The following is a 144,179-nucleotide window of genomic DNA, read 5'->3' as shown; positions in this document are numbered from 1 at the left end:
ATTCCGTGTCAGGACAGATCACGCAGCGTTGAAATGGCTTCTGCAGTTCCGTAATCGGGAAGGACAATTGGCACGGTGGATGGAACGACTACAAAGCTATGACTTTTCCATTGAGCATCGCAAAGGTAGTACCCATGGAAATGCCGATGCAATGTCACGAAGGCCATGTAGTTTGGAATGCAAGCACTGTTCAAAGGCCGAGGCTAAAGAAGACATTATAGATGTCCGGCTAATGACTATAACGTGTACGGATGAATGGGACAAGGAACAACTAAGAAAGTGTCAGCTAAAAGATACAGATCTGTCACATGTTATGCAAGGGCTCGAACGAAACGAAAGACCAAGCAGAGAGGAGATGTCAGCAGAGACTCCCATTGCGAAGTCATATTGGGCACAGTGGAACAGTTTAGAATTGATATCCGGTTGCTTGCATCGAGTATGGGAGAGTGAGGACGGTCAATGCAAGAAGAAACTGATAGTTGTTCCCAGAAAGAGAATTCCTGACGTGCTCAGCGAGCTGCACAATGGTCCAAGTGGAGGTCATCTTGGAATCACGAAGACACTCGAGAAAATTAAGCAGAGATTCTATTGGGTTAGCTGCCGTCAGTCGGTCACCGAGTGGATTGCCAATTGCGTGATATGCAACAGAGGGAAAGGGCCCAAAACCCGAAGTCATGGCCAGATGAAGCAGTATATTTCAGGTGCACTATTTGAAAGGATCGCCATGGATGTCGCAGGTCTATTTCCTACTAGCAACCGCGGAAACAAATACGTACTGGTGGTTATGGATTTTTTCAGTAAATGGCCAGAGGTATACCCAATCCCAAACCAAGAAGCAGAAACAGTAGCAGAAGTGGTTAAAAACGAATGGGTTGCAAGGTATGGTGTACCAATGGAGTTACATTCTGACCAAGGCAGGAATTTTGAATCAGCTGTGTTCCAAGAAATGTGCAAGAAGTTGGGCATTCGAAAAACACGGACAACGGCATTGCATCCTCAGTCCGATGGTATGGTGGAACGTTTCAATAGAACATTGGAGGAGCATTTAAGGAAAGTAGTAGACAAGTACCATAAGGACTGGGATACACACATATCATTATTCTTGATGGCCTACCGATCGGCAGTACATGACACAACGGGCCAAACTCCCGCAAAGGTAATTTTTGGCAATGACCTTCGACTGCCAACTGATTTGAAGTATGGGATAGATGCCGATGCGGAGAGGAATGTCAAGAAATCCACTGGTGTCTTGGAAGAAGAGCTGAGAGAGATACACGATCTGGAAAGGCAACGAGCAAAGATTATGAGTGACAAGATGAAAGCGAGGTACGATAAAGCAATTAATTCGGAAGGGTTTCAGGAAGGAGATTTGGTGCTGCTATACAACCCACAACGAAAAAAAGGTTTGTCCCCGAAATTGCAGTGTAACTGGGAAGGCCCATACAAAGTTGTAAAACGGATCAACGATGTAGTATACCGCATACAAACCACTACCAAACCACGAACCAAAATGAAAGTGGTTCATTTGGAGAGATTAGCAGGGTTTAGATCGAGAGATTTGTCTGATCGGGACGATCAGGCTTAGGTGGAGGGCAGTGTCACGGATATTAGCATCACTAAGCTATACCATCACTAAGGCGATGCTAAGGCCATGCTAAGCGATATTTACGTCAATAATCAAATCATTTATACACATATATAAGGCAGCCGAGAGATGTCACACACAGATGCATTTACTTATACGCCTATGTGTGCGCGAGAGACTGTAAACTACAAACATTCACATCAATGATTCAATGATTATGTATCTACATAAACGAATAAATAATTGCATCTACACATATGTACCATATACGAATACGAGCAGCGGAGAGTCAACGCGCAAACACATGCATATATCTGAGATACTCCTATAAGTATGCAATGAGAAAAACTATAAAATTGTGCAATTGTAGTTACAGCTGAGAAGTTTGAGAGCTACTGGACTAGTAGATTCTGGAAGCGTCTAGAAGATGCGAACGAGGAAACCAAAAGAGTATAAAAGGCGACAGATGTAGAGGCGCTGTAATTCAGTTTGATTTGAGTTGTCAAGCAGTTACGACTAAGACGATATCTAGCGAGCAATAGCAGTATTATTCTGAAAGTCAGTTTCATTTAAGCTATCAGTTTGGTTATTAAGCTATTCGTTGCACAGTTTGAGTGTTATTGTGAAGTATTTTAATAAAGGCCATTTTTCCATTATTCAATATTGGAGTTATTTATTAAACAGTTTAGCGATGCGAACCTAGCAAAAGGGCAAATAAGAGGATTTGCAGCAAATTCGTTACAATATACTAATTGAAGGGAGGATAATACACCCGTATTCTCTCTCTTTTCCTTTGGCTAGAGCTTCAACCTAGGAAGTGCACTTTTACAAGCAGCGCCTCTTGTCATTCCTTAAAAAAGATGAGCAAGACTATCCTTTTCTTCTTTGAATGATGTAGGCTGCAAAAGGCTCAATACTTAGGTCTCTCCTGGCTTTGCCTAGGGCTTTTCCAAAAAGTCCGTGAACTGCTGGTCCTCACACCTGTAGCCTCGGACAACGTCCGCTTATTTAAGTGAAAGAATATTAACCACCGGGGCGACCATTACAAAGACGATGACAATCTGCTACAACCTTGACTCAACTTCCCCCACTTATCCAATACGTCTTTAATCTTGAATGTACTGCTATCCACCGCTCAGTAAAAGCGGCTGCTCCGTTATTTTTGCTCCCTCGTTAAAGAAGATTTGGATCTCTTCCTGCGATCTATTCTTCTTACCAGCAAAAAACGTCTTCGTGGTGTTAAGTATGTTCCGAATTCGCCAAACAATGCCTAAAAAGTTATGCGGGCGGCCGCATCCTAAAGATGGACGGGACCGTTTTCCCTATTGCCTTTTATCCCATCCAGGACAGACAGAGCAAGCTTGTATCTTCTTCTCCATTGTAATAATTTGTATCGCGCATCCTGTCTCCAACATCCAGGGGTTGATAGGTGCAATACAAATATTTATTGCTTCAAAGCTTCCGCAACCCAATTAAGGTTTAATGTGGTCATATTAATCGTTCCCAAAATGGTCGGGCTAGTACCTTTATGGTGCTGTGTTACCGGAGCGTACCGGATCTGTATCCAGCAAAGGACCATCAACATCGATAACACTCCCCAAAACCTTCGGGGAGTGCCTTTATCATAAATACAACAACAACAACTCCAACATCATTTTAGCCAAATTACTGGCTCCCCACTTGCTGCACGTGTCTCCTGATAGGAGGACAGGAAATTTGCATCCGAAGGGTTCACATCTACCAATCCGGCTCCATCTGTCGCTATAATACCTCTTCTCTATGTGCTTTTGTTTTCGTTTATTGCTGTGCTTGTGTCAGTTGCTGATGTCTCTGTTACCTCGTACCAAGGCGAATCCATACTAGGTGGTGGCAAAGCGAATTCAACCAACTCGCCGTGCCGAAGAATGTCAAGTCAAAAGAAAATTTTCATTGATTTCGATTAACTGACATGTTGCAGGACAAGGCGTTGTATGGAAAATTATCAAGAAGAAGCAATCAGCTGATGGGATAACACCACCTGTAATGAATTCGCCTTGCCTCGTACTCTCTCTCTGCTGCTTTTCGTTTATTTTATTTCTTTGAAGTAAGTTTTCTTTTGGCTCTAAATTAACGAAAGGGAACGGGCCTGCTCTTTAATGTGTCGATCCATAAAAAAGTAGACCGTACAGGCTGCCAGATTACTGCAGCGTCTTTCGGGCGGAAATTATATCCCTGAAGAAAGCAGCAGAAATTTCGGAGAAAGTGGGCTTCAGCTGCAGTTGCGTCAGTATTTATATTGATAGTCAAGCGGCGATTAAGGCAATAATCTCACACAGTACTTCATCAAGAAGTGTCCTGCAAAAACTTCGCTTCGCTGAGGTCGGACCATAGACATATATTCGTATGCAGGTCATAAAGAGATAGAAGGTAATGAATAGGCCGATGAGTTGGTAAAGGAGGGTGCAACGTCCAATCCGTTTGGGAAGAATCAGAAATTGCACATCATTCATCAAGCAGGAAGCGCTTGAACAAAAGCACGGGGCTGCAAAATTTCCAAGATTCGGTGCAAATCCTACGACATTAGACTCACAAAGTTGCTCATATCTCTGAAGAGAGAAGACCTAAACCTCGCGATGGGCATACTGACTGGCCACTGCCTTCTAACGTCACATGCCTATAAGTTAGGCCTCGCCAGTAGCAGTAGATGTAGGAAGTACGAGCTGTAGGTAGAAGTGGTTGAAGAGGTTCTGTGTTCATGTCCTGCGCTCGCGAGGTCAAGGCTCCAGCTTTTAAGTGCGGCAAAGCTGCCAGATCTCGAAGCAGCAATTGAGCTAGTTCCTAGAAAACTTCTTGTATTTGCCAAAAGGACGGAGTTATTTTATAACATAAGTCCTTGCGCCTGATTGGGGTACTCCATTTGGTCGTCAAAAAATTCTGGTAACTCTATGGACACATTCAGTCTATGTAACGTCTATTGACCGGCAAGTTCAACCTCTAACCTATGCACGGAAAGGGCAAAAGAGGGATGCTTACAAATCAGCTGATCATTCAGTCATAGCGACAGGTACCTCGACACCATGTCTTATGGTAGTGCGTACCCAATGGACCCATCACTCCCGATACTTTTGCAACTACGGTGCTTTCGTCATAGTTCGTCTCACATCGGAACCTCCCTCCATACATGAGATTTCCATTCAATAGGGGAAGGGATTTAATCTCCACGACAAAGCGACCAACAACGGATGAGTAAACCAGACTATTGTAATAAGAAAAATTGTAACTTTTCGCCACACTATAAATGTATGAAATAATTCTTAAATATTTTGAAGGAAAGATCGGCAATAAAGTTTCATCGCTCGCAAGTTGCATATTTATTTGAGTAGTGAAGTAAATGAAAACTGCATGTTTTTTGTGTTATGATAAATTTACATTTAAAAACCAATTTACACGTAACTATAAAAATGTGCAATAAATCCTTGCCTCTGCTGTTGAAAGCCATCATAAAAGGAAGGCGAAAATGTGTAAAAATGCAAAAAGGAAATGAAGGAGTTATATCAATGTGGATGGCATCAAAAAAAGTTTTTTGAGTAAAAAGGAATCAAACAAACAAATCGCCATCATAAAATGCCAATACAACTGACAACAACAACATCAACCATTGGTGAAATCGAAAAGAGTAGCAGCGGTTGCATAACAATTATTCAAAGCGCCAAAATAAAGGAGATATGTGGCTAACTACCAGCTTGCATATGTATGGGTGTTGTCTTAGGCCGGTTCAGGAAACAGTTTTTTTTTGCTTTCAAATAAGTCTATATGCTATTAAATTTGTCTGTTAAGAATCTCCTTTAAAAAGACTATGACGGTAGACCAATCCAGCATTCGCATGTGAAATTTGAGTTTGAGATAGCTGCGCGATCTTTTTCGGATAACTTTAAAACTGTTTCATTCTCATTTAGAAACCTTTTGGGGATTGCTTTCGATACTTTTTCGAGGTTTTTCGCGGCTACTTCGGGACTGTTTTTCGTTTCAATTATATCAAGGCTATTGAGATATAATTTCTGCATTGTTTTGAGATCTTATTGAAATGAAATAGTTTTTCGGCAGCAACTCGGGACTATTCCGGGACTGTTTGTCTAAAAATGTTTAGGACTATTTCGTATAGTTTTCGTAATCTCGACGGGAGTTCTGTGGAATACTTTCAAGATTGTTTCGGGATCAGTTCGGAACTATTTTATGATAATCTCGGTATCGTTTTTCGTTATAGCCGGTCATTTCTGGACTGTTTCAGAATTTTTTTCAGGACCTATCCAAGATTAGAGGAACACTGCTTTGAGGTATTTCCCAAAAAAATTTAAGCACTTTTTCGGTATAATTTTCTGGGGAATATTTCGGTTAATTTAGGGGTACTCTAAGCAGGGAGCCAAATCAAGTTCTGCGAAGTGAAAAAATGAAATGGAATTTTCATACATTTTAACAATAGCTAATCTTAATGGGTTAGCGTAAAAGGGACCGGAACTCACCATCAGTTTACCGCTTGTTATGCCTGTTAGACACAGGATCATAAAACCCAGGGATGCACCTTAACGTTAAGCTAATCGTTTATCAAAAAATTTCCACCGTTTCCGTTGAAACACTTCGAAATATTATCGATAAAGAAATTATCAAGATAAATTGTATATCGTTTTTAACCGAAACGAAAAGCTTTGGTTTACGTTAAAAACGTTAACAAAAACGTGATACTTTATGTTTGAATTGTGCTGGCAATGCTATATCCATGGTGAAGCCGTAAGGTGGTAACAAAGAACGCACATACACACACAAACTCCATGTAATTTGTTTGTGTAATTCGTTGGTGGTAATGTCAAAAATACTCTGATAAATGTTCGTACTGTCAAAATTCATGAGAAAAGTTGCAATCAGCTTGGCTAATGCTTTCACCTTTAATGACTCCGCCATCAATCAGCTTTGCCAGCATAGTTTGAAATTAATAATCAACATAAACGATTTGATTTCGTTTTGATATGGCAGAAAACGAAACGAAATCATTTCGTTAATTTGACGCTTTTAACGTTAATAAACGAAACGAAATGACTTTGTTTCGTTTATTAACGTTAATTATCGTAACGAAATGATATCGGTTCGTTGGTTAAGCATGCCTGATAAAACCACCTATCGTAAGCGCTATAGAATAATCTGGAGGACTATCATCCAGGCAACAAGGCGTCAGGCCTGGAAAATGGACTTCATGTGCAATTGAAGATGCCCCTAATAGCATGGAATTAGCACAAGAGAGTACTACTCTAAGCGATAATCTCTAGTTCAAAACTGGGGCGCTTCTAGTGCACTCGTAACTACTACTAGCTCTCTATCTATCTCTTTTACTTGCTTTCAACTGGCGAATTTCACATGTCGATGTCCTAGGTGGTGAAAATTGTTTGTTTTCTCTATCTCCGAACTCGATCCACTTTAGAACTAAATCTAGTTGTTTACTGGCACATCGCGATACAGTTAGTTCTTGGTACGGGAGCGTGTCATTATTCTGTATTACAAAATTCTGCTTGAACAAAATTCTGCTTTCTAAAATTCTGCTTTTTCAAAATTCTGCATGTTTAATTCTGGAAGTCAAAATTCCGGAATCATGGCATGGCGTAGCCGGTGTTGGATCGGCTAAGGGTTATTTTTTTAAAGTTCGGTCGAAGGCCGCCTACGCAGAAGGGTATACTACGCAGAAGGACATCACCGTGCATGGCGCACTTTTTCAAAATAATTACATGACCTCTTCAACATTGTTAACATTATATTTTAATACAGAATTTTTAAATACAGAATTTTGTAATACATAATTTTGAAAGCAGAATTTTAGAAAGCAGAATTTTAAAAAAGCAGAATTTTAAAAAGCAGAATTTTGTTTTTAGAATTTTGTACATACAGAATTTCGACACCAACCCTCTTGGTACTACTGCCGGCCGATTTTATTTCCTTTTACGATTGTTTCGAACCGGTGGGAAAATGTGGGGAAAAAGGCATGTCCTTGCCTTTATTGTTGTTGAAGCGATAAGGACAATCCCCGAAGGTTTTGGGGAGTTCTATCGATGTTGATGGTCATTTTGTTCCGACAACAAACACCATTGGCAACCCCAAGCTCCTCATGGAAGTAGGGGGTGGGACATGATGGTTTAGAAGATTCATTGTGGTCATACTAAATCGTCCATGAGATGATCGGGCTAGTACCTTAATGGTGCTTGTTACCAGAACGTACCGAATCTATATCCGGCAAAAGACCATCAACATCGTGAAAACTCCACAAAAGCTTCTAGTATAGTCCTAATGGCTACAAGACAACAATAACAATATATTAGCAAACGTCCGCCAAATCTCTGTCAAAAATGATTAAACAAACATGCTGAGCCGGGGTGGACGACAGTTCCGGCGGCGGCTTTGTTCCGTTTCGATATCGCGTATTGTATTTATAAAACTTTGAACTCTCACTTTAAGGCCGCATCGGCACTTCGTAAATAGGCTTATTTCCAACGCAAATTACTGCAAATTCTCATTAGTCTAATGAGCTCTCTTTGGTATATGGGCATCCTAAGCTCGTTAACATGACTTCTTTAAACAACTCTTATCAATGTTTCAGAGTGGTTCCGTTCCCTTTTCGTAAAGGTCGATAACATTTAAGCAGCTGGCACCTTTCAATGCCACAAAAAGTTCATCGCCTTTGTCCTCTGCATTCTAGTTCTGCAGCCGTACCGTCTCTCAAACTGTAAAGATATGAAGACGATTACTCGGTGAAAATTGAAAATTGAATTTCTTGGAAAGGATTCCTCTATAATGACGCTTTTGAACCCTTTAGTAAGCAATGAGAAAAAGTCTTTTTTTGGAACGGTCTAATGCCAATACGTAAATACGTTTATAATAATATATATACCTAGATGCTGAAGAATAAAAATGTTTTGAGTAGTGGCAGCTCTACTACATGCAGTAACATTCATGGCTCCTAATTGATTGTTTTCTTGGAGTTGCACTCTATTTCCTAAAGTACGAATATCCGGCAGTCAACCAATCTTTAGGTGGCAGTGGCGGGTCGACATTCGGCTTTGGGCGCAAACAAACTTGTCGGCTGATTTGTAATATTGAAAAAAAAACTTGTATAAAAAAGCTAACAAGAAAGACCACATTTGAATGGAAACGAATCTTATATAACCTGAAGTGTGTTTGAGGAGGCGGTGCGGCTTACAAAGTATTTGTATCGACACCCGGATTTGGCATACGAGGAAGGCGGGAGAGCTTTACTGAGGGTTTCTTGCACAATTCTTTAATTTGTCTTCCTTATTGCAGTCGTTGGCCTTTATTTCTATAATAAATTTCGATGGGGTGACATAAGATCAACTGTCAAAAGGTATATTGACTTTATGCCCACTTCAAATAGCTATTAGAGCAATTGGCTCTATGACCACTTCGAATAGTCACAAAGTAAATTGGCTTTATGACTTTTCTTAATTTGACTTTTTTGCCATTTATGAAATTTCCGTTTGATCTTATGATTATTTCCGAAAAAATACCGTATACATCAATTTAAGATCATCACAAAAACCTAAACATCCACAAATCGGTTTTTATTTTGAAGAAATCCTCACCGGCCAAGCTTTTAATCCGATTTTGCGCTTAATGAAACCAGAATTATGAAAAGTAAAGCTTTGTCGAAATAAAAAAAATTCTCTTTTCATTCAACTGAACATGAATATAGTTTACATCGTTGATATTGTAAATATTTGAAATTAGACGTTGTGACCATTTCATATGGACATAACTTCAATTTACTTTGTGCCCCTTAGAAGTGGTCATAATATCATGGCCGTTATGGCCATTGAACTTATGTCACCGCTCTTAACTCTCTGGCAGCTTCAGAGAGTTCAGCTCCATGCAAACATGGCCTGGGAACGTCTTGATGTAAAACTCCGCGCAAAGCCTTTTTCTCCTCCTTCTCTACCTTTTCTTCCAGCTCTCTTTATTTTCCTCCCCTTCTCTCACCCATTTTTCTACTTCTGCCTTTCCTCTTACCACACTTTCTTCTTCTCCTTCCTCGCAGTTCCTATTCCTTTTCTCAACGTTTTCCTCTTCATTTTCCTTTCTCTTTCCATCTCTTTTCCCCACTTCATCACCACCTTCTTCTCCCTATACTTCGCTACCACATTACTCCTATATCAGCATTACTGGGTATAAAAAATATACTGAAACGGAAATAATCAAGCAGGTATTTTTATTATTGTTGTAGTTGCTTTTTGATGGCCAACACTCCAGTACGTCCAGTTGATGATGAAGACCTCAGGGCCAAGTTATGCGTTCGATTGACTTCTTGTTATCACTGGGCGTATTTTATGAACTTTTAAAAGTTGCAACATTTATTCGTGCAACACAGCCAATTTATAGCTGCATGCAATAGCAGCGTAACAACAACAACAACAAAATTTATATAACAACATAATAACTAAAGCAACAATTTTGGAAAAAGAACAACAAAAGCTGTACATCTGGCAACAACCACAACCACAACTGCGCTACGCTGTTTGAGTAGCAATAAAAAGTGCCAAAGCCTACTGTGTATTTGTAGCCACTGACACCACGAACACCACAACCAACACCATCTACACTGCGGCAGAACAACTAAAGTTTCCGACTTGTTGTGGCATGTTGTTGATCGTCTCCGATTTATTGCCACCTCCCTACCCCTGCGTAGCGCTGACCAAATCGTTATGGCTGTAAGCGCAAAAAGTCAAGTCAGAAGTCAATTAAAAATGCTTCTTCCTCTTTGTGCTCGGCCAATACGCGCTACGATCAATTGGGATGATATTCATAGATACAAGTATGTGTGTGTGTGTCGCTTTGTAAACTTTTTGTTTCTTTATTATCTTTATTATTAAGTACATAAACAATTTCTTTATTTTTTTGTTTTTACGAATTTTGAGCGGTGGCAAGTTGACAGCTTTGTAAGCAGATTGTATTGGAGAATTGAATTTACGACTGTGAATGGAAAGAAGATTGTCATAACTGTGAAAGACGATAAACTTTAGCAGTGTTTAATAGTGAAATCTTCACGTCAATCTGTTGAAAAAAACATACGATGGTATTATAGGTTAGGACAATTGGTAGCTTTCCAGGTATCCATCGATGATCCGGAGTTCCGATTAAACCGAGACTGAAATACTTTCGCCTACTACTTTAAATAGCTTGACCAGCCAGCATACAGTAACCCGATGCTACCACCTCATCATCCTCAAGTTTAATGCGGCATAGCACATAATCTCCCTTTGGACAGTGACTAATCAGAACCCTCATCATTATTGCATCATTAGTTGGTCACTAGCCGCCTAGGTAATTTTGATCGTTGCGTAGCAAGTTGTGCCGGTTAGCACTGTTTCGCGTTAACTGACGCCCGTTTAGAGAATCAACATAGATCAAGTTTTCCTCCACCTATCCGTCCATTTCAGTGGACGCCCCGCTTTTCTTCTGTTTTCATATGCAGGTGTCAAAAGTACTGATGTCTATTTTGAGAACAACTTATCGGCGACAAACCTTTCTTCTCTGCACAGTGGCGTGCGCGCAGTTTGGCTATCACTATCACGACAGTTTCCAGTTCTCCGACCAGAAGAGAGCCAACCAGCTTTATTGTATCTCTTTTACTGGAACCTGGAGGCTGGATTTATCGGCAGCAGAACCAAATTGGAGAATATAACTTGCATTTTCCTTCCTTTGGCTACAGTAGAAGGCGTCACAAAGCCCTGTTAACCTACTGCCTTTCCCCGTCCGACGTGCTTCCTATACGGCGCCGATGTCAACTTTTCCCTTAACCAGGACCTACTCGCAAAGGGGTACGGACATTTCAAGTACGTGCTCTCAAGTCGTAGTCCATACAACTTTTAAGCGGTCGTGACCCCAAGCTCAGAGCACAACCTGAGTATGTATTGTAAAATGCTTAGCCCATTGGGACCTTATCACAAAGAAGAAAATGGCCTTAGTGAACCCAATGACTTAAGCACCTACTTCCCTACAAAAAAAAAGTACCTAGCTCGAGCGGACCACTGGGGGCAGCGGAGCTCCGGGTTCCCTACAGCCTTTCGGTATGGCCGGGATGCCCCAATCCACATTATGGTTATCTTAAAACAAATCGAATCAAACGAGGTCAGACACTCTTAACGACGAGCGCAGAGCGTTATTTGTAGATTGACTGCACTGGTGAAACGCACTGGGTGCACCAGCACCTCACAGAGAAGTATCGGCAGGACTACTATCCCCCAAAGCCAGTCACTGGAACCAAACCTTTCCCATTCTCAATATTTCTAACATATTAACGAAATATTTAAGCCCTATCAGAAAGTATCAGCGATATTCCCAACCGAGGAAGGCATATCTTCTCTTAAAAACAGTTTGTTACATTTTGCAAGGCTGGAAAACATAAAAATCCCAAGGGGCTCAGTCTCCTGGCGTGGATTACTTTAAAAGCTTGTTAAAGACTACTGGACGTCCAGCTTTCCATGAAATTTGATACTTTGGGCCAATAATAACAGCAGGCATTGCTTGACAGTAATGTTTAGCCCGTCTCCATTCCTGGTGCTGTGGATGCGTTCGAAATGCATCATCCAGTCACATCCATCAAAAGTAACATACATAGCAGCTTCCAGTAGATAGCGATCTACAGGTGATACTCCTCAGACACATGTAAGATAACCAAGAAAATTTGGCCGACTTACGATATTAAGAACACAGAGTAGCTGCTAAATATGTCAAGAGATTAAATCATTAGGGCTACTGCCAGAAACATGGGATACTGGGCGCTTGGAGGGCAGCAAAGAACAGCCACGAACTACCTGTGCGAATGCCCAGCTCTACCACGCACAAGGTTCCCACTGTGAGCTTTAAACCAAATGGTTCGAACGGAGCACCGACTAGCCCTACTAAGAACAGCAGCTATTGGTCCCAGGAAGAAGTGCATCAAAATGACGCCACGTGCGTTACCTAGGCTCGGGTCTTTGGTAGACGCGCGGCCAATGGGCCAATAGACAAAATCTTTTGCAGTATTCCATTAATATATTTAACGACACGTCTAACCAATATGGAAAAGCGGGGGGAGCTTTCTTTCCACCGGGCCTGGGACTAGAGATCTATTTAGTAATTCGAGATAAAGTAAATTACTTAGAGTCGTAAGATGGGAAACGAGTATTTATCTACTCAAACAACCAGGCCATCTACAGACTTTGAACTGATGTCTAGGCTAGCCAAAATCTATGACTGAATACCGCAGATCTCTCAATTAGACAATGTGATGACCGAGTACTTCAGTATCGGCATTATATGGATAGTTAGTCACTGCGATACTGGAGGTAATTCTAGAGCTCATAAGCTAGACAGCAGGGATACGACCACCACCCACCTCTCAATAAAATTATTCGGTAAATAAACCTATGGCATCTTATAAACTCAGTAAGAGCACATTCACCATAAATAGGGCAAATATGCTTTGGCCCGCACTCTCCTATTACAAAACATCAAGGTGAGTTTAACCCTTAGTAGATCGAGGAGGCTGTCATCCCTGGTAAGGGTACAAGCATGAGAATGGAATCGTACTGTCGCAGCTGCCAATGTATTGAGGCAGAGGAAAACGTGTAGCATCTGCTGTGCCATAGTCCCGTATAAAGAAGTGAGCAGTCAACCGTTGCTCGGAGATCATACGAAAGCATCCACACTCGAAATAAGAGAGTTGGCAAAATTTATGGACTTCACAAAGCGGGTCGATCCTCCGTATCTGGGACAGCAATAGGTAAGGACCCTTTTAGGGAATCACAATGGGCTCAGTCCGGTCATTTCAACCTGTTTTTGTTGTTGTATTCAGATTTTATTGCAATGAAATTGGTCCACTGTGCATTAGCTTCGACAAATTGATTTGCAACAAAAACTAGTCCATTACAGCTCGACTACAACTGTTGCCAAACTAGTTTGACTGGAAGTGATGCGCGTTTATTCGCACTGCAAACAGCTACAATTCCACAACAAGATTACAACAACAATTAAGTTTATAAGCACAGTTGCATTGCGATAATTTATTGCCGATCAACGTTGCAGCTTTTCGTAGCCAACAAAAATCGAAATGTCTTTATGCGATGCACTTTGAACGCAAACAAAAACTCTGCACTCCAAACTCCCTTTTACCACCTCGCTACATACATAATTGCATATCTAAATATGTAAATACTTCGGTGGTGTACGATCAAGAAAAAACTATTTGGCTTTTTGCCCTCCACCTCCAATTGCAATTTAATGGAAAAAGTTTTTTGGATGGTTTTTCCATTCTGCAACTGCCAAGTAGCAACTTCATTTCGGAAGCAACCCACTTGCAACATGCAACATTGAATCAATATTTTATTGAAAAGTAGAATTGCAAAAGATGTCTGTCTGCAATGTTGAGATAATAGCCAATCGAGGGGAAGTGAGTGTACCGAACAGCTTTGAGGATATTTAACATTTGCAAATTGATTGTCTTTAAGTCGCTTTTGGAAAGTTGAGGTGGTAGAGGAGTATGTATATTGCAAAGCGCAGCACATTTTTCATCTTTCTCTCGTTCACCGCTAACATCACAATATTTTTCCATAACTTTTTTATTACAAAGGGATTGCCGTATAAACCGTTTAAACAGAAGCAGTGTTATAAATATGTGGCGTTATTACTGTAGGTGTAGCTTCTTTTTGATTAAAATATCTTAGTGTTGTCTGCAGTAGAGAGAACGAGTACGGAAGTAACCGGTTCGAAGGAACAGGTGAAAATTTTCAAGCTGAATTAGAAGGGCTTAGCATATTGGACTCCAACGAAAACCCTTAATGACAAGCTTCGAAAGGGCATTAGAGCCTCGCCACGTCTACATACTACAGTGACCATAAGGAGGGCAGTGCTAGTTATGGTTTGAAAGAGACTTCTTTTATTTGTACCTGGATATGACGTTTCCGAATTGGATGAGGACTTTTTCTATGAGAAATTTGAAAATAATTTAGATAAAGGATGCCGCCGGGCTCAGCAAAATCAAGTTTGACGGCTTTAAGTACCTGACGGTCAAATATTAAAATATCCCGTTTTTGCCTCTTGTTCGGTAAATTTGGCCAACGGGTTGGGGTTGATTGATCTCTCCGCGTCTCTTAATTTGTGCATTTGCAGTAGCGAGTTTCAGCCTAAGAAACACCAAGCCACTTGGCTATCTCTTTATCGAGGAACATAATACCAAATCGATCATGTTGTGATTGACGGCAGGCAAAGCACTAGTATTGTGGATGTGCGCATGTAACAAAGCCCACATATCGACTCTGGCCATTATTTTTTAGCAGCATTCGGTAAGTATTTCGGTAAGCTCAAACCTCAGCAGGTTAAGGGGCTTATAATATTTCCATAATAGGAATTCCTGCGGTGAGAGGTCACTTATACCCAACCCTAAGTTCTAGGGGTGGAAAAAAATTATTCCTGAGATGGTCGGGCACAAGTACCGTAGATTACTCAATTTAAAACCGGAAAATGACCACCTACATCCGCAACACGCACCTTTTTGTACGATGTTAAATATCGCGCTGCGTTGTAAAAAAGAACGCTGTCTTTATAGTCATTCTGCGTACCAACGCGCCGTGTATTTGAGTGTTATTTTTACGCATAAAAGGGAAGAGAGACTTTTTCTTTGACGTAAGTAACTCGAGGCTGGCTAATAGGAGAATTTACCTTGAAAATAACATCGAAATATTTGTCAGGCAAATGCCTGTCGTAAGAGGCGACTAAAAACCAAATTGATTTAAGGGGTTATGTAGCGTAACCCTTTCAAGGGGTTGCCAGCGCAATTTCTAGCTTCTCCAACCCAATTGTCAACCCGTGGCGAGCCCTTTTTTTAAGCAGCCGAGGTTCTTGCGACCCCAAGTTACACATTGATCTAGGGAATGGGGGGACGGTCTAATGGCCAAGAAGGATTTATGTGGTCACACTAAATCGTTCCCGAGATGGTCGAGATAGTAGTGTTTGTTACCGCACCGTACTTGATCTATATCTGGCAAAGGATCATCGATATCGATAACACTCCCCAAAACCTTCGGGGAATATAATATTCCCGAAATTATTTCAGAAATCTTGTAAGAGTGGATCCGTAAAAATTCCTTATTCGATTATTTCGATATTATCTCATATTAGTCCCGAAATAATATTTAAACAATCAGGTAACAATCCTCAGCTTAGTCCCAAAATGGTACAGAAATTCTCCGGAATCGATCTCAAATGTATACGAAGTAATCTGAATGATCTTGAAAACAATTTCGAAACTATCACATTATTATTCTGAAATTATCCCGATATAATTCCGAAAACAAAGCATTATGAATGTGCGGCATTCATGTAATTTACACCGACTTTAGTAAAGCATTTGACTCTGTAAATCACGAGCTCTTAGTTCACAAACTTGATCTTCTGGGTTTTCCAGCGCCTTTATTAAGTTGGATTTCAAGTTATCTTGAAAATAGGACTCAGCGTGTCTTTTTCAACAACAATCTTTCAAAGTCGTTTGATGTAACTTCTGGCGTGCCCCAGGGTAGCCATTTGGGTCCATTGCTCTTTACCCTGTTCATTAACGACTTACCAAAGGTTATATTACATTCTAGAGTTTTTATGTATGCAGATGATGTAAAACTCTGTTACACATATCTGCCTTCGAACTTGTTCTGTTTTAATCAGTTTCAGGACGATCTTGACTCACTTCAAAGCTGGTGTACTGCAAATTTACTTTTTTTGAATTGCATTAAATGTAAGCAAATGACTTTTCACCGTATGAAGCCGGTCCTTTCATCTTATATACTTAACGGCAACCCTTTGGAGCGGATATCTATTGTAACTGATCTAGGAGTTATTTTTGATCCGAAATTAAGTTTTACCACACATATTTCAACCACTATAAACAAAGCAACTGGTGTATTAGGTTTTATCCAACGTTGGGCTAAAGAGCTTGATGACCCTTATTTCACAAAGATACTTTATACCTCGCTGGTACGTCCTATTCTCGAGTACTGTTCATGTGTTTGGTCTCCAATCTATCAAATCCATGTTGATCGGATTGAGTCCGTCCAGAGACGGTTTTTAATTTTTGCATTACGAGGTCTCAACTGGGAATAAAGTACTCATCTTCCACCATACAGGAATAGGCTTCTTCTAATTAATTTGTCATCTCTAGAGAATCGTAGAGTATTACTTGGCGTTATGTTCATTCACAAGCTCATCATTGGCGTGATTGACTCCCCCGACCTAATCAGTCAACTAAATTTTGCGGTTCCTGCTAGGGCGTCCCGACATTTTGTGCCCTTTCATTTACCTCTATGCCGGCAAAATTTTGCTAGAAACAGTCCCCTGCGTCATTGGTGCTCGCGGTACAATGATTTGTATAACTGCATTGGCTTTGAATGTTCGTTTGCCGCTTTACATACTGCTATACTCTTATGTTTAGCCTCATATTTTAATTTTATTTTTTCTTATACAATGCGATGTCAAATGTTTATAACATACTAATTTTCTATGTACCTTTTTTAAATTTTTTAATATTAAGAATGGCTCTGCATTTACATATATATCTGTCTATTACAATAATTAGTCGACCGCTTTGTGTTTGCGTCGACTTTAAATAAATAAATTAAATTAAATTAAATATAACGAATTAACACGGAAATATTCCGTGGATTGTCTCCAAATGATCTGGAAAACTTTTCGAAATTAGCGCGAAATAGACCTGAAACGATCGCGAATACAGCCCCGAAACTATACGGAAAATCGTCTCTAAATAGTCCCGAAGTGAACCTGAATTAGTCTTTAAACATTCCGGAAATAATAAGTATATTACACCGAAAGCGTTCATTTCATCCCTTACACCTCTATAACTGGTCCTTACTTAAACATTCAAAGAACTTACTAAGTTTTCCGAAGTACTCACCCTAGTACCGATTCCTAATTCAAATTTCAAAATACATAATTCCACAGCACTACACCTCAAACAACTCAATTGGCTATCCAATGCTAACAAGCATCATTTTACCGAAATGACATATCAATGCACACCTCCAAGGCATCAATATTCACCTACATTATTCATCCGGTACTCTGACTGTAGTTGACTTTACGAGCACACTTCTACCGATTCGATAACATCGTTGCGCCCTCACAATGGGTACCTGTGTTATGAGCCCCTCGAATGTAACTGTGTTCGTTTATGTATTTCGATATTTTACAAGTGATTACAAAATTATTAAACCTGCGGCTAAGAACAACAACAATACATATATACACCCGTATACACAATAATATTGCAATTATTTCAATTCTGCATTGCAATAATCGAAGCTGTAAATAAACGATTTGTTTTTGCTTGACGATGTTTGTTCAATTTGTTGGGTTGGGTTTTTAATTTAAAAGGAATTGTCTGTATGTAAAAATCGATAGTAACATAACTACATATTTTCTTCTATTTTTGTTGTTTTTTTCGTGTTCTTTTTTTAGTTACTTAATTTTTGAGATTATCTTGTTATGGGGAATTTATTGGAAAACTTAATCGAAAAGGAAGTAAATCTGATATAATAAAATAGGTGTGAGTACCAAGTACTCGTGAAGTTCGATGCGTAAGCACACAGGTGTACGTTTCGCCAAGGAGTGCAATTTAAACAGGAGCAACTTTACCAGAAAAGTTATGACTGCGAGCTTTTTGGGAAGAGCTTCGTCGGCTTGTTATCGCTGACAACTGATACCGACAAGTTAATGTCTTACCAGAAAGTTATGACTGCGACCTTTTTGGGAAGAGCTTCGTCGGCTTGTTATCGCTGACAACTGATACCGACAAGTTAATGTTTTATTATCGGCCTATTTTCGACAGCGAATGAATATAGTAGAGCTATCGGTGTGTTATTAGATTGTTATCGTTGAGTCATTGGCTTCTTATTGGTTTATTATCTATCGGCTTGCTATTGAGGGGTTACAAAAGCTTCATCGAACTTTTTTGGTGTCTGTTTTATGCCAGACCTATGAGTCATCGCCTACAAATCCATAGCATGCTGATAAGAAATCGGTAACCCTTCGCTAAAAAAGTTGAAAATTTTTCGATTAAATGTCGATACATTTTTGATTATGGATCAAAAACTTTTCGGTAACACGCCATTAACAAATAGATAACTTTTTGATAGCGAATCCTTAATTTTTCGATAAATTTTTTATACCATATCGATTATTTTTCGATAAAAAATGATAACACTCACAATAAGTTTTCAACTTTTCGATAAATTTTTGATAGCATATCGATAATTTTTCGATAAAAAATCGATACCTTCTAAATAAGTAACCATCAATTTCTCGATAACAAATCGATAAAATTAAGATAACATATCTTCAACTTTTCGATAACAAATCGATATTTTTACGATAAAAAAATCGACAACTTTTCAAATTGAAATCCGACAAAAGAGAACAAAGAGAAAACCGGAGTCTTCAACGTGTTGTGCTCATGCCCTTGGCTTTCCAGGCTAAGACTCCAGCTATTACAATTGTCTGATATAGAAGCAGCAAGAAGACGTAGTTATTTTATAGCGTAGGTCCCGATTTTTGACAGGGTTTTTCAATTTGGGCGTTAGACAAACTTCTGATAACATAATGGACTCATTGAGTCTATGTGAGATCCTCACGCGCCGGCCAGTTCAATCTAAGTTAATCTAAGATAAGGATAGGCAACTTTACAAATAATCTAACTCGGGATACCAAGGAATTATACCAAATCCAATTGGTTGGGCGGGTTCTAAGTAAAGATGCATCATCAATGATAAAAGTGTGTCGTAGTAAATCTGCGAAAATACTTGACCAACGGATTTTCTTATTTCAGCGGACCTGAGCCTCAACTGTACAAGAGGCAACCGAACCATTTTCGCAATGGCACATTCAAAAAATAGTTTTGCTTGCAATATACTTTTATGAAGAGCTTACTGTACTGTGTGCTCTCTGCTCATCGCCTTCATTTCAAAATCCATTCAGTGTATCTCACACATTGCATGACGTAATGCTATAGCAGCTTTATTAATAGTCGACCTCAAGGGCTTTATACTAAGCCAGAAAGCTTCAAAGCGTATATTTACATAAAACAAAAATGATGAAGAATGTAAGATAAATAATGATGATAGATATCAGTGAAAAGAAGAAAAAAACCATAAACAATCAAAGAAAGTGGAAAATGCTGACAGCAGCAAAATATGTTCGAACAACAAGTGAAAGCGTAAAGAGAAAGCTTTCTGAGACTAACAAAATGTATGCAACGCGCATGCTCTAAACAACAACAACATTATAGATACAAGAGAGAAAATGTCTAAGATTGTCGAGTGGTGGAATTTGATATTAAAGGGTGTAATAGCTTTACGAGTCTTTCGTACGAAATTGATTTTGATAACTGAGGCCAATTAGGAGTATCAAAGAAGATTAAGCCTTCCTTCGCTTGTCCTTCTCAACTGAGTGGATTCACCCCTTCTCTGCTTCCATGTACGGCTATCTAAAGGAAAAATAAACTAATCACCAAGCTCCTAAGGGTTTTCTTTCTTGCATTATTTTAAGGTAAACCTCCCTACTTACACACATCAGGGACAGACCCATAAATCTTTCAGGGAAATTTTCCACCGACAGCCAAGGGCCGTCCCATCATTTTGCACGCTATTAATGAAACCGAGCAATAAATCAAGTCAGATTTGTTGAAAAGCTTACATAGCGTGATTTTTTGTTTGTCTATAGATAACCTTTTTTTTCAATTGTCTACTCAGTCCAAGGAAGCAGGTTAATGCGACCGTACGTCACGCATCGTTTTTTTGAGGTAGCGCGACAGCCTTCATATTTGAGGGTTTTCCAGGAAAATTACAACCTTATGGTGTGTGCTCCAATTCCCGCCGGCAAACTTTTCTTTAGTCAGTGTGAAAACTTTCTTAGCTGCACAGATGGATGTGCGCATCTTGGCTGGCACAAGGTAAATATTTTGCTCACATTAAGATCACTTGTACTATGATCGTCTTTCTTTCGTGTTATACGCTGAGAAGGCAGCTTAAATAAAAAAATAAATGTGAGGCGCGATAACCTCCAAAGAGATCTAACGCCGAGCTTCTCTTCCAATTTGCGTCGTGCTCCTCTTGATTTTCCCTACAAATTGGCCGGACGGGACCTACATGTTTTATGCCGACTCCGAACGGCATCTGCAAGGCAGATGAGTTTTCACTGAGAGTTTTTCATGGCAGAAATACACCCGGAGCGCTTGCCAAACACTGCCGAGGGGCGAGCCCGCTTAGAAAAAATTTATTCTAATTGAAAACCTTATTTCTAAAATTTTGATGTTGCTTTGCCCGGGGTGTGAACCCAAGGCATACGGTGTGGTAGGCGGAGCACGCTACCATCACACCACGGTGGCCACAAGAAGGCAGCTTGGTGTATATATTTATCCTAAAACTTTCTCCTACAAATAATCGTATTTGAAGCGGAATTTAAAGAAACTCAAAGACCACTTCCTTGCCTACCCTGACGTTAAAGTTACCAAGCGATATTTCGATGTCATAGCGGAGAGAATTTCTCATAATTCACGTCAATTATGATCTATTGATGTATAGTCGCAAATTATTATATATTGAATAAGCTCGCGTTGACGTGGATTTCGGTGAAATGCTCATTTACAGCCGTAAACACCAGTACTTGGTGGCCTTAGTCTCTTTCTCGACACAAAACCAACACGGTTTCTTCGAATAACGCTTCTGTCCTCAAGTACACTGCGGTAGACTTCGCAAGTAGCTATTGTTCTTTTGTCTAGCCACTTCATTCGTATTGCCTGAGAGACCTTGATGTCAGCATTTGCATTCAGAAGAGCTGCAACAAGCCGTGCATTAGTACCTTGTCCTGCAAAAGTCCGAACATTTCAGGTGTATGCCTTAGAATCGCAGTCCTTAAAACCTTTGTCATCAAAAACAGAAAACCTCATCAGACGCTTGTTTCCAATTTTCCAAGCATATCGTACAACCCGAGTACGATATTTGGATTTCAGTTGCCTCTTACGGCAGGCATTTCTTACCAAACCTTAATTCTAAGCCTCCTTACCCGCTACATAGTTGTTGTTGTTGTTGTTGTTGTTGTAGCAATGCTCGCCCCACCTAATAGCCGCGACCGATCACAAATTGTCATCAATATCCTCTAACGGGAGTCCAAGGAAACTTGCCGTTTCAACAGGGGTGGACCATAAGGAAAGGGGTGTTAGAGGCGTTGGTTCCACAATACAATTAAAGAGATGGTTGGTGTCGTGTGGGACACATTGCAAGCGGGGCATACATTTTGTATGTCGGGGTTGATTCTGGATAGGTAAGAGTTTAACCTGTTACAGTATCCAGAACGAAGTTGAGCAAGAGTGACACGCGTTTCCCTGGGGAGTATGCGTTCCTCTTCCGCGAATTTTGGATACTTTTCTTTAAGTACTGGATTCACCGGGCAATTCCCGGCATAAAGGTCCGACGCCTGTTTATGGAGTTCACCAAGGACCTGCTTGTGTTTTTTCGCTTCATACGGCTGGGTTCTCAGCTGCCGTATTTCCTCAAAATGCTTACGGAGATGACTCCTTAAGCCCCTAGGCGGTGCTGTTCATCAATCAGATGTCTGTTGGGATGCCCAGGTTTCTGGGTATTCAACTGGAACTGTTTGGTCAGCATCTCATTTCTCTCCCTGATGGGGAGTATTCTCGCCTCGTTATGCAGATGGTGTTCTGGGGACATAAGAAGACAGCCCGTGGCGATTCTGAGAGCAGAATTTTGGCATTTTCCAGTGGGTAATTTTTAGGCTTGGCGACCATATGGGTGACGCGTAGCACGTAATCGGCTGGCTAATTGCTTTGTATGTAGTCATGAGCGTTTCTTTATCTTTTCCCCAGGTACTGCCAGCGGGGGATTTGGGGATTTTGTTACGGCTCTGCATTCTCGGAACAATTGCGGCTGCGTGCGCACCAAAATGTAGATCCTGATCAAACGTCACACCCAAGATTTTGGGGTGTAGGACAGTCGGTAGCGTAGTGCCATCCACGTGGATGTTCAAAATGGTCGACATTTGGGACGTCCATGTTGTAAATATGGTCGCGGAAGATTTAGTCGGTGATAATGCCAGGTTTCGCGAGGCGAAAAACTGGAGAGATCAGGGAGGTAGCCGTTTATTTTATTGCATAGCGCATCGATCTTTGGGCCTGGGCCTGTGGCCATTATTGTGCAGTCATCGGCGTAGGAAACGATTGTGACTCCTTCCGGTGGTGAAGGTAGCCTGTGGCACCCCTGGTTTAGTTCTCCTTGGTTTTGATGTTTCGTTTCTAAATTGCACCGATGCCTGCCGACCCCCCAGATAATTTGCGGTCCACCTTTTAAGACATGGGGAAGGGTGGACCCTTCCAGGTCTTGCAGTAACGACCCATGGTTGACCGTATCAAAAGCTTTTGATAGGTCTAGCTCTACGAGTACTGTTCTATGGTGGGGGTATTGATTTAAACCGCAATTTATCTGCGTGCTAATGGCATTTAGCGCGGTGGTAGTGCTATGGAGTTTTCTGAATCCATGCTGATGGGGGGCTAGCTGCAAATTTGCTTGGAAATAAGGGAGCAAAATGGCTTCAAGCGTCTTTGCCACTGGCAACAGGAGAGATATTGGACGATACGACTCACCTATGTTAGCTGGTTTTCCAGGCTTTAGTAGCGGGACCACCTTGGCCATTTTCCATTTCTCGGGTATGACAAAGGTGGAAAGAGACAGGTTGAAGACATGCGCTAAATATTTGAAACCCTCTTTCCCTAGGCTTTTAAGCATCGGCATGGCTATGCCGTCTGGGCCCACTGCTTTGGATGGTTTAGCGCGACCAATGGCGTCCTCAACCTCTTTAGCGGTGATGGTGATTGGTGACGCGCTGAATTTGTGTTTATGTGCTTGTCTATTGGCTCTCCGTCTATCTTTGTCGACCGTAGGATGCATTACATATTGTCGGCAGAAAGCGCTCGCGCATTTTTTCGCATCCGACAGCACTTTGTTGCTAGAGGCGATGGAAACTTTGTCTTTGTGCTTAGTCGGATTCGATAGGGACTTTACGGTGGACCAAAGTTTACCCACACCGGTAGAGAGGTTTTAAGCTCTTAGGTGCTCCTCCAATTTCGCCCGCTTGTGTTCGTCCACAAGCAATCTGTTGCGTTGGTTTATATCCCTTATTTGGGGGTCGCCTGGATCAAGCTGTCTTATAAGGTCACGTTCTCTCGCTAAGTTTACGGTCTCCGCCGGGAAGTGGGGCCGGATTTCGGGAATTCTCCCGGCGGGAATGAGACGTGCCGAGGCGGATTCAATGACCTTACGGAAGGCACGCTCCTCTTGGCGGGCATCAGTCGGGATAGGGAGGGCAGCAAAGCGGTTGTCTGTAAAAGATTTATATTCTTCCCACTTTCCTTTTTTGAAGTTTATGAAAGTGCGTTTTTCGGCGACGATGAAGTCGGCGGTACGCTCGAGCGAAATAAGTATGGGCAGGTGGTCGGATGCCAATGTTACCATCGGCTGCCAGTTGACGCAGTTTACGAGTTCTGCGCTCACGATTGAGATATCTGGCGAGCTGTGACAGCTTCATACCATACGTGTGGGGGCGTCTCCGTTTATTGTGCAGAACGTCGTTTCTTCTATTTGATCCGCCAACATCTCACCCCTACTGTCCGTCCGCAAGTTTGAATGCAATAGATCATGATGGGCATTGAAATCGCCTAAGATAATGCGATTGTTGCCAGTGAGTAAAGCCCTGATATCAGGGCGGTATCCACTGGGCAACAGGTGGCAGGAGGGGTGTAGATGTTGATGATTTCTAGGTTTGCATCGCCTGACCGGACAGATAGGCCTTGACGTTCTAAGACATTGTCCCTGCGGTCGATGCCAGGATCAAATATATAATATTGCACAGAGTGGTGTATAATAAACGCGAGGCCGCCTCCATTTCCGCTCTCGCGGTCTTTCCTGTGGACATTATACCCAGAGCAGGTCTGCAATGCAGATCTTGCTGTGAGTTTAGTCTCTTGAATCGCAGCAATGCGGATGTTGTGCCGCTTCATGAAATCGACTATCTCCGTAATCTTCCCAGTTAGTCCATTACAGTTTAACTGCAGAATTCTGAAGTGCATAAGGGGAGACGCCGCCACTCTGGGGGTAATTGACGGTTGACTACGCCTGGGTTGTGGAAGGCCAGGACGCAATTGCTGTTGTGGTCCTGTGACTGCCGGAAAAGAGGGGGGGAGAAGACGGGGGCAGGGGCTGATGCTCAGCATTGCTACCAACTCTACTACGGAGGTAGTAGTTATGAGTGGTATCAGCTGTTTGAGTTGTTGGCGCCGTGGCGTGCGAGCAGCAGCGGGTACTTGTTGTGGCTTGCTGAGCAGCGGGGCTGCTGGAAGGTAGTGGGGCGCTTAGGCGTAGACTACGCGACGCCCTTGGGCGTGAGCAGCAAAGAGCCACAAAAGATTTATAAAAGTTACGTGGGCGTCGGGTTTTGGGATCAAGCCCAGAACAACCTGTCCGATGCAACCATCCCTTGCACGAGACACACTGAACAGAGTATGACCGTCCTAAAAAGATTCTTTTCCGGCAGATGCAGCAAAACCATTTCTCAGGACCGGGGTCAGGAGACGGACCCGGATTGGATTCGGTGCCTTCCCGGAGTAAGAGAGTATGGAGCAGTCCTGCTGCAAGGAGCTGCTGGGAGGATGACAATTTGTGGAGGGACGCAACAAATTAAATGGGGTCACACTGAAATGACAGTCCTTGGTCGGGAAAAATCCCGAGTCGCTCCGGTACATAGAACTGACTGCCTTGGGAAGCGCTTCAAAGTCACATCGACCAATAAAGCAACAGCTCGAACTGCATACAGTGTCCTGCAAACAGTCCAAAGGACCATCGAAAGCATAAAGTAGACCAAGTTTTGTTAAGTCAGTAATGATGCAAGGAAATGTGAGCTTCAAGCAGTGCTTAAAGCTTCTACCAACAAAATACTACTAAAGCGATCGGTACTTTTGTTAGTAGAAGATGTAGTTTTACACAAAAACCACACGCAAGTTGTTGTTCAGCATATTTGCACTTCGTAAACAAAATTCTGTTACACCCTTTATATACCTACAATAGCAGACTACCAAAACAGAAAATTTGATTCATTCAGAAAAGCTTTTAACTGAACAATGAAAGCAAAAGTTGCTCAACACTATCAAAATCTATCAAGTGAATATGACGAAGAAAATAAAAAGAACGATGAGAAGTAACATGAAAAATTCTAATGGCAGGCAGGGCATATTCACAAAAATTTTCGCTCATTCTCAAACGGCTTTAGTATTTGTCATACATTCTAGATGTAAAAAACTTAAGCAGAGCGACAAACGACAAAGCGACTTGAACGTGGGCGGTGAACATCCACTTACCTCTAAAAACACTTCACCGATAAGAAGACACGCAAAACAAAAGAACTTAGCTGGTTGCAGCCTTGCAACGGTAGCAAATTAATTAAGTGCAACTAAACGCACAAATACTATTAACGGTCGCAAGTCAACGGTCAACTAGCGACAATAAAAAAAGCAGCAACAGCGGAAACGAGTGCGGACAAAGGATACAAGAAATACGTGGTCTAGTCATTCTTCATAAGTCTTACGTAGTCATATCGATTTAATACTAATTGTGTAAAACGAAATAATTGAGTAGACTGCAATGTACAAAGCTCTAACTGCAGCGAGTGTCAATAATTTCATTCCAACAAAAAATTCTAGCAAATAAATTAGCGTAAAACAATCAAGTAATCAAATTAACAAAAAAATTGTTTAATTTTAACTTTTTAAATTTAAAGTCAAAAGATAATAAAACGGTTTTGCATAATCACTCAAGATGTTGCTGCCACAAAAATCCCCAGCTGCCTATTGGCGGTATTTTGTGGATCTAATGATGGCACCGGTATCACCGAAAAATCTACGTCTATCAGCTATACTAATTGGCATCTATCAATTGGTGAGTGTTTGTATTGATTTGCATCAATAAAGTCATGTCTTGTATGAGTTACACTTTGTTCTTGCCCGCTGTATAAACGCCTATAATTATGCTTTGAATAATCGCAAGGAATTATGATAGCCATGATTGTATGTTCGTATGGCTTGTTTGTGTCAGTAATAAGTGTCTCTATGTAACACTCCCATGTAATTGGATATCATGCAGTTTAAGTTGTTGCTATTACAGCTTAAAGTGTGACTCAAATTGACTCAGTCAAGTAGACATAATATAACAAACAGGTGAATTGTTAATGAAGTGCTTAAATAGTACATACAGACATACTATGTACATTAGGGCGGGTAAAATTGTATGGGGAAAAAGGGAGGGGGGAACTTCAGGTGCCATTCAATTTCTGAATCTATGGGTCGTACTGATTAATATTGTCCATGGGACTATAGGTCTGAAATGAATTTCGAGCCTCGAAAATAAATATCAAATTCGGATTCGGATTGGGATATACAATTTTCTAACAAAATTAGGGAGGCTCGAAAATCATTTTAGACCTATGGTCCCATGGACAATATTAATCAGTATGACCCATAGATTCAGAAACTGGATGTGCCTTTTCAACAATAAATTTAACCCATCCTAATGTACATATATGTACGGTGATTATACATTGTCGGCCGCCGTGGTGTGATGGGAACGTGCTCCGCCATTCACACCGAAGATCCTGGGCTCACGCCCCAGCCAAAGCAACATCAAAGTTTTAGAAACAAATTTTTTCATTTAGAAGAAAATTTTTCTAAGCGAACTCGGCCCTCGGCAGTGTTTGGCAAGCGCTCCGAGTGTATTTCTGCCATGAAAAGCTTTCAGTGAAAACTCATCTGCCTTGCAGATACCGTTCGGAGTCGGCATAAAACAAGTAGGTCCCGTCCCGCCAATTTGTAGGAAAAAATCAAGAGGAGCACGACGCAAATTGGAAGAGAAGCTCGGCCTAAAATCTCTTCCGAGTTTATCACGCCTTACATTTATATATAGATTATACATTTCAAAACGTTTCTACAGAACTTATTGCCAATAAAATTGCCTTCACACGAGTCGATGGCTAGTTAATATTTGGAGAAACAAAAAGTTGGAAATGTGACCAACGGTTATTAACAATTATAAGGAGTAAAACACCGATAGAAGCTGAAAGATATTCTTCTTTGAACGAATTGTGCCCTGAGGTAGTACCTTTAGAGCTTTTATCGAAAAGTTTTCGACTTCTTATTCAAAAGCTGTCGATTATTTTCGAAATTATTTAAAAACACTTTAAATGTTTATCGGACTTTTATCAATCTGTTATCGGCATGATATCGATTTATTAGCGAAAAGCTAACGATTTGTTTTTGAAAAGTTATCGAAAGTTATATGTTTGCTTCCGAAAATGTATCGATTAATCATCCAATACTTTGCTATTGAAAAACTATCGATTTGCTATCATCATCATATAAGTCATCAATTTGTTATGAAAGTGTTACTAATTACCGTATTATCGAAAACTTATCGACTTGTTTCTAAAGTTTTACCTCATCATCGTCGTGTTATCTATTTTTTATTGATTTGCCAACAAAAAATTGCCAATTTCTTGTCGGAGTATTATTAAATTGCTATATGCCTGCTATCTATATGTTATCGATAACTCACTGGTTTGTCATGGAAAAGACGCCAATAAAACTTCAATAACCCATGACACATCTGTAACCCGCCGATAAAAAACCATTGATAAATCGATGACTCGGCGATAATATTACCTTCGATAATACGCCGGTAATAAAGAAATAGCTTGTTGGTATAGATTTTTACCGATAAGCGAAGCTGAGTCAATTTAAACATTGACAGCCAAGCAGCAACCAAGGATATAATCTGTCATATCACAACATCTAAAAGTGTGTTTGAGTGTGAGCAATCCTGGAATGAATCGGGATTGGGATAAATATTTATTTATTTTCGGTCCCTGGGAATATGGGATAGATGGAAGTTTCAATCAGATTAGACGAGTTTAAAATAAGGCGATAGCGGCACATGATCGACCAAGCAGAAAAGGCGTGGAACCAAGCGCGGGGTACCAAAATGTCGAAGATCGTGTGCAGGTCTTACACCCCTAGACTAACAAAGCTAGTCTTATCATTGAAAAGAGGAGACTGTATGCTTTGGCGTCACATGCTTTTAAATTACGCCCTGTCCGTGATAGCAGATGTAAATAGAGAGGGTTGGGGGAGGAAACGAGGATGTTATCTGCTCCTGTCCTGCACTCGCAAGGCTAAAATTTCAGCCATTGAAGTGGCACAGTGTTCGCATAACGGTGCCCCGTAACGGCATAAACTAATTGAGATGGATGTAGACTTCTATATATCAAAGTGATCTGGGCGAAAAAAGAAGTTCATTTAGCCATGTCCGTCCGTCCGTAAACACGATAACTTGAGTAACTTTTGAGGTATCTTAATAAAATTTGGTACGTAAGTTTCTGGGCACTCATCACAGACCGCTATTTAAAATGAACGAAATCAGTCTATAACCACGCGTACTTTTTCGATACCGAAAAACCGAAAAATTTCGATAAAGCGATGAAACTTGGTAGGTGGGTTGACCTTATGATCCAGAAGAGAAAATTAGTAAAATTTTGGACAATGGGTGGGGCACCGCCCACTTTTAAAAGAAGGTAATTTAAAAGTTTTTCAAGCTTTAATTTGGCAGTCGTTGAAGATATCATGATGAAATTTGGCAGGAACGTTACTCTTATTACTATACATGTGCTTAATAAAAATTAGCAAAATCGGAGAACGAAAAAAAAATTGTTTAAGTCAAATTTTAACAAAAAATTTAATATGTTTACAGTATATAAATAAATTATGTCAACATTCAACTCCAGTAATGATATGGTGCAACAAAATGCAAAAATAAAAGAAAATTTCCAAATGGGCGTGGATCCGACCTTTTTCATTTAATTTGTCTAGAATACTTTTAATGTCATAAGTCGAACAAAAACTTACCAATCCTTGTGAAATTTGGTAGAGGCTTAGACTCTAGGACGATAACTGTTTTCTGTGAAAAAGGGCGAAATAGGTTGAAGCCACGCCCAGTTTTTATACACAGTCGACCGTCTGTCCTTCCGCTCGGCCGTTAACATGATAACTTGAGCAAAAATCGATATATCTTTACTAAACTTAGTTCACGTACTTATCTGAACTCATTTTATCTTGGTATTAAAAATGGGCAAAATCCGACTATGATCGCGCCCACTTTTTCGATATCGAAAATTTCGAAAAATGAAAAAAAAAAATGCCATAATTCTATAACAAGTACGAAAAAGGGATGAAACATGGTGATTGGATTGGTTTATTGACGCAAAATATAACTTTAGAAAAAACTTTGTAAAACTGGTGTGACACCTACCATATTAAGTAGAAGAAAATGAAAATGTTCTGCAGGGCGAAATCAAAAGGCCTTGGAATCTTGGCAGGAATACTGTTAGTGGTATTACATATATAAATAAATTTGCGGTACGCGACAGATGATGTTCTGAGTCACCCTGGCCCACATTTTGGTCGTTATCTTCAAAACACTCTCACATATACAACTAAGGGCCACTCCCTTTTAAAACCCTCATTAATACCTTTAACTTGATACCCATATCGTACAAACACATTCTAGAGTCACCCCTGGTCCACCTTTATGGCGATATCTCGAAAGGTGTCCACCTATAGAACTAAGGCCCACTCCCTTTTAAAATACTCATTAACACCTCTCATTTGATACCCATGTCATACAAACACATTCCAGGGTTACATTAGGTTCTTTTTCCTACATGGTGATTTTCCCTTATTTGACAAAGGATGAAGGAAAATCGTTCCAAAAAACGTCGCCCTGTGTGTACAATTTCGGGCTCTTATCAGACTCATATTTAAGAGCGCCTCGAAAATATTTCAGAAGAAATGCGTTCAAATTTAACCAAATTTTCATATTTAAAAAAAATATATATATTCAAGTAAAACTGAAGAAAGATAGCAAAGGCAAGTTGCTCCAATTTTTGTTATTACCCTCTGTATATATCCATGAAAAAAAAAACAATTTTGTTTCCAAAGCTCTCAGCTGAGTATGTAATGTTCGATTATACCCGAACTTAGCCTTCCTTACTTGTTTAGTATAGTCGTTGAACAAACTTCTGGCAACACGATGCTCCCATTTAATCCATGTGAGGCCCTTACGAATTTAACTTAACGTAAGAGTTTCGGGGCAGAATGCACATGTCTATATGCACATTAGGGTAGTCATTTCAATCAAGTAAAAGATTTTTTCCACTTTCATCTTTTCAGATGGAAAAAAATGTTTTCAATTTAGACTTTAATACATTCCCTCTACATAGGGGAATCGAGCTTGAATCCCTGTACAACGCGTCTTAACTGTTTCCTATCGAGCATAAAATTTATATGTGATATCGACAATTATGGTATTATCAATTTTGGATGTTTGACCCTTTAACCGTCTCCAATCAGGACCAAACTTAATATGTGGCATTCTTGACCTAGGTATACCCGTCTGAGGAGGTGAGACTGGAATAAAGCGTTGATTTGATTTTTGAGGACATCCCTAGTGTACAGTATCTCATAACTGCATAAACTTTAAACAATTATTGTAAGTTTCTATTAGAAATAAAGCCTTACAATTCCAGTCTTTCGTATGGCATACGTCTTACGTCTAAATGCAATTCCTCGGTAAATGAGCCCCTAACCAACCAACAACTACTTAATCACAAAATCACTTCAAATGTAATATATATAAGTATGTATTTACCTGCGTTTATGATTTCTTTTATAATTTACAGCTTGTCGCCCATTTGTTACTCTTCCTGGTGTTATTGGGTTTGGCGCATGCTGAACAAATGAAAACAATGCTCGCCATGGATATCGAAGATCAAAAGGATAATGGCTTCTATGATATGTCACCATTTCGTAATCAACTACGCCTACGCACCGCATCCCAACTTGTCTCTGTTACCGAAATGTTCCTCTACATATCGACTGGTGTTGCCTCAATTTATTTACTCAGCACAATTGCACTATTCGCTGGAATATTTAAAAATCGTTCCGAATTTGTACTTCCTTGGTTGGTTGTTGAATTTATTTTTAATGTGTCGGCTGTTATATTGGTATTTGGTTTGCGAAATGAACGATTTGTGGAAATTATTGGCGGCAAATTTTATTATTGTAAGTAGATGATCTTAGATGTTACCGTAACTTCTTCAGTGCTTAACTATGTTTGCTTCTTTCGTTTCAGTTATGATTTGCTTCACTGTGATACTTTTTGATTTTCTGATGTGGTGTATCATACACGTATTCTATCAAAGCTTACGGACCATGAATAAACTACGAGAAATCGCTACCGTCGCAATACCTTGTCCGCCACCCGGATCTGTAAGTCAAAGTTGTATAATATTTGTGTGCTAAGGAATGTCTTTACGTCAAACTTCCTTTAGAAGCATTACCAGTCTCGACGTATATTGGAACAACTTGCCGTCAGCCCGTGTCATATTGGGTTTCGGCCTTGTGCTATCTTCAATCTAATTTTACTTCCTTTATTAGTTTTTTGGAGAATCTTGCAATCCATTTTTGAGTAACTTCCCCGCAGAGCTAGAGTCTTGAAATTTTGAACACACATCGAACCTAGAAAACAATTTAGCGCGAGGAAATAAAATCTTTTGCCCTCAAGTTTGAAGAAATTTTGCTTTCAAGTTTTAAGGAGCTTCCCTATTACCTGGAGACCTGAAACTTTGAACTAAGCTTTGGGCTTTATTAAGTTGCAATATTTGAGGTAGGAAGCTTTCTAGATTGGACAGGGATCGAGATATTTAGAGATATTTAGTAAGTCCATTTACAAAATGTGGAATTTTGCGACCGCTACTTGACTAACTTCCCGTAGAACTGAGAAGATACTTCAGCATTTGATGACAATGCAAAATGAGGGTCCATGGATCGTGAAATTTCAAAAAATCGTCCAAACTTGGAAAATTTTCGTTCGAGCATTCAAGAGCTTGGCAGCCACCGTGGTGTGATGGTAGCGTGCTCCGCCTACCACACCGTATGCCTTGGGTTCACACCCCCGGCAAAGCAACGTCAAAATTTTTGAAATAAGGTTTTTCAATTAGAAGAAAATTTTCCTAAGCGGGGTCGCCCCTCGGCAGTGTTTGGCAAGCGCTTCGAGTGTATTTCTGCCATGAAAAGCTTTCAGTGAAAACTCATCTGCCTCGCAGATGCTGTTCGGGGTCGGCATAAAACATGTAGGTCCCGTCCAGCCAATTTGTAGGGAAAATCAAGAGAAGCACGACGCAAATTGGAAGGGAAGTTCGGCCTTAGATCTCTTCATTTATTTTATTTATTTATTCAGGAGCTTCCGATTATTATTATTACCCGAAGACCTCAAACTTTGAACGAAGCTTTGGGCTTTATAAGGATGTAATATTTACCAGGCATGCTTAACCAACGTGCCAAGGCATGCTTAATATCAGTTCGTTGGTTAAGCATGCCTGATATTTTCGATAAAAGGGTTTTCAATAAGGGACAGTAATATATACCTCGAGGGGTATTTAGAAAGTCCATTTACAACATGTGGAATCTTGAGTAACTTCTATTGAGTCTTGTAGGGCTAGATTTGTGAAACTGAGAACGTGCTTCAGAGTCCCATGACAATGCAATATTGAGGAAAAAAATTTTCGCTAGGTGGTTCAAGGATCGTAAAAATTCAAAAAAACCTCCGAACTTGGAATTTTTTGTCAAGCTTTCAGGAACTTCTCGATAGCCGTGAGACTTGAAACTTTGAACGAAGGTTTTAGGCTCTATTAGGCTGTAGTATTAGACATACAGGGATCGAGATATTTAGAGGTATTAAAATTTTCATTTAGAATTCTGGAATCTCGTGATTGATTTTTAAGTAACTACTCTTTGAGCTAGAAACATGAAACTTTACACATTGTTCAGGTCATTGAAAATGCAGCAAAAATAGATAATAAAAAGAAAATAAAAAATGTTTAAGTACTTCCTTTATATGAATGGAACAAAAGAAACGAAAAATGTATCTTTAAACAAATACATAATCTTGTTGACTACCCCTACGGTGTAACAAAAGGGAGTACTAAGGGAGATCAGGCCTTTCTCCACTAGTTCCCCCAGCTCAGTATAGCTCTTTTCTTCAAAAAAAGCGAGTGTCAGTAAGAATAATTTTTAAGCCAGAGTGCCTTCTTTCATTATCATAAATCGAGCCGGTCAGGGGACTTCTTTCGATACACAAGGTCAATTTTTCCCAGCGTGAATTTTTCCTAGAGTACTTGGAACAACAGTTTCCGCCGTGATGTGTTCGTATCGTGCTCCACCTGCCACACCGAAGATCCTGGGTTCAGCCTCGGGCAAAGCTACATCAAAATTTTAGAAAGAAGTTTTTTCAATTAGAATAATATTTCTCTAAGCGGGATTGCCCCTTGGCAGTGATTTGGAAAGCACTTTGAGTGTATTTCTGCCACGAAATGCTTCTCAGTGAAAACTCATCTACGTTGCAGATACCGTTCTTAGTCGGCATAAAATACGTAGGTCTCGTACCGTCAATTTGTGGGGAAAATTAAAAAGGGGCACGACGCAAATTGGCAGAGAAGCTCTCTTCGGAGGTCATCACTTCCTGCATTTATTTATTTACATTTATTTATTTGTTTCAAACACCATTCAAATTTCTTTCGACACTTTCCATTATTTCGAGCCAAACACCAGGACAGCTATAAGAGGGGACTTTACATTTAAATTGCATACTAAGTCGAAAGTTGCACTGGTTGTTTCTTTATTCCTAGTCTAGGTTTCTTCAAAGTCTTGAATTTATATGCGGCAGCAGTGTAGTTTCTGCCAAGGCACTACTGTCCCAATTCTTCCTTCGATGACAGCAGGTACTTCGTTTTGGTGCCACTTCCTTGAAGACCCACTTGTTTTGTCTCTTTGCCCAATACAGAGAATGCTAAACTTAAGGCGGGTTATCTACGACCAATAATATCAAGATATGTCGTACAATCATCTTTACGGAAGAACCCAATTCGCTGTGTCTGAAACTTTGTTAAGTTGCGAATTTCTCTGACGAGTCCTTCCCAATCCTTATGGAGTGCTGATGTTGCTCAAAGTCATTTTGCAATGTATAAGCTTTCGGACTCTTTTGAAGTGGCTTTGAGATCTTTCCGTAAGGAATCCCTTTGTAACATTCAAATTCGGCATCAATTCGGATATCTGCGGAGTCTTATCGGGTCTGCTTGTGGAATATTTCGAAATTATATAGGGATCCTTTCGGAATTATAGCGGGACTATTTAGGAATTACACGTAACAATGTCGTTAATTGTTTGAACTGTTTTGATATTACTTTGGGATTATATGGTGAGCACTTCATTCTGACCAATTTCGGGAATGATTTGAAACTTTTATGGGATTAGTGTCGAGGCCTTTTCGGAATTATTTTCGGCATTATAAGAGTATCATTTCTCAAGTTCTCTGTAACTTTTGCCAATATATGTCGGCAATATTTTAGGACGAATAAGGCATCACCGGCTTCTTATCGGTTTGTTCTAAGGTTTTAATCGAAATACTATCGCTCTGTCCTCGATAGCATTCAATATGTACGAGTCATTGGTTTGTTATTGGCTTATTATCAATAGTAACAGATATCTGCTTGGTATCGACAAGTCATCGATGTACCATAGAATGTACTAAACTGTACAAACGTTTTTTTATTTAGTGACAACATTTTTTGGTTGTCCGTGTTTAATCCTTGCATAATTTTAGAATTTTGTGCAGTACGGCAACATAGACTTACCCTAAATACAAGCATTCTCCACGCCCTTTAGTGGGCTACTAAAGCTAATACATATGTACATGGTCTTACCTTTAAGGACCTTCCAGTCAAATCTTGAAAATTTACTAGACAAATTTATTAAAAATACTTTTTTTTACTCTTACAGATTCCATTCCATTTCCGACGTGAGAACATGTACCTTGGCAGCAATGGTTACAAACACATTCTCTCTGAGGCACCAGATGGAAATTATTAAATAAATGTATTCTTTTAACAATTTTTTGGCTTAAATTTCGAACTAAGAGTACATATAACTTTAGATTAAAAAAACACATTAATTACAATTAAATCTTCAGCACGTAAAAAAGATCCAGTTATAGCGGCTCAGGCTCAGCAGAACATGAAGATTGTCCAAGGCGAATTCATACAAGGTGATGGCGAAGCGAGTTTAACCATTTCGTCGTGAACAAGAATGTCAGGTCAAAAGAAAATGGCCGTTGATTTCGTTTAACTGACATATTTTTGTACAAGGCATTGTATGGAAAATAATCGAGAAGAGGCAATCAGCGGTTGGGATACAAACACCTGTAGTGGAATTCATTAACTTTTTTAACGAAATTTGCCATCGCTTTATTTGCGAATCGATAATTATAACGATTTCGTTTTTCAGTAACTATTTTGTATCGATATTTGTTTAACCGACGATCAGATATTTTGTTAAATAAACGGCAAGTAAATTGGCTGCGTTAAAAATCACGAAAAAGGCTAATTCTTTACTTTAGCTCACAACTGCTAAAACAAATCCAAAAATATCGGGAGAGGTTTCAAAAGACGCGCTTTGGATAAAGGATCACGAATCCGAAAACGGAAATTGGAAATTTTATTACTTTTCAGAGATATTTGCAAACAAAATTTAAAATTTTCATGTGGTTGTTGTAACTTTGATGATTTTGTAATACCCACAAGAAAAACCATGGGTAAATGTGTGTTGCGCGGATATAGATTTGGTCTCCAAACCGGTGTTGGACCCACCCAGGGTAATTTTTTATAAGCGTGGCCGAAGGCCGCCAATGCAGACAGGTGTTCCGCGCAAAAATACTATGAACCCCACCCCCGGTTTCGGAGCCCTTCGTGGCCATTTTTTGGATTTTTGGATATCGTGTTCCTGGGATAAAAACGCGTCTTTTGACATCTCTCCCGATATTTTTGGACGAGTTTTAGCAGTTGTGAACTAAAGTAAAAAATTACCGAAAAAAGAAATTAATACCGCATTTACTTACCTTTTGTTAAAATAGGTAAAAACTTGCATAATAAAAGCAGTCAGTATGCGGAATTTATTTATTTTTGGCATACATTTGTGCTTTTCGCATTTTTTAGGTTTCGTTAAGCTGTGCTGCCACCTTTTACTATTAAAACGAAATTTAAATGTCATTTATTTCGAGTCGTTAAAACTGAGTTAGTGAATAGTACAATCGATAAGGCAAGCGACAAAATCGTTAATTAAAAACTCGACAAATCGCGTCGTTATAAGTTAGTGAATTCCACTACTGGTACGGAAATCGCCTTGAGATTGTCACTAAAATAAAAATTTCAAAATAATTTCTTAAGAATTTTAATATTTGAAATTTAACATGGATACAAAAAACTGACCTTACAAAACATAAAGGCTCGAACACATTCGCCTTTTTCATCGTTGTTGTTCTTACGTTGCGTTAACAGATGACCTTGAACACTTACAGGCAACGCAACAGGAATGCCAAAGCAAAACGAAAATTATTCAAAAACTATCACCAGAGTTGGGCTTTATTCGAATAAGGTTTTATTTAGATAATTATTCAAATAAAAATGTATCTTCGGAAAAGTATTCAAAGTTATAATATTTATGAATAAATTATTCCTGAATAAGCTTCCGATAGATACTTTATATTTGAATACTTTTCACAAAACTATTTTGCATGTTAACTGTTATTATTCGAAAAACAAAAAAAAAATGTATTTGTCACTTAAAATAAATTTCTTAAAATAAATAAAATTGTTATCATTCGCGAATAATCAGCAAAAAATGTTAATTTTGCCCAACTCCGACTATTTTCCGTTATTGAAATTTGTCGAAAGTCATTCTAAATTTTTACCTTCATTTGCTTTATTTTAAAAAATATTTTTATTTTCATGATAACAGATTCTATTTTTATTCAATTTCTAACAATTACAATAAATCAAAATGTGGTATTTCGTTACGTTCGTTGCAACAAGCAAACTTTCAACGTGCATTTTGTAAAGGCCACGCAAACGCCGAAGCGATGCCGAAAGTCGAATGTGTATGGGCCTTAAGTTTACGTCAGGTTAAGTTGTTATAATTTGATCTTAAATATTGACGCGAAATATCGCGATTCCTTCCATTACACAATGCATGTCTCTGATATAAATAAATTGAATGAAACTCTTAAACAATTTTTTTTTTTTTTTTGCAACGGCTTTGCATCGGCTCTTAGTACCCGTTTTCGCCATCTCCAGCTAACTGTCACTTTATTTTTGACAGATCACTCTCATTCTGTCAAATGAAGTGAAAGTTAGCGTTAACCGAATATGTTGAAAAAGCCCCTTCAACTTACAAGTCAATGGAAAATAAATGTAATGTTTTAACTTTTCCTTATTATTTTTGCTATTAGCCTTGTTTTTTTATACACGCGTATACGTTTACGTTTGCGCGTGAAAAAAACGCCTATCCTCGCTTAGATAATACTTAGGAGACCCATCTAGCGGCAGTGGTTAAATAACTAGCTACAGCCACAGGCTGTACCGAAAAGCGGAGACACAGCCCTCTGATGGCCATAGGGTATAACATATAGCTAAATCAGTTGCGATGAATTGTGGACACACATAGAATACATAGAATTAGTGTAGAGGGTGAAACAAAAACACATATTTCAGTTACATCTGAGTATAATGCGTATTGAAATTTAGTAGTACACATTTTATGCGCAGCAATTTCAGAGGTGTATTTAAAGTTTGACGCTTAGCAGTCCATATAAAGTTTAAGCGTATAGACGTTTACGTGTAAAAAAAACACGGCTATTATTAATAAAAGCTAGAAACTGTATGATATTTTGCTTAAGAGTACCATGAAAGCTTTAATGAAAACGTGAATATATGGTTTAGCGTTTAATTTCATTTTAATCTTAGACAATCTCTTTTTCTTTACGCTATTTTTAAATAATATTTCTAAATTTTAAAATTGTAGCCTAAACACATCAAACGTATTTACTACAACTTTCTTAATAATCGACTATTCGAATAATCGATTAAGAGATTAACAAAAATTTATTAGTAAAACAAACGATTGTCACTAATCGATTAGTTGTTTGCTTTCGACTATTCGAATAGTTTTTTTTATTACTCAATGATTTATGCCATATGAAACCGTCAGTATTCGAATAATGACAAATAGTCGATTGCATGCTAGTCGATTTTCAATCAATGAAAAAGTTGCTGCTCGACTAATCGACTAGTCGAGTAATCGATTGTAAACAAGATCCCCAATACATACCTAGTAGTGCAGTTCTAAAGATAGATACGCCAACTGAATGTTATATACAGGGGTTTCCAATTAGCACGTTTCAATGTTAGTATCAACTGCTAACTATTTTGTGCAATTAATGGCAGTTTACACTATTTTGGGCTCCGTTTCGAAAACGCTCTATCTCAAGAACGCTTTAAAACCAACTCAGTTACCATATCATTTCGGCCTAATTGAAATCGCACATCTCTGAACACTTTCATACCTATACAATATCAGTAGCATAAAAAGATATGTATATATATAAATATTTTAAGCAAACTTCTTAGATGCGATTGAGTATATTTAATAACAGTAAATATGTATGTAATACCTACTTGTACCACAACAGCTGAAAAGCGTAATTAATGCTAGATATTTTAATTGATTCGTTTAATAAAATTATCACTATATACTTATATGCGTTTATATATCATTTGAATTTAAAAAATTTAAAAATGCTTGTTGCGATTTACCTCCTTTTTGATGTTTCGTACAAATTGACGAGACAGGACCATCATGCTGCAAGGCAGATCTATTTTCACTGAAAAACTTTTCATGGCAGAAATACGCTTGAATTTTTGCCAAACCATTGTCGAGGGGCTACCCCGCTTTGGAAAAACGTTTCTTCTAATTAAAGAACTTGTTTCCAAATTTTTGATGTTGCTACCACAACAACACGGCGGCCTCCTACGTGAGCTAATACTCTTGCCTCCTCTCTTAAAAGGTTTTGAGAAAGGTTGTTGATGTGGAATTGCTTTGCGAGATATCCGATACTTTAAGGCTGACCGTATTGTGAACGATACTATTTTATGTCGTCCAGCCTCACAACAGATAAATATATCGAATAGAAAATTAACAATAGCAACCGATCACCTTCCCATACTGCTCTTACGCAGAATTTATCTCAGGCGTTACTGTCAACAATTTCAAAAAGCAAAGTGAGCTGACTACACAGCATACACAGATCATCTTTTTGTTACCCTCTCTTTTCCGACTGCAACGAAGGCCCGCAACCCTGGCGAGAGAGCGTGGCATTTGTGAGAAAGCAATATCCTGCGACCCGCAAAAAATTTGCGCATTAGAGAGTTCGTGAATAAAAACAAGCGGGCAAAATAGGGGGCACATCTGAAGCACTGTCACCTCTCTGCCAGTGTTGGTACCCGCAATGGCAAAATATCCATCGCCTAAGCGATAAATTGCGTGCGCCTCCTGCCGGTAATACCTAATACATTCCTCGGTTGAAAAATCTATATGGCAGGCCAAAAAATGCGCACATAATCAAAAACACAGTGCGTCTCCCATTACCATCATCGGCAAAGGGGTTGAAGACATCAAACTTGCTAAGCCATTAAAAGCAGTAGGCCCGACGGGATTGCCATGCCGATCCACCTTTGTCATCCCTGAAAATGAGAAATGGCGATGGTGGTACAACCAATAAAGTCGGTGAAACTAGATACATCGGCCCTGCGCTAAACGCCATCGATACACGAATAAATTGCGGATTAAACCAAAAACCCCACCACCTAACAGTACTCGTAGCGCTAGACTAATCAAAGGCACGGTCAATCGCAGCGCGTTACTGCAATACTGGGAAGGTTCTACCTTTCCACTTAGTCTCAAAAAACGGGCCGCAAATTATTTGAGTAGTCGGCAGGTAACTTTGAGGAATGTAACATCAAAACCAAGAAGAATTAAACAGGGGGTGCCTCAAGGTTGTGCCCAATTCCCACTTTTGTTGCCATTGTTTCCTACGCAGATGGCCGCACGATAAAAGCAACAGATCCTGGCCTGTTACGCCTCGCGTAACTTGGCACTAACACTGACCAGGTCATCAAAGATGGCCACAAATACAAGGTTGTGCTTATTCTGAATCGTAAGACACGGCTCTTTCAAGGGAAACTGTGTCGCTGAAGAGCTTGCAAGCAAATGTATTGTCAAAGATATATTTTATAAGCAAAACAGAATTCCCAACTGCGAGACATTGCTTATATTCCCCACGCCTTCTAGATTCTGCGAAGCGAGTAAAACTAGGTTTGCAACAGATTGTCTCACCTGCCCCCTGTCAGCCGAGATACCATGAACCCCCTCCTGGTTATCAGGAATTAGAAGAAGGTTGATAACGCGTACCAACGACCAGTCGTTGTAAGAAATACTATTCTCTTTTATGATCAACGGGGCACTGTTTTTGCAAGTAAGACTATTAACGACCACTAGGTGTTTTTCATGTTCTTTTCAGAAGGTTTCTACTTCTCTAAAAGATATTCTCCTTTTCATCTTTGGAATCGATTTAAGGAGAGGCTTAAAGATGTCTTCCTACTACTAAGTAGCCTGGGGTTTTAGACTCCAGGTTAGTAAGCACGTTTACCCAGTTTTAAGTTTCTTAAAATGGCTCTTGAAGCTTTTTAGACCCGTCTCCCAAACTCCTCCCATTTGTAGGGTTGTAAGTACCATTGCCGATGCAAATATATTTCGGACGCCTCTCAATAAACTTTTCAAGAGCGGTTGGAGAGGCTAGCGCGCTGAGATATATGATAGCTTCCAAATGAATTACTTCGGTCATGAAATAGATAAAAAGCAGGCGTATTCTTTTGCGGCGCTACAGTCCGATCACGAAAGCTTTTGGTCTCAAAAGACCATAAAAAGTCGACACCTGTGTTTTTAAATGTACCAAAAAATGTGTGGTAATGTCCGTTTAAAGGTGTGTGCTCTTTGTTGTAGTGCCATTTTCGGTGTAGATATTCGGCTATACACAATACAGTTTAGGGCTAACACGGGCTACGTTAAGGTCGGTAATTCCAAGGATAATTTTTTCTGGTTTATATTGTATTAAAAACAAACAAAAACCTCTCACTTGGACCTTCTTGGAGGATACATGCGGTCAACTCTCCCAACTTTAGAATAATCCTGATTTTCTTTAGAGAAAAATAGAATGAAGGCCAAAAGGAAGCCGATTCTATTCTCATTTTACTCACTTCATATACATTGCTCGACTACATCCTTACTTGGAATGAATTATTTACCTTTTAACCGACAATAAGCCACTGAAATTATCACTTCCATGTACTAGAGTTCTTAAGGCGGATTCACCTAAACGCCAAATCTATTTCGGAAATACGTATTGTGAAATTGGTAATGTGTTTTATGTGTGTCGATGTTTTATTTTATTATGTGGGAACTCGGTACTCAACTTATAACAAAAACTTTAATCGATGAACTGTTGCATGAGGTTGTATATTTGCTTTCCAGCTTGTGCAACAGCACAGTATCACCTTCTAAGAGTTTCGACCCTTTAACTTCAGAAGATATATGTATAGACGAATTTATTGAAAGAAAGATACCTAACATATGTCGCGACTTCATAATTAAAATAATAGAGCCGCAAAATATAGAAACGCTTAGCAAAATAGATTTCATTTCAGTGGAAAACACAGTGATAATTGTGAAACCTCAATTGTTTTCATATTTCACAAATGAAAAAAACCAGTATAGCACTGATTAAACAACGAGATTGCAAATGCAGTGGAAGAATATCTATCTCCAAAATTGGAAAAATGTGACTTCAACATTAAGTTTTTGGTTTGAGGATAAAGAGTTTAAGAACGCGTTAAATAAAAACCCTTTCCAAGAGCTTGACGATATTGTCCTTACATTTCTTTTGGGGCCAATAAGTAGTGCTGAAGTTGAAAGAACGTTTCGCTTCTGACAATAAGATGGTCTTAAATGGCTGAATAAATGCTATCATGACTTTGAAATAAACAACGACCTCTTAAAATTAATGAACACACAAAAATATTTATGAATGTAGGAATAATAATAATTTATCTTCTGGGGACAAAATCATAGATTTTGAAGTCTAAGGCCCTTCATATATATCTCTTCGCAACATAAACTTAAATATCTCACGATACCTTGTCGCCAAATGGCAAAACAAAAGTTAAAAAATAAAACGTATTTTTGTTGTTAAAAATATAAAATGAACTATAAAAACAGTATTATTTATGTACTTATTTTTTTTTTTTTTTTTTTTTTTTTTTGTGAGTTTACTGTACCTTTTTTATAACTTTGTTTAAGTTTGATTTGAAATTAATGTGAAAACTTACATTGAAAAATATACATGTACTTTTAACTCTTTTTGCAACGGGTTTTGGATTTTCTTGAAGAAATTTAGCTCTTGCTAGCCCCAAAGAAATTTTTCCCTGGCAACACTTATTATCAAACCAGAAACTCTCGTTTGGTTGAGTACCACCCTGTTGTGCACTATATTTGGTGGACGTTAACTATAATTCATTGCCTACTTTTAGGCGAAACCATAAGCAGCTGCAATAAAATATTTACGCTCGCGTCGCTGCTCTCTGTAGCATGCGCAGAGCAACATCATTGGTCTTATATTGTGTTATTGTACAAAACTGAGGAAATGGTTCCATGGTGTAATGGTTAGCACTCTGGACTCTGAATCCAGCGATCCGAGTTCAAATCTCGGTGGAACCTAAGATATATTTTTTTTTATTTAATTTACTCTGCTTTCTTGAATTCCTAGGTAAATTTATTAATTTCTCAAAAATATAAATATTTGGTAGAAAAGCTGCATGTTTGTGAAAAAGATTTAAATACGAAGAAACAACAACAACTTCCCCTTCCCTAATTTAACCTCGTTTGACGACAGCTATAGCTACTTCCATTGAATATTGACCAGCCAAAGTTCCAATCACCATTCATTGATGAGCCTTACTAAGAGCCCAATAGCGAAACTTAAACTTGCGATCTAAGTACAGCACCTGAAGAAATTCTCTCATAAAGCCAATGTACAACCATTGACGATAGTCCCCAGCTTCTACCGATGGCCGCCTTGCACCGATATTCATTCGCTTTGAGATGAGATCAAGTCCATCTAGCTAACAAGTTATTCTCGGAAAGAGCAGTCAAATGGCAAGTGGATGTTGGGCTGCTGGAACGGATGGCACCTTTTTCAGCAAGAGGACCAGCTAATCGCACATCTGGCTAGGACTATGAGCGAGAGCTAGCACACATACATAAATCGTGGAGGGGGGATAATGTGGTATTTTTACCGAAAATGAGAGAAAAGACTACTCTTTAACAAGGAAAATTAGTCTTAGCTCTCTTTTCCTGGAGACAATGTAAAAAATAATATACCATGGAATGGAAGGGCCAGAATGCGTACATAGCTATTAGGCTTACGTACACAGCGCTCTACCAACTGTCCACTGAGGTAAGGAGCGCGTTAGAGTGCGAAGGAATAATGCTCTGCGCTTTTCTAGACGTCGAACGTCTTTCAATAGCACGTCGCACGACAACGTAATTGTAGCACTGCAGAAGAGAGTAGTTCAAAGGCCTAGGGAACACAGTTGTAAAGGTTAAAACCACGAAAGGTTGCACACAAGACGAGGTGCTCCCAGGCGAATACCTGGTGTATCTCTGCGTGACACGGAGTATGCATGCACATCCAACGTTCGAGGCAATTTTCAACCTAATTCCACTAAATATCGGAGAATAGGGCACCTCTGCAAGAGGCAAGGTCATATATTCCCACAATTTCGATAACGGAGAGAAATTGACCCAATCTCTCAATTTTCTAGGAATAAAATCCTTAACCAAATAATTTTTGAGAAAAGATACCAGGTAGAGTTGATTAATATGGTATACCACCACAGTAGATAGCATCCATAAATAATATATTTAAATCATATGATTTACGTACTCCGAAGACTCCAAAAGGAATTCGAGCCGGTGTTTTTTCTCCCAAAATATCAATGTCCCTAGGAGAGTATCCGAGTATCTTTCAAGCGGAGCATACGCGGTAAGGCAATGTTAACGAGATGAGAACACAATAGACCTCTGGACACAGTGCAAACCTCAACATATATCTACATATGTGACTCTTTGGATGAACAGAGCTGTGCACAGTCAACGTTATTAGGAGAAACAATATGATTATGATTGGTCTGAAATCATCAGTTAGCTTTCCCTAATTCAAATGAATGGTACGCTTGTCCGATAGCACCGAACCTGCGTTTTCCTGGACCTTTTCCCAGAGGTCCACTGAGCAGTATCTGAATGCTACCTCCGCTTGCTCCAAAAAAGGTGAAATTGTGGAATCTTTATCTCCAAGCAAATAGAAGAAGAAGAACTCATATATAACAATAAGCCAGATTATTTATTTGATTTAATAAAATTTAAGATATGTATAGTTTCCTTATCACTTTCTTCCCTTTGGCGGATGCATTTTAGTTGTTGCACGAGTAGTTGTTGTTAACGGTGTGGTAGCAGAACTCGTCATTTCATCTTCAGCTTTATTCAAAAGCATGTCATTGGCTAATTCAGCCAGTGAAACATTTTTATTACGGGCAGCATCGATGGGTATACTAATTTGGAACTGCAACAGCACAACGAGATAGGTGACCATTGTAGTGAGCAACTGGAAGACAAAATACAAAAGACATACAATCGGAAACTTTTATCTTAGATTGATCCAAGAACCTACCCCTTTGAAAAGATTTCGATTTACATTAAAGAAACCACCACAATTTATATTTGATGGATTCATTTCTGTAGCGCGTATGAACATATTAATCTCTGTCTGCGCATCCGAGTTCATCCAATTCAATTCGACCATTAATAATTTTTTCTGAAAATTCGTACGTACATCGAAAGAGGCGTAATGAGCCTTGTCGCAAATGTAAAACAGCAAGAAAACATTCCACATTGCTGTTATAGCCAACCCGATATCCTTAATTCCGAAGCCTTCCGATAGCTGCGACATTAGCCCATAAACCGAAAGTGTAATAATGAAAAAGAGATACAAATTGAGAAATGTAAAGGTATAACAGGTTGCATTGCCGGTGTCACGAGTCAATTTGCTCAAGCGCAGCCATAATGCACGGTAATCGGCAACCATGGCCGCTGGGCCAATATGACGTAGGGCCTGGTAGCCAGCGAGGGAGGAGAGGTATTGATATTTCAATAAAAATTTCCAAAAATGTTTATGATACCTTACCCTCTGAAATCGATCTCCGAGTATATTGGCTGTCATGCTGAGACTCTCACATATAATGAACCACCAAGCTCCCAGCATGGCAGTCAAGTTGTCTAAAAGACAATATGGAATGACCTGAAAAAAATTAAAAATTTTCTTAAAAAACTTTTAAGCAGCGTGATCTCTTCTTTTCTTTGATATTGAGCTTGCAAAAAAACTCTCAAAGGGCTTGCTGAAGGGAGAGCCAGTTTAGAAAAACTTATTCAAGGATTTTATTCTCCAGTTCCGAAAGTTCAAGGAGCATGGTACGGTCTCTTGCTCATCTGACGTTTAATTTCTCCGTGAATGCAGATTCAACCGTGTTCTGGCTCAACTTAAGATAAGGAACGATATTCCTTAACGGGATAATCGAAGCACAAGGATTTTCTATGGTGGACAGCGAGGACTTTCGGAAGAAAACTACTACATACCCCAACATATGCTGGGGTTAATCATTGAGCGGCCGCTGTCGTGGACGACAGTTCAACCACAGGGGCATTGCAACGAATTGGTAGCTTTGGCCTAGGGTAGGTAAGAGGTGATTACACTCGAAGCTCGAGCGTAAAAAACCTTATAAAAAAAAAAAAAAATAAAAAAAAAAAAAAAACCTTATAACGGCATGAAAAATTAACGTTCACGCTCCTCGGGAGACAGCCTCCATGTTGTACCATAGATTAAAATGGGGGCGAAGAAAGCTCTAGCTGCCTGTTAACGGTAGCCTCTTGATGAGCAATCCATATGAATCTTTTACCGAGTGTAACCTATAAATATTCTGTTTATGTCGAAGCCCTGATTTTGAACGTGGTCCTAATATGGATAGTTGTCTTCTCTGGATAAAAAGCCGAACAGCTTTATTAGGGTTGATGGATAATATTGTTTCTTCGTGCATCCCTTATGTATGACTAAGTTATCTGCATGCCCCTGTGTGTCAAATGCTTGGATTTCCATTCGGTGATGGAGAGCTTTTCCAACCCAAAGCCTTTGAGTTTTTCCCCATGGTCTTGAATAGCACCCTCCTCACCGGTATCCAAATTTATTCCTAAAAGGAGGAAGTTTAAAAAAAATAATAATAATTGGCACGATTTGCTTTCGGAGGGATTTAGGCCGAACTTCTCTTTCAATTTGAGTCGTGCTTCATTTTTCGTACAAGTTGGTGGGTCGTGACTTACATGTTTTATGCCGAATCCGTAAGGCACCTGCAAGGCAGCTGCATTTTCACTGAAGAGCTTTTCATGGTAGAAATATACTGGGAGTGTTCGCCAAACCACTGTCGAGGGGCGACCCCGCTTAGAAAACCCCTTTTATAACTAAAACAACTTTTTCTAAATTTTGTATTTTCTTTTGCTCGAGAGTTGAACGCAGGACCTGCGGTGTTGTTGGCAGAGCTACCACCAAGCTTCTCCAACTCAATTCTCAGTCTCATCTACCAGCGGCGGGTCCTGATTCTTTATCAGGCGAGGCTTTGGCGACCCGAAGCTCTTTTGGTACTAGGAGATGGGGGGCGTGATAGCCTAGAAGGTTAAATTTATTGTTCCAGAAGTGGTCGGGCTTGTATCTTGGTGGTGCTTGTTACTGAAACGTACAGGATCTATATCCGACAAAGGACCATCAACATGGGTCCTTTTCACATAATTTAGCTATTACGAAGTAGTATTTCCTTTAACGGCTTAGGTTATGCAAACAGGCATTAGCTAGAGTTGATGCAGGGAAAACCGAACACAGAGACCTGCCGGTTGGACAAGGAGAGTACAGTAAATAACAGATTCATGTTTCAATTGATGAACCAGGCAGGAAAGACATAAAATCATCCAAGGAGTAGGAAATTCTTTTAAATTACGTGCAGCTTCGATCCATCTGTGAAATTTACTTAAGAGTGTGAGTTTCTCTTATCGAAGCAGTTGCCCACAGCGGGAGTAAGTAGTCCCCCAACAACCGTAATTTGATAGTTATATTCGTATTCTGTGGTGTATAAAACCGCATTCGGTACAGGGAAGGATTACAACAAGCATGGAGCTTGCCATTAAGGTCTATTGGACGGAGATTTCGCATAGCATAAAAAATTTTTTGAATATGTAGTATTTTATTTCTTAACTTACTTGAATAAATTGAATGTCCGCCATAGTGGTGTGAGTGATAACCACCGATAAAATGGATAAAATAGGCAAAACTATAGCAATCGTAGTAGATTTACGACGTAGGTTCAAAGGTAACGAATGACCAGATATTTGATAATATAATATCTTAAAAATAGAAGAAGAAAACCCAAATTTGCAAAATTAAAGCCTGTTACTATTACAAATACTCTGCCCTACAGTGCGGTATCCAGATCACAAGGAAACACTGTAGAAATCTTGTAAGCCAAACTTGAAAATTTTTAATTGTTTTTGTTTTTATGGGCCTATTAATAAAGGATTCCTGTTCGAATTTGCATGGAAATGTAAAAAAAATAAAATTGACAGTAAGCAAAAACAAGTAAGGAAGGCTAAGTTCGGGTGTAACCGAACATTACATACTCAGTTGAGAGCTGTGGAGACAAAGTAAGGGAAAATCACCATGTTGTAAAAGGAACCTAGGGTAACCCTGGAATGTGTTTGTATGACATGTGTATCAAATGGAAGGTATTAAAGAGTATTTTAAGAGGAAGTGGGCCATAGATCTATAGATGGACGCCATTTAGGGATATCGCCATAAAGGTGGACCAGGCCTGACTCGAGAATTTGTTTGTACGATATGGGTATCAAATGAAATGTGTTAATGATAATTTTAAAAGGGAGTGGGCCTAAGTTCTATAGGTGGACGTCTTTTCGAGATATCGCCATAAAGGTGGACCAGGGGTGACTCTAGAATTTATTTTGTACGATATGGGTATCAAATAAAAGGTATTAATGAGTATTTTAAAAGGGAGTGGGCCTAAGTTCTATAGGTGGACGTCTTTTCGAGATATCGCCATAAAGATGGACCAGGAGTGACTCTAGAATTTGTTTGTACGATATGAGTATCAAATGAAAGGTGTTAATGAGTATTTTAAGAGGGCGTGGGCCTTAGTTCTATATGTGGACGCCTTTTCGAGATATCGCCATAAACGTGGACCAGGGGTGACTCTAGAATTTGTTTGTAATATATGGGTATCAAATGAAAGGTGTTAATGAGTATTTTAAAAGGGAGTGGGCCTTAGTTCTATAGGTGGACGCCTTTTCGGAATATCGTTATAAAAGTGGACCTGGGTTGACTCTAGAATGCGTTTGTACAATATGGGTGTCAAACGAAAAGTGTAATAAGTTTTTTAAAAGGGTGTGGGCCTTAGTTCTATAGGTGGACGCCTTTTCGAGATATCGCCATAAAGGTGGACCAGGGGTGACTCTAGAATTTGTTTGTACGATATGGGTATCAAATGAAAGGTGTTAATGACTATTTTAAAAGGGCGTTGGTCTTAGTTCTATAGGTGGACGACTTTTCGAGATATCTCCATAAAGGTAGACCAGGGGTGACTCTAGAATTTGTTTGTACGATATGGGTATCAAATGAAAGGTGTTAATGAGTATTTTAAAAGGGAGTGGGCCTTAGTTCTATAGGTGGATGCCTTTTCGAGATATCGCCATAAAGGTGGGCCAGGGGTGACTCTAGAACTTTTGTGTACGATATGGGTATCAAATGAAAGGTGTTAATGAGTATTTTAAAAGGGTGTGGGCCTTAGTTCTATAGGTGGACGCCTTTTCGAGATATCGCCATAAAGGTGGACCAGGGGTGACTCTAGAATTTGTTGGTACGATATGGGTATCAAATGAAAGGTGTTAATGAGTATTTTAAAAAGGCGTGGGCCTTAGTTCTATAGGTGGACGCCTTTTCGAGAGATCAACATAAAGGTGGACCAGGGGTGACTCTAGAATTTGTTTGTACGATATGGGTATCAAATGGAAGGTGTTAATGAGTATTTTAAAAAGGAGTGGGCCTTAGTTCTATATGTGAACGCCTTTTCGAGATATCGCCATAAACGTGGACCAGGGGTGACTCTAGAATGTGTTTGTACGATATGGGTATCAAATTAAAGGTATTAATGAGGGTTTTAAAAGGGAGTGGCCCTTAGTTGTATATGTGAAGGCGTTTTCGAGATATCTACCAAAATGTGGACCAGGGTGATCCAGAACATCATCTGTCGGGTACCGCTAGTTTATTTATATATGTAATACCACGTACAGTATTCCTTCCAAGATTCCAAGGGCTTTTGATTTCGCCCTGCAAAACTTTTTCATTTTCTTCTACTTAATATAGTAGGTGTCACACCCATTTTATCAAGTTTTTTTCTAAAGTTATATTTTGCGTCAATAGACCAATACAATTACCATGTTTCATTCATTTTTTCGTATTTGGTATATAATTATGGCATTTTTTTCATTTTTCGTAATTTTCGATATCGAAAAAGTGGGCGTGGTCATAGTCGGATTTCGGCCATTTTTTATACCAATACAAAGTGAGTTCAGATAAGTACGTGAACTGAGTTTAGTAAAGATATATCGATTTTTGCTCAAGTTATCGTGTTAACGGCCGAGCGGAAGGACAGACCGTCGACTGTGTATAAAAACTGGGCGTGGCTTCAACCGATTTCGCCCTTTTTCACAGAAAACAGTTATCGTCCTAGAAGCTAAGCCTCTACCAAATTTCACAAGGATTGGTAAATTTTTGTTCGGCTTATAGCATTAAAAGTATCCTAGACAAATTAAATGAAAAAGGGCGAAGCCACGCCCATTTTGAAATTTTCTTTTATTTTTGTATTTTTTTGCACCATATTATTACTGGAGTTGAATGTTGGCATAATTTACTTATATGCTGTAAAGATATTAACTTTTCTTTTAAAATTTGAATTTAAAAAAAAAATTTTTTTAAAAGTGGGCATGGTCGTTCTCCGATTTTGCTAATTTTTATTAAGCAGACATAAAATAATAAAAGTAACGTTCCTGCCAAATTTCATCATGATATCTTCAACGACTTCCAAATTACAGCTTGCAAAACTTCTAAATTACCTTCATTTAAAAGTGGGCGGTGCCACGCCCATTGTCCAAAATTTTACTAGTTTTCTATTCTGCGTCATAAGCTCAACTCACCTACCAAGTTTCATCGCTTAATGCGTATTTGGTAATGAATTATCGCACTTTTTCGATTTTTCGAAATTTTCGGTATCGAAAAGTGGCCGTGGTTATTGTCCGATATCGTTCATTTTAAATAGCGATCTGAGATGAGTGCCCAGGAACCTACGTACCAAATTTCATCAAGATACCTCAAAATTTACTCAAGTTATCGTGTTAACGGACAGACGGACGGACGGACGGACATGGCTCAATCGAATTTTTTTTCGATACTGATGATTTTGATATATGGAAGTCTATATCTATCTCGATTCCTTTATACCTGTACAACCAACCGTTATGCAATCAAAGTTAATATACTCTGTGAGCTCTGCTCAACTGAGTATAAAAAAAGGTAGATATGATCTTGATACCACGCTTAAGCATTGCTTATCAATTAATACAAATTCACTCACCTCAAAGTCATCCCAATCGTTCCACAGTCGTGCGATTTTACGTGCCTCCAGCCACAATATTGGTACCAAAACTAACGGTAGTATATTCACAAGAAACAAATACGCAATTACAGCTTCCTCAAAAGGTCCACTTAATCTTTTTACAATACTTATTCGATTTTTGGCTACATAAGTGACGTAGGTCTGCGGAAAATTAGAAAAATATCATGTCTTTTAATGGATTTCCTTATCTTCATAAACATTACGAATCTTTTATAATTTGTTCAAATATTGCTGCTAACTATCTACACAAAATTACCGATGCTCTCAGCCCGGGCTTGTACAAGATTTACAAGAGAAACGATCAGCAATATCCATCTAACTACCCCTTTTCCAGTTTAAGTTCAGAAATTTACAATTCAAGTTCAGATTTTCCAATTCAAGTTCAGAAAATTACAATTGAAGTTCAGAAATTCCAATTTAAATTCAGAAAACTACAATTCAAAAAATTACAATTCAAGTTCACAATTTTCATTTCAAGTTCAGAAAATTACAATTCAAGTTCAGAAAATTACAGTTCGAATTAAGAAATTTATAAGTAGGGTTTTAATTTTCAAAAGTTATTTTAATTAATTAATTTTATACTTATATGGTACTTGCGGAAGTGTTGATGCTTCGTTGGCCATGTTGCCAAAATGGTGGCTTGGGTATAGTGTACCCCAAGTTTTCTTCAAGATGTATACATCCCGAACCTTGAAATCAAATGGAGGATAATTCTTTCCAACAAGTCCATGATGACGATACGGCCAAGAAAATACTTCAGTCGAAACAGCAGTTTGGAAGCAGTGGAAGGGAGAGACCTCCAAAGAGTTGCGAAGGGGGAGGAAGAGTTGACCTCTCATGGTGCTCCCAATCGCCGTCAGTTACCGCGAAACAGGGAAAGCTGGCATGATTTATTACGAAAATTCCAAAATCGCGATTAAGTGCCAATTCATGATGAATGATGTTGGCGGATAAGTTGAGATATTTTGACATATGGCGCCAAGATCTATGCAGACAGTACCTATACGTTACTTCCGGGAGTGTGGACGCTCCGTTGACTGTTTAAGTGTTCGTATCTTCGTCATCACTGCTGTCATACTCTGTGCAGATCAATGAAAAAAAAATACCCGACAAATTTTCTGAACTTGAATTGCAATTTTCTGAATTTAAATTGTAAATTTCTGAACTTGAATTGGAAATTTCTGAACTTGAATTGTAAATTTCTGAATTTAAATTGGAATTTCTGAACTTGAATTGTAATTTTATGAACTTGAAACATATATGTAATACTCCTATATTGCTACAAAAGGCTAGGTAAATTCCCAAACATTAGTGTTTAAACGTTTTTGTTTTTGTATTCATTAATCGAATGTACCTAAATTTAAATTTTTTCTTGTCACACTTATGCTGCTACAATCACAAAAATTTTATAGGCTGTCTTGTTTTGTTTTCGAATTCAGAACACATTGCGAGCCTTTTCTATTAGCAATATAGGAGTATTACATATATGACTTGAATTGAAAATTCTGAACTTGAATTGTAAATTTCTGAACTTGAATTGTAAATTTCTGAATTTAAATTAGAAATTATGAACTTGAATTGTAATTTTCTGAACTTAAAATGCAAAAGGTGTAGGCATATTTATATCATGTTCAATCTTACCGCTAAAATGCCGAAAAATACCAGAGAATAACCAAATGGTATTGAAATGAGCAGAAATTTTGCTTTGCCAGGCTCCCGTCTCGTTATAGGTAGAACTCCAATCATATGCAAAAATAATTGTATTGGTGCAATGTTGTTGTAAAAAATGCTCTGAAAACAGTAACAAAGGAAATTTACTAGCTTGCAATGTTTATATTCTGGACTACGGCAAAAGAAACTGTTAAATATGGCCTTAAAATATACTTTTGTTGAGATACCTCAGAATTCTAGAAAGGCATCCAAGACATTGAAATAAGTTGGGTTAGGTTGAGTTCTAGACTTTTAAAAATTCATCGACGCACTGAAAATGCCACCTGGCAGGATGTTAACCGAACTTAAACTTCTTTACTTACTTAACTTTAAGGTATTTCGATTTGTCGGCGTATTAAACTCTGTGATCCATATAAGTCATAGCTGATCTTTATATATATGATCCGAAATCCGAAAGTTGGCTCTGTCAAACTCAAGTTCTTTATGAAAAGAGGGAGCATAGGGGAGCAGATAACCTTCATATTCGAAGTGCTAAAGTCCAATTGTTGGTAGAGACGGACGAAGTTGTGAAATGAACATTTTAAGGACGGATATGAAAAATGTATGAAATAAGCTTCAAATTAGTACCCTTTTTGCTGATGGCAGCAACGGCAAAAGTTTTAAGGACTATAATTTGGGGGCATATACCTGGAATATCCGGCCTCTTGCACGGTATAGTTGATTTCGTGAAGACAAAGGCTGATATCATTAGAATTCAGGAAAAGCGATGGATAGGGCAAGGCAAAACGACAGTAGGGGGGTTTGTGACGTGTACCGCAGTGGTGTTGAGGAAGGAAACGCAATGTGTAGCTGCTCCAGATGAAGGCCAATCGGTTCAAAATAATACATTTTGAAGGACTCTTCTTTTGGGAAAATAAAAGAAACATAATATGACTGTGCCCGTATAACATCAAAATCGTGCTTGGCAACTTTAATGCCAGGCAGACAAGGAAGGGATCGTTGGTCCCACAATCGGAAAATTCAGCCTTCACTATATAACTCTCGCAACGTGTTGAACTATAAGTAACTGGGAAACTAAACAATTCAGACGTCACTGGATTGATTGCCCAGGGCAAAGGCAGGCCAAACTGTTTATACTTCCGGCAACGAAAGTATCAGCCAAACTCATTAACCTAAGCAGAGAGGACCTAAGAAGTCTTACTGGGTACTACACGGGACACTGCGGTCTACGATATCACCTAAGTAAATTAAATCTATCTGATACCCAAATTTGTCGTTTCTGTGAGATGGATGATGAAACGCCGGTTCAAATTCTCTGCGAATGCGTCGCTATAGCTAGGCAGAGACTATCCCATCTAGGTGGTGGGACTCTTAATCCCTATGTGGTATGGAGTACAAAGCCTGAAGAGGTACTTATATACATCAAGAGCTTCCAGATACAAAATTAGGCTGAAAGGTCTTGCGCAACAGATCTGCACAAAGGTCGCAGTGCTTCCAGACCTATTAATAATAATAATAATAACGTGTTGAGATTGATTAACTTCGCCGCGCGCTAAATATGATCATCTGTAAACAATACCAGGTTTTAGCACAAAAACAAACATCAGGCTACTTTTCTCGTAATTAACGGCAGCCATAGTCCCTGTAAATTAAATGTGCGCACTCTACCAGGTCGAAATAGCGACTCGGACCACTTCATTGTGACATCGAAGATACGTACATGCCCGTGTGCAGTGAAAAAAGGAAATATCCGTCATGACCATAGGTTAACAGGGAACCTAAAAAAATTACTTGTACGATGAAGAAAATCGCGCTGCCTTCGAAGGAAAAGGACTCTGATACAGAGCCACACTGCAAACACGCGCAACAACGCCATTTGTGTGCGAGCATTATCGTGACGCGAAAAGGGAGGAGTGACGCCTACTTTCAAGAAAGAAACGTAGAGTCGAAAGCCGTGAGTGCGAAAAGTTGTGAGTGCGTTGTTGGCTGACGAAAAATGATACCCAAAAATCTCGTAAATCAGGGAACGCTTCTCTCTACTGCTAGAGAGCGAGGGAGATGTCGAATCGCTACTGACGTAAATTATCCTCCACACGACTGTGACGAATGCAATATCAACGATAACAAGTAAAGGTGTCTAAGTTCGGGTGTAACCGAAGATTATATACTCAGCATGAGCTTCAATTGTACATTTCATCTACATAACACGAGGCACCGCTACAATTAAACTTGATAAGTGAAATATTATTGATTCAAAACTATTTTTTGCTAAGTTATAGCTTATTATTCTAGTCTACGACCCTTTTAAATTTGTTTGATATCTAAGTAGCCGTGGTCTTTAAACAATCCCGTCCATTTTTACTAGAAATATTTTCTACTATAAGGAAAATATGTGCACACAATTTCATTACGATCCGTTAATTTTTCTTGGAGTTATGGCTCCCGAAACATAGAAAATTTCTTAGTCATAAAAGGGGCGGTGCCACACCCATTTTCAAAAATTTTAATGTTTTCCAATTTAATATTATAATACAATTTAGAAAGTAAAATTCTATTGATACAAAGCTCTTTTTCGCTAAGATATAGCTTATTATTTTGGTCTACGACCCATTTAAAAAGCTTTTATATAAAAGTGGGTGTGGTCCTTAACCGATTTCGTTAATTTTTCTTCAAAGCATTCTTTCTAGTAAAGGCAACATCTCTGCCGAATTTTGTTACGATAGTATGTATTTAATTAGCGAGCTTTGCTCATATTGCTTTATACAATGGTTTTTGTAATTGATATTAGAGAAAAATTGTAAGTTTACAAACGGCGATGGTTACTAGGACATGTTTCTGAATTTCACTTCTTCATCAGCTAGCTTTTCGGGAGCTGAGCGTTGAACTCGAGTCTCCAACATTCATATCAGTGCAAGCCTTTTAGCTGCTACGCCATATGAATGTTCCGTTGTTCGCTGTACAATTGGTCTCTAAGAGTTACGATAGGTTTAACGGTTTTTGATTTCTGATTAATAATATTTGCAAATTTGATTTTATCACAAGTGGGCGGTGCCACGCCCATTTTGAAAAATGTTTTCTAATTTTTATCAAGAGTCTCAATATCAGTCCACACGTCAAATTTCAACATTCTAGGTGTATTATTTACTAAATAATCAGGTTTTTTGTGTTTTCCAAAATGTTATATATATAAGAAGTGGGCGTGGATATCATCCAATTTCACTCATTTTCAATACCAATCCATTCTGCGTCCAGATTAAGATCGTGTACCAACTTTGGTGAAGATGTCTTAATATTTACTCAAGTTATCGTGTTAACGGACAGACGAACGGACGGACGGACGGACATGGCTGAAACAAATTTTTTTTCGATACTGATGATTTTGATATATGGAAGTTTATATCTATCTCGATTCCTTTATACCTGTACAACCAACAGTTATCCATTCAAAGTTAATATACTTTGTGTGCAAAATACGCTTAGTATAAAAAAGGCACCGGGAAACAACAGACTATCGCCTAAGCTGTTTAAACACGGGCGATTGCATCACTCTAGATTAGAATTTAAGTGTTGTCTGTGACTCCCACAAGAAAATACCGAATTAGCCTGCTTAATATGGGTACACAACGCTTTAAGCAAAGAAAGGTGATCATTGCTTGGATTAAGTACATTATTTTCCTTTTGATACTTTTGTTATTTCATTCACTTACTGGACGAAAATTTTCATTCAATGTGGTTGCTGTACCAACCGATACGCGACTACCGCGACTAGTATTGACGTTATTATTGAAGGTATAAGCCTCGTTATCTAATAAGCCGGTGGAATATTTTCGTAAACCATCATTATGACCGGTAAATGTGGGCTTAACATTGAGAAAAACGGTATCGGTCTTCTTGCGACGTTTATAACCGTTAAACATTATTAATTTCTTTTGTGTTTATTATTGCACTTATATTTTTGAAGAAGATACCGTTAGCACTAAACAACTGAAAACTTTCAAATGAATCGCTAAATGTACACTACACTTCAATCAGCATAGTCATTCTAGCTTGGCAATTGAAATGTTTGTATCTAGAAGAGGCGTGGAAGTGCAAACATTAAAAATTCATTGATATTTGTGTTTTATACTTTTATTTACTTTGAAATCGTTAAATGTCAAGCTGGAAGAAGTTATGCTTTCGGCAGTGGAATAAGAAGGTTGACAATACAAAGACAATGAGTGCAATCAATGTCCTATCGTACAATATATTGGCTGACCTTAACCCAGAAAATTTTTGATTTTGGTTGTTTGTATACAAATGTATCTTTTATTTATAATATTGTAACGAATTTAGGGAAACTCCGCTTATTTGTAACCTTCTGCTAACTTTCGAATCGCTAAACTGTTGAATAAATAACTCCAATATTCAGTAATGCAAAATGGCCTTTATTAGACTACTTTGAGAATACTTCACAATAACTCTTACTTCACAACTAATTGCGTGTTTAAATCAAACTGCCTACTGACTACTCAGCTTGCGCTGTTTTTATACTTTCCGTTGCTTCATTCGCATATTTCTACTAAAGTCTAGACGTTTCGCTTTCTGGAACTGCTTGACTTAAATTTAGTTTCTTATCTAAAACAGCTTGTTTAATATAGATATGGTTAGAATCGGCTGACACAGGTCCGTCAGAACGTCAAATAGACTGAATATATCCATAATACTACGAGAAAATTGTGCGACCAAACTGGAAACCCCTTCAGGAACCAAGGCATCCGTAATAAAATCATACTGTCCTTAGCAAATTGTAAACGTTTTGATGGATCCAACGCACTTGCTAAATCGAAAAAGTGTGCCACTCTTAGATAGATGGTTGTAACGATAGCCTTTCAGCGTATTGGCCTACGCCTATGAGAACATGTATCGATGTTAACAAATACCAGCCGCAATTTTGCAAAAATTTGAACAACAGTGTTTGGGCATCATGTGATTGGTAGCCAAACACTTAGGGCGTTCCAATGAGCTATCCAGCTCTTGATCACGATCAAATCTCAATGGAACGACGAGAATCAGTACTATGTGTATACACATGAGAGGGTGTCTGTTATTTACAAACGTTTTTATTCCCGAACCGCTCCATAAAATTTTACTTAAAAAGTCAATAACAAATTATCAAACCAGGAACTAGTCTTATTAGTTCCTTAATCAATGCCACAAAAGCAATATATTTTCCATATACAATTTTATGGGTTTTTGCACCTAAGCAAGGCTAAGAGTACTAATGCTTAACCAAAGGGTTGACAGTTAAAACGTATACAAAAATGTCGGATGAGGCACCAGAATACGCGTTTTGAACTAAATAACAATCGTTCCAAGGTTGACTTCTGTCAGGACCTTTGTGCAAAAAGCAATCGAACATTACGTTGCGGTGCTTGTATTTTTCATATTTTGTAGTAGATAGGCAAATAAGAAATGTAAAATTTTTCTCTCGCGGTTTAAAATGAATATAATAAAGGAGTCCAGAATTTTGTGTATTTGATGTTGGTAGCGTTGCTATAGCATATAAAAGCTAGGGATCGTGAACAACTTTTTTCATATTTTTTTTTTGTTTTGACAGTTAATGATTTGCTATTCGAAGCTGAAAAAATAAATTATGGTTGGGAGGACTCCACTTGACAGGACCGGCTTCATCTTTTCTTATTCCCTTTTCATGCCCCTTACGTCTATAACTATATTTTCTAACTCACATACAGCTATGAACCCTATTTTTGTTCATGCGACTGTTGGTGAGGACGGTGGTGAGACCTCACCCAAGGCGATGATCTAGCCTGGGATGCAAGTATACCTGCTTGAAACCGCTCCTCGCCACCCAAGCAGTCAGCCACGTAACAATAGATAGATTGTTCTGAGGCTATGCGACCTATAGGTCCGTGAATCCAAGGATCTTTAGGCTTCTTCTCGTTACTGCATCGCATTCGAGAAGGATCTGTTCTGCAGTCTCATCATTGCAGTCACAGAACTGACAGACGGTATTTGGCCACAAGTACATGAAATTACAGAAGGGTTGAAGAAACTGATTGAAATTTGAGCGGTTATATATACCTCGTCTGTGCAATGGGCTTTTTAGTCTTATCATAGCTTTATAACGCTTTGTGTTGTTTACTCCTATTACCAGTTTTGTTCTCTGAGGCGTTCCTCTCTTCGTTATGGTAGGCTCGGTCCTTCTTTTTAGTTTCTACCCACCCCATCTGTGGCCAGATACCCAAGCCATACGGGGGATGTTATGGTAGGCTCTGTCTCCGTTGTTCGTTTTCATTCACCCCATCAGTGGCCAGGTACCCCAGCCATACGAATGATGATATTACTTCTTAAACGCTGTAGTCTTTCCGCACACTCACGGACTGCTGATGATCTTATCTCAACTGAAAATATGGCCTCTAGTATGACCGGACTTTCGCTGAGACAATTTTCTCATTAGTGCAGCCTCGTGGTATTGACATTTTGGCTCTGGGGCCGAAGATCCTCTCTTCGATGCCCTCTGGTGTCTTAGAACCATCGGTGTACACTATGAGAGTGTGATCATGGGGGAGTTTATTCTTCAGAACTATTCTGATACGTTTTTCCAACCGAATTGTCATGGTGTAATTCTTAAGAAACTGGATGAGTGGAAATGTGTCACACATAGCTTGATCCTTTTTTCAACGAGTGAACATACATTTACAGATCGTTAATAATCTGCATTTTCGTTCTGATTTCTTACCGTACGTTATTTGTCGGGCTTCAACAGCCGTGTCATGCAAATAGTATAGTATAGTGTGAATATTTCGCCGAAATATCTGGTAGTTTAGACCTTGTTAACTATGCCTTTAAAAATCAGAGGAGAGCAGCGCGAGGTGGTTGGCAAAGAGAAAAAAAGGTTTTAGAGAGTTTTATATATGTTTGCTGTCCTTTGACAGATACAGATCCGTACATTCCTTTAACCAACATTGTTAAGGTACTATCCCGACCATGTCAAGAGCGTTTCAAAATAACCATATTGTTGCTTATAGTTCCATGAAAAACAGCGAAATAGGTGTACGATACATTCATATCTGTATTTCACTCGGATAGGTGAGGTTGACAACTAGGTTGCGGAAGTTGTGTAACTATAAAGTTTTGTATTGCGCTTATCCACTCCGCCTATCCCTCTAATCCAGGGAAATATGGCATCTAGCGACATATTTGGTTATATTTGTAATCACCCAAGCACATTGTTATGGTCAACTTGCAGGATGTACGCTTTTAATGCTCTGCTGACTCATGGTAGGAGGTTAGTTAATAGGGAAAAGGTTAGGATTCACCCTCACTCATGTTTGCTTGGGGTGGTTAAAACAAATTTTCGTTAATTTCGCGCGAGTGGCATCGCCAAAGAATCCAATGGAGTGGGAAAATTCCCAATAACGGCAACCACCATGGCGTAGCTATACAAGGTGACAGCTGACTTGTAGTTTTTATACGATTTGACACATCAACTTTCAGCGCAGTACGATTTTGACATTAGTCCATCGGTTCACAAAAACAAAGTATATGGAACTTTTAATGATGGCTGCAGGAATGTCACCACGACTACCACCTTGTATGGTTCCACCATGGCAACCACAGTTAAATCATGCCATTTAACAGCGCTTTTCCATGGCGCAGTCGCAATAGGAGTTGAATTTTTCTTCCTGACGCCATGACGGCTTGGTGCGCCATTTCAAAAGATCAAAATGTAAAGTGCGTTGAAAAGTGTCGGTTACGTTTGCGTGGTGATCGTTCATTATTGATAAATTCATTTAAAATCTATTAAATTTGGAAAGTAATACCAACGTTAAATATGTAAGTTGTGTTCTTATGTGTATTTAAGACTTATTGTCCATTTGTATAGCCTCAGTTTTTGTAGGAACATAGTTTATATATATCGTCGGAGTTTGGTTTCCAATAAGCATACTAAAAGTGAATGTGGAGATTTCCGCGAATGTTGCATTAGAAAATGAGTTCGATAGCTTTCGAAATGCTTAATTAGAGGGCTCCGCGCAGTTGTTTTAATTGGTGTTAAAATAACAACAGAGATTACTGAATTGCTGAAATACCACTTGAATTTAATAAAATGTTTAGCAAGCAAATGATAGACAGGGTTGCTTAATGACCCCACTTTCAGTAAAAAAAAGTAAAAATGGGAAAAAATTTCTCATAACCACGAAAATAATATTCCGAAATAAAATACCAAATCACAGAAACTACACCGTAAGAGAACCTCTAGTTCAAAACTGGTGCACTTCTATTGCATTCTGAACCACTAAAAGTTCGCCATCTATCTTTTTAACATTGCAATATATTAGGAGATGGAAGTTGTCCTCACAATTATACACAAACTTCCACTTTAGAACTAGTTCTTTATTTGCACTTTTTGGATAGTTACGAGCTAGTGTAAAATATTATAGTTCCTTCTCGGTAACATTTCGTTGGCCCCTAACCGGAGCGAAATCCTACATGTCGCTTCTAAAAAAATAAAAATAAATGTAAGGTGCCATAACCTCCGAAGAGATCTAAGGCCGATCTTCTCTTCCCATTTGCGTCGTGCTCCTCTTGATTTTCCCTACAAATTGGCTGGACGGGACCTACATGATTTATGCCGATTCCGAACGGCATCTACAAGGCAGATGAGTTTTCACTGAGAGCTTTTCATGGCAGAAATACACTCGGAGCGCTTGCCAAACACTGCCGAGGGGAAACCCCGCTTAGAACAATTTTCTTCTAATTGAAAAACCTTATTTCTAAAATTTTTGATGTTGCTTTGCCCGAGATGTGAACCCAGGGCATACGGTGTGGTAGGCGGAGCACGCTACCATCACACCACGGTGGCCGCCATGTCGCTTCTAGTACAATATTATCGCAGTTTTTTGATAGTGCCGGACTGGTGGAATAGTCTTGAAAAGAGGCATTCTCATATGTAGTAGTAGCTTGTTAAAGCTGGTAGCAGTATTTTTTGTTGATGGCCTATTTTTAAATATATGTTAAATATGAAATATATAAATCCAACTGGCGATTTTATAATTGTAAATATAGCAACTAACAAAGTAGTACTTATTTGGCACTCAAGGTCTAGCTCCGAACCAGAGATTGGTATCACTAGTTGCTGACTTCCCTTGAGGATAACTTACTATTATCATGTGAAGTTAGAAGAGGCTCCTCTTCTTTTGGGTACAGCTTTGCTTATATTCTTTGGTCATATGCCCCATATATTTCAGCTATGGTGTTAGTTATCCATTTTTCTAGTTATCAATATATAATTTTATTTATGAATCAATTTTAATTACCATTTTTTCCATATATGTAATACTCCTATATTGCTACAAAAGGCTAGGTACATTCCCAAACATCAGAGTGCCGACATATTGCTGTTTAAACGTTTTTGTTTTTGTATTCTATAATCGAGTGTAGCCAAATTTAAATTTTTTCATGTCACACTTATGCTGCTACAATCACAAAAATTTATAATAATAATAATAATACCCAACGGATTAAACCCTCCAAAGCCCGCCCGACCGGCGCGAGGGGCGCATCCGCATGACGCACGGATTTGTTATTGCCGAGTTGTTGATAGGCGGAGGTTTGTTAAGCGTCGAGATCTAAAACTGCTCAGCTACAGAATAAAAATCATCAGCTGAGTACTATACATAACAGTTAGAAATTACATAGAAATTATACATATATATACTACATTGTTAAATAAGTGAACATTTTTAATTTATTTGATTTTTTTTTTTTTTTTTTTTTTTTGTTAAGAGTTAAGATAGGATAAGACAGTTTTCTTTATGGTAAAAAGTGAATCCGTTATATCAAATGAATTAGAATGAGTGTTAAAATCATGACACAAACACCGAAAAGATTCATTTAATTCGAAATTAGTTCTACACTGCCTCAAAAGAAGAGGTTTGTAATATCTTGACACCCGTGATGGGACGTTGAAATTTACTTCGTTCAAAAGAATTGGACTAGAAATCAGTCCATTCAGGAGTTTAGCCATAAATATAACGCCTAGCATTTCTCTACGACTTGCAAGAGTTGGAAGATTTATAAGCTTTAACCGACTAGTATAAGGTGGAAGATTATACGCAGAGTCCCACTGGAAATTCCTTAAAGAGAAAAGTAGAAATTGCTTTTGTATTGATTCAAGTCTATCTGCATGAACTCGATATTGTGGATTCCAGACTATTGATCCGTATTCTAGTATCGGTCTAACTAAGGTGATGAAAAGGGCTTTAGTTACATAAGGGTCACTAAATTCTTTGGACCACTGTTTCACGTATGAAAGAACACCTCTAGCCTTATTGACAGTAGCATTAATATGAAGGTTGAAACTAAGTTTAGCATCTATCGTGACTCCCAAGTCCTCAAAATAGTTTACTGATAGAAGACAAAAATTATTAATTACGTAAGAGGCTCCTGGTAAAGATCTTCGAGATAGGCACATGAATTTGCATTTATTGAGGTTCAGCGGCATTGAATTTACGTTGCACCAAGTAACTAGGCAGTTTAAATCCCCTTGAAGCAAGGGACGTTCTTCGATAGACGCATAAGACCTAAAAAGTTTTACATCATCAGCATACATTAAGATTTTGGAATATTTTATAGTGGTACAGATATCATTAATAAATAGCAAGAACAGAATTGGACCAAGGTGGCTGCCTTGTGGGACGCCAGAGGGAACATCGATGACATTTGAAAAAGTATTTTTAAAAATAACTTTTTGCGTTCGACCGCAGAGATACGACGAGATCCACTGGGTGAGACCAGGTTGGAAGCCAAGCCGATCCAGCTTGTAGATAAGTAAGGAGTGGGATACTTTGTCAAATGCTTTACTGAAATCAGTATAAATAACATCTGTGTGAAGATTTTCTCTAAATCCCTTAGAAACATGAGTTGTGAACTCAAGTAGATTAGTAATGGTAGATTTGCCTTTACAGAATCCGTGTTGCGGTTCTGCAATCAAAGTAGAAATGGAAAATGTTAGCTGATTGGCAACGATAGCTTCAAACAACTTTGGGATGGCCGACAACTTTGCTATTCCTCGATAGTTCTCTACACACGACCTACTACCACTTTTGTGAAGGGGTATGAGAAAAGATTCCTTCCAAGCAGAAGGAAAGACTCCACTTTTTAGGGACATATTGAATAAATCAGTTAGAGGCTGATAAATGTGCTCAGCGCATTTTTTAAGAAAACAAGTGGGAATTAAATCAGGACCGTACTTGTAAGATTCTTTCAAAGACGTTAAATATGAAAAAACTTCATCCGGATATATTTCTGGAATATTAATGGTGTTAAGTGAGTTAAGCTGAAATGGATATTCATTTGAAAAAGTATTAAATTCATTGGAATAGTTGGACTTGAAAAATTGTGCAAAGAAGTTAGCAATATCTAGCGGTGTGAAGTTAGCCCCCCCCAACTAAAAATGTTTAATTTTTTAAAATGCTAATCGTTTGATAGTCGTTTGATAATGATTGATACGCTTCTATTTTCGTTTGATAGTTATTCGTTTGTTAGAAAAAAAAAATTTAAATATCTATGTGAAGTTAGCCCCCCCAACTAAAAATTTTGAATTTTTTAAAACGCTAATCGTTTGATAGTCGTTTGATAATGATTGATACACTTCGATATTCGTTTGATAGTTATTCGTTTGTTGAAAAAACGACATTTTTTAAAATATCTATGTGAAGTTAGCCCCCCCAACTAAAAATTTTTAATTTTTTAAAACGCTAATCGTTTGATAGTCGTTTGATAATGATTGATACACTTCGATATTCGTTTTATAGTTATTCGTTTGTTAGAAAAACGACATTTTTTAAAATATCTATGTGAAGTTAGCCCCCCCAACTAAACATTTTTAATTTTTTAAAACGCTAATCGTTTGATAGTCGTTTGATAATGATTGATACACTTCGATATTCGTTTGATAGTTATTCGTTTGTTAGAAAAACGACATTTTTTAAAATATCTATGTGAAGTTAGCCCCCCCAACTAAAAATTTTTAATTTTTTAAAACGCTAGTCGTTTGATAGTCGTTTGATAATGATTGATACACTTCGATATTCGTTTGATATTTATTCGTTTGTTAGAAAAACGAAATTTTTTAAAATATCTATGTGAAGTTAGCCCCCCCAACTAAAAATTTTTAATTTTTTAAAACGCTAATCGTTTGATAGTCGTTTGATAATGATTGATACGCTTCTATTTTCGTTTGATAGTTATTCGTTTGTTAGAAAAACGAAATTTTTTAAAATATCTATGTGAAGTTAGCCCCCCCAACTAAAAATTTTTAATTTTTTAAAACGCTAATCGTTTGATAGTCGTTTGATAATGATTGATACGCTTCTATTTTCGTTTGATAGTTATTCGTTTGTTAGAAAAAAAAAATTTAAATATCTATGTGAAGTTAGCCCCCCCAACTAAAAATTTTGAATTTTTTAAAACGCTAATCGTTTGATAGTCGTTTGATAATGATTGATACACCTCGATATTCGTTTGATAGTTATTCGTTTGTTAAAAAAACGACATTTTTTAAAATATCTATGTGAAGTTAGCCCCCCCAACTAAAAATTTTTAATTTTTTAAAACGCTAATCGTTTGATAGTCGTTTGATAATGATTGATACACTTCGATATTCGTTTTATAGTTATTCGTTTGTTAGAAAAACGACATTTTTTAAAATATCTATGTGAAGTTAGCTCCCCCAACTAAACATTTTTAATTTTTTAAAACGCTAATCGTTTGATAGTCGTTTGATAATGATTGATACACTTCGATATTCGTTTGATAGTTATTCGTTTGTTAGAAAAACGACATTTTTTAAAATATCTATGTGAAGTTAGCCCCCCCAACTAAAAATTTTTAATTTTTTAAAACGCTAATCGTTTGATAGTCGTTTGATAATGATTGATACACTTCGATATTCGTTTGATAGTTATTCGTTTGTTAGAAAAACGACATTTTTTAAAATATCTATGTGAAGTTAGCTCCCCCAACTAAACATTTTTAATTTTTTAAAACGCTAATCGTTTGATAGTCGTTTGATAATGATTGATACACTTCGATATTCGTTTGATAGTTATTCGTTTGTTAGAAAAACGACATTTTTTAAAATATCTATGTGAAGTTAGCCCCCCCAACTAAAAATTTTTAATTTTTTAAAACGCTAATCGTTTGATAGTCGTTTGATAATGATTGATACACTTCGATATTCGTTTGATAGTTATTCGTTTGTTAGAAAAACGACATTTTTTAAAATATCTATGTGAAGTTAGCCCCCCCAACTAAAAATTTTTAATTTTTTAAAACGCTAGTCGTTTGATAGTCGTTTGATAATGATTGATACACTTCGATATTCGTTTGATATTTATTCGTTTGTTAGAAAAACGAAATTTTTTAAAATATCTATGTGAAGTTAGCCCCCCCAACTAAAAATTTTTAATTTTTTAAAACGCTAATCGTTTGATAGTCGTTTGATAATGATTGATACACTTCGATATTCGTTTGATAGTTATTCGTTTGTTAGAAAAACGACATTTTTTAAAATATCTATGTGAAGTTAGCCCCCCCAACTAAAAATTTTTAATTTTTTAAAACGCTAATCGTTTGATAGTCGTTTGATAATGATTGATACACTTCGATATTCGTTTGATAGTTATTCGTTTGTTAGAAAAACGACATTTTTTAAAATATCTATGTGAAGTTAGCCCCCCCAACTAAAAATTTTTAATTTTTTAAAACGCTAATCGTTTGATAGTCGTTTGATAATGATTGATACACTTCGATATTCGTTTGATAGTTATTCGTTTGTTAGAAAAACGAAATTTTTTAAAATATCTATGTGAAGTTAGCCCCCCCAACTAAAAATTTTTAATTTTTTAAAACGCTAATCGTTTGATAGTCGTTTGATAATGATTGATACACTTCGATATTCGTTTGATATTTATTCGTTTGTTAGAAAAACGAAATTTTTTAAAATATCTATGTGAAGTTAGCCCCCCCAACTAAAAATTTTTAATTTTTTAAAACGCTAATCGTTTGATAGTCGTTTGATAGTCGTTTGATAATGATTGATACACTTCGATATTCGTTTGATAGTTATTCGTTTGTTAGAAAAACGACATTTTTTAAAATATCTATGTGAAGTTAGCCCCCCCAACTAAAAATTTTTAATTTTATAAAACGCTAATCGTTTGATAGTCGTTTGATAATGATTGATACACTTCGATATTCGTTTGATAGTTATTCGTTTGTTAGAAAAACGACATTTTTTAAAATATCTATGTGAAGTTAGCCCCCCCAACTAAAAATTTTTAATTTTTTAAAACGCTAATCGTTTGATAGTCGTTTGATAATGATTGATACACTTCGATATTCGTTTGATAGTTATTCGTTTGTTAGAAAAACGAAATTTTTTAAAATATCTATGTGAAGTTAGCCCCCCCAACTAAAAATTTTTAATTTTTTAAAACGCTAATCGTTTGATAGTCGTTTGATAATGATTGATACACTTCGATATTCGTTTGGTAGTTATTCGTTTGTTAGAAAAACGACATTTTTTAAAATATCTATGTGAAGTTAGCCCCCCAACTAAAAATTTTTAATTTTTTAAAACGCTAATCGTTTGATAATGATTGATACACTTCGATATTCGTTTGATAGTTATTCGTTTGTTAGAAAAACGACATTTTTTAAAATATCTATGTGAAGTTAGCCCCCCCAACTAAAAATTTTTAATTTTTTAAAACGCTAATCGTTTGATAGTCGTTTGATAATGATTGATACACTTCGATATTCGTTTGATAGTTATTCGTTTGTTAGAAAAACGAAATTTTTTAAAATATCTATGTGAAGTTAGCCCCCCCAACTAAAAATTTTTAATTTTTTAAAACGCTAATCGTTTGATAGTCGTTTGATAATGATTGATACACTTCGATATTCGTTTGATAGTTATTCGTTTGTTAGAAAAACGACATTTTTTAAAATATCTATGTGAAGTTAGCCCCCCAACTAAAAATTTTTAATTTTTTAAAACGCTAATCGTTTGATAGTCGTTTGATAATGATTGATACACTTCGATATTCGTTTGATAGTAATTCGTTTGTTAGAAAAACGACATTTTTTAAAATATCTATGTGAAGTTAGCCCCCCCAACTAAAAATTTTTAATTTTTTAAAACACTAATCGTTTGATAGTCGTTTGATAATGATTGATACACTTCGATATTCGTTTGATAGTTATTCGTTTGTTAGAAAAACGAAATTTTTTAAAATATCTATGTGAAGTTAGCCCCCCCAACTAAAAATTTTTAATTTTTTAAAACGCTAATCGTTTGATAGTCGTTTGATAATGATCGATACACTTCGATATTCGTTTGATAGTTATTCGTTTGTTAGAAAAACGACATTTTTTAAAATATCTATGTGAAGTTAGCCCCCCCAACTAAAAATTTTTAATTTTTTAAAACGCTAATCGTTTGATAGTCGTTTGATAATGATTGATACACTTCGATATTCGTTTGATAGTTATTCGTTTGTTAGAAAAATGACATTTTTTAAAAAATATCTATGTGAAGTTAGCCCCCCCAACTAAAAATTTTTAATATTTTAAAACGCTAATCGTTTGATAATGTTTGATACGCTTTTATATGCGTTTGATAGTTATTCGTTCGTTAAAATAAAATTTAAATATCTACATATGTCAAATTGCCCCCAGTTGATAATTTTTCAGGCTCTAGAGGCCTAGGAGCTCGAAGCGATGTCTATGTCATTCTCTGGTTGATAATACGTGATAATGCAACTGGCTGCACTCCCCTCGTTGCGGCTCTTAAGTTAGAAGGGCATACAAATTTTATGTCATTTTTATATATAGGAAGAAGATAAACATTAATTTCAGGGTACCTCTTATCCGTAGTTTTGATTATATCTGTTAAACGGCTTTAAATAAACCAAATAGTTTACTTTTATGTCATCAGCATCTTTATTTGATATCCATTTTATACAATTACATAAAAAATTCCGGGGTCCCTAATATGGGTTTCGACACCATAGGCAATAATAATAAAAAAGACTTTAGCCGATTGTCATATCCAATAGGTATACAAAATTTCATGAGAATCGGTCCAGCTGTTTCGGAGGAGTATGGTAACGAAAATTGGGCCACGAGAATTTTATAAGGAGAGTTACATACATATGTACAAACTTACATACAGGTTCAATTAATAAAAGAGTGTTAAAAATATTAAAATTTCATGTGAAGTTAATCCCCCAATTGATAAGTTATAATTTTTTCGAGTTGGGTACATATATGCATATTTTTCTGAGTTTTGGTATTTTTTCATAACGAATTTTGGTCCCAAAAATAAACGCGTTGTGGCAACAATATAATGGAGTAGAATTCAAAACTACATACATATATTAAAATTTAAACCTATATTTTTGCATTGATTGTTGTGCCGTTAACTTCAAGTGATAGCCACGTCGGCGCCGACGAAAATCAACATACTGTAGACCATTTAGTTGAATAATTAGGGCTGATCACATTCAACACGGCGTCTACAGACTACAACCACAATAAAGATAAGCTTGGCGACAATAGTAGCGAATGTCAGGGTCAAATAGATTATATTGCACAGAGTAGTGGGTGATGAAAGCAAGTCTTTTCTGTGACGTTGTAACCGTGTGCAACTCCAGAACTTCTATGAAAGTGAGACCGCCCAAGGCAGGAACTGCACTGGAGGGATGACGCAAACGTATATATTCTGTAGTTGCAAACAGTGCACAACGGGACAGGTACTAAGAGATTGTGTCCACGACGTGCTTGTGTGTTTTTGCTGGAAAAGATAGGGGAAGATGGGGGCGGGGGCTGATGCTCGGCATTGCTCCTGACTGTGCTACTATGATTGTAGTGATGGGTTGGAGCGGCCGTAAGAGTAGGAGGCGCCGATCGGCGCCAGCAACAGCGGGCAGTAGATATAGTATGCAAAGCAGGGTTGCTGCTGGAGTGTTGCACAGGTACGCTTCTGCGTCGGCCGCGGGGCATCGTTAGACGTGAACAGCAGGGAGCCACAAATGCGTTGAAAATTTTTCGGGGACGGGTATGGAGCAAACCAGCTGCAGGGAACTGCTCCGAAGATAACAATTTATGGGAGGGACGCAACAAATAAAACGGAAGGTGCAGTTATGCTAGTTTCGAAATTAAAAATGAAGTAAATGTAAAATTATCAATATTTGTGATTATTTAGAAAATAAAACTATGTAACACATTGTTTTAATACGAAAATAAAATAATTAAAAAAAAAATTTTAAGTTAAACGGTTTCATTGAAAACAATACTTACATGAAGTAATAATAATACGAAAAGCTAGAAAATAATTAGGTAGGTCCTAGGTACTAGTCATCACACTCCTTATCAATCTATGGCATAAATCAGACAATTAAATAAAAGCGTTGGGCGTGAGGCGTAGCATAACCTGATTAAGATTCAGTTGGCTTTACTTATGACTATCTATAGAAATATGACGCGGAAGCAGAAGCGTACCTGTGCAACACTCCAGCAGCAATCCTGCTTTGCATACTATATCTACTGTCCGCTGTTGCTGGCGCCGATCGGCGCCTCCTACTCTTACGGCCGCTCCAACCCATCACTACAATCATAGTAGCACAGTCAGGAGCAATGCCGAGCATCAGCCCCCGCCCCCATCTTCCCCTATCTTTTCCAGCAAAAACACACAAGCACGTCGTGGACACAATCTCTTAGTACCTGTCCCGTTGTGCACTGTTTGCAACTACAGAATATATACGTTTGCGTCATCCCTCCAGTGCAGTTCCTGCCTTGGGCGGTCTCACTTTCATAGAAGTTCTGGAGTTGCACACGGTTACAACGTCACAGAAAAGACTTGCTTTCATCACCCACTACTCTGTGCAATATAATCTATTTGACCCTGACATTCGCTACTGTTGTCGCCAAGCTTATCTTTATTGTGGTTGTAGTCTGTAGACGCCGTGTTGAATGTGATTAGCCCTAATTATTCAACTAAATGGTCTACAGTATGTTGATTTTCGTCGGCGCCGACGTGGCTATCACTTGAAGTTAACGGCACAACAATCAATGCAAAAATATAGGTTTAAATTTTAATATATGTATGTAGTTTTGAATTCTACTTCATTATATTGTTGCCACAACGCGTTTATTTTTGGGACCAAAATTCGTTATGAAAAAATACCAAAACTCAGAAAAATATGCATATATGTACCCAACTCGAAAAAATTATAACTTATCAATTGGGGGATTAACTTCACATGAAATTTTAATATTTTTAACACTCTTTTATTAATTGAACCTGTATGTAAGTTTGTACATATGTATGTAACTCTCCTTATAAAATTCTCGTGGCCCAATTTTCGTTACCATACTCCTCCGAAACAGCTGGACCGATTCTCATGAAATTTTGTATACCTATTGGATATGACAATCGGCTAAAGTCTTTTTTATTATTATTGCCTATGGTGTCGAAACCCATATTAGGGACCCCGGAATTTTTTATGTAATTGTATAAAATGGATATCAAATAAAGATGCTGATGACATAAAAGTAAACTATTTGGTTTATTTAAAGCCGTTTAACAGATATAATCAAAACTACGGATAAGAGGTACCCTGAAATTAATGTTTATCTTCTTCCTATATATAAAAATGACATAAAATTTGTATGCCCTTCTAACTTAAGAGCCGCAACGAGGGGAGTGCAGCCAGTTGCATTATCACGTATTATCAACCAGAGAATGACATAGACATCGCTTCGAGCTCCTAGGCCTCTAGAGCCTGAAAAATTATCAACTGGGGGCAATTTGACATATGTAGATATTTAAATTTTATTTTAACGAACGAATAACTATCAAACGCATATAAAATCGTATCAAACGATTAGCGTTTTAAAATATTAAAAATTTTTAGTTGGGGGGGCTAACTTCACATAGATATTTTTTAAAAAATGTCGTTTTTCTAACAAACGAATAACTATCAAACGAATATCGAAGTGTATCAATCATTATCAAACGACTATCAAACGATTAGCGTTTTAAAAAATTAAAAATTTTTAGTTGGGGGGGCTAACTTCACATAGATATTTTAAAAAATGTCGTTTTTCTAACAAACGAATAACTATCAAACGAATATCGAAGTGTATCGATCATTATCAAACGACTATCAAACGATTAGCGTTTTAAAAAATTAAAAATTTTTAGTTGGGGGGGCTAACTTCACATAGATATTTTAAAAAATTTCGTTTTTCTAACAAACGAATAACTATCAAACGAATATCGAAGTGAATCAATCATTATCAAACGACTATCAAACGATTAGTGTTTTAAAAAATTAAAAATTTTTAGTTGGGGGGGCTAACTTCACATAGATATTTTAAAAAATGTCGTTTTTCTAACAAACGAATAACTATCAAACGAATATCGAAGTGTATCAATCATTATCAAACGACTATCAAACGATTAGCGTTTTAAAAAATTAAAAATTTTTAGTTGGGGGGCTAACTTCACATAGATATTTTAAAAAATGTCGTTTTTCTAACAAACGAATAACTATCAAACGAATATCGAAGTGTATCAATCATTATCAAACGACTATCAAACGATTAGCGTTTTAAAAAATTAAAAATTTTTAGTTGGGGGGGCTAACTTCACATAGATATTTTAAAAAATTTCGTTTTTCTAACAAACGAATAACTATCAAACGAATATCGAAGTGTATCAATCATTATCAAACGACTATCAAACGATTAGCGTTTTAAAAAATTAAAAATTTTTAGTTGGGGGGGCTAACTTCACATGGATATTTTAAAAAATTTCGTTTTTCTAACAAACGAATAACTATCAAACGAATATCGAAGTGTATCAATCATTATCAAACGACTATCAAACGATTCGCGTTTTAAAAAATTAAACATTTTTAGTTGGGGGGGCTAACTTCACATAGATATTTTAAAAAATTTCGTTTTTCTAACAAACGAATAACTATCAAACGAATATCGAAGTGTATCAATCATTATCAAACGACTATCAAACGATTAGCGTTTTAAAAAATTAAAAATTTTTAGTTGGGGGGGCTAACTTCACATAGATATTTTAAAAAATGTCGTTTTTCTAACAAACGAATAACTATCAAACGAATATCGAAGTGTATCAATCATTATCAAACGACTATCAAACGATTAGCGTTTTAAAAAATTAAAAATTTTTAGTTGGGGGGGCTAACTTCACATAGATATTTTAAAAAATGTCGTTTTTCTAACAAACGAATAACTATCAAACGAATATCGAAGTGTATCAATCATTATCAAACGACTATCAAACGATTAGCGTTTTAAAAAATTAAAAATTTTTAGTTGGGGGGGCTAACTTCACATAGATATTTTAAAAAATGTCGTTTTTCTAACAAACGAATAACTATCAAACGAATATCGAAGTGTATCAATCATTATCAAACGACTATCAAACGATTAGCGTTTTAAAAAATTAAAAATTTTTAGTTGGGGGGGGCTAACTTCACATAGATATTTTAAAAAATTTCGTTTTTCTAACAAACGAATAACTATCAAACGAATATCGAAGTGTATCAATCATTATCAAACGACTATCAAACGATTAGCGTTTTAAAAAATTAAAAATTTTTAGTTGGCGGGGCTAACTTCACATAGATATTTTAAAAAATGTCGTTTTTCTAACAAACGAATAACTATCAAACGAATATCGAAGTGTATCAATCATTATCAAACGACTATCAAACGATTAGCGTTTTAAAAAATTAAAAATTTTTAGTTGGGGGGGCTAACTTCACATGGATATTTTAAAAAATTTCGTTTTTCTAACAAACGAATAACTATCAAACGAATATCGAAGTGTATCAATCATTATCAAACGACTATCAAACGATTCGCGTTTTAAAAAATTTAACATTTTTAGTTGGGGGGGGGGGGGGGGGGGGGGCTAACTTTACATAGATATTTTAAAAAATTTCGTTTTTCTAACAAACGAATAACTATCAAACGAATATCGAAGTGTATCAATCATTATCAAACGACTATCAAACGATTAGCGTTTTAAAAAATTAAAAATTTTTAGTTGGGGGGGCTAACTTCACATAGATATTTTAAAAAATGTCGTTTTTCTAACAAACGAATAACTATCAAACGAATATCGAAGTGTATCAATCATTATCAAACGACTATCAAACGATTAGCGTTTTAAAAAATTAAAAATTTTTAGTTGGGGGGGCTAACTTCACATAGATATTTAAATTTTTTTTTTTTCTAACAAACGAATAACTATCAAACGAAAATACAAGCATATCAATCATTATCAAACGACTATCAAACGATTAGCATTTTAAAAAATTAAAAATTTTTAGTTGGGGGGGGGCTAACTTCACACCGCTGCAATATCTTGATCCTCGCTAGACAAATCACCCTGGTATTTTAAAGCAGAGGGAAACCCTTTAACCCTACGTTTAGAGTTCACGAAATTATAGAAAGCTTTCGGATTGCAAGTTATTTTCCTTTTCATCTTACAGATGTACGTATTATAGCACTTTTTGTTTAATTCAAAATATTTATGACGCAAAATAGAGTAATGCAAGTAATCGGAGTGAGAGCCCGACCTTTTGTATAATTTGAAGAAGCGAGATTTTCTGTTTTTTAAGGACTTCAGCTCTTTAGTGAACCATATTTGGACTGATTCGGTAGACACAAGTTTTCGCTTAGGTACGTGTTTTTCCAAAATACCGTAAATGGTGATATAAAAGTCAGAAACATTTTTGTCAATATCAACACCATATTTGGGCCAAGCCACTGTAGATAAAGTTTGATTAAGTTTACTAAAATTAGCCTTCGCGAATTGAAATCTGAAACTAGAGTCGTGTTTAGTAGCAATGCTACTCGGAGAATTTCTTTCGAATTCGTATGCTATTTCCAGGGAAGGATGGTAAGGGTCTTCAGGTACAGTAAGAGGTTCACCCCGGCTTAGAGTATATTTTGATGTATCATCGACAAATACCAAATCAAGGGTCCTCCCGAACATGTTAGGAATTATATTTATCTGTTTAAGGCAAAGTTCAGTTATTTCGGCTAAAAATTCGTTGTTGGACAGGTTAGAAGAAATAGGTACAATATTCTGATCAGATATGGTCCATAATACATGCGGGATATTAAAGTCACCCAGGACTATCATCGAATCAATGGGCTTCATCAATGAATTAACAATTTTGAGCAGGGAAATATGATCCATATACACCGAAGGATCAGAAGATGGTGGGATATAGCAGACCGCGATATAGACACAACCCATTCCGAGATTGATTCTAATGCATTTGAATTCTGTAGAATCAATAATGGGTAAATTAACTTTAGCTGAAGGTACAGAAGAATGTACCGCAAGCAAAACTCCACCTCCAATTCTGTTCAAGCGGTCATTTCTGTATATTTGGTAATCATGGCAAAGAATCTCTGAATTAAATACATGAGGTTTTAGCCAAGTTTCAGTTAAAGCGATAATGTTGTAATTGCAGTTAAACGATTTCAAATACAATTCAGTTAGTTTAGTGTTTAAACCTCTAACATTTTGATAAAACAAATTTAGGACCGATTTAACATTCAGTTTTTTGATGCAATATTGTTATGTGGAAGTGTAGCAAGATTTGAAATATTAGTATTACGCCTACGCTCGAATTCCCGCACAAAAGCACCGGGCGGCCAAAAAGAATTATTTAACATAGTATCCAAATGTTGTGCGGATACATCAATCCTAAAAGACGAAATATCCCTAGGATAGTTAAAATTGAATTTTCGAACTGTCACGTTTTCAAATTTAAGCTTAGCGATGATGTACGACTTTAGGTCCTCTTCTGTGGTGTCTTTATCAAATCTTGACACAAAAACAGATTTTTTAATAGGGACAACAATAAGATTGTTAGACGGCGGTTCGGATTCCGTAGAAGGGTTTTGTGGATCTTGATTATCTTTTGCAGAATATTTTTTAGGTTTTGTTAAAGAAACCTTGGATGAAGATGGCTGAGCTGGTAAGGGATTTGGAGATGCCAGATTTATTAATTCGATAGTTGGGGGTGCTGTAACTACGGGTGGAGGAACTTCAGCAACGGCATTGAGTGTCGGAGCACTTGAGGAGGCATTACAATTTCTATGTTGGTTTACGTTAGTTAAGTCATCCGGATATTTGAAAGACTTAAATAAGTTTTCATACTGGATGAATTTCTTGGACAGTGCGTCAATTTCCCTGCCTATTTCAGAGAACCCATCACGAGCCTGTTTGAAAACTTTGAAAAGATCAATCTCAGTTGGTCTACATTTCAAACAAGCCCAACGAACTCCCTTATCACTATCGTTGAGAGCGTCAACCACTCTTGCTGACAAACCGGCACATTTCATATGGGCGAGCCCATCGCAAAGCCAGCATGACACGAAGGGATGGGAATCACTTTTTATCAAGCAGTTCGCATATAGGCAAGACATTTTAATAAAAATTAAGAGACAGAAAAAAGAAATTAATAAGATAGTGAGAGTAAGTTGATTAATTGAAAAATAGCACAGCGGGTTATATAGAAAAAATAAAAAAAAAACAGTTTGGATGCACTGTATGAGCAATTTGAGATGCACTGTGATAACACTGAACAAACCGCGCAAACAGCTGTGACACTAAGAAAGAGAAAAGAAGTGTGCGCGCAAAATCAAAAATAAAAACAGTTACACTATTAAAACTCATGGTTCAACTATATACAGGTTGGCTCATCTGTAAAGCAACAAAATATATCTGTTCAAATTGTCAAAATCTGTGTATTGGTGTTGGTGCGAATGGAAACATAAAACTTAGCAGTTTTTGTACGTGTAAGTAAAATGTTGCCAATGTGTTGGTTTCATTTTGAGTTTGCTATCACCTTTTGACAATCCCTTCGACCATGCAATGACATAAATAAAATCAGCTGATGAGATGAGCCAACCTGTACATAATTGAACCATGATTAAAACTGATGCCTATCAACAGCAACAACACAATGCAATGCAGAAAACACTCGGCAAATCAATTGTATGTAAATAAGTGTGTGTATATGCAAATTAATGAAAAATTAGTTTTTATTTTGTCAACAATAAAACTATCTTTAACAATATTAAACAATTTGTTTATCAAAAAAGACAAGAGCACAGATACAAAACAAACTAAACAGCTTGACGTTTGCATATATTATAGGCTGTCTTGTTTTGATTTCGAATTCAAAACACATTGCGAGCATTTTCTATTAGCAATATAGTATTACATATATATAGTATTACATATATAATTTTTTCAGTGCTATTTATTTTTGAATAAATTTTAGCTGTCAAATTGTAAGTGTAAAATTTTTTTTAATCTTACACAAGTGCCTGAGCTTCGTACGGGAGTGCTTTTCTTGGCACTGTCATAAGAAATTCGAGCATTTTCATACGATTCAAAATTATATGTGAGGGCATATGCGAGCGCTATGAAAATTTTTTTTTTAAATTAAAGTTAATTAAAATTAAAAAGTGTGAATTTGTATCTGTGCATATGATTCGGAGCAAAACAAAAGAAAAGTGCTGCAAGTGTATAGGGGTTGAGCAGCCCAGGTTCTTAACTAAAACAGATTATAGCCAAACTCCCAAATAAAGCAATACATAATCCATGTTATATGTTATACGATTTTATCGCTTATAAAACATTAACAGGATTCTTTCTTATTACATAGCTCCACCATCGCCAAAACGCGCGCTACCACCGCCGACAGCGCAACACCGCGCGCCAATACCACTTTCAAACGTGCCCCCAAACCGCGCATGACATTCATCAGCCGCGCCGCACCGTGCAACAACAGAACAGTGACAACAAAATGCAGAGGCCTACCTAAACGGCCCTCTGCACCACCAACAGCGACAACAAAAGGCAGAGGTCCACCTAAGCGGCCTCCTATAGCCACAACAGCGACAACAAAAGGCAGAGGCCCACATAAACAGCCTCCTGCACCACCAACAGCGACAACAAAAGGCAGAGGCCCACCTAAACGGCCTCCTGCAGCCACAACAGCGACAACAAAGGCAGAGACCCACCTAAACGGTCTCCTGCAGCAGCGCAACACCGCGCGCCAATACCACCTTCAAACTACACCCAAACCGCGCATGAACATCATCAGCCGCGCCGCACCGTGCAACAACAGAAGAGCGACAACAAAAGGCAGAGGCCCACCTAAACGGCCTCTGCACCACCAACAGCGACAACAAAAAAGCAGAGGCCCACCTAAGAAGCCTCCTGCAGCCACAACAGCGTCAAAAAAGGCAGAGGCCCACATAAACGGCCTCCTGCACCACCAACAGTCACCACAAAAAGAACAACAACCAAGACGGTGAGTTCGTTCCGTAATACGGACAAAATTAGATTTTTTTTATCCTTTTTGAATTAAAACGTATTGTGACGAATATTAGCAACACTAAGGGATACTATCATCACTAAGCCTATGCTAAGCAGTGACTTGTATGCACATCATTAAATCAATCATTATATCTACCCATAGGCCCATACGGACAGCGGAGAAGAGACGCACAAACACATGCATATATCTTATCTGAGATGCTCACAGAAGAAGGCAATAATTTTTGCAAGTATTACTCACGTATACACGCGCATATGAGAAGATATAAACGTAGTTGTGGCTGGTGATTTTGTAGCTGATAACTAACTAGTAAATTCAAGAATAGAAAAGCCTTGATGTATGCATCGAGGAAACCAGACGGTATAAAAGGCAGCAACAGTAGGGGCACGACAATCAGTTTGATTTAAGCAATCAGTTGCGAAGTTATAAGTGTTATTGTGAAGTACTTTAATAAAGGCCATTTTGCATTATTGAATAGTGGAGTTATTTATTCAACAGTTTAGTGATTCGAACGTTAGTAGAAGGTTGCAAATAAGAGGAATTTCAGTAAATTCGTTACAGTATCATATAGTATTTTAAGCAAATGAAGTCGTATAGACGAAACGAATTTAAACTTATCATAGACTATACTTCAAAAACAAACTTTATCATTCGGTAAAATCCAAATAGTTAATACTAATTACAATTACGCCTAATTTTAAGCTACATACATACGATCGTAAATTAGACATAAATCTTGAGGCGTGTTTAATTGCTTAAGGCTTAGGTTACAATTTTTAAGGAAATTTCGCGGTTGTCAGCAAGCAAACAAAATTTACTTCAATAATAATTCTTCAGTGGTAGCATTTGTTTAATAAATTACAATTTTATTATAGTTTTGTTGTAGCATATTTTATAAACATACATACATATTTATAGCTTGTAGTAGATTAAAACCACACAATACCATACAATACACTTACGTATGTACATCTGCCTAACGATACATTCATCTTTTAATCATAGTTAATATCAATTACAAAAACTACTCGAAATTTTTGTGCATATGTATCAGCAGGGTGTATAACTTAATCCCCACTTACAAAATCCCGAAACACTAAATCCCGACACGACCAAATCCCGACATCTTATAATCCCGGCACGACCAAATCCCGACAACTCATAATCCCGACAAAAAAATCCCGACAAAAATTCCGACAACATGTAAATTGGGGACTTTAACATTTTTTATATATTTTTTTAGTATTTTTGAATAAGCTGGATTCAGTTTTCACTCAGTGGTAAAACGATGCCATAAAAAATACACATCTATTATTCTATTATTTTAGGCTACCTTCGGCCGCGACTCATAAAAATAATCCTTAGCCGATCCAATCCGGCTGCGCCATGCACAGTAATTCTGCGTAGAACACCTTTCTGCATAGGCCTCGCTTATAAAAAATAACCCTTTGCTACGCCATGCCAAGTCCGGGTGTGTAGTATAACCGTGGCGGTAGCCACGTGCGGCTGCCTTTGGCCGCACTTTAATCTAATCTTAATATATAACAAGTAAGAACGGGACTTCATACCTTTCATGAATGGGGCTGAACAATAATCTTATCCCGTTCGTAATCTCCGAATAATCGGATGTATAAGATAAGAAATATATAGTGAACAGATCTGCATACCTTAACGATTTTTAAGATAAATATAAAAAATAAAAAACAGGTAGGTACTTTGTGTGAGGATGCAAAGTTTCTGGTTTTTTGTGGTCTGCGTGTAAAAACTATGACTGCGAATCACATATTTCAACAATATATGACGTAAACGTAACTATTTGATGAAATTTGATGAATTTTGAAGCTTCTAGCCGTAAAAAGGGGGCAAAAATTGAGTTTATATGGGGTACATAATATATATACCACCGATCTCTATGATTTTTTCAGACAACAATATATGCTATACACGTAAGCATTTGGTGAAATTTTAACCTTCTAGCTGTTAAAATGGGGAAGAAATTGCGTAAAGTTTCTTATCTGAACAATCGGTTGTATGGGATATATACTATATATACCACCGGTATCTATGATTTTCTCAGACAACAATATATGCTATACACGTAAGCATTTAGTGAAATTTGAACATATCTAAACAATTTTTAAGATAAATATAAAATAAAAAATAGGTAGGTAATCTGTGTGAGGATGCAAAGCTTCACGTTTTTTGTGGTCTGCATGTAAAAACTTTGACTACGAATCACGTATTTCAAAAATATATGACGTAAACGTAACTATTTGATGAAATTTGATGAATTTTGAAGCTTCTAGCCGTAAAAAAGGGGCAAAAATGACAGTTTATATGAAGTATATAATATATATACCACCGATCTCTATGATTTTTTCAGACAACAATATATGCTATATACGTAAGCATATGGTGAAATTTGAAACGTCTAGCTGTTAAAAAGGGGCAGAAATTGCGCAAAGTTTCTTAACTGAACAATCGGTTGTATGAGATATATACTATATATACCATCGATCTCAATGATTTTTTCAGACAACAATATATGCTATACACGTAAGCATTTGGTGAAAGTTGAAGCTTCTAGCTGTTAAAATGGGAAAGAAATTGCGCAAAGTTTCTTATCTGAACAATCGGTTGTATGGGATATATACTATATATACCACCGGTATCTATGATTTTCTCAGACAACAATATATGCTATACACGTAAGCATTTAGTGAAATTTGAACATATCTAAACGATTTTTAAGATAAATATAAAATAAAAAATAGGTAGGTAATCTGTGTGAGGATGCAAAGCTTCACGTTTTTTGTGGTCTGCATGTAAAAACTATGATTACGAATCACGTATTTCAAAAATATATGACGTAAACGTAACTATTTGATGAAATTTGATGAATTATGAAGCTTCTAGCCGTAAAAAAAGGGCAAAAATGAGAGTTTATATGAAGTATATAATATATATACCACCGATCTCTATGATTTTTTCAGACAACAATATATGCTATATACGTAAGCATTTTGTGAAATTTGAAGCTTCTAGCTGTTAAAACGGGGCAGAAATTGCGCAAAGTTTCTTATCTGAACAATCGGTTGTATGAGATATATACTATATATACAACCGATCTCTATGATTTTTTCAGACAACAATATATGCTATATACTGAAGCATTTGGTGAAATTTGAAGCTTCTAGCTGTTAAAATGGGGTAGAAATTGCGAAAAGTTTCTTATCTGAACAATCGGTTGTATGAGATAGATACTATATATACAACCGATCTCTATGATTTTTTCAGACAAAAATATATGCTATATATGGAAGCAATTGGTGAAATTTGAAGCTTATAGCTGTTAAAATGGGGTAGAAATTGCGAAAAGTTTCTTATCTGAACAATCGGTTGTATGAGATATATACTATATATACAACCAATCTCCATGATTTTTTCGGACAACAATATATGCTATATACGTAAGTATTCGGTGAAATTTGAAGCTTCTAGTTGTTAAAATGGGGCTAAAATTTGCGAAAATATATATATATATATACTATATATATATACTATATATACCACCATATATATACTATATACACCACCGATCTTTATGATTTTTCAGACAACAATATATGCTATATACCTAAGCATTCGTTGAAATTTGAAGCCTCTAGCTCTTAAAATGGGGCAGTAATTACGAAAAGGTCCTTATCTGAACAATCGGTTGTGGGGGATATATACTATATATACGACCGATCTCATCAATTTTTTCAGGCAACAATATGTGCAATATACGAAAGTATATGGTGAAGTTTGAAGCTTCAATCTGTTAAATTGGGTAAGATATTACAAAAATCCTCTTTTTCTGAAAAATCGGTTGTATGGAGGATATATGCTATAGTGGTCCGATCCGGTCGGTTAAGACAAATGTCTAATCGGACACCCAAATACACCCGCTCACCAAATTTTATCAAGATATCTCAAAAATTGAGGGACTAGTTTGCATACAAACAGACAGACGGACAGACGGACAGACGGACATGGCTAAATCAACTCAGCTCTTCAACCTGATTATTTCGGTATACTTAATGGTGGGTCTATCTATTTTCCTTTAAGGACTTACAATTTTCGGTTTCGTGACGAAATTAATATACCATTTCATTTTCATGAAAGGTATAAAAATAGGTAGGTAATCTGTGTGAGGATGCAAAGCTTCACGTTTTTTGTGGTCTGCATGTAAAAACTATGACTACGAATCACGTATTTCAAAAATATATGACGTAAACGTAACTATTTGATGAAATTTGATGAATTTTGAAGCTTCTAGCCGTAAAAAAGGGGCAAAAATGAGAGTTTATATGAAGTATATAATATATATACCACCGATCTCTATGATTTTTTCAGACAACAATATATGCTATATACGTAAGCATTTTGTGAAATTTGAAGCTTCCAGCTGTTAAAACGGGGCAGAAATTGCGCAAAGTTTCTTATCTGAACAATCGGTTGTATGAGATATATACTATATATACAACCGATCTCTATGATTTTTCCAGACAACAATATATGCTATATACTTAAGCATTTGGTGAAATTTGAAGCTTCTAGCTGTTAAAATGGGGTAGAAATTGCGAAAAGTTTCTTATCTGAACAATCGGTTGTATGAGATATATACTATATATACAACCGATCTCTATGATTTTTTCAGACAACAATGTATGCTATATACGTAAGCAATTGGTGAAATTTGAAGCTTATAGCTGTTAAAATGGGGTAGAAATTGCGAAAAGTTTCTTATCTGAACAATCGGTTGTATGAGATATATACTATATATACAACCGATCTCTATGATTTTTTCAGACAACAATATATGCTATATACGTAAGTATTCGGTGAAATTTGAAGCTTCTAGCTGTTAAAATGGGGCTAAAATTTGCGAAAATATATATATATATACTATATATATATACTATATATACCACCATATATATACTATATATACCACCGATCTTTATGATTTTTTCAGACAACAATATATGCTATATACCTAAGCATTCGTTGAAATTTGAAGCCTCTAGCTCTTAAAATGGGGCAGTAATTACGAAAAGTTCCTTATCTGAACAATCGGTTGTGGGGGATATATACTATATATACAACCGATCTCATCAATTTTTTCAGGCAACAATATGTGCAATATACGAAAGTATATGGTGAAGTTTGAAGCTTCAATCTGTTAAATTGGGTAAGATATTACAAAAATCCTCTTTTTCTGAAAAATCGGTTGTATGGAGGACATATGTTATAGTAGTCCGATCCGGTCGGTTCCGACAAATGTCTAATCGGACACCCAAATACACCCGCTCACCAAATTTTGTCAAGATATCTCAAAGATTGAGGGACTAGTTTGCATACAAACAGACAGACGGACAGACGGACATGGCTAAATCAACTCAGCTCTTCAACCTGATTATTTCGGTATACTTAATGGTGGGTCTATCTGTTTTCCTTTAAGGACTTACAATTTTCGGTTTCGTGACGAAATTAATATACCATTTCATTTTCATGAAAGGTATAAAAATAGGTAGGTAATCTGTGTGAGGATGCAAAGCTTCACGTTTTTTGTGGTCTGCATGTAAAAACTATGACTACGAATCACGTATTTCAAATATATATGACGTAAACGTAACTATTTGATGAAATTTGATGAATTTTGAAGCTTCTAGCCGTAAAAAAGGGGCAAAAATGAGAGTTTATATGATGTATATAATATATATACCACCGATCTCTATGATTTTTTCAGACAACAATATATGCTATATACGTAAGCATTTTGTGAAATTTGAAGCTTCTAGCTGTTAAAACGGGGCAGAAATTGCGCAAAGTTTCTTATCTGAACAATCGGTTGTATGAGATATATACTATATATACAACCGATCTCTATGATTTTTTCAGACAACAATATATGCTATATACGTAAGCATTTTGTGAAATTTGAAGCTTCTAGCTGTTAAAACGGGGCAGAAATTGCGCAAAGTTTCTTATCTGAACAATCGGTTGTATGAGATATATACTATATATACAACCGATCTCTATGATTTTTTCAGACAACAATATATGCTATATACTGAAGCATTTGGTGAAATTTGAAGCTTCTAGCTGTTAAAATGGGGTAGAAATTGCGAAAAGTTTCTTATCTGAACAATCGGTTGTATGAGATATATACTATATATACAACCGATCTCTATGATTTTTTCAGACAACAATATATGCTATATACGTAAGCAATTGATGAAATTTGAAGCTTATAGCTGTTAAAATGGGGTAGAAATTGCGAAAAGTTTCTTATCTGAACAATCGGTTGTATGAGATATATACTATATATACAACCGATCTCCATGATTTTTTCAGACAACAATATATGCTATATACGTAAGTATTTGGTGAAATTTGAAGCTTCTAGCTGTTAAAATGGGGCTAAAATTTGCGAAAATATATATATATATATACTATATATATATACTATATATACCACCATATATATACTATATATACCACCGATCTTTATGATTTTTTCAGACAACAATATATGCTATATACCTAAGCATTCGTTGAAATTTGAAGCCTCTAGCTCTTAAAATGGGGCAGTAATTACGAAAAGTTCCTTATCTGAACAATCGGTTGTGGGAGATATATACTATATATACGACCGATCTCATCAATTTTTTCAGGCAACAATATGTGCAATAAACGAAAGTATATGGTGAAGTTTGAAGCTTCAATCTGTTAAATTGGGTAAGATATTACAAAAATCCTCTTTTTCTGAAAAATCGGTTGTATGGAGGATATATGCTATAGTGGTCCGATCCGGTCGGTTCCGACAAATGTCTAATCGGACACCCAAATACACCCGCTCACCAAATTTTATCAAGATATCTCAAAAATTGAGGGACTAGTTTGCATACAAACAGACAGACGTACAGACGGACAGACGGACATGGCTAAATCAACTCAGCTCTTCAACCTGATTATTTCGGTATACTTAATGGTGGGTCTATCTATTTTCCTTTAAGGACTTACAATTTTCGGTTTCGTGACAAAATTAATATACCATTTCATTTTCATGAAAGGTATAAAAATAGGTAGGTAATCTGTGTGAGGATGCAAAGCTTCACGTTTTTTGTGGTCTGCATGTAAAAACTATGACTACGAATCACGTATTTCAAAAATATATGACGTAAACGTAACTATTTGATGAAATTTGATGAATTTTGAAGCTTCTAGCCGTAAAAAAGGGGCAAAAATGAGAGTTTATATGAAGTATATAATATATATACCACCGATCTCTATGATTTTTTCAGACAACAATATATGCTATATACGTAAGCATTTTGTGAAATTTGAAGCTTCTAGCTGTTAAAACGGGGCAGAAATTCCGCAAAGTTTCTTATCTGAACAATCGGTTGTATGAGATATATACTATATATACAACCGATCTCTATGATTTTTTCAGACAACAATATATGCTATATACTTAAGCATTTTGTGAAATTTGAAGCTTCTAGCTGTTAAAATGGGGTAGAAATTGCGAAAAGTTTCTTATCTGAACAATCGGTTGTATGAGATATATACTATATATACAACCGATCTCTATGATTTTTTCAGACAACAATATATGCTATATATGTAAGCAATCGGTGAAATTTGAAGCTTATAGCTGTTAAAATGGGGTAGAAATTGCGAAAAGTTTCTTATCTGAACAATCGGTTGTATGAGATATATACTATATATACAACCGATCTCTATGATTTTTTCAGACAACAATATATGCTATATATGTAAGCAATCGGTGAAATTTGAAGCTTATAGCTGTTAAAATGGGGTAGAAATTGCGAAAAGTTTCTTATCTGAACAATCGGTTGTATGAGATATATACTATATATACAACCGATCTCTATGATTTTTTCAGACAACAATATATGCTATATACGTAAGCAATTGGTGAAATTTGAAGCTTATAGCTGTTAAAATGGGGTAGAAATTGCGAAAAGTTTCTTATCTGAACAATCGGTTGTATGAGATATATACTATATATACAACCGATCTCTATGATTTTTTCAGACAACAATATATGCTATATACGTAAGTATTCGGTGAAATTTGAAGCTTCTAGCTGTTAAAATGGGGCTAAAATTTGCGAAAATATATATATATATATATACTATATATATATACTATATATACCACCATATATATACTATATATACCACCGATCTTTATGATTTTTTCAGACAACAATATATGCTATATACCTAAGCATTCGTTGAAATTTGAAGCCTCTAGCTCTTAAAATATGGCAGTAATTACGAAAAGTTCCTTATCTGAACAATCGGTTGTGGGGGATATATACTATATATACGACCGATCTCATCAATTTTTTCAGGCAACAATATGTGCAACATACGAAAGTATATGGTGAAGTTTGAAGCTTCAATCTGTTAAATTGGGTAAGATATTACAAAAATCCTCTTTTTCTGAAAAATCGGTTGTATGGAGGATATATGCTATAGTGGTCCGATCCGGTCGGTTCCGACAAATGTCTACTCGGACACCCAAATACACCCGCTCACCAAATTTTATCAAGATAACTCAAAAATTGAGGGACTAGTTTGCATACAAACAGACAGACGGACAGACGGACATGGCTAAATCAACTCAGCTCTTCAACCTGATTATTTCGGTATACTTAATGGTGGGTCTATCTATTTTCCTTTAAGGACTTACAATTTTCGGTTTCGTGACGAAATTAATATACCATTTCATTTTCATGAAAGGTATAAAAATAGGTAGGTAATCTGTGTGAGGATGCAAAGCTTCACGTTTTTTGTGGTCTGCATGTAAAAACTATGACTACGAATCACGTATTTCAAAAATATATGACGTAAACGTAACTATTTGATGAAATTTGATGAATTTTGAAGCTTCTAGCCGTAAAAAAGGGGCAAAAATGACAGTTTATATGAAGTATATAATATATATACCACCGATCTCTATGATTTTTTCAGACAACAATATATGCTATATACGTAAGCATATGGTGAAATTTGAAACGTCTAGCTGTTAAAAAGGGGCAGAAATTGCGCAAAGTTTCTTAACTGAACAATCGGTTGTATGAGATATATACTATATATACCATCGATCTCAATGATTTTTTCAGACAACAATATATGCTATATACGTAAGCAATTGGTGAAATTTGAAGCTTATAGCTGTTAAAATGGGGTAGAAATTGCGAAAAGTTTCTTATCTGAACAATCGGTTGTATGAGATATATACTATATATACAACCGATCTCTATGATTTTTTCAGACAACAATATATGCTATATATGTAAGCAATCGGTGAAATTTGAAGCTTATAGCTGTTAAAATGGGGTAGAAATTGCGAAAAGTTTCTTATCTGAACAATCGGTTGTATGAGATATATACTATATATACAACCGATCTCTATGATTTTTTCAGACAACAATATATGCTATATACTTAAGCAATTGGTGAAATTTGAAGCTTATAGCTGTTAAAATGGGGTAGAAATTGCGAAAAGTTTCTTATCTGAACAATCGGTTGTATGAGATATATACTATATATACAACCGATCTCTATGATTTTTTCAGACAACAATATATGCTATATACGTAAGCAATTGATGAAATTTGAAGCTTATAGCTGTTAAAATGGGGTAGAAATTGCGAAAAGTTTCTTATCTGAACAATCGGTTGTATGAGATATATACTATATATACAACCGATCTCTATGATTTTTTCAGACAACAATATATGCTATATATGTAAGCAATCGGTGAAATTTGAAGCTTATAGCTGTTAAAATGGGGTAGAAATTGCGAAAAGTTTCTTATCTGAACAATCGGTTGTATGAGATATATACTATATATACAACCGATCTCTATGATTTTTTCAGACAACAATATATGCTATATATGTAAGCAATCGGTGAAATTTGAAGCTTATAGCTGTTAAAATGGGGTAGAAATTGCGAAAAGTTTCTTATCTGAACAATCGGTTGTATGAGATATATACTATATATACAACCGATCTCTATGATTTTTTCAGACAACAATATATGCTATATACGTAAGCAATTGGTGAAATTTGAAGCTTATGGCTGTTAAAATGGGGTAGAAATTGCGAAAAGTTTCTTATCTGAACAATCGGTTGTATGAGATATATACTATATATACAACCGATCTCTATGATTTTTTCAGACAACAATATATGCTATATACGTAAGTATTCGGTGAAATTTGAAGCTTCTAGCTGTTAAAATGGGGCTAAAATTTGCGAAAATATATATATATATATACTATATATATATACTATATATACAACCATATATATACTATATATACCACCGATCTTTATGATTTTTTCAGACAACAATATATGCTATATACCTAAGCATTCGTTGAAATTTGAAGCCTCTAGCTCTTAAAATATGGCAGTAATTACGAAAAGTTCCTTATCTGAACAATCGGTTGTGGGGGATATATACTATATATACGACCGATCTCATCAATTTTTTCAGGCAACAATATGTGCAATATACGAAAGTATATGGTGAAGTTTGAAGCTTCAATCTGTTAAATTGGGTAAGATATTACAAAAATCCTCTTTTTCTGAAAAATCGGTTGTATGGAGGATATATGCTATAGTGGTCCGATCCGGTCGGTTCCGACAAATGTCTACTCGGACACCCAAATACACCCGCTCACCAAATTTTATCAAGATATCTCAAAAATTGAGGGACTAGTTTGCATACAAACAGACAGACGGACAGACGGACAGACGGACATGGCTAAATCAACTCAGCTCTTCAACCTGATTATTTCGGTATACTTAATGGTAGGTCTATCTATTTTCCTTTAAGGACTTACAATTTTCGGTTTCGTGACAAAATTAATATACCATTTCATTTTCATGAAAGGTATAAAAAACACGTGTCACACAATTGAGGCCAATGGACTACTAAACTACTGAACCGATCTTGAATTTGTTTTGCACCCCGTGTGTAGTTTGATCTAACTTGAAATAAAGACTGGGTGACTAGGGTCCTGAGATATAGGCCAAAACGTGGACCAGGGTACCCCTAGAGTGCGTTTATAGAATATGGATATCAAATGAAAGCTGTTGATGAGTGCTTTAGTAGAGGGTAATTTTCATACCCCTGGGTGGCTAGGGTCTCGAGATATAGGCCAAAACGTGGACCCGGGTACCCCTAGAGTGTGTTTATAGAATATGGATATCAAATGAAAGCTGTTGGCGAGTGCTTTAGTAGAGGATAATTTTCATACCCCTGGGTGACTCGGGCCTCGAGATATAGGCCAAAACGTGGACCTGGGTACCCCTAGAATGTGTGTATAGAATATGGATATCAAATGAAAGCTGTTGATGGGTGCTTTAGTAGAGGGTAATTTTCATACCCCTGGGTGAATAGGGTCTCGAGATATAGGCCAAAACGTGGACCTGGGTACCCCTAGAATGTATTTATAGAATTTGGATATCAAATGAAAGCTGTGGATGAGTGCTTTAGCAGTGGGTAATTTTCATACCCCTGGGTGACTAGGGTCTCGAGATATAGGCCAAGACGTGGACCCGGGTACCCCTAGAGTGTGTTTATAGAATATGGATATCAAATGAAAGCTGTTGACGAGTGCTTTAGTAGAGGGTAATTTTCATACCCCTGGGTGACTCAGGCCTCGATATATAGGCCCAAACGTGGGCCTGGGTACCCCTAGAATGTGTGTATAGAATATGGATATCAAATGAAAGCTGTTGATGAGTGCTTTAGTAGAGGGTAATTTTCATACCCCTGGTGACTAGGGTCTCGAGCTATAGGCCAAAAAGTAGACCCGGGTACCCCTAGAATGTGTTTATAGAATATTGATGTCAAATGAAAGCTGTTGATGAGTTCTTTAGTAGAGGGTCATTTTCATACCCCTGGGTGACTAGGGTCTCGAGATATAGGCCAAAACGTGGACCCGGGTACCCCTAGAATGTATTTATAGAATTTGGATATCAAATGAAAGCTGTGGATGAGTGCTTTAGCAGTGGGTAATTTTCATACCCCTGGGTGACTAGGGTCTCGAGATATAGGCCAAAACGTGAGCCAGTGAATGCCTAGACAGTGTTTATATAATATTGATATCAAATTAAAGCTGTTGATGAGCGCTTTAGTACAGAGTAATATATTATCCAGAGACGGACTGGGACTGGGATTAGGACTGGGACTGAGACTCGGAGTGGGACTGGGACTGGAACTGGAATAAAATACATACCATCTTCTGGGACAGGCAATAAGAGATGCAGAAGAATGAGAAGAAATTGAGAGAAGAGAAAAGAAAAGAAAGAAGGAGAAGGAGATTGAGAAAGAGAGATAGAATGAGACGAAGATGGAGATAGATGAAGCGAAAAAGACGGAGGGAGGAGTGAGTAAAAGGATTTGGAAAAAGTGAAGAGGGGGGAGGGCAGAGTCAGACGGAAAAAGCTTATTAAAATGTATGCAGCCAAATTTAGGGCAGGACAACGTCTGCCGGGTCTTCTAGTAATATATAAAATCTGAGCTGCTATTTTGGTAATTGCTGTAAGTGAGGTAAATATATATGGCACGACCTGCAAACTAAAGCCCATACTCATAACTTATTCAGGATAAATACTTTTACAGAGCAATAATCCAACATAGGAGGAATCAAGCTCGGAGTTAATGATTATATGTACCATGTAGACAAACAACGAGATGGCAAAGTGCATTGGTGTTGTGACAAACGCAAGACTAATTTCTGCATGGGAAGAGCAACTACCTTAATTGATGAGAATGGAGAGCACTTACTTACTTACTTAATTGGCGCTTAACCGTCTAAACGGTTATGGCCGTCCAACAAGGCTCGCCAGTCGCTCCTTCGCTCCGCCAACCGGCGCCAATTGGTCCCACCAAGGGAGTTTAAATCGTTTTCCACCTGGTCCTTCCAACGGAGTGGGAGCCGCCCTCTACCTCTGCTTCCATAGGCGGGTTCCGATAGAAACTCTTTCTTGGCCGGAGCATCATCTTTCATTCGCATAACATGTCCTAGCCAGCGCAGCCGCTGCGTTTTAATTCGCTGGACTATGTTGATGTCTGCGTATAGTTCGTACAGCTCATTAAATCTTCTTCGGTACTCCCCATCGCCAACGCGTAGAGGTCCATAAATCTTTCGAAGAACTTTTCTCTCGAACACTCCCAAAGCCGCTTCATCTGCTGTTGTCATGGTCCATGCTTCTGCCCCATATAGCAGGACGGGTACGATAAGTGACTTGTAGAGTATGATTTTCGTTCGCCGAGAGAGGACTTTACTTTTCAATTGCCTACCTAGTCCAAAGTAACATTTATTGGCAAGATTGATTCTTCGCTGGATTTCAGTGCTGATGTTGTTGCTAGTGTTGATGCTGGTTCCCAAATAAACGAAATCTTTTACTATTTCGAAATTATGGCTGCCAACAGTAGCGTCGTTGCCAAGGCGCATATGCGCTGACTCTTTGCTCGATGACAGCAGGTACTTCGTTTTGTCCTCATTCACCATCAAACCCATCTTTACCGCTTCTTTTTCCAGTTTGGAGTAAGCAGAACTAACAGCGCGGATGTTTAGGCCGATGATATCAATGTCATCAGCATATGCCAGTAATTGCACGCTTTTATAGTATATTGTTCCAGTGCGGTTAAGTTCTGCAGCTAGTATAATTTTCTCCAGCATCAAATTAAAGAAATCGCACGATAGGGGGTCACCCTGTCTGAAACCTCGTTTAGTTTCGAACGGCTCGGAGAGGTCACACTTTAATTAATTCTAGTTTGCAACACACCCATGATCCCTTTGCTGCTGATCTTGATGTTGGTAACCATGTCAGATAATTTCCACCATAACCGCCGAGTGCAAACAACATAGCAGAAAATAGTTGCCTTCAGTGCGTGCACAACAACAAAACTATATAGATCGCGACAAAAATTGCAATTAAGGAACCCACAATGCATTGAAGAGCTAGAAATACCGCACCATTTAAAATATGTCAACGAAAAATTATTTATTTTGTCAGTGAAAAAATTTGATGGCCAGTGCATCATTTTAATGGCTACTTTCGACAACATACGTTTGCTGTCGAAATCCAATATATGGATTATGGATGGGACTTTTAAAGTTGTGCGATCATTACTAAGGCAACTTTTACCATTCAAGGGCGTATTGGTTCCGATAGCTGCAATGAAATAGTTCCATTAGTTTACTGTTTAATGTCGGAGAAGACCGAGCAGTGCTATTTTGAGTTCGTAAATAAACTCTTAAATGTTGCTTCAAGCCATAACATTACCCTTCAGCCCAACCTTTTATTCTTTCTGATTTTGAAAGATTAAGCGTTAAAGTTTTTCAATCATATTTTCCCGATGCCAAATAAAAAGGTTGTTTTTTCCATTTTGGCCAGATATTATGGCGTAGGGTTCAAAAAGAGAAACTGGAAAGAAAATATGGAACGGATAAGGTTTTTGCACTTCAAATAAGACAACTAAAAGCTCTTGCTTTTGTTCCCGCTGATGAGATTCCAGAATATTTTGAGCGAAGATTATTTGAAATTAGCAAAATTTTTAGAAGATACCTATATATATGGAAAAGCATCAAAACGAGGAAATAAAACTCTGGCACCAATTTATTTGCCAAAATTTTGGTCAGTATATGATAACGTATTATTTAATCTCCCTAGAACTCAAAACAAACTCGAAGCCTGGCATAGACGATTTTTTGCTTTAATTGGTCATGCAAAAACAAATATTTATAATTTAATTGAGAACTTAATTAAAGAACAAATAACAGTTGAAACAAAAATTTAAAATGTAAACGGGGGTGAAAAACAACCAAAAAGACGATCTAATCAAAAAAAATAAAACTGTTTAAAAACATTACTTTTTGAAAAAGATAATTATTCTAAAGAAGATTTTTTAAAACATTTGCGTCTACAATAAAGTCATATTTCTTATATTATTTACTACATATATGTATTTGTATTATTAAGTTTTCTCTTAATTAATTTTCTCATGTACGTTGACTTGTAATTTCATAATCTGAATAAAATTTAGAAATAATAATAATTTTATAATTTTCTATTATTCTTCTAAAAATTTTAACTAAAATTTGTTTAATAACGTTCGGCGGAAGGCGACAAGGCTGCTTTCAAGAGTCAGAAAGGATCCAGTCCTAGAGACGCGAGGCAGGGCAGTCGCATAGACAAGACAAGTAGGCCCAAAGCTGTAAGACAGATGGGCTCCAATAGCGAGGTAGCAACTACCTCGAAAGCTGCGAGTCAGAGGGAAGTTCCAACTACGGAAGTAGGAGATAAGCCAAAAGGAGATAACGTTAAGACTCCGGCTTTCTCGGAGGCGCTAAAGGGAGTTAACGCTAAGACTCCGGCTTTCTCGGAGGTGCTAAAGGGAGATAACACTAAGACTCCTGCTTTTCCCGAGAAGATGAGTGATGTGGCAAAGCAGTCACTGACTGTGGCGCTGGTTGATCATAGCAGTCCTTTCGGACAAATGACTACTGAAAGTGGAGATCTGTGGAAAGGGAGATTATTAGCTTAATGCTTAAGATGATGCGGGAACAACCAAGTAAGCCCCTTCCAACCTTTGATTCGAGGGGATGGTATAATGGTGTGAAGATGATAGCGTGCGACAACATCGCGAGCTTGCGGTGGCTGGAGGAAGTGGTTCCAAACCTCCAAAGGCAAGGCACGAACGCGCGGTTTGAGGTGGTGGATAAAGCGTAAATCCCCACGATACCAAAAGTTAAAGTATGGATACCATGCGTGATGAAGTCGGAGGATACACTGCGACTTCTGCAGAATCAGAATCCAAACATACCGGCACAGGATTGGAAGGTACTTACTTATCTCGGCCTATTGAGGATGGTCAGTTCTACATCTTCCAAATAAACAAGCAGGCGGAGGATATTTTGTACACGCAGCTTGGCAAAATGTCCTTTGGCACTGGCAAAATTTACATGCGACTCAGGAAAAGAAGTCCCGAGGATAAAAACCCTAACATGCTAGAGGTGGCGAAGTCGAAAAGGACCTCAAAAGCCTAAGGGAAAAAAGACAGGTGGAGGTCCCCGACGTCACCACGAACGTGCTAGAAGAGGACCAACCGCTAAATAGTGCTGTGACTCGCACAGAGGAACACCCGGCACAACAGTCACGAGAGGTTGAAGGAGGCCTCGAATACTCTAAACCAAAAGGGCAATGGGAGGACGATGACGTCAAGACGAAGGTACTGGAGGGGGACAAACAGCCCAATGGTGCTGCGAGTCTTACAGATAAACCTCCAACACAGTAAAGTGGCGTCGAGCGAACTCCTCCTAACCCTTGAGGAGGGTTCGTTTGACGTGACGCTGATCCAGGAGCCGTGGCTCGGGAAGAAAGGTTTCTGGACTTAGCGCGCGCGGGTTTGGCGTTTACTACGCGCAAACGTAAGGACGGGTGCGAGCTGTAGTAATGATAAGAAAACAGGACCGGACAGGAACATTCATATATGCTGCCTAATTACACCACTGAGGATCTCGTAGCGGTGGCCGTTGAGCAAAAGAATAAACAGGCATTTATTCTGGCGTCCTGCTACATGGCCCATGCTGTGGAGGTTCCACCGATAGAGTGCAAAAGGCTAGTACAGGAGGAAAGCCGCAAAGGGCGGTTGGTCATAGGCGCAGATGCAAATGCGCACCACAATTCGTGGGGAGTAGCAGATACGAACGAGAGAGGCGAATCTCTATTTTATTACATCATGCAAACCAATTTGCAGATAGCCAACATACATTGGTCCAACATCCAGTAATGTTCTAGATATTACATTGAGCTCCGAGCGTGATATATCAATGTATGATAGGATGGTTCTTGATAGACCATCCTTCTTCGACCATGCGTATATCAGCTTCAGCATCCCCCTAAAGAGGGTAGAGAAGGGAGGCACCTTTAGAAACCCTAGGTCAACGAACTGGACTAAATTCCAGAAACATGTAGAAACAAAACTGGGACAACCCAAAGAGGTTGCTAATGTAGAGGAACCGGAGGAGTCGAATGAATTCCTAACGAGGACGCTTATGACTGCGTATAACAAAGCTTGCACTCTAAGAAGATTCAGAGGAAAAGCAAAGCCGCCATGGTGGAGCAATGAGCTGAGTCTTCTAAGAAGCCAGGTAAAATAAATGTTTAAGCTCGCAAAGACCGCGGAAAGCGAAGCGTGTCGAGACGAGTACAGGGATCTTCTGAGGATCTACAAGCGTGAAATTACCAGGGCGAAGAGAAACTCATGGAAAAGTTTCTGTACGGACATAGAGTGCTCCAGCGAAACAGCACGGTTGAAAAAAGTCCTAGCAAAGGGAAACATAGTCCAGGGACTAATAAAGAAAGAGAACGGGGAATGGTCACGTAATAGTGAGGAATCCCTTGACGTTTTATAAGTTTAAATCGCCGGGCCCAGATGGTATATTCCCGGCCATGCTACAAGTCTCAAGTAGATCGGTCGTGGAATGGCTTAAAATAATATTCGATGGGTGCATAAGACTGAATCATGTACCGCACTCTTGGAGAACTGCTCGTGTAGCTTTATCCCAAAGACTATAGACCCATTACCTTAACATCATTTCTGCTCAAAACCTTTGAGAGGCTGATAGATGTGTACATAAAGTCCAGCGTGGATGAAAACTGCTCTCCACAACACAGCATGCGTACACCAAAGGCAAGTCGGTAGACACCGCATTGCATAGGGTGGTAATAGGCATAGAGAAATCCCTGGAATATAAGGAGTATGCTCTAGGATTCTTCTTGGACATTGCCGGGGCTTTCAATAATGTTGCAAAATGGGCGATTATGGATGGTCTTAATTACATTAAAGTGCATCCTGCCTTAATCAGATGGATCGGCTGCATGTTAAATTGCAGAAAGATTACATCACAATGAGTATTGTACGAGGCCACGAAATCAGTGGACAGGGGCACGCCGCAGGGAGGGGTGCTATCACCTCTGCTGTGGACGCTGGTCATCAACCAACTGCTCAGGCAATTCGATGAGGGACCCGTAAAAATTACGGCTTACGCAGATGACGTTGCAATTGTCATAAGTGGAAAGTGCCTTCCAACGATTAGTTCTTTGATGGATCGGGCGCTACGGGATATTCATACCTGGGCATCTAATGTCGGGTTGAAAGTCAATACGGAGAAGACGGATAGGGTCTTGTTTACAAAGAGGTACAAATTGGTCCCAAATTGGACCAGGCCTAAGTTAGGAGGGGTGACCTTACAGGAGAAACCTTGCACAAAATATCTAGGAATCATCCTAGACAGTAAGCTGTCATGGAAGCTCAACGGCAACGGTAAAATACTGTTATCGCCAACGTTTTTACAACCGTATTTAAAAAAAAATACTTTTTGGGTTTTGGGGAGTGTTTTGGTCGAAAAATTGACCCTTTCGCCATTTTTTTCGTAGGCTCGAAAATTATTTTTTTGTGTATGCGTAGTGGAACTTCTTTTTCCTGAGCCGAAATCCTATGGTGCGATTTCGGTTAACTTTCGTCCATACAAATGGACCCAGGTTAATATACATGTCTGGTTTTATATCAAAAATGAAACTATTTTAAAATTTATTTAATAATGTGAGAAATTGTTTAAAAACTAAATTATAAAAATTAGAAAAACAAAAATGCTTCAAATAAATGTTTTCATACATTTAAAAAAAAGCAATACGGGCAATCCCCGATTAAATCACACAAACAGACAAAATTGGTTAATTCGTTGTAGTTCTATAAATAGAACAAAAACAGCAACAAAACCAAAGTTTCTTTGAAAACCGCCGTACCAAGCATAGCTTTAACACATAATTGCATACGAAGTATGCAATGTGTAAAAGATTAAAATATGCAAAAAGAAGGCAGTTGGGAAAAACTTTACAACAACTAAGTCATGACGTAGCTGAATGCGTTTGTAACCATTTCAACTATCGTAGGAGTGCGGGTTCGACTCCCACTCCCAGGAGAAAAGGCTTTGAAGAGATTTACAAGGTATAATCGGAACAGCTATCGTGAGTTGAAAAAGGAAGCGAAGACGCCTTTTCAGGAAGAAAAAAGCAGAAGCAGAAAGGCGTAAGTGCGAGGAGCTTGAGCTGCTAGCCACCAGGAATAACGCCCTAAAATTTTAGCAAAAAATACGGCGACAGACGGAAGGTTTTAAGACCGGGGCAAACTCCTGTAGGAACGAAAGCGGCGACCTTGTAACTGATGTCCAGAGAGTGCTTAGATTATGGTGGGAACACTTTTCGGTTATCCTAAATGGAAGCAGCAATTCACCGCGCAGAGACGAAGAACCTGATTCCGCAATCGATGATGATGGAATATATGTCCCCCCTCCCGATTATGACGAAGTTAGAATAGCAATAACCAGATTGAAAAACAACAAGGCCGTGGGCGCTGATGGATTTCCTGCGCAGCTATTCAAGTACGGCGGCGAGGAGTTGGTAAGGCGCATGCAGCAGCTTCTTAGCAAAATAAGGGCGGAAGAGTGCATGCCCGACGGCTGGAACCTAAGTGTTCTTTGCCCAGTCCACAAGAAGGGGGATACTGCAAAATGCACCAACTATCGTGGAATCAGCCTTCTCAATATCGCATATAAGGTCCTTTCAAGTGTATTGTGCGAAAGATTGGAGCCCACCGTGAACCGGCTGATTGAACCTTATCAGTTCACCTTCAGACCTGGTAAATCTACCATCGACCAGATTTTCACAATGCGCCAAATTTTGGAAAAAGCCCGTGAAAAAAGGATCGACACACATCACCTCTTCGTCGACTTTAAAGCCGCCTTCGACAGCACGAAAAGGAGCTACCTATATGCCGCTATGTCTGAATTTGGACGTTGAGCAACACCATCAGCTCAGTCAGAATTGGGAAGGACCCCTCCGAGCCGTTCGAAACTAAACGAGGTTTCAGACAGGGTGACCCCCTATCGTGCGATTTCTTTAATTTGATGCTGGAGAAAATTATACTAGCTGCAGAATTTAACCATACTGGAACAATATACTATAAAAGCGTGCAATTACTGGCATATGCTGATAACATTGATATTATCGGCCTAAACACCCGCGCTGTTAGCTCTGCTTACTCCAAACTGGAAAAAGAAGCGGTAAAGATGGGTTTGATGGTGAATGAGGACAAAACGAAGTACCTGCTGTCATCGAGCAAAGAGTCAACGCATATGCGCCTTGGCAACCACGTTACTGTTGGCAGCCATAATTTCGCATTAGTAAAAGACTTCGTTTATTTGGGAACCATCATCAACACTAGCAACAACATCAGCACTGAAATCCAGCGAAGAATCAATCTTGCCAATAAATGCTACGGCGAACGAAAATCATACTCTACAAGTCACTTATCGTACCCGTCCTGCTATATGGGGCAGAAGCATGGACCATGACAACAGCAGACGAAGCGGCTTTGGGAGTGTTCGAGAGAAAAGTTCTTCGAAAGATTTATGGACCTCTACGCGTTGGCGATGGCGAGTACCGAAGAAGATTTAGTGATGAGCTGTACGAGCTATACGCAGACATCAACATAGTCCAGCGAGTTAAACAAAGCGGCTGCACTGGCTAGGCCATGTTATGCGAATGAAAGATGATGCTCCGGCCAAGAAAGTGTTTCTGTCGGAACCCGCCTATGGAAGCAGAGGTAGAGGGCGGCCCCCACTCCGTTGGAAGGACCAGGTGGAAAACGATTTATACTCCCTTGGTGTGACCAATTGGCGTCGGTTGGCGGAGCGAAGGAGCGACTGGCGCGCCTTGTTGGACGGCCATAACCGTTTAGACGGTTAAGCGCCAATTAACTAAGTAAGTAATCGAAACAGCTGTAGCCTTGTCTGTCCTGATGTCACGTTGTTTAAAAATTTTTCCCAAATTATTAAATAAATTATAAAAATAAAAAAAAAAAAAAAAATTGCTTCAAATAAATGTTTTCATACATTTAAAAAAAAGCAATACGGGCAATCCCCGATTAAATCATGAAACTATTTTATTTTTTAGGTCAATTTTACATTCATTTATTAATTATTATTTAAATGTTGACATCGACTTATACCGACAATATGTTAGACGAAGACTGACTCGAATTGTTACTCTCTAGCATTCTCTAAGCGATCGATTAATTTTTATTCCATTGAGAGTGAGAATGAGTAGATATTAAATAAGTAGATTGAAACCCAGTATATTTAGAGTACACTAATGAGCTGTTTAGTAGCAGAAGAGGATAATACATAACTCGCCCTCTACATAAATTAAATCGACTCCCTGCGATTTATCTTAGGGTGTAAAATTATATACATGTATACGAAAATTTAAAATATTAGTTAAATGAATAAATGTAAAATGAACAATACTTGTGCATTAAATGAACGTAGATACTACACTAGATACTAAATTTTTTTCCTTTTTTTTTTTGATAACAAATTAACAATAAATCAGAATTCAGACATCAAAAGTTATATATTTTTTTCTTTCTTGTTCTTAAATATTAACCATATATAAGTTTTATACATATACGAAATTGTTTTTTTTTTTTTTTTGTATTATAACTCAAATCAATACTTGCTTTATACATACATAATATATTTTAAACATTTTGCATTTGGGTTTATGTACGTATATGTCAGTTGTAATAAAATATATATTATTTGTATTATAATATTTAAGAAAAACTTCAAAAGGTATATTTATGTTAAGTTTAAAAACTATATATACATATGTATACATAAAATTATGTATAATTATTTATTTTTTCAAGTTTGTACGCTGAAGCCACCAGTGATAAATTTTACCATTAGATACATATTTTTCAAATATTTAAAATTCAAAATTTTGTACTTTTAAATTGTAATTTATGAGTAAATGTTAAAATCGTTTATAAAATTCGCATAAGCACATTTACGTTATTTTATGCGGCCTCTTGATATTTGCCATGTCAACTTTATTAGGAAAACTTTTTGGCAATTGTACAAACCTTTTTGCAAATTTACTTCTATTAGTAAGAGGATTCTTCATGTAAACTTTGCTGTTGTTGAAGTATGGAACTCTTTCTGCTTCTGCATTTAATTTGTTGATTGCTTGTTTCTTTTTTCTGTAAGTACAATTTTTTATTTTTTCAAAATCTATGTCGCTACTATTGATAAAATCAATCGGTTTTACATTGGTTGAACTATGGATGGAGTTGTTATAAAAACCAATAGCCTTGATCATGATTTCTTCTACTTCTAAGGAGTTGCCTGAATTTTTCAAAATGCGTATATGCTCTAACAATGTGGAATGCAACCTTTCAATATCAGAATTTCCGGTGTGACTGTTTGGAGTGGTGAAGTGTGGAATAATATTATTTTCGCGGCAAAATAATCGTATTAGTGAATTATTGAACTCGTTGTCCATTATCAGTTTTTTAGGCACACCCAACCAAGAAAATCTTTCTTGAAGTTTGATCTTGATTGTGACCATGTTACTATCAGGCAATTTTTGAATGGAAGCCAATTTTGTGTGTATCTATCAATAGTAGTTAAAAACAAGCTCGGAAACAATAAAATACGTCGACATGAACTATCTCGTTAGGACTACTAGGAGTTTCTGTGTAATTGTAAATTTTTTTAGAGGTTTTCTTGCGTATTTGTTCTAGTTGCACACATCACATTTGTTAACAAATCTGTTAATAACTTTTCTCATATTTGGGTAAAAATACCTTAAATTCATTTGTTCGTAATTTTCTAGCACACCCCTATGGTTCCCTTCCGTATGGACCTTTTCCACTACCTCTAAAATTTCCTCCTCTGTTTTCAAGTCTAAAGCTTTGTTACAGCATTTAGTAAATTTAATGCTATTGTCGTAAGAAAATAAACTAATCAGCTTTTCTTGTACAACATTGTACGCACTATCAGGCAACTATGAATGAATTCCTGTTGTTCCATTTTTAAAATATTTCCGAAAAAGATCTGTAAGATAAGTGCTATTTTGTAAGTCGCTTTCGGCTATATAGACTACTAGCCTTTACCCGCGGCCCCGTCCGCAAGGAGAAAATGAGATATTTGGGCTATTCACGTTAGCCTGCTTATCAAGTTATCTGCTTAAAAAATTTGTCTGTCTAATGCATTTTATTTTTGTAATTGAGTAAAAAAAGAACTAAATGAGCTGATAACCTGATATGTTCCCCAAATGATCCCGAAATTATCCAAAAAAATCCACGAAATGATCCCGACGCTATCGCGGACGGATCCCGAAAACCATCCAGAAACGCCCCGGAAGGGTCTCCAAAAGTTCCCGTAATAGTCCCAAAAAACCCGAAATGACAAAGACACGATTCCAGACTTATCCAGAGAGCCACACATAAATGATCCCTGAAGGGTACCAAAGTGATCCCGAAATAGTCCCGAAAAAGTTCCGAAATTACCCTGACGGGCTCCCGGACGGATCTCAAAAACCATCCAGGAAGGGTTGCTAAATTATCCAGAAAAAGTTCCGAAATGATCCCGACGGATCCACCACGGATCGCGAAAGCCATAGAGAAATGATCCCGAAATAGTCCGAAAATGGCCCCGATAGGATCCCGCACGGATCCAGATGTAATCCCGGAAGGGTTCCATAACTATCCCGAAAAAGTAACAAAAAAATCTCAAAATGACTCCTACGGCATCCTGTATGGATCCAGAATGACCTCGTAACGGTCCCCAAATGATCCCAACATGGTCCCGAAATGACCCTGATGGATCCGGCAAACGATCAAGAATTGATGCCGGAAAGGTTCCCAAATGATCCCGAAATAATACAGAAAAAGTCACGAAATGATCCATATAGGGTCCCTAAATGATCCCGAAATAGTCCCGATAAAGTCCCGAAATTACCCCGATGGGTTCCCGTACAGATCCCAAAATACATCCAGAAATGATGCCGGAAGGGTCCCCAAATGATACCGTATTAGCCCCGAAAAGTCCCGAAATGAACCCGACGGGATCCCGGACGGTTCCCGAAAACCATCCAGAAATGATCCCGAAATAGTCCCTTAGAAGTCCCGAAATGTCCCTAACGGGACCTCAAACGGATCCCTAACTGACCACGACGGGATCCCCGACAGATCCCGAAATCCATCCAGGAATGATCTTGGCCCAAAATGATCCCGAAATAGTCTCGGAAAAGTCCACAAATTACCCTGACGGGATCCCGGCTGAATCCTGAAAACCATGCTTAAATGATCCCGAAAAAGTCCCGAAATGACCCCGACGGGATCCCGAACAGATACCGAAGACCATCCAGAAATGATGCCGGAAAGGTCCTCAAATGATCACCTAATAGTCCCGAAATAACCCTGACGGGATCCCGGACGGATTCCGAAAACCATCCAGAAATGATGCCGAAAGGGTCCCCAAATTATCCCGTATTAGTCGAGGAAAAGTCCCGAAATAAGCCCGACGGGATTCCGGACTGATCCCGAAAACCATCTAGAAATGATGCCGGAAGGTACTCCAAATGATCCCGAATTAGTTCCAAAATGACCCCGACAGAATCCCGGACGGATCCCGAAAACCATCCAGAAATGATCCCGAAATAGTCCCTAAGAAGTCCCGAAATGTCCCTGACGGGATCTCAAATGGATCCCTAACTGACCCCGACGGGATCCCGGACAGATACCGAAATCCATCCAGGAATGATCTTGCCCAAAATGATCCCGAAATAGTTTCGGAAAAGTCCACAAATTACCCAGACGGGATCCCGGACCAATCCTGAAAACCATGCTTAAATGATCCGAAAAAGTCCCGAAATGACCCCGACGGGATCCCGGACGAATCCCGAAAACCATCCAAAAACGATGCCGGAAGGGAACCCAAATGATCCCGAAAAAGTCCCGAAAAGACCCCGACGGGATCCCTAACGGATACCGAAAACCATCCAGAAATGATGCCGGAAAGGTCCTCAAATAATAACCTAATAGTCCCGAAATAAGCCTGCCGGGATCCCGGACGGATCCAGAAACCCATCTAGAAATGATGCCGGAAGGTACCCCAAATGATCCCGAAAAAGTCCTGAAATGAACCCGACGGAATCCCGGACGAATCCCAAAAACCATCCAGAAACGATGCCGGAAGGGAACCCAAATGATCCCGAAAAAGTCCCGCAATGACCCTGACCCGATCCCTAACGGATACCGAAAACCATCCAGAAATGATGCCGGAAGGATCCCCAAATGATCGCGAATTGGTCCCGTAACTATCCCGGAATAGTCCCGAAAATGTCCCAAAATAACCCGAAGAATTTATCTCTCAAAGGTACGCAAATGATCCCGAAAATACCCCGACGGGATGCCGGACGGATCCCGAAACCCATCCAGAAATGATGCCGGAAGGATCCCCAAATGATCGCGAATTGGTCCCGTAATTATCCCGGAATAGTCCCGAAAATATCCCAAAATAACCCGACGGGATCCCGGACGGATCCCGAAAACTATACAGAAATGATCCCGGAAGGGTCCCAAAACGATCCCGAAATAGTCCAGAAAAAGTCCCGAAATGACCCCGGCGGGATCCCGGACGGATCCCGAAAACCATCCAGAAATGATCCCGGAAGGGTTTCGATATGACCCTAACCATGTTAATAAGGCAGCAGGCGCATTGGAGCGAATGAAGAGTTACATAGAAACATACAGGTAAAGCTAATAAAAGCGTGCTAATAAAAACAATTGAAGGAGGATGGATGGCGGGAGGAGAAGGAGAGGACCACTGATCGTTTTTCAAAAATTGTTTAGATCTCTATCTGTATGTGCCAGATACCAATAACTATTGATTTTAGAGAAAATTTATATTGAGTTATAACAATTTATAGATTTTACACCAGAGGTGGAGAGAAGGGGGGAAGGGGAGACGGAGGATGTCACTGCTCATTTTGTAAGCCCTCGACTTATTTGACCTATTGAGTTGTAATATTGGTGAAGGTCAGTAAAGGTAAAATTATAATGTGTAAAAATTATTAAAAAGTAATTGTTCGAAGGGGTCGTGGGATCCCCACCACCCTTTCCATGCTCGAAAAAAATTTCGCTAGTAGACTATTGTCTGTGTCCCAAATTTCATCAAAATCCCTGTAGCCGTTTTGGCGTGATTCAGTCACAAAGACGAAAAAATACTATTGTTGAACCAAGGAGGATTTTCCTGGGTTACATGAAACTTAGGTAGTGGGGGTGTGCGACTGTTTACCAGTGAGTATATACTTGCCAGCGAATATAAATATAGCGACTAAATTACAACGACGAACCGTTCACGTTAAGATGATGATTTGCAATGATTTATTGGAAAACAATTGTGTAGGTACAACCAAAGGCATAAGTGAAATTGAGAATGAGTGCAATAGTTAATGCTTAATGTTAGGTGTGTGTGTATGTGTATGAACATGTTTACAAAGAGTGCGTTTAGTATAAATTGAGAGTAGTTAGCAGCTACTTAATAAGTGTTTTTAATATTTGCTATAAATGCTATTAGGGTGATCCAACATTCCGGCCCCGTTGAAGGAACCCTCTTCAAGTTACAGGTAGGATAGCTAATTTGTGTATCGGGCGGCAACAAGACCCATTAGCAGTACGGAGGTGCGCAACACGAACATGACCATCTTTACCAGGTACTGTAGATTCGACGCAACCAAGTTTCCAGCGCAAGGGTGGCAAATTGTCGTCGTGAATTATTACTAGGGCTCCAACATTGAGATTCGGTTCAGGAATCGTCCACTTGACCCGTGAGCGGAGTTCATTAATGTAGTCTTTGGACCAACGAAGCCAAAATCGTTGTTTAATTGAGGAGATCATCTCGAAATGATCCAAATTAGATAGATTTTTATGTTCCAGGCAGCGCTCAGGTAAACCACGTAGGGACTCACCAACCAAGAAGTGTCCAGCAGTAAGAGCTCCGAAATCGTTCGGGTCTGAAGACAACGGCGATAGTGGACGAGAGTTGAGTATAGCTTCAATTTCAGCAGCGACAGTACTAAGCTCTACAAAGGTTAATTTGGTGTTTGCTAACGTGCGATTAAGCAAACCCTTTGCACTTTTTACGGCTGCTTCCCAGAGCCCGCCAAAATGAGGTGACCTGGGAGGAATGAAATGAAAATTAATGAAGTCTGATGAACAAAATTTGAAAATTTCTTTTTGTATATCAGGATTAAACAGAAATTGCTTAAGCTCCTTTAGGTGATTGGCTGCTCCGACGAAATTCGTAGCGTTATCGCAATATATATCGCATGTCATTTTTCGACGACTACCCATACGTTTAAGTGCATTTAAAAATGCCTTCGTTGACAGGTCCGATAGTACCTCAATATGAACTGCTTTGGTGACCAAGCACACGAATACGGCCAGATACGACTTGTTGGGTGGCTTTCCACGAATCCGCAAGTATGTGTTGATGGGTCCACAGAAATCAACCCCACAGCGTTCAAATGGACGAGAAGGTGTGAGACGTGCAGGTGGCAGCGGTCCCATAATCTGTTGCAACAGCTTTGGTCTGTAGCGGACGCAATGGACACACGAGCGAACAATGCGGCGAGCGACGTCTCTAGCGTTGACTATCCAGAATTGGAGTCGAATTAAGGCTACCAATGCCTTGGGGCCTGCATGATAATTTTGCATATGTAAGTAGCGAACGTATTTTGTTACAAATTGCGAGTTGCTGGGTAGTAAGATTGGATGCTTTTTATCGTTCGGTAGATCTGCGCTGTCCAATCGGCCACCAACCTTAATAAGTTCAAAGCCGCTTGAATTGTCTAAAAATGGTGTTAAATATTTTAAGGTGCCTTTCAATGGCAGATTTTTCTGATCAAACGGATGTCGTCGTCGAAGTGCTGCTGTTGAATCATCCAAACGATAGAATATAATGCATGCCGCAGCTCTTGAGGTGTTGGCGAAGAAGTCGTTTGTCTGGACCTTTTTCTGCATATGTCACTGAACCTAAACATCCAAGCAACGAATCGAAGACAGCGTATGTATGAGCTAACTTCCTCGATGGTTTTTAGGATGTCATTTGTTTCTACAATGGCAGCAAACAAGCTTTTTCGCTTTTCAGCGTTGACTATGTTAATATCTACGTCGAATTTTTCTCCCTTAGCAGGCCATTTCGCCACGTCTTCAAGCAGGAACCGTGGACCTGAAAACCAGTTCGATATTTTCAAGTCATCGACAGTGCAGCCGCGAGATACCAAGTCTGCGTGATTTTGTTGATTTGGCACGAATCTCCAATGGCCCTTCGCTGTTAACTCCTGTATGTCTGAGACTCTGTTGCCTACAAACGTGAATGAAGCACTAGTTGCGAATCAGTCGAAAAGAATGCGAAAATTGGTTTCTTTGAAAAAATGTTTTTTACCTTATTGTACAGTTGAGCGAGAAGATGCGCACCGCAGAGCTCGAGTTTCGGAAGCGATTGTTTTTTGACTGGAGCCACACGTGACTTTGATGTAAGTAAGTGAACAGCAATATTCCCATCGGCATCTTCGGTGCGCAAATACAATGCGCAACCATATGCTCGAATTGATGCGTCGCAAAAGCCGTGGAGTTGAAGATTGCATGTGTTCGGCTGCAGGCAATAACGAGGCACCGCAAGCGTTGTTAGCAAACCGAGTGATAACAGACATTTGTTCCAAGCTTGCTGCAGGTTTTGTGGAACGGACTCGTCCCAATCGAGCTTTAAAAGCCACAATTCTTGCAATATGATTTTGGATGTGATCAGAAGTGATGACAGCAATCCGAGTGGGTCGAAGAGTGACGATGCAGTCGAAAGGATCGTACGTTTTGTAACCGCAGTATGGACTTGCTTTGGTAAGAAAGCAAATAAAAACATATCATGATTCCATGTTACACCAAGTGTGCTGGTGACGAAGTCTTCTGTAAAGTTGAGCTCCTTTGAAGTTTGGCATTCTCTGAAGTCTGGGTGGTTGGAGTGCCATTTGGATAAAGGAAAGTTGCCTCGCTTGAGTACAGAAATTACTTCAGTTTTTACTGTGTTCAAGGCGTCAACGTCGTCAGCTCCACACAACATATCGCCCACATAGAAAGACGACTTTACCACATGAGCACCAACTGGGAACTCGTGCATGTATTTGTCTGCCAAATAGTGTAGGCTGCGCACTGCAAGGTATGGCGCTGAAGCTGTTCCATACGTGACGGTATTTAGCTTATACGTGCGGAGTTCTACATCTGGCGACGCTCGCCAAAGTAATATAACGTAGCAAAAGTATGTACAGCTCTGTTTGAATTGTTGCTCCAACTAGTAGTAAATCATTTAATGATTTTTGCGATGTCGTCTTACATGAAGCATCGAACACAACACGAAGTTTTGTTGATTCGCTGCTGGGCTTAAAGACACAATGATGTGGTATGAAAAAATGAGATTCATCTAGAGTCGGGTTTGTAACAATGGACATGTGGCCGAGAGTTTCGTATTCGGCCATAAACGATATGTATTGCGATCTAATCTCAGGCGATTTTAATAGCTGTCTCTCGACCGACATGAATCGACGACGCGCTGTTTCGAAAGAGTTCCCCAGACAAGTAGGACTATCTTTGAAAGGCAGACTTACGGTTATGCGTCCAGTGGCATCATGATAAGTGTTGGCTAAAAAGTGGTCTTCGCAAATGCTGTGCTCCGGTTGAATTTGCTTGTGTGGTGCGTTGACAGCTTCGAGTTTCCAAAGCTGCTGTAATTGGTCGTCGATGGAGTCTTCGCATGACATCAAACAAGTAGATGTATTCACTTGACGCTCTTGCTGATATCGGCCAGACACGATCCACCCAACAACGTTTTTTGTAATGTTGGTAAATTGACTCCTAACCGGATTTGGCCAACTGCAAGCGCTTCGAAAAATGCCTCTGTCCCAAGCAGGAGATCAATGCGGCTTGGTTTGAAGAATTCTTCGTCTGTCAAAGTTGTGTTGCGTGGAAGGTTCCATCTCGAAGTATCGATTTCAGCATCCGGTTGGTAGGCGATGTGCGTTGTAATGCCGAATTGTAGGGACAAATTAAAGTGCGATGTCCGTGACTTGACGGTTGTAGTTGTGCGTGCCTTCAAGTTTGTAAGTGAGTTTCCGATGCTACGTATTCCAACGTGGTGCTTTCACGACCAAGCCGAAGTTTTTGGGCGAAGTCGTCCGTGATGAAATTCACTTGCGAACACGAATCAAGCAAAGCCCTGCCGAGTATGTACTCACCGGTTGCGTGCTTGACTAGAACCATTGCCGTTGCTAGTATTACTTGCCCGCTTACCGACGTTCCCATATGTGAATGTGTTGCAGCTTGCGAAGAATGCGGTTCGGCATAAGATTGAGGTCTAAAAGTAGCGTTTGTTGATTGCCAAGTTGGTGCAGCAGACTGCGAAATATGCGTGATGGGTGTTGGTTGCTTTGTCGATGACGTGGCTTGCGATGAATTGCCATGATGTAACATCGTGTGATGGCCTTTTTTGCATATTCGACAGCGACTTTTCGATGGACATTGAGCTACTTTATGCCCATTGCCAAGGCAGTTGATACATAAGTCATGCATTTTCATTGTATCGAAGCGCTGATTTGAAGTCATCTCCTTGAATGTAGGGCAACCAGTGAGTCTATGTTTAGAGCTGGCACAGAGAACAAAATTGGAACTGGATACAGCAAACGATGATTGCTGGTTGCTATTCGCCCCACGATTATGCTTGCCAGATTCTGACTTGCGTTTGACTGACGAATCAGATGAATGCAAAAACTGGCTGTGGCGTTCTAAGACCTGCGAGCATTTGGACCAAGTCGGAAGGGATTTGTAGTCGAGGGACTCGTTCCATTTATTGCGAGTCTGCTGGTCACATTTGCCCATAACTATATAAATCAACATGGCTTGCGCAATCTCGGAGCTTGTACCCAGTGATTCCAGCGAGCTGTAGATAGCGGATGCCTTGTCTACGAGACTTCTCAACTGCTGAACGTTCCACTTGTCTGCTGACTGCGGGATCGGCGGTTGTTGATGTGATGTTCGACGGTTGATAACTCCCAATCGGGACTATGAAGTTGCACACAAGCTCCACGTTTGGGCGCCAAAATGTTGAACCAAGGAGGATTTTCCTGGGTTACATGAAACTTAGGTAGTGGGGGTGTGCGACTGTTTACCAGTGAGTATATACTTGCCAGCGAATATAAATTTAGCGACTAAATTACAACGACGAACCGTTCACGTTAAGATGATGATTTGCAATGATTTATTGCAAAACAATTGTGTAGGTACAACCAAAGGCATAAGTGAGATTGAGAATGAGTGCAATAGTTAATGCTTAATGTTAGGTGTGTGTGTGTATGTGTATGAACATGTTTACAAAGAGTGCGTTTAGTATAAATTGAGAGTATTTAGCAGCTACTTAATAAGTGTTTTTAATATTTGCTATAAATGCTATTAGGGTGATCCAACAACTATAATTAAATTATAACTGTTCCTAGGAGGCGGGGACCTCCCGCCTTTTCAAAAAAATATAGCTAGTAGATCCTTCTAGACTATTGGCTATATGTATGCAAAATTTCATCCAAATCGGTCCAGCCGTTCTTGCGTGATTGAGTCACAAAGACAAACGTCTGGACAAACATCCAAACTTCCAAACTTTCCCATTTATAATATACTAGCCTTTACGCGCGGCCCCGTCCGCAAGGAGAAAATGAGATATATGGGCTATTCACGTTAGCCTGCTTATCAAGTTATCTGCTTAAAAATTTTTTTCTGTCTAATGCATTTTATTTTTGTAATTGAGTAAAAAAAATAACTCAATGAGCTGATAACCTGATATGTTCGCCAAATGATTCCGAAATTATACAGAAAAAGCCACGAAATGATCCCGATGCTATCGCGGACGGATCCCGAAAACCATCCAGAAACGCCCCGGAAGGATCTCCAAAAGTTCCCGTAATAGTCCCAAAAAACCCGAAATGACAACGACACGATTCCAGACTTATCCAGAGAACCACACAGAAATGATCCTTGAAGGGTACCAAAGTGATCCCGAAATAGTCCCGAAAAAGTTCCGAAATTACCCTGACGGGCTCCCGGACGGATATCAAAAACCATCCAGGAAGGGTACCTAAATTATCCAGAAAAAGTTCCGAAATGATCCCGACGGATGCACCACGGATCGCGAAAGCCATAGAGAAATGATTCCGGAAGGGTCCCAAAATGATCCCGAAATAGTCCGAAAATGGCCCCGATAGGATCCCGCACGGATCCAGATGTAATCCCGGAAGGGTTCCATAACTATCCCGAAAAAGTAACAAAAAAATCTCAAAATGACTCCTACGGCATCCTGTACGGATCCAGAATGACCTCGTAACGGTCCCCAAATGATCCCAACATGGTCCCGAAATGAGCCTGATGGATCCGGCAAACGATCAAGAATTGATGCCGGAAAGGTTCCCAAATGATCCCGAAATAAAACAGAAAAAGTCACGGAATGATCCATATAGGGTCCCCAAATGATCCCGAAATAGTCCCGATAAAGTCCCGAAATTACCCCGATGGGTTCCCGTACAGATCCCAAAATACATCCAGAAATGATGCCGGAAGGGTCCCCAAATGATACCGTATTAGCCCCGAAAAGTCCCGAAATGAACCCGACGGGATCCCGGACGGTTCCCGAAAACCATCCAGAAATGATCCCGAAATAGTCCCTTAGAAGTCCCGAAATGTCCCTAACGGGACCTCAAACGGACAGATCCCGAAATCCATCCAGGAATGATCTTGGCCCAAAATGATCCCGAAAGAGTCTCGGAAAAGTCCACAAATTACCCTGACGGGATCCCGGCCGAATCCTGAAAACCATGCTTAAATGATCCCGAAAAAGTCCCGAAATGACCCCGACGGGATCCCGGACGGATACCGAAAACCATCCAAAAATGACGCCGGAAAGGTCCTCAAATGAGCACCTAATAGTCCCGAAATAACCCTGACGGGATCCCGGACGGATGCCGAAAACCATCCAGAAATGATGCCGAAAGGGTCCCCACATGATCCCGTATTAGTCGAGAAAAAGTCCCGAAATAAGCCCGGACTTATCCCGAAAACCATCTGGAAATGATGCCGGAAGGTACTCCAAATGATCCCGAATTAGTTCCAAAATGACCCCGACAGAATCCCGGACGGATCACGAAAACCTTCCAGAAATGATCCCGAAATAGTCCCTAAGAAGTCCCGAAATGTCCCTGACGCGATCTCAAATGGATCCCTAACTGACCCCAACGGGATCCCGGACAGATCCCGAAATTCATCCAGGAATGATCTTGCCCAAAATGATCCCGAAATAGTTTGGGAAAGTCCACAAATTACCCTGACGGGATCCCGGACCAATCCTGAAAACCATGCTTAAATGATCCGAAAAAGTCCCGAAATGACCCCGACGGGATCTCGGACGGATCCCCAAAACCATCTAGAAATGATGAAGGAAGGTACCCAAATTGATTCCGAAAAAGTTCTGAAATGACCCCGACGGGATTCCGGGGAGATCCCGAAAACCATCCAGAAATGATGCCGAAAGGGTCCCCAAATTATTCCGTATCAGCTGAGAAAAAGTCCCGAAATTACCCCAACGGGATTCCGGACGGATCCCAGAAACCATCTAGAAATGATGCCGGAAGGTACACCAAATGATCCCGAAATGAGATAGTCTCGAAATGACACCGACGGGATCCCTTACGGATCCCGAAAACCATGCAGAAATGATGCCGGAAGGGACCCAAATAATCCCGAAAGAGTCCTGAAATGACCCTGACGGGATCCCGTACGGATCCCGAAAATCATCCAGAAATGATGCCAGAAGGGCCCCCAAATGATCCCGAAATGACCCCGACGGAATCTCGAAAACCATCCAGAAATGATGGTGGAAGGGACCCCAAATGATCCCGAAAAAGTTCCGAAATGACCCCGACGGGATCTCGGACTGATCCCGAAAACTATCCAGAAATGATGCCGGAAGGTACCCCAAATGATCCCGAAAAAGTCCTGAAATGAACCCGACGAAATCCCGGACGAATCCCAAAAACCATCCAGAAACGATGCCGGAAGGGAACCCAAATGATCCCGAAAAAGTCCCGAAATGACCCCGACCCGATCCCTAACGGATACCGAAAACCATCCAGAAATGATGCCGGAAAGATCCCCAAATGATCGCGAATTGGTCCCGTAAGTATCCCGGAATAGTCCCGAAAATGTCCCAAAATAACCCGATGGGATCCCGGACGGATCCCGAAAACCATCCAGAAATGATGCCAAAAGGGACCCGATATGATCCCGAAAAAGTCCCGAAATGATTCCGAACGGATCCCGGAAACCATCTAGAAATGATGCCGGAAGGTACACCAAATGATCCCGAAATGAGATAGTCCCGAAATGACACCGACGGGATCCCTTACGGATCCCGAAAATCATCCAGAAATGATGCCAGAAGGGCCCCCAAATGATCCCGAAATGACCCCGACGGAATCTCGTAAACCATCCAGTAATGATGGCGGAAGGGACCCCAAATGATCCCGAAAAAGTTCCGAAATGACCCCGACGGGATCCCGGAGTGATCCCGAAAACTATTCAGAAATGATGCCGGAAGAGACCCCAAATGATCCCGCAAAAGTCCCAAAATGACGCCGACGGGATCCCGGACGGATCCCGTAAACCATCCAGAAATGATGCCGGAAGAGACCCCAAATGATCCCGCAAAAGTCCCAAAATGACGCCGACGGGATCCCGGACGGATCCCGTAAACCATCCAGAAATGATGCCGGAAGAGACCCCAAATGATCCCGCAAAAGTCCCAAAATGACCCCGACAGGATCCCGGACGGATCCCGTAAGCCATCCAGAAATGATGCCGGAAGAGACCCCAAATGATCCCGCAAAAGTCCCAAAATAACCCCGACAGGATCCCGGACGGATCCCGTAAACCATCCAGAAATGATGCCGGAAGAGACCCCAAATGATCCCGCAAAAGTCCCAAAATGACGCCGACGGGATCCCGGACGGATCCCGTAAGCCATCCAGAAATGATGCCGGAAGAGACCCCAAATGATCCCGCAAAAGTTCCAAAATGACCCCGACAGGATCCCGGACGGATCCCGTAAACCATCCAGAAACGATGCCGGAAGAGACCCCAAATGATCCCGCAAAAGTCCCAAAATGACCCCGACAGGATCCCGGACGGATCCCGAAAACCATCCAGAAATGATGCCGGAAGAGCCCCCAAATGATCCCGAAAAAGTCCCCATATGACCCCGACGAGATCCCGCACGGATCCCGAAAACCATCCAGAAATGATGCCGGAAGGGTCCCCAAATGATCGCGAAATAGTCCCGAAATGATTCCGGAATAGTCCCGAAAATGTCCCAAAATAACCCGACGGGATCCCGGACGGATCCCGAAAACTATACAGAAATGATCCCGGAAGGATCCCAAAATGATCCCGAAATAGTCCCGAAAAAGTCCCGAAATTACCCCGGCGTAATCCCGGACCGATCCCGAAAACCATCCAGAAATGATCCCGGAGGGTCTCGATATGACCCTTACGGGATTACAAATAAGGTGAAGCTAATTATAAAACCATGTTAATAAGGCAGCAGGCGCATTGAAGCGAATAAAAAGTTACATAGAAACATACAGGTAAAGCTAATAAAAGCGTGCTAATAAAAACAATTGATGGAGGGCGGATGGCGGGAGTAGAGGAGAGGACCACTGATCGTTCCTCCAAAATTGTCTAGATCTCGTTCTGTATGTACCAGATACCAAAAACTATTGATTTAGGAGAAAATTTATATTGAGTTATAACAATTTATAGATTTTACACCAGTGGGGGAGATAAAGGGGGGTGGGCGGGCGGAGGGTGTCACTGCTTACTTTGTAAGCCCTCGACTTATTTGACCCCTTGAGTCTGTGATATTGGTGAAGGCCAGTATACGTAAAGTTATAATGTGTAAAAATTATTGAAAAATAATTTCTCGAAGGGGTCGTGGGATCCCCACCCCCTTTCCATGCTCGAAAAAAATTTCGCTAGTAGACTATTGTCTGTGTCCTAAATTTCATCAAAATCCGTGTAGCCATTCTGGCGTGATTCAGTCGCAAAGACGAAAAAATATAATAATTAAATTATAACTGTTCCTAGGGGGCGGGGACCATGCCCCTTTTGAAAAATATATAGCTAGTAGATCCTTCTAGACTATTGGCTATATGTGTGCAAAATTTCATCCAAATCGGTCCAGCCGTTGTTGCGTGATTGAGTCACAAAGACAAACGTCTGGACAAACATCCAAACATCCAAACTCTAAACACCCAAACATCCAAACTTTCCCATTTATAATATACTAGCCTTTACCAGCGGCCTTGTCCGCAAGGAGACATTTAAATATATGGGCTATTCGCGTTAGCCTGCTTATCAAGTTATCTGTTTAAAATTTTGTTTTCTGTCTAGTGCATTTTATTTTTGTAATTGAGTAAAAAAAAGAAATAAATGAGCTGATAACCTGATAGGATCCCAAATGATCCCGAAATTATCCAGAAAAAGCTACGAAATTACCCCCACGCTATCGCGGACGGATCCCGAAAACCATCCAGAAATGCCCCGAAAGGGTCTCCAAAAGTTCCCGGAATAGTCCAAAAAAAACCCGAAATGACAACGACACGATTCCAGACGTATCCAGAGAACCACACAGAAATGATCCCTGAAGGTGTTCCAAAATGATCCCGAAAAGGTTCCGAAATGACCCTGACGGGCTCCCGGGCGGATATCAAAAACCATCCAGAAAATATCCAGGAAGGGTCCCTAAATTGTCCCGACATACTCCAGAAAAAGTTCCGAAATGGCTCCGAGGGGATCCACAACGGATCGCGAAAACCATACAGAAATTATTTCGGGAAGGGTCCCAAAATGATCCCGAAATAGTCCGGAAATGACCCAGATGGGATCCCGCACAGATCCAGAAATGATCCCGGAAGGGTCCAAAAACTATCCCGGAAAAGTAACAAAAAATCCCGAAATGGCTCCTACGGCATCCCGGAGGGATCCAGAAATGATCTCGGAAGGGTCCCCAAATGATCCCAAAATGGTCCCGAAATGACCCTGATGGATCCGGCAAACCATCAAGAAATTATGCCGGAAGGGTCCCCAAATTATCTCGAAATAAAACAGAAAAAGTCACGAAACGACCCCTAGAGGATCCCCAAATGATCCCGTATTAGCCCCGAAAAGGTCCCGAAATAACCCCGACGAGATCCCGGATAAATCCTGAAAACCATCCAGAAATGATGCCGGAAGGGATCCCAAATGATTCCGAAAAAGTCCCGCAATGATTCCGACGGGATCCTGAACGGATACCGAAAACCATCCAGAAGTGATGCCGGAAAGGTCCTCAAATGATCACCTAATAGTTACGAAATGACCCTTAAGGGATCCTGGACGGATCCCGTAAACCATCCAGAAATGATCCAGATATAGTCCCGAAGAAGTCCCGAAATGACCCTGACGGGATCTCGAATTCATCCCTAAATGACCCTGACGGGATCCCGGACAGATCCCGAAATCCATTGAGAAATGATGCCGGAAGAGACCCCAAATGATCCCGCAAAAGTCCCAAAATGACGCCGACGGGATCCCGGACGGATCCCGAAAACCATCCAGAAATGATGCCGGAAGAGACCCCAAATGATCCCGCAAAAGTCCCAAAATGACCCCGACAGGATCCCGGACGGATCCCGAAAACCATACAGAAATGATGCAGGCAGGTACCCCAAATTATCCCGAAATAGTCCCGAAATGACCCTGACGGGATCGCGGACGGATCTCGAAAACCATGCAGAAATGTTGCCGGAAGATACCCCTAATGATCCCGAAATAGCCCCGAAATGGTCCCGACGGGATCCCGGACGGATCCCTAAAACCATCCAGGAATGATTACGGAAAGGACCCTAACTGACCCCGAAAAAGTCCCGTAATGATCCCGGAAACCATCAAGAATTTATCTCTTGAAGGTACGCAAATGATCCCGAAAGTACCCCGACGGGATCCCGGACGGATCCCGAAAACCATCCAGAAATGATGCCGGAAGGGTCCCCAAATGATCGCGAAATAGTCCCGAAATGATTCCGGAATAGTCCCGAAAATGTCCCAAAATAACCCCGACGGGATCCCGGACGGATCCCGAAAACTATACAGAAATGATCCCGGAAGGGTCCCAAAATGATCCCGAAATAGTCCCGAAAAAGTCCCGAAATTACCCCGGCGTAATCCCGGACCGATCCCGAAAACCATCCAGAAATGATCCCGGAGGGTCTCGATATGACCCTTACGGGATTACAAATAAGGTGAAGCTAATTATAAAACCATGTTAATAAGGCAGCAGGCGCATTGGAGCGAATAAAAAGTTACATAGAAACATACAGGTAAAGCTAATAAAAGCGTGCTAATAAAAACAATTGATGGAGGGCGGTTGGCGGGAGTAGAGGAGAGGACAACTGATCGTTCCTCCAAAATTGTCTAGATCTCGTTCTGTATGTACCAGATACCAAAAACTATTGATTTAGGAGAAAATTTATATTGATTTATAACAATTTATAGATTTTACACCAGAGGGGGAGATAAAGGGGGGGGGGGCGGAACGTGTCACTGCTTACTTTGTAAGCCCTCGACTTATTTGACCCCTTGAGTCTGTGATATTGGTGAAGGCCAGTATACATAAAGTTATAATGTGTAAAAATTATTAAAAAATAATTTCCCGAAGGGGTCGTGGGACCCCCACCCCTCTTTCCATGTTCGAAAAAAATTTCGCTAGTAGACTACTGTCTGTGTCCCAAATTTCATCAAAATCCGTGTAGCCATTCTGGCGTGATTCAGTCGCAAAGGCGAAAAAATATAATAATTAAATTATAACTGTTCCTAGGGGGCGGGGACCACGCCCCTTTTCAAAAATATATAGTTAGTAGATCCTTCTAGACTATTCGCTATATGTGTGCAAAATTTCATCCAAATCGGTCCAGCCGTTCTTGCGTGATTGAGTCACAAAGACAAACGTCTGGACAAACATCTTCACATCCAAACTTTGCCATTTATAATATATATTAGACTAGCCTTTACCCGCGGCCCCGTCCGCAAGGAGAAAATAAAATATATGTGCTATTCACGTTAGCCTGCTTATCAAGTTGTCTGTTTAAAAATTTTTTCTGTCAATGTATTTTATTTTTTAATACAGTAAAAAAAAAGAACTAACTGAGCTGATGGGCACGCTTACATGAATAGTACAATACACTTTTTTCGAATTAAAAAAAATACATTTTGTTTCTAAGTTAAATTAATTGATATGACAGGGGTGAAAGAATTACTACTCATAGAACAAAGGAGTGAAACTACAATTAGCTAAAACCAAAAAGAAGTTTTTAAATGAAAGCAGTGTTCCTTTTTCGGGTATTTAGTTGGTTAAAATATTACAAAAATTTTAATTATAGTTGTAATAGTTCGTTACAGGATTCATTTAAAAATAGAACGAAAAAGCTGTGATATATTAAAGATAAAACATACCGAATTTTAATTACGAATAATTTGCCGTAAATCCACGGCCATGTGTACTGAATTACCGGTTTCGAAGAGACCTAAAATGATCCCGGAAGTGTCCCTAAATGACACCAAATAGTCACGAAATGATGCCGACGGGATCCTGGACAAATCTCGAAAACTATCCAGAAATGATGCCGGAAGGGTCCCAAAATAATCCCGAAGTAGTCACGAAAAGTCTCGAAATGACCCTGACGGGATCCCGGACGGATCCCGAAAACCATCCAGATTTGATTCCTGAACAGTCCGCAAATGATCCCGATATAGTCCGAAAAAGTCCCGAAAAAACTCTGACGGGATCCCGGACAAATCCCGAAAATCGCCCAGAAATTATGCCGGAGGGGTCCCAAAATGATTCCGAAATAGTAGTCGCGAAAAAGGCCCAAAATGACCCTGACGGGATCCCGAAAACCATCCAGAAATGACTCTGGAGGGATCCCCAAATGATCCCGGAAAAGTCCACAAACCATCCAGAATTGATCTCTGAAGGTTCCGCAAATGATCCCGAAATAGTCCCGAAAGTCACGAAAAACTCAGACCCATCCCGAAAATCATGAAGAAATTATCCTGGAAGGGTCCCAAAATTACTCCGAAATAACTCTGACGGGATCCCGGACAGATCCCGAAAATCATCCAGAACTGAGCTCTGAAACGTCCCCAAATAATCCAGAAATAGTCCGGAAAAAGTCCCGAAAAAACTCCGTCGGGATCCCGGACAGATCCCGAAAATCACCCAGAAATTATGCCGGAGGGGTCCCAAAATGATTCCGAAATAGTCCCGAAAAAGTCCCGAAATGACCTTGAGGGGATCCCAGACCGATACCGAAAACCATCCAGAATTGATCTCTAAAGCGTCCGCAATTTATCCCAGATAAAGTCGCGAAAAAACTACGAAGGGATCCCGAACATATCCCGAAAATCATAGAGAAATTATCCCGGAAGGGTCCCAAAATGATCCCGAAATAGTCCCGAAAAGGCGCGAAATAACCCTGACGGGATCCCGGATGGATCCCGAAAACCACCCAGAAATGATCTTTAAGGGCAACTGACCCCGAAATAGTCGTGAAAAAGTCCCGAAATTACCCCGACAGGATCCCGAAAACCATCCAGAAATTATCCCTGAAGGATCCCCAAATGATCCAAGAACAGTCTCGAAACTCCCTGACATTTTCCCGAAAAAGTAAAAAAATAAACCCGACGGGATCTCGGACGGATCCCGAAAACGATCCAGAAATGATGCCGGAAGGGACCCCAAATGATCCCGAAAAATTCCCGAAATTCCCCCGATGGGATCCCGGACGGATCCCGGACCATCCAGAAATGATGCCGGTTGGTACCCCAAAATGATCCCGAAATAGGGCAGAAATTACCCCGTCGGGATCCCGGACAGATCCCCAAAAGTATACAGAAATGATGCTGGAAGGTGAAATGATCCCCTTAAAGAAAGATGAAAAATGAAATGATCCCCTTATAGTTCCGAAATGATCCTGACGGGATTCCCGACGGATACCGGAAACTATCCAGAAATGATGCCGGAAAGGTTCCCAAGTTATCCCCAAATAGTCCCGAAATTACCCTGACGGTATCCCGGACGGATCACGAAAACCATCCGGAAATGATGGCGAAAGGGTCCCCAAATGATCCCGCATTAGTGGCGGGTTCCGAAATGACCCTGACGGGATCCCCGAAGGATCCCGGAAACTATCCAGAAATGATGCCGGAAAGGTTCCCAAGTTATCCCCAAATAGTCCCGAAATTACCCTGACGGTATCCCGGACGGATACCGAAAACCATCTAGAAAAGTGGCCGGAAGATACCCCAAATGATCCCGAAAAAGTCCTGAAATGATCCAGACGGGATCCCGGACGAATCCCGAAAACTATCCATCTAGGCACCCCAAATGATCCCGAAAAAGTCCTGAAATGACCCCGACGGGATCCCGTACGGATCCCGAAAATCATCCAGAAATGATGAAGGTAGGTACCCAACTGATCCCGAAATAGTCCCGAAATGATCCCGACGGGATCCCGGACGGATCCCGACAACAAACCAGAAATGATGCCGGTAGGTACCCCAAATGGTTCCGATATGACCCCGTCGGGATCCCGCACGGATCCCTAAAACTACCCAGAAATGATGCCGGAAAGGTCCCCAAATAACCCCCTAATAGTCCCGAAATTACGCCGACGGAATCCCGGACGGATCCGGAAACCATCCAGAAATGATGCCGGAGGAGACCCCAAATGATTCCGCTAAAGTCCCAAAATGACCCCGACAGGGTCCCGGACGGATCCCGTAAACCATCCAGAAATGATGCCGGTAGGTACCCCAAATGGTCCCGATATGACCCCGTCGGGATCCCGAACGGATCCCTAAAACTATCCAGAAATGATGCCGAAAGGGTCCCCAAATGATCCTGTATTAGTCGAGAAAAAGTTCCGAAATGACTCCGACGGGATCCCGGATGGATCCCGAAAACCATCTAGAAATGATGCCGGAAGAGACCCCAAATGATCCCGCAAAGGTCCCAAAATGACCCCGACAGGATCCCGGACGGATCTCGAAAACCATCCAGAAATGATGCCGGAGGAGACCCCAAATGATCCCGCTAAAGTCCCAAAATGACCCCGACAGGGTCCCGGACGGATCCCGTAAACCATCCAGAAATGATGCCGGAAGAGACCCCAAATGATCTCGCAAAAGTCCCAAAATGACCCCGACAGGATCCCGGACGGATCTCGTAAACCATCCAGAAATGATGCCGGAAGAGACCCCAAATGATCCCGCAAAAGTCCCAAAATGACCCCGACAGGATCCCGGACGGATCCCGAAAACCATCCAGAAATGATGCCGGGAGAGACCCCAAATAATCCCCCAAAAGTCCCAAAATGACCCCGACAGGATCCCGGACGGATCCCGTAAACCATCCAGAAATGATGCCGGAAGAGAACCCAAATGATCCCGCAAAAGGCCCAAAATGACCCCGACAGGATCCCGGACGGATCCCGTAAACCATCCAGAAATGATGCCGGAAGAGACCCCAAATGATCCCGCAAAAGTCCCAAAATGACCCCGACAGGATCCCGGACGGATCCCGAAAACCATACAGAAATGATGCCGGAAGAGACCCCAAATGATCCCGCAAAAGTCTCAAAATGACCCCGACAGGATCCCGGACGGATCCTGTAAACCATCCAGAAATGATGCCGGAAGAGACCCCAAATGATCCCGCAAAAGTCCCAAAATGACCCCGACAGGATCCCGGACGGATCCCGAAAACCATCCAGAAATGATGCCGGAAGAGACCCCAAATGATCCCGCAAAAGTCCCAAAATGACCCCGACAGGATCCCGGACGGATCCCGAAAACCATCCAGAAATGATGCCGGAATGGACCCCAAATGGTCCCGAAATGACACCGACGGGATCCCGGACGGATACCGAAAACCATCCAGAAATGATGCCGGCAGGTACCCCAAATTATCCCGAAATAGTCCCGAAATGACCCTGACGGGATCGCGGACGGATTCCGAAAACCATCCAGAAATGATGCCGATAAGGTCCCCAAATGATCCTGTATTAGTCGAGAAAAAATTCCGATATGACTCCGACGGGATCCCGGACGGATCCCGAAAACCATCTAGAATTGATACCGGAAGGTACCCCAAATGATGCCGAAATAGTATCGAAATGACATCGACGGGATCCCGGACGGATCCCGAAAACCATCCAGAAATGATGCCGGAGGAGACCCCGAATGTTCCCGCTAAAGACCCAAAATGACCCCGACTGGGTCCCGGACGGATCCCGTAAACCATCCAGAAATGATGCCGGAAGAAACCCCAAATGATCCCGCAAAAGTCCCAAAATGACCCCGACAGGATCCCGGACGGATCCCGTAAACCATCCAGAAATGATGTCGGAAGAGACCCCAAATGATCCCGCAAAAGTCCCAAAATGACCCCGACAGGATCCCGGACGGATCCCGAAAACCATCCAGAAATGATGCCGGGAGAGACCCCAAATGATCCCGCAAAAGTCCCAAAATGACCCCGACAGGATCCCGGACGGATCCCGTAAACCATCCAGAAATGATGCCGGAGGAGACCCCAAATGATCCCGCTAAAGTCCCAAAATGACCCCGACAGGGTCCCGGACGGATCCCGTAAACCATCCAGAAATGATTCCGGAGGAGACCCCATATGATCCCGCAAAAGTCTCAAAATGACCCCGACAGGATCCCGGACGGATCCCGAAAACCATCCAGAAATGATGTTGGAAGAGACCCCAAATGATCCCGCAAAAGTCCCAAAATGACCCCGACAGGATCCCGGACGGATCCCGTAAACCATCCAGAAATGATGCCGGAGGAGACCCCAAATGATCCCGCTAAAGTCTCAAAATGACCCCGACATGGTCCCGGACGGAGCCCGTAAACCATCCAGAAATGATGCCGGAAGAGACCCCAAATGATCCCGCAAAAGTCCCAAAATGACCCCGACAGGATCCCGGACGGATCCCGTAAACCATCCAGAAATGATGCCGGAAGAGACCCCAAATGATCCCGCAAAAGTCCCAAAATGACGCCGACGGGATCCCGGACGGATCCCGTAAACCATCCAGAAATGATGCCGGAAGAGACCCCAAATGATCCCGCAAAAGTCCCAAAATGACCCCGACAGGATCCCGGACGGATCCCGTAAGCCATCCAGAAATGATGCCGGAAGAGACCCCAAATGATCCCGCAAAAGTCCCAAAATAACCCCGACAGGATCCCGGACGGATCCTGTAAACCATCCAGAAATGATGCCGGAAGAGACCCCAAATGATCCCGCAAAAGTCCCAAAATGACGCCGACGGGATCCCGGACGGATCCCGTAAGCCATCCAGAAATGATGCCGGAAGAGACCCCAAATGATCCCGCAAAAGTTCCAAAATGACCCCGACAGGATCCCGGACGGATCCCGTAAACCATCCAGAAACGATGCCGGAAGAGACCCCAAATGATCCCGCAAAAGTCCCAAAATGACCCCGACAGGATCCCGGACGGATCCCGAAAACCATCCAGAAATGATGCCGGAAGAGCCCCCAAATGATCCCGAAAAAGTCCCCATATGACCCCGACGAGATCCCGCACGGATCCCGAAAACCATCCAGAAATGATGCCGGAAGGGTCCCCAAATGATTGCGAAATAGTCCCGAAATGATTCCGGAATAGTCCCGAAAATGTCCCAAAATAACCCGACGGGATCCCGGACGGATCCCGAAAACTATACAGAAATGATCCCGGAAGGATCCCAAAATGATCCCGAAATAGTCCCGAAAAAGTCCCGAAATTACCCCGGCGTAATCCCGGACCGATCCCGAAAACCATCCAGAAATGATCCCGGAGGGTCTCGATATGACCCTTACGGGATTACAAATAAGGTGAAGCTAATTATAAAACCATGTTAATAAGGCAGCAGGCGCATTGAAGCGAATAAAAAGTTACATAGAAACATACAGGTAAAGCTAATAAAAGCGTGCTAATAAAAAAAATTGATGGAGGGCGGATGGCGGGAGTAGAGGAGAGGACCACTGATCGTTCCTCCAAAATTGTCTAGATCTCGTTCTGTATGTACCAGATACCAAAAACTATTGATTTAGGAGAAAATTTATATTGAGTTATAACAATTTATAGATTTTACACCAGTGGGGGAGATAAAGGGGGGTGGGCGGGCGGAGGGTGTCACTGCTTACTTTGTAAGCCCTCGACTTATTTGACCCCTTGAGTCTGTGATATTGGTGAAGGCCAGTATACGTAAAGTTATAATGTGTAAAAATTATTGAAAAATAATTTCTCGAAGGGGTCGTGGGACCCCCACCCCTCTTTCCATGTTCGAAAAAAATTTCGCTAGTAGACTACTGTCTGTGTCCCAAATTTCATCAAAATCCGTGTAGCCATTCTGGCGTGATTCAGTCGCAAAGGCGAAAAAATATAATAATTAAATTATAACTGTTCCTAGTTGGCGGGGACCACGCCCCTTTTCAAAAATATATAGTTAGTAGATCCTTCTAGACTATTGGCTACATGTGTGCAAAATTTCATCCAAATCGGTCCAGCCGTTTTTGCGTGATTGAGTCACAAAGACAAACGTCTGGACAAACATCCAAACATCCAAACATCCAAAAATCTTCACATCCAAACTTTGCCATTTATAATATATATTAGACTAGCCTTTACCCGCGGCCCCGTCCGCAAGTAGAAATTTAAATATATGGGCTATTCGCGTTAGCCTGCTTATCAAGTTATCTGTTTAAAATTTTGTTTTCTGTCTAATGCATTTTATTTTTGTAATTGAGTAAAAAAAAGAACTAAATGAGCTGATAACCTGCTGGATCCCAAATGATCCCGAAATTATCCAGAAAAAGCTACGAAATGACCCCCACGTTATCGCGGACGGATCCCGAAAACCATCCAGAAATGCCCCGAAAGGGTCTCCAAAATTTCCCGGAATAGTCCCAAAAAAACCAGAAATGACAACGACACGATTCTAGACGTATCCAGAGAACCACACAGAAATTATCCCTGAAGGTGTTCCAAAATGATCCCGAAAAGGTTCCGAAATGACCATGACTGGCTCCCATCCAGAAAATATCCAGAGGGGTCCCTAAATTATCCCGACATACTCCAGAAAAAGTTCCGAAATGGCTCCGAGGGGATCCACGACGGATCGCGAAAACCATACAGAAATGAACCCGGAATGGTCCCAAAATGATCCCGAAATAGTCCGGAAATGACCCAAATGGGATCCCGCACAGATCCAGAAATGATCCCGGAAGGGTCCAAAAACTATCCCGGAAAAGTAACAAAAAAATCCCGAAATGGCTCCTACGGCATCCCGGACGGATCCAGAAATGATCTCGGAAGGGTCCCCAAATGATCCCTAAATGGTCCCGAAATGACCCTGATGGATACGGCAAACCATCATGAAATTATGCCGGAAGGGTCCCCAAATGATCCCGAAATAAAACAGAAAAAGTCACGAAACGACCCATAGAGCATCCCCAAATGATCCCGCATTAGCCCCGAAAAGGTCCCGAAATAACCCCGACGTGATTCCGGACAAATCCCGAAAACCATCCAGAAATGATGCCGGAAGGGGTACCAAATGATTCCGAAAAAGTCCCGCAATGATTCCGACGAGATCCCGAACGGATACTGAAAATCATCCAGAAGTGATGCCGGAAAGGTCCTCAAATGATCACCTAATAGTCCGGAAATGACCCTTAAGGGATCCTGGACGGATCCCGTAAACCATCCAGAAATGATCCCGATATAGTCCCGAAGAAGTCCCGAAAGGACCCTGACGGGATCTCGAACGCATCCCTAAATGACCCTGACGGGATCCCGGACAGATCCCGAAATCTATCCAGAAATGATCTTGGGAGGGACCCCAAATGATCCCGAAAAATTCTCGGAAAAGTCCAGAAATTACACTGACGTGTTCCCGGATGAATCCTGAAAGCCATCCTTAAATGATCCCGAAAAAGTCCCGAAATTACCCTGACGGGACCCCGAAAGGAACCCGAAAACTATCCAGAAATGATGTCGGAAAGGTCATCAAATGATCTCCTAATAGTTCCGAAATGACCCTGACGGCATCCGGACAGATCCCGAAATCAATCCAGAAATGATGCCGAAAGGGTCCGCAAATGATCCCGTATTAGTCGAGAAAAAGTCCCGAAATGACCTCGACGGGATCCCGGACGACTCCCAAAAACCATCCAGAAATGATGCCGGTAGGTATCCCAAATGATCCCGAAATAATCCCGAAATGACCTCGTCGGCATCCCGGACAGATCCCGAAAATTATCCAGAAATGATGCTGGAAAGGTCCCCAAATGAACCCCTAATAGTCCCGATATTACCCTGATGGGATTCCGGACGGATCCCGGAAACCATGCCGAAAGGGTTCCCAAATGATCCCGTATTAGTCGCGAAAAAATCCCGAAATGACCCCGACGGGATCCCGAACGGATCCCGAAAACCATCCAGAAATGATGCCGAAAGGGTTCCCAAATGATCTCGTGTTAGCCGCGAAAAAGTCCCGAAATGTCCCCGACAGGATCCCGGACGGATCCCGAAAACCATCCAGAAATGATGCCGGAAGAGCCCCCAAATGATCCCGTATTAGTCGAGAAAAAGTCCCGAAAAGACCCCGACGGGATGCCGGACGAATCCCAAAAACCATCCAGAAATGATGCCGGAAGGGACCCCAAATGATCCCGAAAAAGTCCCGCAATTATTCCGACGGGATCCTGAACGGATACCGAAAACCATCCAGAAGTGATGCCGGAAAGGTCCTCAAATGATCACCTAATAGTCCCAAAATGACCCTGACGGCATCCCGGACCGATCCCGAAATCCATCCAGAAACGATCTTGGGAAGGTCACAAAATGATCCCGAAATAGTCTCCGAAAAGTCCAGAAATTACCCTGACGGGTTCCCGGACGAATCCTGAAAGCCATCCTTGAATGATCCCGAAAAAGTCCCAAAATGATCCTGACGGGATTCCGAAAGGATTCCAAAAACAATCCAGAAATGATGCCGGAAAGGTCCTCAAATGATCCCCTAATAGTTCCGAAAAGACCCTGACGGGATCCCGAACGGATCCCGACAACTATCCAGAAATGATACCGAAAGCCCCGCAAATTATCCCGTATTAGTCGAGAAAAAGTCCCAAAATGGCCATGACGGGATGCCGGACGAATCCCAAAAACCATCCAGAAATGATGCCGGAAGGGACCCCAAATGATCCCGAAAAAGTCCCGCAATTATTCCGACGGGATCCTGAACGGATACCGAAAACCATCCAGAAGTGATGCCGGAAAGGTCCTCAAATGATCCCCTAATAGTCCCGAAATGACCCTGACGGCATCCCGGACCGATCCCGAAATCCATCCAGAAACGATCTTGGGAAGGTCACAAAATGATCCCGAAATAGTCTCCGAAAAGTCCAGAAATTACCCTGACGGGTTCCCGGACGAATCCTGAAAGCCATCCTTGAATGATCCCGAAAAAGTCCCAAAATGATCCTGACGGGATTCCGAAAGGATTCCAAAAACAATCCAGAAATGATGCCGAAAGGGTCCGCAAATGATCCCGTATTAGTCGAGAAAAAGTCCCGAAATGACCCCGACGGGATCCCGGACGAATCCCAAAAACCATCCAGAAGTGATGCCGGTAGGTATCCCAAATGATCCCGAAATAGTCCCGAAATGACCTCGTCGGCATCCTGGACGGATCCCGAAAATTATCCAGAAATGATGCCGGAAAGGTCCACAAATGATCCCCTAATATTCCCGAAATTACCCTAATGGGATCCCGGACGGATCCCGAAAATCATCCAGAAATGATGCCGAAAGGGTTCCCAAATGATCCCGTATTAGTCGCGAAAAAGTCCCCGAATGACCCCGACGAGATCCCGGACGGATCCCGAAAACCATCCAGAAATGATGCCGGAAGAGCCCCCAAATGATCCCGAAAAAGTCCCCAAATGACCCCGACGAGATCCCGGACGGATCCCGAAAACCATCCAGAAATGATGCCGGAAGAGCCCCCAAATGATCCCGAAAAACTCCCCAAATGACCCCGATGAGATCCCGGACGGATCCCGAAAACCATCCAGAAATGATGCCGAATGATCCCGTATTAGTCGCGAAAAAGTCCCGAAATGACCCCGACGGGATGCCGGACGAATCCCGAGGACCATCCAGAAATGATGCCTAAAGGGACCCAAAATAACCCCGAAAAAGTCTCGTAATGATCCCGGAAACCATCAAGAATTTATCTCTCGAAGGTACGCAAATGATCCCGAAAGTACCCCGACGGGATCCCGGACGGATCCCGAAAACCATCCAGAAATGATGCCGGAAGGGTCCCCAAATGATCGCGAAATAGTCCCGAAATGATTCCGGAATAGTCCCGAAAATGTCCCAAAATAACCCCGACGGGATCCCGGACGGATCCCGAAAACTATACAGAAATGATCCCGGAAGGGTCCCAAAATGATCCCGAAATAGTCCCGAAAAAGTCCCGAAATTACCCCGGCGTAATCCCGGACCGATCCCGAAAACCATCCAGAAATGGTCCCGGAAGGGTCTCGATATGACCCTTACGGGATTACAAATAAGGTGAAGCTAATTATAAAACCATGTTAATAAGGCAGCATGCGCATTGGAGCGAATAAAAAGTTACATAGAAACATACAGGTAAAGCTAATAAAAACGTGCTAATAAAAACAATTGATGGAGGGCGGATGGCGGGAGTAGAGGAGAGGACCACTGATCGTTCCTCCAAAATTGTCTAGATCTCGATCTGTATGTACCAGATACCAAAAACTATTGATTTATGAGAAAATTTATATTGAGTTATAACAATTTATAGATTTTACACCAGAGGGGGAGATAAAGGGGGCGGGCGGAGGGTGTCACTGCTTACTCTGTAAGCCCTCGGACTTATTTGACCCCTTGAGTCTGTGATATTCGTGAAGGCCAGTATACGTAAAGTTATAATGTGTAAAAATTATTAAAAAATAATTGATCGAAGGGGTCGTGGGACCCCCACCCCTCTTTCCATGTTCGAAAAAAATTCCGCTAGTAGACTACTGTCTGTGTCCCAAATTTCATCAAAATCCGTGCAGCCATTCTGGCGTGATTCAGTCGCAAAGACGAAAAAATATAATAATCAAATTATAACTGTTCCTAGGGGGCGGGGACCACGCCCCTTTTGAAAAATATATAGCTAGTAGATCCTTCTAGACTATTGGCTATATGTGTGCAAAATTTCATACAAATCGGTCCAGCCGTTCTTGCGTTATTGAGTCACAAAGACAAACGTCTGGACAAACATCCAAACATCCAAACATCCAAACATCTTAACATCCAAACTTTGCCATTTATAATATATATTAGATATTAGATATTAGATTAGATTAGATATTAGATATTAGATATTAGATTAGATTATATATTTGTTATATAACATTTCGCTTTCGATGGGTTTGTTCCTTACTATACGAATTTGAGTGGTGTATCTGTTTACTATGGACTCGGATATAAGAAAGTGTTCATTTAGGTTTTCGCATGCTGAATGCACCGTTTCTAAAGGATTTTCGAACAAGGATTTTATATCAATGTTTTCTTCCTTATCCATAAAGTAATTATTATCGTTTTGTCGGCTTAAAAAATCAGCGACATTGTTTTCCCTACCTTTAATATATTCCACAACAAATTCGTATTCGCTTAGTAAGGTTTTCCATCTTAAAACCCGTGTGGTTGGATCTTTTAGAGAATAGAGCCATTTAAGGGGTTGATGATCCGTTTGAACAACGAATGAACGTCCGAATAAATAAGGCCTGAAATGACGCACCGCCCACACTATGGCTAGAAGCTCTTTTTCTAGCGTATGATATCCTTTTTCCGCACCATTTAATGTACGACTTGCAAAGCAAATTGGCTTTCCATTTTGTTTATATTATTTTGCAACAAAGCTTTTACATGAAATGGCAAAAATTGTAAATAAACTTCAAAAATTAATTTTGTATTATTTTGTGGGTGTATAAAACATCAATACCCCCTTCTAAAATATATTTCGTATTCATTTTCTGTAAAATAGATCCTAGTTTATTATGTAAATTTTCAATATTTGAGGCCCCAACATTCATAGCTTCGTTTCTTAAATTCAAATATGTGGACTTAACACCAAATTCCTCTTTTAACCTATTTAATATATCATCGAAACTCGGCTCGTTAAGATGTTGTATAACGTGTAATGCTCGTCCTTTCAATTTGTTACATAAGACATTGGATATGATAGGCCTTTGTTCTTCAATTGTCAGCGACAAAATTGTAGATATACGTTTCGCAAGTAATGTGTTATGGTGTACTCACTTTGACCATCAAAAAAAGGGAATACTCCGTGCCTCCCTCCACCCTCTGCTAATGTTAGTGCCATTTTGTGTTATTTCTTTGTGTTTTGATTAGTTTACGTTTTCGTTTATATTTTTAATTTTTAATTTTTTGTTGTCATAACAGTTTATCAGAGCTGTAAAAAGATTGAATCAATTGAGTGTGCATTCTCTCAGCATTCTTTTAAAAATTTGTGATTTTTTGGTTGCATATTATAAATTCCCATTCCCGAATGGCTTAATGCACTTTAACTCAAATCTAAAGTGTGAGTGTTATTGAATGGTAAAATTTAATTCAATGTAGAGTGTGAATGTAGGAGCCATTCCCACTATTTATTGAATGTAAACTTGAAACGAATGTACACTTTTTTACCATTCAGTACTAATTTTCTTATATCAGAGTTGATATTTGTATACTTCAGTAGCTATACAGGTATGTTAAAGGAATGCTTTCTTTAAAAGGTTATAAATCTATGTGATGAAATATATAACTTTTTAATCGAAACGGCGTATGTTCCGTCTAGCGTCCCATCATGTTCGTTTCCATGAACATGCGTGTATTTTTGACAGTTCATGTACGCTGTGCCATTGTGGCGAGACGATGGTTCCTGTACTAAGCAAAATATGTATTTGTATACCAGCTACTCAATTTTGTAAATGTTGATTGAGGTATCACAATGAAAACCATTTAATTATGATAAAAACAGAAAATCGCCCGAAATTTAAACACGTCATCAAATATTTCATGCGGTAATCAAATGTAATTGCAATTTGAGGTAAATGTAGGGGTATATAACATTAAAGTTGTAATAACGCTTATAAAAAATTAACAAAGTTTAGAATATATCAACAGCAAAACCATATTAAAAAGAATTAACTGTCATTAAGAGAAGCTTTTCAAAATTTTCGTCAGAAATGGATCCACGGCGAGACGCATTCAATATAGTTGCTGCTGAAAACAATCTATCTACTGATGCTGATGAGGGCAAAGGAGTATTCAATTTCATATAGCACTTTTTCAGCTCTGGATACTTATAAAGCATTCCTTTATTAGTGCTGGGATCTGCAATATAATTGGAATATTCATTTTCGGCTTTATTGATTATCAAACTTTCGGATGCAACAGCTTCATCTACGATTTTTGGAAAACCTTAAAATATATAATGTGATATATGATTAAACTAAAATTTTAATTACTTCTGTTTCCAAAATCGAAAAATTGTGGTCTATTGTTTAAGGAACTAGTTGCGACAATTTCATTTCGGCACTCCATCGAAAGAATACTTCTGACCCTCTCGCTCAATTCTGAAACCTTTGCGTCTCCATATATAGGATCTAGTGCATGTACCCATTGGAGCTTTACGTCTGGGTATAAAGCTGATGCATTTATGGCTTCATCAACGTCTTCTTGAAGTGCAAATAAGTTTTTAAAGCGCTCTCTGATAGCCTCGATCAAGGGTCACACAATTTGCCAAAAATATATTAGTTTATCTGTTGTAATTAAGTTGTTGTACTTTGTACAAATGGTGGCAAGTGTTGGCAACAGGTAACCATATAGCATTTCTTTATCACCCTGCAAAAAAATCTACCGCTTCGGCTAATGGTTTTAGCAAATGAATATACTCCTCCATATAAACAAAATCATTTTCATAAAATTTTTCAATATCAAAAATTTTGCAAAGCGTATTAAGTTTGTCCTTATGGGACCACAAAGAACATATGGAGTCGTACAAGGAATTCCACCTAGTAACAACAGGATACTTTAGCTGAGCTTCAAGAATTGTTTTGATCCTTTCGGAGCTTTTAGGCCTATTTACTCTAGTCCATAAGCTTGAGCACTTCGAAATTAACTAGAAATATAATGTTATAGGTTGTATTGTTTAAAAAAGGGTGCAAGGATCTAGCTAATGGAATATTCAATACTTACAAAAGTGTGCTTCTCATACGCTGAGGGATACTTTTTCAAAATTTTAATAAAATCGTTGGATGCAATCAAATTAAGCGTATGCGTAGCACATTTAATGTGTTTAGGGAGACAGTTTTCATAAATATCATTAACAAAATCGCTGCACTCCAAAATGTCATCATCCAAACTGTTTGGGATGCCAAATTCCTTAAAGGCTTTTACAAAATTTGACCCATTATCTGTCACCGTTGCTCTGACGTTATTCGAATTTAGACCGAATTTTGTGTGGATATTCATGATGATTCCATTAATTTTGTCATGCGAATGTGTCCCTTTAAATCGATGGCACGCTAGAGCTACCGGCTTGCGCTCGAAAGAATTAGTTAGCCAATGGCAAGTATATCCAAAAAAACTTCGATGCTTGCTTGACCAAACATCAGCAGTGGTACATAAATAATTTTGATTCGCCAATTCATTTTTAATTTGTACCATCATTAAATCGAAATACTCGTCAATTCTTTTGACGACCTTTGCTCTACTCATTAATTTTGCTTTGGGGTTCAAAAATGAAACGAATTGCCTAAAGGTTTCATTTCCCACTATTGAAATTGGAAACATGTTATCTGCTATCAACTTTACTGTTAATTTTTCAAATTGTGTTTCACGGTTTTGCGATTTTCTATACTTGGAAACTTTACCACATTCATACTCCGAGAACTGTCGCCGATGCTTCACGCGCAAATGGCGCACAAAATTTGAAGTTACTTGCCTTGATCCTTGCAGTTTAGTTTTGCAAATTCGGCAGATGACGAGTATGCCATCACGCTGCTTATGATAAACGGTCATGTCAAGCTATACATATGAGTAAAATTATTTGAAACAAAGTTAAGTCTGATGAATTAAACACAATACTTTAAATGTATGAAAAAGATCTGGTGATGCCTAGCATTGTGGATAATAATAATTTATATATATTTGTTCGCCCAATTCGATACATTTCGATCTGGATACTTCATTCTTGGAAATATCGAGAGAAATGTATCGATATACTCTCGTACCCTTTTTAAATCCCTATCAATCTGGCAGTAGACAAAAAATTATTTAAAAATTTCAGTGCCACAAAAAGTTGCTGAAAACAATATAAAACAAAATTCGTATATTGGATACGTTATTGAAGTACACCAAACAATATTACTTGTGCGTAAATGTGCACAACATTCGTGAATAAGCTACCAATTTTTGTACCATCAGGCTCTTGATAAATTGTTCCCTCAGGGCGAGCGACAGTCGCTCTTCAGATAAATAACCCCTAAACTCCAAAAAAAAAAATTGTCACGTGCATACGAACCTTTTTCAAAATTTCAAAATCTTTAGTGAACAGGATTTCGTTTCCGCCAATATCATATTTTGCAGCAAATATTGTCTCCGAGAAAACTGAGGTTTCGTCCATTTCTCTTTCAATGCCTTCTTCAGTTGTTGTATTGTTTTCATCGTTCGCATCATGTACCATATCACGGCTCTATTCAAATACAGAATCCCCGACAACTTCGAATAACTCTTCAAAATTAACTTCCGCTGATTCGCTGTCGTAATTTCCCATACCGATGTAATCGTTTTAATCCGACCCGCCAAGAAACTCAAAAGAAATGTAATAAATGAACAATTTTCCACTAAAATTTTTTTCCAGTTTTCAAACTTGAAAACTTTTAAATAGGTTCTTGGTTTCTCTATTTACGTTACCAGTACTTCGTCATTCACAGTCGACACGTCCACTGAGGGAATTATCAATGGAAATCCCAGGAAATTTCTGTGCCAATAGATGTTTCTTTTTAGCTTTTAAAAAGATAATTTTTGTGGTGATCCACATGTAAGGCACGCGTTGACCAGAAAAGGAGTTAACCTGAATCTTTCATCTGAAGTTGCTATCATTCTGTCCCAAAAACCAGTGGCACTTTGGAGCCAATTTTATATTTTACAAGTTTTAAATACATAGAGAAAAATCAGAGATTACTATTGCATTTTGCAAACCCACGGACCAGTATAGAGATACAGTATTTGACCATAACCGCTAAGAAGAATACATGAAGGAACTTGTACTAAGACTTTTTATATGAATTGCTTTTTCTTCAATTGTTTAAACACCAATTGAGGACGTTCAAATATAGGTTAGTACTTTTACATGCAAGTACCTTTTATATGGCACATTGGCAACACTTATTTAGAACGATGACAATTTTCGGAACAGAGATGTTGAAATATTTGTCATTAACTTTTTTTATTATTAAATTTTTAGAATAGTTTTAATAAAAATGCTTTTTCAATTAACTTCTTTGTGCTTTATTACCATTTAAATAACGAAAAAACTGGTCATCACTGTCAATAACTAAATTTTTGTGTTGATATTTTGAAGTGGCTTTAATTAAAAACAACCATGTGATATTTGAGCGGGTTTTGTGCTTGAACGACATTTTTCATAATTGATTGGTACTAGAAAAGTGTGTGCACACTCAGCAAAGGCTGCATTCATTTGAATGCTTATTCTGTGTTGAAAAATTTTTGTGTTTCATTCAATTACTTCATTCTTTCTACGAAGAGTTCAAGAGTTCATTCTTTTTTCCCACTACTGAATGAAGAATGGGTTGACTTTTAAGCCACATTCCTTAACAAGGAATGAAAGAATGAAAAAGAGCATTATTAAATCAATGATTTAAAATTTCAAACGATTGCACACTTTCACAGCTCTGCCATTTATATATTCAGATTTTCTGTCACGCAACATGTGTCCAAAATTTCTAACTTGCCACAGTGAACAGTTACTTTAACACAATATGTTTGATATGAACGCAGCACAGTTGGGCAACTTTTACCGCGAGATGGCTTTGTTTCGCAACAATTTTTCGTTGGCAACAATGTATATAAACTTCATGTCTGTTAGTATTTTGTTGAGCACCATTTATCTAGCGCAGCATGTAGCTAATTTGCTAACAGCATTTGTGTTGCTTTGAAATAATGTATCTATAGGACCGTTCCATTGGTTTATCGAGCTCTGGCTCAAATCTCATTGGAACGATCTGGATCAACTTTATGAGAGCTGGCAGCACTAATATAAAACATCTGTTTTGTAGAAAATAAGAAGAAACGTACACAAAATTTTAAGATACTGATAGAATTATTAACATTTAAATAGTTTCACACGTAAGCAAACTATTTATTTTCCTTACATCATCTTCAAGTTGTTTACTCTTTCAGTGTTTTTGCTTTCAAATATGGCGAGATCTTTTATGTATACACAAATGTACACGTATTTAGTTCAGTGCTACAATGGCTCAACTATATGGTTGGCTCATCTCACCAGCTGATTTTATTTTTTTCATTTCACTGGAGTAGGGATTGTCAGAAAGAGATGGCAAACTTAAAAAGAAACCAACGAATTTACAACATTTTCTTACTACTTACAAATGCTGCTAAGTTTTATGTTTTCATTCCATTCCATTCGTCCAACACCAACACGCTAATTTTGGCAATGTGAACAAAGGTATGTTATTGCTGTAGAAATGATCCAACCATATAGTTGAGCCATGAGTGTTACCAACTCAAAAGTGGTTAGCTGTCAAAAAATCGACTACAGAAAACGAAACGAACAGAACTGCTATACGGATCAGAAATTGAACCAGATAAATATCAGGATCACAACGTTGTTGTTGCATTTGCATGTTAAATTTCTATCCGTATCTCGCTCAAGTCTCAATGGAACGTAACTTATATACTTAACGACAATCTCGCTCTAAGTTCTAGCAGAGTTCAGAGCGAAAAGAGTGTGATTTAATTTTTAGAACTGGTTTCTCAGCTTTTGTGTTGCTTTTCTTTGACTTGATTTTAAGTACAGCTATAGCAGGTCATAATTTTTTCGTTTTGAAGTCAAGTGCACTTTTAAAAGACTTTTTAGTTGTTGTAATTTATGAACACTTAAGTGATTTGCGGTAGGTTTTTTTTTTGTTTTTTTGAAAGTATGTAATGCATACATATGTAATACCACTAATTTCGGTATAATATAAAGTTTTTAGTTTTCGTCTTCACAATTTTCAGAGATTTTCACTTCGTAATATAAAAACTACATCCACTGAGGTGTAAATATTTTTGAAAATCAAGGCTGCATAATTAAATTATTTGCACGTATAACATATATTTACGTATATAATATATAGTTTTTAGGGCCTAAGAGGCTTTATCCAGTTTCGACACTCTAAACTTGTTTCATAATTTTTTTAACTTTTTAAATGTTTTTTTATTTTAATTATTTTTTTTCACGCATGTAAAGGACTTAAACAAGACCTTAATGTTCTTATTTTTTGCCGATTTTTTCCTCGTCGCCATTTAGGTTTCAGGTTTCTGGTTTTATATCAGAAATGAAACTATTTTATTTTTTTAGGTCAATTTTACATTCATTTATTAATTATTATTTAAATGTTGACATCGACTTATTCCGACAATATGTTAGACGAAGACTGACTCGATTTGTGACTCTGTAGCATTCTCTAAGTGATCGATTTATTTTTATTACATTAAGAGTGAGAATGAGTAGATATAAAATAAGTAGATTGAAACCCAGTATATATAGAGTACACTAATGAGCTGTTTAGTAGCATAAGAGGATAATACATAACTTGTATACGCTTAAACATACATGTATATACAAATGCATATAAATATGTAAAAGGTGGTAATTTTGATTTTGAGAATTTGTTCATTTTAGTATGGGCCCGGATTTTCTCTCGGCGGCCCTGCGGTAATCACTGGCATTACTCAACGGTTTGCAGCTATGAGAAATTTGAGCGAGAAGTTTTCCTTTTTGTGGCAATTTAAAGACATGGATGAAACTACTGTTCGGGCGAGCGCAGCAAAATTTGTCGAAAAATACAAGTCGGACAAAGCTTAAAATACGAAATAATTCACATGAAACACATTTACGAAGCAAATTTTGATAAAGGTCTATCACCATTGGAATTGCTAAATGCCATCCACATATGTTCAAAATCTGTATACGATTTTCCCCAACATTTGTGGGGCTTTACTTATCTTTTGGACTATACCTGTCACTGTAGCTAGTGCAGAACGTTCCTTTAGCGTCCTTTCAAGGATCAAAAACTTTCATAGATCGTGTTCATCTCAAGAGCGAATTTCAGGACTTGCCACGCTTTGTGTTGAATCCGTTTTGGCAAGACAGTTAAATTTTGATATTATTATCATTATTATAAAAATTGTGCAGGGAAAAAAGCAAATAAAACCACTCCTTGATATCCGAACTTTCTTTATTGAATAATTAAAATTTATAATCATCATTAAATTTATCAGAAATGTATTAAAATATAATAATAATACCAAATAACTAGAAAAAGATTATTTGAAACAATATGTGGCTGTTAAAAGAGAATTTTATTTCTATGTTACAATGAAATAGTATAAATAGTAAATATTCTGTGTTAATTTTATTGTCAGCTCTTAGTTCAAAAATCGTTTAGTTGATGTGGCAAAAAATTGTTTGATGTAATCCACCAATAATGATTCATGAATGAGACGTCATTAATTCAAGTTAATCAAATGTATTAGTGGATTTTTTATAGGGGGCCCGTAAATTGTTTAGTCCCGGGCCCGGATTTTCTCTCTACGGCCCTGGTCGGTGGCCATGGTTTTGAGGGTGGGACAAGCACCGGGCGTCGCAACACCACCTGCGGCGCCCCATTGTATATTCGGCCTTTTTTGTTTGTTTTAATTTTCAGGCTTTTTCATTTTCTAAGTTTCATTTTTTTTTTTTTTTTTTTGATTTTCACCAATAGTAACCGGTGACTGCCGGTTCGGTTTACATTTTTTTTTGTGTTTAAATTTTTTTTTTTTTTTGAATTTTTGAATTTTGAATTTGATTGTTTAACGGTCTGTCCGTGGCATCCGGTGCGATTTTATTTTGAATTATAAGCGTTTTGAGTCGTCTCTGCGCTTCTGACGGTTTTTTTAAAGGCATGATATGACCTTTTTCTGTTTATGGCGCAGGACAGCAGGGTCGGCAAGAACCCCGCCCAGCCGACATGATTAGTCACAGTACGTCACTAGATTATGCCGACTGTCTTCCTTGCTGCTCCATCGAAGATGCGTTACCATAACAACATCAAGGTCTGCAGCTGTTGCAGCCGATTGTCTTTACCTTAGTAGCACGTACAAGATGAATAATTTATAGAAGAGAAAGATGAGGAGAGATTGGGAATGGCGGCACATGCAGGGATGGTGTCGCTTCACCCACGGTACTTGAGTTTTACCCAACCGTAAACTAACATTTTTATGTAATCCCGTTTATGGCGCTATATTCGACGATTCCTGTTGCCTGTTGTTGTTGTTGTTTTTACCTTGGTCGCACGTACAAGATGGATAAGTTAGAAAAGAGAACGATGAGGAGTGATTGAAAATGGTACTCGAGTTTTCCCCAACCGTAAACTAACATTTTTTATGTAATCCCGTGTATGGCGCTATATTCGACGATTTCAAACCGGAAACCAAGGAAAGCATGCAGTCAGTGATCTTGGTGAGGCAGCTTTAGATGTCTACCTAGAGGGAGAAGGTATGAAACAGGAAAGGAAAAATGGACCTCTCACAGTACCAGACAGCATTTAAAACTTTCCAAAAGCTTGTGAACCGTGCGCTGGGCTCACGTGACACTAGAGAGTTCGCTGACATGGATCCGATATGTAGTGAAGCCGAAAATTGCCCGGAATATGTTGCAAGGTTAAAATCTATTGCAGCGCGTATACCAACACAGGATTTAAAGGTACTTAACGTATTTTAAGCCCCCATTTGGGACAGTACTTAATCAGCCAAAGAAAGGAAGCGGAGGTTGGGTGGTGCAATGCGGATATATGTATTGGATGCAGCATACAGATTGTCTTTTTGTCAATTTCAACTGCAAATTTCTGCTGACAGAGTTCGAAATTTTCTTTTCCGCCTTCGAATTATTTATACAGAGGTCAAAATGCGTCCACTGAGGTCAAGACGGCTAGAAAGAAACAGGATTCGCCACAGGTAGTGAGGTTGACAATTGGGTTGGAGAAGCTATAAATTGCGCGGGCAATACCTTGAGAGGGTTACGCTACACAACTCCTTGAATGAATTCGGTAATTTAGTCGTCTCTTAGACAGGCATACCTGCGATGGGTATATTCTAAGCCCCTAACCCTCTAGGATGCAATTAGCAGTTGTTTTTGTTGTTGTTGTTGTAGCAGTGCTTCACCCCATCCAATAGATGTGATCGATCGCAAATTGTTATCAATATCCTCTAACGGGAGTTTAAGGAAACTTGCTATTTCAACAGGGGTGGACCATAATGGGAGGAATGTTAGAGGCGTTGGTTCCACAATACAGCTGAAGAGATGGTTGGTGTCATGTGGGGACACGTTACAAGCAGAAAAAATGTTTTGAATGTCGGGGTTGATTATGTATAGGCAAGAGTTTAACCTATTACAGTATCCAGATCGAAGTTGAGCTAGAGTGACTCGAGTACAGGATTCACCGGGCAATTCCTGGTATAGAGGTTCGACGCCTGTGTGTGGAGTTCACTAAGGACCTGCTTGCGTTTTTTGGCTTCATACGGCTATGTTATCAGGTGCCGTATTTCCTCATAATGCTTACGGAGATGACTCCTTACGCCCCTGGGCGGTGTTGGTTCATCAACCAGATGTGTATTGGGTTGCCCAGGTTTCTGGGTATTCAACAGGAACTGTTTGGTTAGCATTTCATTTCTCTCCCTAATGGGGAGTATTCTCGCCTCATTATGTATATGGTGTTCTGGGGACATAAGAAGATAACCGTGGCGGTTCTGAGGGCAGTATTTTGGCAGGCCTGCAGCTTCTTCCAGTGAGTAGTCTTTAGGCTTAGCGACCATATCGGGTACGCGTAGCATGCTATTGCTTTGTAAGTGGTAATGAGTGTTTCTTTATCTTTTCCCCAAGTACTGCCAGCGAGAGATTTGAGGATTTTATTACGGCTCTAGATTTTTGGTACAACTGCAGCTGCATGTTCACCAAAATGTAGATATCCATCAAGCGTCACACCCTAGATTTTGGGGTGTAAGACAGTCGGTAGCGTAGTGCCATTGGCGTGGATGTTCAAAATGGTCGAAATTTGGGACGTCCATGTTGTAAATAAGGTCGCCGATGATTTAGTCGGTGATAATGTCAGGTTTCGCGAGGTGAAAAAACTGGAGAGATCAAGGATGTAGCCGTTTATTTTGTTGCAAAGCTCGTCGATCTGTGGGCCTGGGCCTGTGGCCATTATTGTGCAGTCATCGGCACAGGAAACGATAGTAACTCCTTCTGGTGGTGAATGTAGCTTTGATATGTAAAAGTTAAACAAAACTGCGGATAGGACACCACCCTGTGGCACTCCTTTTTTAATTCTTCTTGGTTTTGATGTTGCGTTTCTAAATTGCACCGATGCCTGCCGGCCACCGAGATAAGAGTGGCCGCCTTTTAAGACTTGGGGGAAGGGTAGACATATTCAGGTCTTTCAGTACGTGCCATGGTTGACCATATCAAAAGCTTTTGATAGGTCTAGCACAACGAGTATTGTTCTGTGGTGGAGGTTGATTTAAACCGCAATTTATCTGTGTGCTAATGGCATTTAGCGCGGTGGTTGTGCTATGAAGTTTTCTAAAGACATGCTGAATACAGGCTAGTTGGAAATTTGCTCTGAAATAGGGGAGCAAAATGGCTTCAAGGGTCTTGGCTACTGACGATAGGAGAGATATCGGGCGATATGAATCTCGTATGTTAGCTGGTTTCCCAGGCTTTAGTAGCGGAACCACCTTGGCCATTTTCCATTTTTCGGGAATGACAAAGGTGGAAAGGGACAGGTTGAAGACATGTAAAATAAATATTTGAAACTCTCTTTTAAGAATCAACAAGGCTATGTCGTCTGGGCCTACTGCTTTAGATGGTTTAGCTTAACCGATGGCATCCTCAATCTCTTTGGCGGTGATGGTAATTGGGGACGCGCTGAATTTATGTTTATGTACGCGTCTGTTGGCCCTCCGTCTAACTTTTTCAACAGTAGAATGCTTTATATATTGTCGGCAAAAAGCGCTCGCGCATTTTTGCGCATCCGACAGCACTTTACTGACGGAAATAAAGCAAGCCGAGACGGATTCAATGACCTTGCGGAAAGCACGCTCCCCTTGGCGAGCATCAGTCGGGATAGGGAGGGCAGCAAAGCGGTTGTCTGCAAAGGATTTGTATTCATCCCAATTTCCTTTTTAAAAGTTTATGAAAGTGCGTTTTTCGGTGACGATGAAGTCGGCGGTACGCTCGAGCGAAATAAGTATTGGCAGGTGGTCGGATGCCAATGTTAACATCGGCTGCCAGTTTACGAGTCCTGCGCTCACGATTGATATATCTGGCGAACTGTGACAGCTTCCTACCATACGAGTGGGGGCGTCTCCTTTTATTGTGCAGAACGTCGTTTCTTCTATTTGATCCGCCGACACCTCACCCCTGCTGTCCGCCTGCAAGTTTGAATGCCATAGATCGTGATGGGCATTGAAATCGCCTAAGATAATGGGATTATCGCCAGTGAGTAAGGCGCTGATATTTTGGCGGTATCCACTGGGGCAGCAGGTGGCAGGAGGGATGTAGATGCTGATGATTTCTAGGCTTACATCGCCTGACCGCGCAAATAAGCCGTGACGTTCTAAGACATTGTCCCTGCGGCCGATGTCGGAATCAAATATATGATATTGCACTTAGTGGTGTATGATAAACGCCAGACCGCCTCCATTTACGCTCTTGCGATCTTTTCTGTGGACATTATACCCAGAACCGGTCTGCAGAGCAGATCCTGCTGTGAGTTTAGCCTCGTGAATCGCAGCAATGCGGATGTTGTGCCGCTTCATGAAATCGACTATCTCCGTGATCTTCCCAGTTAATCCATTACAGTTTAACTGCAGAATTCTGAAGTGCAGCGGGGGAGAAGTCGTCACTCTAGGAGTAAGTGACGGGTGACTACGCCTGAGTTGTGAAAGGCTAGGAGGCAATTGCTGTTGTGGTCCTAGGACAGGTCCCTGGGTAAGCATTGGGGTGCCCGGTGAATTTGAGTTTGCGGCCTACAACAAGGCGAAATGAAGCCCGTCGGGCGGTTTCCGTCGCGGAGACCAGAACATCTATGAAAGTGGCACCATCCAAGGCAGGAGCTGCATTGGGCGGATGTCGCAAACATATATATTCTGTGCTGGCAAACGGTGCAAAAGGTTTTTTAGAAATATCTTTTCACAGAAATAAAAATTTTAATTTCCGCTTTCGCATTTCGTGGTCCTAGGATCAAGGCGCGTCTTTTGACACCTCTCCCGATATTTTTGAACGAGTTTTAGGAGTTGTGAGCTGAAGTAAAGAATTACCCAAATTAAATGGGGATGACGCAGCAAACCCATTTCTCAGGCCCGGGGTATGGCTGCAAGGAGCTGCTGGGAGGATCCCAATTTGTGGGAGGGACACAACAAATTAAATGGGGTTACACTGAAATGACAGTCCTTGGTCGGGAAAAATCCTGAGTCGCTCCGGTACATAGAACCGACTGTTTTGAGAAGCAACGATTAGCGATTAGCACTACACCGCTGTTTTTAATTATTACCCAAATAAGGGATTTAAACCAACGCATCAGATTGCTTGTGGACGAACACAAGCGGGCGAAATGGGAGGAGCACCTAAGAGGTTGTAACCTCTCTACCGGTATGGGTAAACTTTAGTCCACCGTAAAGTCCCTATCGAATCCGACTAAGCACAAAGACAAAGTTTCCATCGCCTTTGGCGATAAGGTGCTGTCGGATGCGGAAAAATGCGCGAGCGCTTTCTGCCGACAATATATAATGCATCCTACGGTCGACAAAGATAGACGGATAGCCAATAGACACGCACATAAACACAAATTCAGCGCGTCACCAATCACCATCACCGCTAAAGAGGTTGAGGACGCCATTGGTCGCGCTAAACCATCCAAAGCAGTGGGCCCAGACGGCATAGCCATGCCGATGCTTAAAAGCCTAGGGAAAGAGGGCTTCAAATATTTAGCGCATGTCTTCAACCTGTCTCTTTCCACCATTGCCATACCCGAGAAATCGAAAATGGCCAAGGTGGTCCCGCTACTAAAGCCTGGGAAACCAGCTAACATAGGAGAGTCGTATCGTGCGATATCTCTCCTATCGCCAGTAGCAAAGACCATTGAAGACATTTTGCTCCCTTATTTCCAAGCAAATTTGCAGCTAGCCTCTCATCAGCATGGCTTCAGAAAACTCCATAGCACTACCACCGCGCTAAATGCCATTAGCACCCAGATAAATTGCGGTTTAAATCAATACCCCCACCATAGAACAGTACTCGTAGCGCTAGACCTATCAAAAGCTTTTGATACGGTCAACCATGGCTCGTTACTGCAAGACCTGGAAGGGTCTACCCTTCCCCCATGTCTTAAAAGGTGGACCGCAAATTATCTGGGTGGTCGGCAGGCATCGGTGCAATTTAGAAACTAAACATCAAAACCAAGGAGAATTAAACAAGGGGTGCCACAGGGTGGTGTCCTATCCCCACTTTTGTTTAATTTCTACATATCTAAGCTACCTTCACCACTGGAAGGAGTCACAATCGTTTCCTACGCCGATGACTGCACAATAATGGCCACAGGCCCAGGCACAAAGATCGATGAGCTATGCAATAAAATAAACGGCTACCTCCCTGATCTCTCCAGTTTTTTCGCCTCGCGAAACCTGGCATTATCACCGACTAAATCTTCC

General features: G+C 39.4%; 2 protein-coding genes and 1 non-coding gene across 7 annotated transcripts; 2 read left to right on the top strand and 1 right to left on the bottom strand.

Moving 5' to 3' along the window:
• Nucleotides 1-26,007: 26,007 nt before the first annotated feature.
• Nucleotides 26,008-39,463, top strand: Fie (Fire exit). The gene is made up of 4 exons (XM_067756565.1): nt 26,008-26,652; nt 31,499-31,880; nt 31,951-32,087; nt 35,655-39,463. The coding sequence occupies exons 1-4, from the start codon at nt 26,533-26,535 to the stop codon at nt 35,742-35,744; spliced, it is 729 nt and encodes a 242-aa protein (XP_067612666.1). The 5' UTR covers nt 26,008-26,532; the 3' UTR covers nt 35,745-39,463.
• A 4,000-nt stretch (nt 39,464-43,463) lies between these two features.
• Nucleotides 43,464-43,535, top strand: TRNAQ-CUG (transfer RNA glutamine (anticodon CUG)). Its single transcript has one exon. It is a non-coding gene; the product is annotated as a tRNA-Gln (tRNA).
• Nucleotides 43,536-45,223: 1,688 nt separating this feature from the next.
• On the bottom strand, nt 45,224-133,786 carry Gr63a (Gustatory receptor 63a). Of its 5 annotated transcripts, none has more exons than XM_067756562.1 (7): nt 62,644-63,241; nt 53,297-53,446; nt 51,614-51,796; nt 48,174-48,317; nt 46,060-46,173; nt 45,547-45,987; nt 45,224-45,480 (listed from the first exon to the last, which is right to left on the bottom strand). In XM_067756562.1, exons 1-7 carry the CDS (start codon nt 62,653-62,655, stop codon nt 45,262-45,264), a joined length of 1,263 nt encoding a protein of 420 aa, XP_067612663.1. In that variant the 5' UTR covers nt 62,656-63,241; the 3' UTR covers nt 45,224-45,261. The 5 variants fall into 5 exon arrangements, with proteins under 5 accessions (XP_067612663.1, XP_067612664.1, XP_067612662.1 ...); XM_067756563.1 differs by lacking the exon at nt 62,644-63,241 and adding an exon at nt 57,034-57,243; XM_067756561.1 differs by lacking the exon at nt 62,644-63,241 and adding an exon at nt 133,711-133,786 and having other exon boundaries at nt 45,547-46,173.
• Between the last annotated feature and the right edge of the window lie 10,393 nt (nt 133,787-144,179).

This window comes from Eurosta solidaginis, chromosome 5 (genome assembly GCF_040869045.1).
Source record: "Eurosta solidaginis isolate ZX-2024a chromosome 5, ASM4086904v1, whole genome shotgun sequence".
Taxonomy (NCBI): Eukaryota; Metazoa; Arthropoda; class Insecta; order Diptera; family Tephritidae; genus Eurosta; species Eurosta solidaginis.
This window is presented reverse-complemented; position numbering and strand designations above follow the sequence as displayed.

What these genes read in the sequence shown, in the direction of transcription:
- Fie (XM_067756565.1), top strand. Translation starts at nt 26,533, where the DNA reads ATGTTGCTGCCACAAAAATCCCCAGCTGCCTATTGGCGGTATTTTGTG. An exon ending in TGGCGGCAAATTTTATTATT is followed by an intron (nt 31,881 to 31,950) that starts GTAAGTAGATGA and finishes CTTTCGTTTCAG; the next exon opens with TTATGATTTGCTTCACTGTG. An exon ending in CTTGTCCGCCACCCGGATCT is followed by an intron (nt 32,088 to 35,654) that starts GTAAGTCAAAGT and finishes TTACTCTTACAG; the next exon opens with ATTCCATTCCATTTCCGACG.
- Gr63a (XM_067756563.1), bottom strand. Translation starts at nt 57,243, where the DNA reads ATGTTTAACGGTTATAAACGTCGCAAGAAGACCGATACCGTTTTTCTC. An exon ending in CGGACATTCAATTTATTCAA is followed by an intron (nt 46,174 to 48,173) that starts GTAAGTTAAGAA and finishes AATTTTTTTCAG; the next exon opens with GTCATTCCATATTGTCTTTT. An exon ending in TCGGAGATCGATTTCAGAGG is followed by an intron (nt 45,988 to 46,059) that starts GTAAGGTATCAT and finishes GCTGGCTACCAG; the next exon opens with GCCCTACGTCATATTGGCCC.